At 36.0% G+C, this 144,179-nt stretch overlaps 9 pseudogenes across 1 annotated transcript; 5 read left to right on the top strand and 4 right to left on the bottom strand.

Moving 5' to 3' along the window:
* The first annotated feature begins 19,259 nt into the window (after positions 1–19,259).
* Positions 19,260–20,753, top strand: LOC143618879 (UDP-glycosyltransferase 73C4 pseudogene; annotated as a pseudogene).
* A 26,327-nt stretch (positions 20,754–47,080) lies between these two features.
* On the top strand, positions 47,081–48,574 carry LOC143618878 (UDP-glycosyltransferase 73C4 pseudogene; annotated as a pseudogene).
* Positions 48,575–74,444: 25,870 nt separating this feature from the next.
* LOC143618944 (UDP-glycosyltransferase 73C5 pseudogene) lies at positions 74,445–76,251 on the top strand (annotated as a pseudogene).
* Positions 76,252–76,507: 256 nt separating this feature from the next.
* On the top strand, positions 76,508–78,793 carry LOC143618877 (UDP-glycosyltransferase 73C11 pseudogene; annotated as a pseudogene).
* A 1,102-nt stretch (positions 78,794–79,895) lies between these two features.
* Positions 79,896–81,747, top strand: LOC143618876 (UDP-glycosyltransferase 73C5 pseudogene; annotated as a pseudogene).
* Positions 81,748–85,171: 3,424 nt separating this feature from the next.
* On the bottom strand, positions 85,172–86,979 carry LOC143618875 (UDP-glycosyltransferase 73E1 pseudogene; annotated as a pseudogene).
* A 2,670-nt stretch (positions 86,980–89,649) lies between these two features.
* Positions 89,650–91,793, bottom strand: LOC143619017 (UDP-glycosyltransferase 73E1 pseudogene; annotated as a pseudogene). The gene is made up of 2 exons (XR_013151129.1): positions 91,206–91,793; positions 89,650–90,551 (listed from the first exon to the last, which is right to left on the bottom strand). The product of XR_013151129.1 is annotated as a UDP-glycosyltransferase 73E1 pseudogene (transcript).
* A 6,839-nt stretch (positions 91,794–98,632) lies between these two features.
* LOC143618874 (UDP-glycosyltransferase 73C3-like) lies at positions 98,633–101,220 on the bottom strand (annotated as a pseudogene).
* A 1,263-nt stretch (positions 101,221–102,483) lies between these two features.
* LOC143618873 (UDP-glycosyltransferase 73C4-like) lies at positions 102,484–123,986 on the bottom strand (annotated as a pseudogene).
* Positions 123,987–144,179: the final 20,193 nt, after the last annotated feature.

The following is a 144,179-nucleotide window of genomic DNA, read 5'->3' as shown; positions in this document are numbered from 1 at the left end:
ACATTACCTCTCCATTGTTTCAACAAAAATTGAAATATGATTTAAATTAAAGAAGATGATAGGAAAAGAGTTAATTTTGTTTCAATGTATTTTGCTGCAAGACAAAGAATAGTTAATTTTTTTCAGTGTACTTTCCTGTAAGATATTTAAATATATTTCAGTTTTTATTGAAACAATGGATAAGTAATGTTGTTGGGTGTGTTGGCTTTACAAGAATGATATATGCGTTTATTAATGTTGGTTTTCTTTTAGATTGGTAAAAAACAATTGGGTTTCCAAGATTTTATTGGGATGGAAAATGGGTGGGGTTGTTAGTTTAATTGGGTTTAGTTTGCTGGTTTTATCTAAGGGAAGGGAAGCTTTATTGGATAAAATGTTATGATGATTGTGACTAGGTAAAAGCTTTGGGAAATCATGTAAAGAATATTATCTCTTGAATTTAAATCGTGTAAAGCATTGGGAAGCATTAACTGGGTTTAGTTTGCTATTTTTACCCAACAACATTACCTATCCATTGTTTCAATAAAAACTGAAATATGATTTAAATAACAGAATAGTTAATTTTGTTTCAGTGTACTTTGGTGCAAGACATTTAAATATATTTCAATTTTTGTTGAAAAAATGGATTGGTAATGTTGTTGGGCATGGTTGGCTTTACGAGAATGATATATGCATTTATTAATGTTGGTTTTCTTTTAGATTGGTAGAAATCAATTGTGCTTCCAATATTTTATTGGGATGCAAAATGGGTGAGGTTGTTAGTTTGATTGGGTTTAGTTTGCTGGTTTTATCAAAGGAAAGGGAAGCATTATTGGATAATATTCTCTAGTGATTGTGACTAAGTAAAAGCATTGGGAAATTGTGTAAAGGATGTTATCTTTTGAATTTAATCGTGTTAAGCATTGAGAATCATTAAATGAGTTTAGTTTGCCGCCCAACAACATTACATATCCATTGTTTCAACAAAAACTAAATATGATTAAATTAAAGAAAATGAAATTAAAAGAATAGTAAATTTTTTTAGTGTACTTTGCTGCAAGACATTTAAATATATTTCAGTTTTTGTTGAAACAATGGATAAGTAATGTTGTTAGGTTTGATTGGCTTTACAAAGAATGCTATATGCGTTTATTAATGTAGGTTTTATTTTAGACTGGTAAAAATCAATTATGTTTCCAAGATTTTATTGGGATGAAAATTGGGTGGGGTGTTAGTTTAATTGGGTTTAGTTTGTTGGTTTTATCCAATGGTAGGGAAACAATATTGGATAAGATTATCTAGTGATTGCTACTGTGTAAAAGGATTGAGAAACCGTGTAAAGAATGTTATCTCTTGATTTTGAATCGTGTAAAGCATTAGGAAGCATTAAATGGGTTTAATTTGCTGCCCAAGAACATTACTTATCCAATGTTTCATCAAAAACTAAACATGATTTGAATTAAAGAAGATGAAGGTAAAAGAATAGTTAATTTTGTTTTAGTGTACTTTGCTGCAAGACATTTAAATATATCTCAGTTTTTGTTGAAACAATGGATAGGTAATGTTGCTAGGTTTGGTTGGCCTACTAGTGTCACACCCCACTTTAGAGTCTAGGCGTGTGACCAATAGTTGATACCTGTTTTGTAAATAAATCAGAGTTGTGGTTTATAGCGGAAGTCTTTAAATATTTATATTGAAAACTTATTAAAATCTCGGGTTTAAATACCCGCTTGATTTTTTAAATACATTTATAAAACATAACTCTTTCATAATATTTTCAAATAAAATATCTAAGCCATCAGATAGCATCTAATGACTATAACTCCAATCTTCTATTCCTTCCTGCTTTTCTGTTCTAACCTTTCTTGTTTCCCTGTAACATGGGTGGGAAATACGTCAGCACAAAGCTGGTGAATAACGCTGACTCTAAAATCTCTTTTCAACACATTTGTGAAAACAACAATAATACCTTTGTGACTACTCATTAGGCACCCAACTAAATTGGGATCAAATTACCCTAAGTACCATGTACAATTAATTATATACACAATATCATTTCTCTGAACAGTCCCGTAGACCTTCAGAGGCATGTTGATGATATGCATGGCCTCGGGAAAATGCCGAGTCACCATGTATGTTTGGATCCAGACACATGTATACTTTTAATCAGAGTGTCCGTTTCTTATTATTGTAACACAAAGTTTTAAGGATTCGTAAATCCTATGCAAACATTCAAACTCATTATAAAAGGTTTGGGGCGTATTCACCTTTTCTGTTTATAATCAGTTTCTGTTACTGATTCCTGTTTTCTGATTCTGCTTCTTGTTTTGTTACCTCGGACCTATAGTACGAGAATAACCGTTTGTATAAATATCTAGATCATTGATCTAGCTTTAGACCTTTAGTCCGTTTTGTATAGCTTTAACCTTGATAAAAACATTTGTTTATATAAAGCATTTGGACCTTTAGTTCTCTTGTTTATTTATCAATTATATGTTACGTTTCTTCTTCAAGAAGAAACGTCTATACTGAGTTTCTTCTTCAAAAAGAAACATTAATTTAACTATACTCTTGAATATTATATTTATTAATAATAAATAAATACTATTTTAATTATAAGTTTCGCTTAAGAAAAATTATATGATTCTGAATAGTAATCAAGGTTCGGGCTATACCCCGACTATGGTCTAAGCAATTTATAATAATAATATGATAACTTAGACACAACTCCTACATCACACGGGTACTTGAAGTTAAATGCCTAAGCTTGAATGAATATTATATTTATTAATAATAAATAAATACTATTTTAATTATAAGTTTCGCTTAAGAAAAATTATATGATTCTGAATAGTAATCAAGGTTCGGGCTATACCCCGACTATGGTCTAAGCCATTTATAATAATAATATAATAACTTAGACACAACTCCTACATCACACGGGTACTTGAAGTTAAATGCCTAAGCTTGAATGAATCGGACAACAATTCTACTACACTTCAGGTGTGGGGGCGTGGAATGTCAAAACCCCGAAGTGACGTCGGGATGGCGCGCATGGGCGGATCCAGCATACAAACGGGTGGTTCCCCGGAACCACCCGAGTTTCGAAATAATAGTGTACGGATATATAGAAGACGCGTAGGAACCACCTTATAAATTAAGAGGGAACCACCTAAAAAAAATTCCTGGATCCGCCACTGATGGCGCGGACTTCGAGCCTCGGGATTCCCCGGCTTGTCGGGATGTCAGGACACGTTAATCAAAGCAGAGCGAAAAGTTGTGATGGCGAATTTATTTATAAATGAGCCTCGACATACCTTCATAAATTCGGCGGCGGTCCGTTGAGCCGCCCATTATTTTGAGTCATAGTAACGCCATAGCACCACCCAACTTTCGGTTTATACTCTAGTTTTCTATTGTTCTATAGATTTTGATGGTGAGAGACTCTTTTATTTCACTCACTAATTCTCTTTGACATCACAATTCCTAATATTAATTATTTCTTCTAATTCTTAGTTTATAAGAAAGCACACACTCATTATATAATGAAGAATGGAATAAGCCGACTTGTTCCCACTTGCTTTCATACGTGGAGATGTGAAAGAAGCTAGTGGCATGTAACCTATATCGTGGCAATTAAAGAATTTTATGTAAATTTTGATTTTTATTATATGTACTTAAATTCAAATGGATGTAGTTATCATAGTAAGACTTATCCATCCATCTTTTTAGCAATACTTAACAATTTTTTTTGTTTGTCATGTTTATATGGTTTCTCAAATAGGAAAACATATATAAAGAGACCCCTAAATATAAGTTCATTACTTATTTAACAAAATATGTATTTATTTAATTGTATTTTAATTTTACGCACATATATATTAATATGTTTTGTATTATTAAAAATAAACTACTATTATATTTATATTGATAGGGATAACAATATATATGATTTGTTTAACTAATAATTATGAATGTTCGTTTACGCATTTAACAACTTGAAAGGTCTCTTTTGTTACCAAACGTTCATTTAATGATACTTCAACATTAAAGTATGTTTGCATTTTTTTTAAACAATGACTATATTACATTTTCACACCGACTTCTTGTGTCGGTTATTACACTTTGCCCTTCAACTTTATAAGTTGAAAATTTTGCAAGAAATTTGACGGGTGTTATAACAAAAATGATATATTCATTTATTAATGATGGGCTTATTTTTAGATTGTGAGAAATCAATTGTGTTTCCATGATTTTATTGGGATGCAAAATGGGTGGGGTTGTTAGTTTAATTGGGTTTAGTATGTTGTATTTATCCAAGGGAAGCGAAGAATTATTGGATAAGATTCTCTGATGATTGTGACTAAGAAAACGCATTAAGAAATCGTGTAAAGAATGTTATCTCTTGAATTTATATCATGTAAAACATTGGAAGCGTTAATTGGGTTTAGTTTGCTGGTTTTACCTAACAACATTACCTATCCATTATTTCAAAACTAACTGAAATATGATTAAAATTAAAGAAAATGAAGGTAAAAGAGTTAATTCTGTTTCAGTGTACTTTGCTGCAAGACATTTAAATATTTTCAGTTTTTGTTGAAACAATGGATAGGTGATGTTGTGTTTGGTTGGCTTTACAAGAATAATACATGCATTTATTAATGTTGGTTTTTCTTTTAAATTGATAGAAATCTACTGTGTTTCCAAGATTTAATTGGGATGCAAAATGGGTGGGGCTGTTAGTTTAATTGGGTTTATTTTGCTGGTTTTATCAAAGGGAAGGGAATAATTATTGGATAAGGTTTTCTGATGATTATGACCAAGTAAAATCATTGTGAAATCTTGTAAAGAATGGTATCTCTTGAATTTAAATCCTGTAAAGCAATGGTAAGCATTAATTGGGTTTAGTTTGTTGGTTTTACCCTACGACATTACCTATCCATTGTTTTATCAAAAACTGAAATATTATTTAAATTAAAGAATATGAAAGTAAAAGAGTCAATTTTGTTTCAGTGTACTTTGCTGCAAGACAAAGAATAGTTAATTTTATTTCGGTGTACTTAGCTGCAAGGCATTTAAATATATTTCAGATTTTGTTGAAATAATGGATACATAATGTTGTTGGGTTTGTTGGCTTTACAAGAATGATATATGCATTTGTTAATGTTGGTTTTCTTTTAGATTGGTAGAAATCAGTTGCGTTTCCAAGATTTTATTGGGATGGAAAATGGGTGGGGTTGTTAGTTTAATTGGGTTTAGTTTGCTGGTTTTATCCAAGGGAAAGGAAGCATTATTGGATAAGATTTTCTGATGATTGTGACTAAGTAAAACATTGGGAAATCGTGTAAAGAACGTTATCTCTTGCATTTAAATCGTGTAAAGCATTGGGAAGCATTAACTGTGTTTATTTTGCTATTTTTACCCAACAACATTACCTATCCATTGTTTCAATAAAAATTGAAATATGATATAAATTAAAGAAGATGAAGGTAAAAGAATAGTTAATTTTTTTCAGTGTACTTTGCTTTAAGACATAATCAATCAATTAATCACACCCACTGAAGTTCCACAAACAGCAAAGCTATAAGTAGGGTTTGGGTGGGTGGGATGTAGGCACACCATACCTCTATCCAAAGGAATAAAGAGGTGGCTTCCAGAAAGACTCTCAGCTCTAAAATACATACGTATGAGGCAATATAGAGGAAATCAGTGTTCAACAATAATATAAAAATTAATAATAATAATAATATATGAAAACAAAATAGCATTATGGTGTGTGACCAAAATAAGGTAAATAGAAGCCTTAAGGTATTCCTTTCTCCCTAAAAATCCTTAACTTTAATTCTATTTCTCCAAGAATTCCTATCTTTAACCATGTCCTCAGAGAGGTTTAGGTCTATCAAATCATGCATAATCCTCTCATCCCAAGTCAATTTAGGTCGTCCTATACCCCTCCTCCCCTCTATAGTAATGTTTTCTACGGATATAGTAGGATTCGTCGTCTGTCTTCTCTTCACATGTTCAAACCATCTCAATCTCCACTCTCTTATCTTGTCTGATATGTTCGCCACCCCTAATCTCTCCCGAAACACAACGTTTCTTATTCTGTCTAACCTTGTGTGCCCACACATCTAGCGTAGCATTCTCATTTCTGCTACCTCCATCTTCCACACTTGTGCGTAGCATTCTTAAGTGTTACAGGTCATTGGACGCTAAAAATGGGAGGGGTTGTTTGTTTAATCCGGTTTAGCTCATTGGTTTTATCCAAGGGAAGGGAAGCGTTATTTGATAAGACAAGTGTGGGGATGTGATGGTCGGGTAAAAGTCGTATATATATTATTATCTAAATTGCTTAGTTTTAGTTTAAATATATTGTGAACGTGGGTACTTCAAGCATGTTTAAGTGTTACAGGTCATTGGACGCTAAAAAGGTTTATCGAGGTGATTTACGGGCTTTGAATGGAGACTTAGAAGTGTGGAATTGTTAGGCACGTATTCCAATGCAAAAATCAAGAAGAAAATGAAATCCCTGTCAAAAGATCCCTTTGCGTGACGCGAAGGGACGTAGTTAGGTTTCTTCGCGCGATGGGAAGAAATTGGAATTGGTTCCCAACTATTTTTCCCTTCGCGCGACGCGAACCAACACAGGACGGAAAATTAAACCTAACTTTATTATAATCAGGTGTCAGCCTGTACTTCCAGATATCTTCTATTCCAACAACCAGAGAGAAGCCCTAGGACAATTTTGCAACATCCGAAGCTTCCGGTTTGTCAGTTCATCACATGTTTCATCCTTTCATTAGATAGCGAGTTATTCGATATGCCGATGTCAGGCTAAAACCATTGTATTGATTTTAGGCTAGGGTTTTGTGCAAACTAAGTTTAATCAGATTCTATGTGTTTCAATGATTAAGAACTTGATTGAGTTTTGTTATTTTATCTTGTTTACTTTGTTAACTGATTTTTGAGTGAACTGCGGTTTTCGTCCATATGTTTTGTCCAAATCTGCGGTTCTAGTCTAATAGTTTCAAATTTGTGATTTTCGTCCACGTGGTTTCATTTCACTTGCAATTAAACCCGAATTTACTAATCCCGTTACCCATCAGCGTGCTCTTCACGTGTGGGGCTGTATTTTCATGGTTTTTTTTTCCCAAATACACCCCAGCCTCTAACGTGATGGGTCTTGTGAATTAAGATTGGGGTTTATTTAGGGAGAAAAGAAACAAAAATGGCCCTCACGTGAGGGGCACTCTGATGGGTTTAACGACCAAACCTGAAGAGTTTAATGAATTCGGGTTTAATTGCAGGTGAAATGAAACCACAGGGATGAGAATCGCAAACTTGAAACTATTGGACCAAAACAACATATTTGGACAAACCACAAGGATGAAAATCGTAATTTACTCTTGATTTTTTAAATAACTATTGTTTTTTATTATCAATCCTTGCATCACTTATCTGGTTGAGTTCATCAACATTTATGGTTAGCTCTTGTGTCATTGAACTAATAATCGTTAGTCATTGCAACTTAGTTGGTTTTCATAATATAAAACTGGTAATTGGGTAGACCGGTTTCAGTTGTGTCAACAATTCGGTTATGGTATCGTTTGTCCTCACAACCCAACTATTAGGTCTAGTAAATACTGCGCATTCAATTTATCTGAATATGTGATTAGTTGGTCATCGCTTTACCTGAACCTGAACTGAATCATTTTCTCATAATTGTTTACAAATAATTCAAAGTAATCGTGTGTATAAATCAGTTTTTCTAAACCGCTTGACATCGAATGCCCGTCTAGTTAATTAGTTAAAGTCATGAGTCTTACTTGCACTTTCCTTTGATTCCCTGAGGAGACGACCTTACTTACATGTACTAGTTATGGGTATTTAAGCTTTTAAAATACTTGTTTTTTATTAGAGCACGACATCTACATTAGAGCCTAAATTTGAAAACTAATCGAAAGAAAATCCCGAACCTGAGCTGCGATGAACAGGTTGTCAATTGCTTACTCTGAAAAGAAGTTTAACAAGAAACTCTAGTCGAAAACAAAGACCCAATAGGCCTTAACGGTCCTGAAATTGAATACCAACCGGAAGAAAATCCCAAACCTGAGCTGCGACGAACTGATCTTCAATCAGTCACTCCGAAAAGATTTGAAGATTATGTAATGTTGACTGAAGGAGAATGTCTTCATCTAGATGAAGAACCGGCTACGTTTGAAGAGACAAAGAATTTTTAAAAATCGGTGAGATGCAATGATATCAGAACTGGTCTCAATCGAACAAAACAAAACATGGGACTTTGTAACCTACCAGTGGACCATAAAGGGATCGTTTTGAAATGGGTGTTTAAAACCAAATGTGATGCATATGGGTCAATAACACAAAGCAAGATTACTCGCGGAGAGGTACGTGCAAGAGAAAGGGTAGACTTTGATGAGATCTTTGCCCCAGTGGAGAGAATGGAAACCGTACGTTTGATTTTAGCTATTGGAGCAAATTATGGTTGGTTCGTTTACCATTTGAGCGTTAAATCGCCGTTTTTAAATGGTAAGTTGACGGAAGAAGTGTACGTGAAGCAGCCTAATGGTTTTAAGTTCCCGGGAAACACAACATGGTTTATAAGTTACGAAAGGCTTTATACGGTCTTCGCCAAGCCCGCCGAGTTTGGAATGAAAAACTCGACGAAACATTGAAAGGTTTGGATTCAATTCGATGTCCGAGAGAACTAGCAGTGTACAAGCAGGATACAAGAACCAACATTCTTATTGTTGGTGTATATATCGATGATCTTATCATGATTGGGTCTAGTTAAATCGAGATTGAGAAATTTAAAAGTCAAATGAAGAATGGCATTCGAGATGCAAGGTCTCGGAATGCTTTCTTACTATTTTGCCATTGAAGTAACACAAAAGAAGCATGAGATAAAATTGAAACAAGAAGCTTATGCTAATAAAATTTTAATGAGTGCAGGTTTAAGTGAACGCAACTTGACTCTATTTCCTATGGAACATCGGTTGCAAGTGACGAAAGATGAAGAAGGTGAAGCCGTTGATGCAACTGAATATCGGAGAATAATTGGTAGTTTAAGGTGCTTAACACACACGAGTCCCAGTTTGAGTTACTTAGTTGGAGTTGCTAATAGGTTCATGCAAGAAACGAAAATCCCCATATGCAGATTCTGAAGTATATATTACGATACATATAAGGCACGAGTGGATATGGTATAACGTATGTATGTGGTAGTAGAGGGTTGGCTGGTTTTTGTGATAGTAGTTACGGTATGGATCATTCGGATGGACGAGGTACCACCGGAATGACGTTTTATTATGGTAGTGAATTGATCCCATGGATCTCACACAAACATCAAACCATAGCCTTGTCGTCATGTGAATCCGTGTATATGGCAACTTGAACCACGGCTTGTCAAGCTATATGGTTAAGGGGTTTGTTAAGCGAATTGACCGAGCATGAAGAAAAGGCGGTGAGGCTACATGTGGATAATATGTCTGCCATAGATTTGATGAAGAATCCCGTGTTTTATGGGAGAAGTAAGCATATTAATATTAGATTTCATTTAATTCATGAATGTATTGAACATGGTGAAGTCCAAGTTGAGCACATTAGTGGAGAGAAACAATAGACAGATATTTTAACAAAAGAGCTAGCGAAGTTAAAGTTTGAAAATATGAGAAAATTGCTCGAGATTGAAGATCGATCTGAAAGGAACGAATCAAGATTAAGGGAGTGAATGATATATTTAATCCCAATCCGTTAAAGATAAAACCGAGGGGTGGCTAGGTCGATCTTAAGGGGGAGAGAAGGAAGATATTAAATTCAATTATATATTATTATTTAAGTTTTATTTATTTAAAGTTTATGTTTATCTTTTATTAGTTTCTTACTTCTAGTCAAATTGTGATTGTTAGGTCTATACATACTTTAGGATTTTTATAATAACAAAAAGAATAGAAGTTGAATATTTTAGTTTTAAAGTTAATAATAATAATAATAATAATAATAATAATTTGTTCCTCCCGAAGTTATGTAAGTCAATATTGAAGTTTAATATAATCAATTGTCATTTGAGTTCAGGGGGTGGGTGTTTGGGATTGCTTATTTTCACCAACTTATAACTTATAAATTTTTTGAGAAGTAATAAGGTGTTTGGGATTGTTTATATTGTGAGATGTGAAGTTCCATAAGTTACACTTTTGTAACTTATTAATTTAATAAAAAATTATAAGGAAGTAAATTAAGGAATCCCAAACACCCCCCAAAAGAACTTGCCGATCAAATTAAACAATAATTCTCCACGGCGACATCAAGTATTCCGATCACGTATTCAAGCATCAAGATTCTGTATTAAGTTTCAAGAACATAATTCATAGGTTTGATCCAATTTGTTTCTCCAACCGTTCTTGTCTGAAAGTGCAATAGCCATAGCTCTTTTCCAAGCTCGGAATCCCGTTCCAGCAAATGTCTTAGAAACTAGCATCAATCCAGGATGATTTGATTGTATCTTAGCAGGTGATTGGTGGTATCAAACCCATATTTTAGTGGACCACTTCTAGATCGGCAATGAACTTTCTAATCCATGTAGCTTCTTGAGCTGCCAGGGAGGCGGCGATGTATTCAGATTCAGTGGTGGATAAAGCTACCACGTCTTGTTTTGCACTCTTCCATGAGACAGCACCACCATTGAGAACGAAAACGTATCCCGATTGTGATCGAGAATCATCTCGATCAGTTTGGAAACTCGCATCAGTGTAACCCTTTACAACGAGTTCCTCTTCACCAGAGCCATATATTAGAAACATATCCTTAGTCCTTCTAAGGTATTTCAATATGCTCTTAACAGCCATCCAATGGCTAGTTCCCGGATTTTGTTGGTATCGACTTGTCATGCTCAAGGCGCATGACACATCCGGTCTAGTGCAAATCATGGCATACATGATGGATCCTATAGCAGATGCATATGGGATACCACTCATTTTGTCTTGCTCATCCTTTGAGCTTGGACATTGAGAAGCACTCAACATCGTTCCTCTTTGAATAGGTACCAAACCTTTCTTAGAGTTTTCCATCTTGAACCTTTTCAAGATCTTGTCAATGTATGCACTTTGATTCAAACCTATCAACCGCCTTGATCTATCCCTATAGATTCTTATTCCCAGAATATAGGCGGCTTCACCAAGATCCTTTATGGAAAAACAGCTTCCAAGCCAGGCTTTCACACCTTCCAAGGTTGGAATGTCATTTCCAAACAGTAATATGTCATCGACATATAATACCAGAAATGTTATGATGCTCCCACTAGCTTTCTTATACACACAAGCTTCATCAGCGTTTTTGATGAATCCAAATTTCTTAACTTCATCATCAAAACGGTGATTCCAACTTCTGGATGCTTGTTTCAATCCATAGATTGATTTCTTCAACTTGCATACTTTGTTAGGATGTTGTGGATCGACAAAACCTTCAGGCTGAACCATATAAACATCTTCATTAAGATGCCCATTTAGAAAAGCAGTTTTGACATCCATTTGCCATATCTCATAGTCATAATATGCGGCTATGGCAAACAATATCCTTATAGACTTTAGCATCGCCACGGGCGAGAAAGTTTCATCATAATCAACCCCTTGAGTTTGAGTGAAACCCTTTGCTACAAGTCTAGCTTTATAAGTATCCAAGTTTCCATGCATATCAGTTTTCTTCTTGAAAACCCACTTACTTCCAACCAGCTTGGAATTTAGAGGTGGAGCAACCAAGTCCCATACTTGATTGTCATGCATGGATTGCATCTCAACATTCATGGCTTCTAGCCATTTGTCACAATCAGATTGCGACATTGCATCTCGGTATGTGGTGGGTTCATCCGAATCAACCACGTAGCATCCATCCATGAAAAATCCATATCTCTCAGGTGGGGTGCTAACTCTACCAGATTTGCGAATGTTTTGTGTGTTTTGATCAACCATTTGATCATCCTCAACAACCTCTTGTTGATTGCTAGTGTCAACCAAACGTGTATCGGCTTGTAGTTCTCGATCCTCTTCGAGTTCTACAGTTCTATCAGTTCCTTCCATAAGGAACCTTCTTTCCAAGAACTTAGCCTTTCGAGCTATAAACACTTTATGCTCGCTTGGATTGTAGAAATAATATCCCATCGAATCCGTAGGATATCCTGCAAATATACACTTAGTGGATCGACATTCAAGTTTGTCAGGGGTGTAGATCTTAACATAAGCCTCACAACCCCATACCTTTAAATATGAAAATTTTGGAGCCTTTCCATGCCATATTTCAAAAGGTGTCCTATCCATTTTCTTGGTTGGTGCCATATTTAAAATACGGGCAGCAGAGATCACAGAGAAACCCCAAAATGATAGAGGTAATGAGCATCTAGCCATCATGGATCGAACCATGTCCAATAAAGTTCGATTCCTCCTTTCGGACACACCATTATGTTGTGGTGTTCCAGGTGGAGTAAGTTGTGAGACAATCCCACAACTCCTAAGATGTTCTAGAAACGCATCATTGAGGTATTCACCTCCTCTATCGGAACGTAGTACTTTGATTGTTTTGTTGAGTTGATTTTGTACTTCATTTTGGAAGACTTTGAACATTTCAAAGGCCTCATTTTTGTGTCTTAACAAGAACACATACCCATAGCGATTATAATCGTCGGTAACGGTAATGAAGTATCTTTCACCATTTCTTGTCATTGTCCTAAAAGGTCCACATACATCCGAATGTATGATACCTAATAAGTCTTTCGCCCTTTCATTTGTTCCATTAAAGGGTTCTTTGGTCATCTTTCCCAATAAACAAGATTCACATTCATCAAATGAATCAACATTTGATTTCAAAAGACCATTCTTTCGAAGTGTATGAATACGATTCTTGTTTATGTGACCAAGACGACAATGCCAAAGAAAAGTATTACTCAAATCCATTTTGAGTCTTTTGGTGTTAGCTTGGTACAACGAGTTATCAATGCATGAGTCATCATGAATTAATTCATAAATGCCATAAAACGGCATCGCTTTAAAATAAAAGACATTATCCATGAAAACATAAATACCATTATCAATAAACTTAAAGTCATAACCAGATTGTCTTAATACAGAAACAGAGATAATATTCCTAGTCAAACTAGGGGAATATAAAATGTTTTTCAAAACAATTTCCAAACCATTTGGAAGCTTTAAAACATAATCTCCTCGGGCTTGGACGTCAACCTTTGCTCCATTGCCCATGAAGAGACTTATATCTCCTTTCTTCACCTCATTTCTTCTTTTGAACCCCAGCAATGAATTGCATATGTGAGTTCCACATCCGGTATCCAATACCCATGTGTTAGAAGAAATAATATTAAGATCAATGTGAATCATGAAAGTTGTACCTGAGGTTTCCCCCGCATCCCTCTTAGCTTTCAACTCCTTGAGATAGGTCGGACAGTTTCTCATCCAATGACCTATCTCACCACAACCAAAGCACGGATCCTCAGCGCTAACCTTTAGCTTCTTTGGCTTTGGCTCCGCCTTTGCCTTTCCTTTGAACCCCTTCTTGACTTGCCCCTTACCAACGGCAACCTTTGCTTTTGGTTCCGGGTGATGCCTTTTATTTGAGCCACTCTCATTGATCGCAAGAACGGGTAAAACCTTTTTACCCATGCCGGCCTCGGCTGTCTTAAGCATTGCGTGAAGCTCACCAATGCTTTTGTCCCATCCATTCATGTTGTAGTTCATGACGAATGTCTCAAACCTTTTAATTAAGCCATTTAGGATTAAATCCATGGCTAACTCTTTTGAGACGTGACAGTTAAGCCGTTCAAGCCGATCAATGTGGCTCTTCATCTTAAGCACATAAGATGAAACAGATTGGGTTTCTTCCATATGACATGCATGAAGCGCTCGAACCGTTTCGAATCGCTCAACCTGAGCTTGAGTAAGGAACATTTCCTTAAGTTGGGTTATCATGTCATACGCCCCATGATTCTCGAAATCCTTTTGGATCTCGGGAATCATTGTTCCCAACATGAGGCAAGAAACTTGCACCGAATCCTCGGTGTATTTTAACCAATCCGCATAGGCATCCAAGTTATTGACATCGGGTTCATCGGGAATAGGATCGTCTAAAATATAAGACTTCTTTTCTTGCTTGAGAACAATTCTCAAGTTTCGATACCAATCCATGAAGTTGTTAAAGTTTAGACGATCCTTATCCAGAATGGATCTTAGTGATAGATTATGCACGTGTGGGATAATTGAGTTCGGTGCGTTGTTTGCGGCCATCTAAAAGAATTTTAACAAAGTTCAAATTAGTATTTTCGATATTAATAAAATTTTAATCTTTAATACCCTTTAAATGTCTCCAAGACAATTATTGATTAAAATCTAGAACCCAACGTTTCATTCAAATAGTAGTTAGGTGACCTTTATCCTACTATTCGAATTAACAAGGTAGTCAACGTTTGACAATTGCAATCCTTTGCAACTTCTAGTTTTATGGGATCGGTTAAACATCATATGTTTAGTTGGTATGTTAAATCCCATCAACACCTTTGAACGCCATGTTAAGGTGATCCTATAGTCACGGTTTCAAATCAAGTCGTCCTACTTATACACACGTGTGAGTTTACTCATACAAGTGGTTAGGTGATCCTAATGCCAAAAGTACTTGTAAAATCACCTCAAGATCACAAGTTTTCTTAAAAGTGCTTAGGTGATCCCAACTCACTTTCAAGTCTACAAGTGACTTAAGTGTCGTATAAAAGGATGGTGTTTAACTTGTTTTTAAAAAGGGATTTTAGTTTTCTAAATTCTAGATTGGAAAACTATTTATTGTACCTTTCATTTGCATGCATTCAAATGTATGGTACTTAGTTGAAAAACCCATTTTCAAAGTTCCAATTAATAAAACCCATTTTTATTATGAAATCATTAGTTATTAATAAAACCAATTTTTATTACCTAACGATTTCTAAGGAACCAATTTTATGCTAGTTGATTTTAAGTTGTTAAGCAAACCATATTGCAAATAATAAGTAAATCAACCATGCAAGCACAAAATATACACAACCACAAGTTCATAACCATAGCCTCCTAATATTGACCACACTTGTTGACCGAAGACAAGTGTGTCAAAAAGTCTCTCCTAAGGGACCCAAAAGAACATGCACTTGTGTCGGTGAACTCCCACTTGATTCCGCATCCATATGCTCCAAGTGTTTACTCCCGGTGTTGTGGTCTTCATCATTTTATTTGGGCTTCCATCCATGCATCTTCTTTTACAAAATATATCCTAATACATTTTTCTAGTAAAAGAAATACATCTAATCTACTTATTATTACAAGCCATATGAATGAAAAATTTTGGGTCTAATGAAGCATGCATTCGTATAAGCGGCTCTTGATGCCATTGTTGGGTTTTAACAAGATTATCAAAGTGATAAAATCCCTATTTTACCAAAAACGCAGCAGATATAAAAGTTTTAAATCTTGTTAATAGGATATGTATAAAACCAATTTTAAACATGCAAAACCCAAACCCGGATCCAAATACGAATTACACACTATCAAATACATGCATGTCACTATAAGTCCATGCATGTTACTACTACCTTTCAATATGACAAAACCGGGTGAAAGAGATGATGATTGAAAGGTAAGAACTTGAATATGGAAGCTCCTCAAGCTAGCATACCCCAAGCTTCAACAACACACCACTTCTAGCTAGGATTTGCACTTGAAATTTTCTTCTTTTCTTATGTTGGATGAAAATACCCAAGAGAGGAAGAGAGAAAAGTTTACTTGGAAATTATGTGTGTTATGAAGGAATGAAAGAGAAAGACTTGGTTTTATTTAAAGGCATCTTTCTCTCCACCAATAATAACCATTGCATGTCTCCACTCACCTTGCATGTCTCCACTCAAACATATAATAATATTACATTTGAAAGAGTTATTATCTTTTTCTTTTATAAAACTTTAAACATATATATATATATATCCATACATATATACTTTTATAAGTTTATAACTTATAACTTATAAAACCTATTATATGTTAAGAGACATGCTTGGTTATTATTATTCACATATTGTTATTTAACCAACTTAAATAACACTATGTAATGTTCTTTCATAAAACATAAATCATCCATATGATTTGTTTATTACACAAGTACATTTTATTTAGAAACCCCTTTCCAAATAACTCAAGTGTTAATATTCATTTGTTATGATCACATCATATATGAACGAATATTATCGGTGTTTGTCTAGCTTGTTATTGGGTATGACCCGACTTGGATCATAACGTACTAGCCACATCAATTTAATATGTCTCTTGGGCAGACCGAGTCCAACAGAATCAACTCGCGTACAAAATAAATCAACAAACACTTTGTGAAAAATGTTAAACTAAATTTTTCCAGGGCTACTTCCAAGTTTTCATGGCGTGTTTCGAGAGTATGCTTTCTCTGCTACGAGTTAAGAAGATCGTGATTCCGGCCGCCATCGATGCCAAGAGCATGTGGATAAAAAGTTTTTGTTTTACCGAAATACCCCTGAAAACGGTATGTTGTTTTCTTATGTGTTTTGCTTGAATTTTTCTTCATTTGAAAGATGTACAACTCACGTGTGTGTGGTTTGGTCGGGTTTTAGCTAGAGAATTATAGGGATACATACACATCGATGGTGGCGTTTCAGGACACAATCTTGCTACAAAGGGACGTCCCGCAAGGTATCGTGTCTAGTATGTGAAGCTGTCAGTCGTTTTCTAGTCTCTAAATGATGTTGACTTTTTAAGATATGTTTAATGGCTTTGATTTGGATCAAGATTTGAATGTTTGCTGTTTGAATGTTTATCAAGATCTGGATCTTTTGGTTTGCATCCTACTTTTTTATTTTTGATAACTTTGATATCCTCACTCGAAAACTCACCCTGCTAACTGCTGGGACCGGTAAGATACAACTTATATTCACAGGTGGATTCAAATCTAATTTTTGACAGTTGATGCGTCAAAAAAGATTTTGAGGCATTTTTTTTGGATAATTTTAGTGAAAACTCACGAGACTCGCTAATATCTTGCTAACCATTCGGACTAGTAAAATGTTGTTTATACCGGTCGCCTTTTTAGGGGTGAAAGGAGTAAAGCAGTGAGGGTTGGGTTTGAACCAAATTTGTGACACGGTTGATATGATTTTATACTTTGTGCCGAATGAGGAAGATTTTTAGCTGTGGGTTGAATTTTGTTACAATTTCAATGATTTTCAAACTGTTTTATCTTCGTTTTTGTTAAATATCCAGCACAGTAAGGTTAAACCCATTTACCAGTCGGTGGTTAAAAATTACGATTGCCTTCTTATTCAACGGGTGTAAAATGTCTGTTGCTGTTTAAATCAATGAATATCATTCATTCAATCATTCATAAATGGTTGTAAGGACGAGTTTGTCTCCCGCTTCATTGATTTAAACAGACTTTTTACGCCCGTTGGATAAGATGGCAATTGGAACTTTGAACCATTGATAGATAAATGGGCTTTAGCTCAATGTACTTGATACTTAAAATATAAAATTCTAAGATTAGAAGTATTTAGATAAGAAAGATAAAACAGTCTGAAAATCGTAAAAAATACAAGCGGCGCCTCCAAAAAAGGGGTTGAAGGGCTGTTGAAAACTTGGAGGTTAACCGTAATTTAAGAGGAGATGAGTCGTTGGAGAAGAAATTGTAAGAGGAATTTAGGATACGATTCAAGTTTGTTCCTTGGTTTTTTCACTTGTTCCTCACCAGTCACCAATGTGGGACGATTTCTCACTTGTTCCTTGGTTCTTTTCATTTAATTTTCATAGCTTTCACAGCTTCAAACACACAACTTTGAGCACCAATGTCTCATTCATGTTAGCTCCTTTTCGAACACCATTAGGCTCGATGCTAAGCACTCACAACACAAAACCCAAACCAGATACTTAGCACTTATATTAACTGCAAATCTGCAATTACATATAAATATCTATATTCGATCATTACAAAAATCCTATGTGTCGCTGCTCTCTGGTTGTTCCTTACTCTCTCTCAGTCTCAATCCACAAGATTGCTTGGTTTGTGATTTGAGACTTCTCATGCGTTTGACCCGGATTTGCGGGTATGGGTCTCACGAAACCCAGATAGTCCTTAAATGAGTTATAACATTTCATTTATTTGTGAAATCCTTTCATAATCAAACAATAATTTTCGCGGGTCATGGGTCTTTACCAAACCCGGATAACCCTTAAACAGGTATAAATCTCATCTATTTGTGAAACTTTTTCATTATCAATGCCTAATTTAATTTCTCTTTTCTACATGTTCTGTCGTTCTCTGTCGCTAGTTTATCCTTTTCATTTACCGGTTATTTCCGATTACCACGCACCGTCGTCAACCTCCCCTCTCATGCATCAACAACCGTCGTCACATACATCAACCGCCCTTTTTTAATAAGACAAATATTTGTAATCATGTTTGTTCGTTTAAAAAAATTAACATGTTCGTTTTCGTTTATATTAGTTCGTTAAAAATTTAATAAGCATACATCTCAATTGAAAGAGCCCAAGTGTTAAAAAATATAATGAACCTAACAAACACACACACACAAACACACGTATTTAATCATTATAATCATTACAAAGTATAAAATAGAAAAACAATTAAAAACAAAAACCTAAATAAACTCGCATAACTAAAATTCTACTAAGAGTAATAATAATATATAATGAAATACAATTAAAAACAAAAGAGAAAGGCCTACTTTTATAGTTTCGTATTTCATATTTATGATTTTATCTATAAGTTTTTTTTATACATTTGTGTACTTTTCAATTCCCTTTATTGATAAGAAAAAAAAAACAAAATGTACTCTTTTAGCCTCCATTCCCTTTATACATAAAAAATACAAAATGAATTTTATTATACCCAAACATAAATCATTAAACAATAATAATAATTCATGGTCTAGTCTCTTTTAACCACTTTGACCTTTCTATGTTAGTTACGTGTTGTGTTGACTTTTACTTCTCTTTTACCACGTGATTATATCCTGACCATGAAAGACCAAGGAAGCAAACCTTTCACGATCTTGACTCATACTTTTCAAAACATATATCACGTTCCAAGATATTATTATTATTGTTATTATTATTATTATTATTATTATTATTAATAAATGATCCATAATTTCTCTTCTATAAATATACCAAATCTTACCAAACAAAACTCACACAACAATCAATCATGGCCACCAACAAACTTCACTTCCTTCTAGTTCCTCACATAGCCCCTGGCCACAGCATTCCCATGATAGACATGGCCAAACTCCTAGCAAAACAACCCAACGTTACGGTCACAATCGCCACCACGCCTCTCAACGTCACTCGTTATAGCGCCACACTAACCGAAGCCATCAAATCCGGACTACCCGTCCGTTTCCTTGAGCTCCCATTTCCAGCAGCAGAGGCTGGCTTACCCGAAGGATGTGAAAGCACGGATAAGATCCCGAGTATGGATTTTGTCCCAAACTTCTTGTCTGCCATTGGCATGCTACAACAAAAGTTGGAAGAACGTTGGGAAACGCTAAACCCTCGTCCGAATTGTGTAATTTCGGATAAGTACATGTCTTGGACGGGTGATTTTGCGGATAAGCATCATGTTCCTAGAATCATGTTTGATGGGATGAGCTGTTTTAATGAGTTATGTTGCAATAATTTGTATGTTTCCGAGGTGTTTAAAGGTTTGCCTGACTCACAACCATTTGTTGTCCCGGGTTTGCCTGATAGGATTGAGTTCACAAGAAGCCAGCTCCCAGCCGAGTTTAACCCGAGCTCAGTTGACACGAGTGAGTTTCGTCAGCGTGCTAGGGATTCCGAAGTGAGGGCTTATGGTGTGGTGATTAATAGTTTTGAGGAGCTAGAACAAGAATATGTTAATGAGTATAAGAAGCTAAGAGGGGGTAAAGTTTGGTGTATCGGACCGTTATCATTATGTGATAGTGACAATTCGGCTCAATCTCAAAGAGGAAACATAGCCTCGATCGATGGACAAGAGTGCTTAAACTGGCTTGATTCTCACAAACCCAACTCGGTAATCTATGCTTCTTTTGGCAGCCTTGTGAGGATTAACACCCCTCAACTTATTGAGCTTGGGTTAGGCCTAGAAGCGTCAAACCACCCGTTCATTTGGGTGATTAAATCGGTTCATAGAGAGAAAGAGGTCGAGGAATGGTTAACGGAAAGTGGGTTCGAGGAGAGGGTTAAAAGTAGGGGGTTTATAATCCGAGGGTGGGCCCCACAAGTGGTAATATTGTCCCACCCTTCAGTTGGAGCGTTTTTAACACATTGTGGTTGGAACTCGACTCTAGAGTCAGTTTCTGCGGGTGTTCCCATGATCACATGGCCGCAGTTTGCAGAGCAGTTTATTAATGAGAAGCTTGTAGTGCAAGTACTTGGGATTGGTGTTAGTGTTGGAGCTGATTCTGTTGTTCACGTGGGCGAAGAAGATCGGTTTGGAGTAAAAGTTAAGAGTGAGAGTGTTAAGAAGGCTATTGAGAAGGTTATGGATGACGGGATTGAAGGAAACGAGAGACGGAAGAGAGCTAAAGAACTTGGAATAATAGCTAATAACGCGATACAAGAGGGAGGGTCTTCGCACTTGAACTTGACCTTGTTGATTCAAGACATAAGGCATCATGCAAACAGTTTAAGTTAAGGATTGTTGATCTAACCAATGGGCCAGGTTGAAATATATCATGTTGGGTTGAGTTAACACATACCTACAGGCTACAAGTGTGTAACTTTTTTTTTGTAAAATATTTTTTAGTTATATACGTGATTAATCTATTCAAATGTTTGAAATAACAATACATTCAATTGATAAACCTCGGTTTAGATAACTTGAGTTGGGTTACAAATCCATATGGTTTGGGCCGAACACAATAACATAAATGGGTTAGGTTATCGTAAATGAGCCACAACACTTTGATTGCGCAGAATACTTCTTAATGTGTTACACAAGTAAGAGCAGAGGTGCACAAAAAACCCGAACCTGGAACCGGACCCAAAAAAAAAACCGGAACCGGTTTTTCTAAAACCCGGGTTTTTAATACCCGAACCCGACCCTATCCGTAGGGTACTGATAGCTACGGGTACTGATAGGGTATGACTTTCAATGTTGAAACCCGAACCCGAACCCGTACCCGATCTAAACCCGATAATACCCGAAACCCGGTTCTAGGTATACCCGAAACCCGGTTTAAACTACACCCGAAACCCGGTTCTAGTTATACCCGAAACCCGGGTTTTTTGCATACCCGAACCGGATTTTTTGCATGCTAGGATATTAGTGCTTGTTCACATGTTTTTGTGTGGCTGTCCACAGATCTATAGTCGTTCTCCGACGGATCTTTTTTGAAGCACGTATATGATATAAATACTTGTTTAGAGCAACACCTTTTAATATACCAAATAACAACTGAAAACACATAAAATATATGTTTTTTTGTATCATTGTTTAGTTGTTTATGTATGTTTGAATGAACCTTGAAGTTTGTATGCAAAAAAATGGAGTTAGGATAACAAAATGAAGCAGACCCGTTAATAGAAGAAAACTGTAGAAAATAGGTTTTTTTTTAATACCCGGAAAATAGGGTATTCAAAACCCATAAAACGGGTTTTTTTCAGTACCCGAAAATAGGGTCTTCAAATACCCGGGTATTGAAGACCCGGTTCAATACCCTACCCGAACCCGGTACACAGGGTATGGTTTTTCAAGCCAATACCCGACCCGAACCCGACCCGATTGTTACTAATACCAGATTTTTCAATACCCGGTCATACCTGAACCCGGTTTTTATAATACCCGATTTGTGCACCTCTAAGTAAGAGTCTAAATCATGAACTTGGACTTTTAACTAGTGTAAACTAGTTGGGAGGTAACTATATGGTTAAACGAGTTGGGCTTAGTTTACTAACTAAGGTGAATGGGCTGAGTCATTATTATTAGTTAATATCGTTTTTTTACGACAACCTAAACTACTTCTAAACTATAAACCTTTTTTTCTAAACCAACTCCATACTCAAGGATTGAAGTGGGACTCCCCACCAAACTGGCATAATCCTCTACCATTATTGGATAAGATTCTCTAATGATTATGACCAAGTAAAAGTATTGAGAAATCGTGTAAAGAATGTTATCTCTTAAATTTAAATCGTGTAAAATATTGGGAAGCACCGGTAGGGTTTGGTTTGCTGGTTTTACCCAACAACTTTACCTATCCATTGTTTCAAGAAAAATTGAAATATGATTTAAATTAAAGAAGATGAAGGTAAAAGAATAGTTAATTTTGTTTAAGTTTGCTGCAAGACAATTAAATATATTTCAGTTTTTGTTTAAACAATGGACATATAATGTTGTTGGGTTATGTTGGCTTTACAATAATGATATATGCATTTATTAATGTTGGTTTTCTTTTAGATTGGTAGAAATTAATTGTGTTACCATGATTTTATTGGGATACAAAATGGATGAGGTTGTTAGTTTAATTTGGTTTAGTTTGCCCGTTTTATCCAAGGGAAGGGAAATATTATCGGATAAGATTCTCTGATGATTGTGACTACGTAAAAACATTATGAAATCGTGTAAAGAATGCTATCTCTTGAATTTAAATCGTGTAAAGCATTGGGAAGCACTAGTTGGTTTTTAGTTGGTTTTAGTTTCCAGGTTTACCCAACAACATTACCTATCCATTGTTTCAAGAAACACCTAAAATATGATTTAAATTAAAGTAGATGAAGGTAAAAGAATTAATTTTGTTTAAGTGTACTTTGCTGCAAGACAAAGAATAGTTAATTATGTTTCAGTGTACTTTGTTGCAAGTCGTTTAAATATATTTCCGTATTTTTTGAAACAATGGATATGTAATGTTGTTGGGTTTGATTGGCTTTACAAGAATGATAGATGTATTTATTAATGTTGGTTATCTTTTAAATTGGTAAAAATCAATTGTGCTTCCATGATTTTATTAGGTTGCAAAATGGGCCTGGTTGTTAGTTTAGTTCGGTTTAGTTTGCTGGTTTATCCAAGGGAAGGGAAGCATTATTGGTAAAGATTCTCTGATGATTGTGACTAAGTAAAAGCATTGAGAAATCGTGTAAAAAATGTTATCTCTTGAATTTAAACTGTGTATAGCATTAGGAAGCACTAGTTGGGTTTAGTTTGCTAGTTTACCCAACAACAACCTATTCATTGTTTCAAGAAAAACTGAAATATGCTTTATAATAAAGAAGGTAAAAAAGTTAATTTTGTTTAATTGTACTTTGCTGCAAGACCTAGAATAGTTAATTTTGTTTCGGTGTACTTTGCTGCAAGACATTTAAATATATTTTAGTTTTTGTTGAAACTATGGACATATAATGTTGTTGGGTTATGTTGGCTTTAAAATAATGATATATGCATTTATTAATGTTGGTTTTCTTTTAGATTGGTAGAAATCAATTGCGTTACCATGATTTTGTTGGGACGCACAATGGGTGGGGTTGTTAGTTTAATTTGGTTTAGTTTGCTCGATTTATCCAAGGGAAGGGAAACATTATTGGATAAGATTCTCTGATGATTGTGACTACGTAAAAGCATTAGGAAATCGTGTAAAGAATGTTATCTCTTGAATTTAAATCGTAAAAGCATTAGTTGGGTTTAGTTTGCTGGTTTTACCCAAAGAATAGTTAATTTCGTTTAAGTGCACATTGCTGCAAGTCATTTAATATATTTTAGTATTTGTTGAAACAATGAATAGGTAATGTTGTTGGGTTTGGTTGGCTTTACAAGAATGATATATGCATTTATTAATGTTGGTTTTCTTTTCTATGATTATATTGGGATGCAAAATGGGCGGGGTTGATAGTTTAACTGGGTTTTGTTTGCTGGTTTATGCAAGGGAAGGGAAGCATTATTGGGTAAGATTCTCTGATGATTGTGTCTAAGTAAAAGCATTGGGAAATCGTGTAAAGAATGTTATCTCTTGAATTTAATCGTGTAAAGCATTGGGAAGCAATAAATAGGTTTAGTTTGCTACCCAACTACATTACCTATCCATTGTTTCAACAAAATCTAAATATGACTTAAATTTAAGGAGATGAAGGTTAAAGAATAGTTAATTTTGCTTTAGTGTACTTGCTGCAAGACAAAGAATAGTTAATTTTGTTTCAGCGTACTTTATTGCAAGACATTTAAATATATTTTAATTTTTGTTGAAACAATGGATTTATAATGTTGTTGGGTTTGATTGGCTTTACAAGAATGATATATGCATTTATTAGTGTTGGTTTTCTTTTAGACTGATAGAAATAATTGTTTCTCCATGATTTTATTAGGATGCAAAATTGGTGCGGTTGTTAATTTAATTGGGTTTAGTTTGCTGGTTTTATCCAAGGGAAAGGAAGCATTATTGGATAAGATTTTCTGATGATTGTGACTAAGTAAAAACATTGGGAAATCGTGTAAAGAACGTTATCTCTTGCATTTAAATCGTGTAAAGCATTGGGAAGTGTTAACTGGGTTTAGTTTTCTGGTTTTACCGAACAACATTACCTATCCATTGTTTCAACACTAACTGAAATATGATTAAAACTAAAGAAAATGAAGGTAAAAGAGTCAATGTTGTTTCAGTGTACTATGTCACACCCCATTTTAAACTTAGGCGTGTGACTCATAGTTGGTACCGTTTTTATAATTAAATCAGAGTTTTGGTTTATTAGCGGAATGGCGTGGATATAATATTAACGTATTTATATATACTCAAAACACGAGATTATAAAAATACACGTTTAAAGTTTACAAAAGATATATTGTTCCTTAAAACCACCATTTACATTTAATAAAACAAAAGATTTATCTGAGCCATCAGATCGCCTAATGGCTACTTCGTTCCCAAGAACCTAATCTTCATTACCTGTAAAACAGTGAATAAGTTGACGCAAAAATATTTTATCTACTTAATTACCCCTCGAGACATAACTTGGGTCTCGGCCCATCATGGATTTGGAATAATCAAGTTAAAAAAACTAAATCACAATTATAAACTTAAGCTTAACTCGAAACCGCTCAGCAAACACTGCATCGTTCGAGATTACTTAGCTACCATCAGTATACATATGATTCCACTCTATCGGATATTACTTAGGTCCGGCTCGTCATGGCGAAGGCATAACCAGATGTGGCGCGGTGTCACCACCGTACAATCACATATGAAAGGATCCAGACAAAAGTACACGATAGCTTGAGGGCTAGAGATTAGTTTTGTTTATAACGTTTTAGAGATACATAATCTCATGTAATCAACTTAATTGACTCGATTAAACTAGTTATAAAAGTTTGGGGCGTATTCACATTTTGTTTGATCAACTTCACTTCGCTGATTGAGTTTGTTTTTCTTGTTTTCTCGGACCTATAGTACGAGTATAACCATTTTTATTACTAGATCAACGATCTAGCTTAAGACCTTTAGTCTTATTCGCATATTCTTTTACCTTGATTATCTTTTCTTTTTGAACCTTAGTTCAAATCATCTTTTTCTTAACACTACGTTTCTTCTTCTCGAAGAAATGTATATTTTCTTTATTTAAGAAATTAAATAATATTTTCATTATTAACACATAATTATTTATTATTCATATCTCTTATTATATTTTTGTTTGTTTATTCTTTCGAGGTATCGAGTATATACTCTCGACCAGTGTCTAAGCTTAATTTAATATTATAATAATATTTTATTCGGGCAGAACCCTTACCTTGAATTTCTTAGTAATCACCTAGATTCTTGGGCAACACTTCCGCACACGCACGCTTTTCGAGGTAATTTTGACCAACTCTTTTGGCATGCAAATCGAGGCGAAATTGGCGGTCGCCGGGTCGTGCACGTACTTCGAGATAGAATGCCGGGTTACTTTTCGGTGGCACAAACTTCGAGGTATCGTCGGTGTTGGGCACGGATAATGAGGCAGTGAGAGAGAATTATAGAGTGAGAGTAAGGATGGATGATGAAAAATGAAGGTTGGTCGCCCTATTTATAGGGTTGATCAGTTGACCCGTCGTGGTACGCGATGGGTCTTGAAAATGATCCATCATGTATCGTGATGGATCAGGCAGCCGATTTTTCAATATAATAATCCATCGCGGTACGCGATTGAACTTTGGTAGGCCATTGCGTGTCGCGACTAGCCTCGTCGCGTCACCAGTAGCCTTGCCACGTATGCTACGTGGCCTGACACTTGGTGCCATGTGGGGACACGTGGCGGAACACGTGTCTCGGTCTATCAGACCACCGCGATGACGGGTTGATTTTGGCTGATCGCGTATCGTGACGGGCATGCGAAGTGCAATGTGCGCCATAAAAGCGCTACATTGCGCCCATCTCCCGAGCGCATGTGTGTTGGGTGCTTCGCACCCTCCGCTAGGACCACTGGTGCATGCATATCATATAAAAATATTACTATGAAAACTCTTCTTCTTATAAAAAGCTTCCAAAAGTTTTCCACTTTCCATGCAAGATGAACTTTATTATCCTTATTTAAACCTGTGTGAAGTAGTTCCATTTTCTTCCTTTCTATGTGGGATGGATTTCATTCCCCCCATTTCCTTAATTATGGAATTCTTCCAATTTAATATAATCTATATGTAAGGCCAAAAAGTGTGGTTTGCAATATCAAATTACGAAAACCGTTAATTATATTATGGTCAAGAAAATAATTAAAGCCATCGAGGAAACCGGACACGAAACGAGTGCTTCAACATGCGTTTAACTTCAACGGGAGGGGATCTTCTAGAATATGTTTAGCTATAAATAGGAAACTTGTTTTCTTTTATAGTGTGTGTTTTGTAAGATGTAAATCACCACCCAAGGGGAGCTCACCTTGGGTGGGTCGGTTCTAGTTTAATGTTATTAATTTTTTACCGATTACGGAGTCGTTCACTATACTTATTATCTTTATATTTTTGTCCGATCGTTTGATTTACCACACCCGTCTCGACACGCTTATCGAGAGCAAAACCGTTCGGTGGTCGTTTTGGGACCTACACTATATATATTATTCATTTACCATATTTATTATTAAAATATTTTTAGGTCTTTCTATTTTCAAAGTTGACATTTTTAACCCAAAATAAATATTGTATTTTTTGAGATATTACATACTTTGCTGCAAGACATTTAAATATATTTCAGTTTTTGTTGAAATAATGGATAGGTGACGTTGTTGGGTTTGGCTGGCTTAGAGTAATGATGTAGGCATTTATTAATGCTGGTTTTCTTTTAAATTGGTAGAAATCAACTGTGTTTCCAAGATTTAATTGCGATGAATAATTGGTGGGATTGTTAGTTTAATTGGGTTTAGTTTGTTGGTTTTATCCAAGGGAAGGGAAGAATTATTGGCTAAGATTCTCTGATGATTGTGACTAAGTAAAAGAATGGGAAATCGTGTAGAGAATGTTATCTCTTGAATTTAAATCGTGTAAATCAATGGGAAGCATTAATTGGGTGTAGTTTGCTGGTTTTACCCAACAACATTACCTCTCCATTGTTTCAACAAAAATTGAAATATGATTTAAATTAAAGAAGATGACAGGAAAAGAGTTAATTTTGTTTCAATGTATTTTGCTGCAAGACAAAGAATACTTAATTTTTTTCAGTGTACTTTCCTGTAAGATATTTAAATATATTTCAGTTTTTATTGAAACAATGGATACGTAATGTTGTTGGGTGTGTTGGCTTTACAAGAATGATATATGCGTTTATTATTGTTGGTTTTCTTTTAGATTGGTAAAAAACAATTGGGTTTCCAAGATTTTATTGGGATGGAAAATGGGTGGGGTTGTTAGTTTAATTGGGTTTAGTTTGCTGGTTTTATCTAAGGGAAGGGAAGCTTTATTGGATAAATTGTTATGATGATTGTGACTAGGTAAAAGCTTTGGGAAATCATGTAAAGAATATTATCTCTTGAATTTAAATCGTGTAAAGCATTGGGAAGCATTAACTGGGTTTAGTTTGCTATTTTTACCCAACAACATTACCTATCCATTGTTTCAATAAAAACTGAAATATGATTTAAATAACAGAATAGTTAATTTTGTTTCAGTGTACTTTGGTGCAAGACATTTAAATATATTTCAATTTTTGTTGAAAAAATGGATTGGTAATGTTGTTGGGCATGGTTGGCTTTACGAGAATGATATATGCATTTATTAATGTTGGTTTTCTTTTAGATTGGTAGAAATCAATTGTGCTTCCAATATTTTATTGGGATGCAAAATGGGTGAGGTTGTTAGTTTGATTGGGTTTAGTTTGCTGGTTTTATCAAAGGAAAGGGAAGCATTATTGGATAATATTCTCTAGTGATTGTGACTAAGTAAAAGCATTGGGAAATTGTGTAAAGGATGTTATCTTTTGAATTTAATCGTGTTAAGCATTGAGAATCATTAAATGAGTTTAGTTTGCCGCCCAACAACATTACATATCCATTGTTTCAACAAAAACTAAATATGATTTAAATTAAAGAAAATGAAATTAAAAGAATAGTAAATTTTTTTAGTGTACTTTGCTGCAAGACATTTAAATATATTTCAGTTTTTGTTGAAACAATGGATAAGTAATGTTGTTAGGTTTGATTGGCTTTACAAAGAATGCTATATGCATTTATTAATGTAGGTTTTATTTTAGACTGGTAAAAATCAATTATGTTTCCAAGATTTTATTGGGATGAAAATTGGGTGGGGTGTTAGTTTAATTGGGTTTAGTTTGTTGGTTTTATCCAATGGTAGGGAAACAATATTGGATAAGATTATCTAGTGATTGCTACTGTGTAAAAGGATTGAGAAACCGTGTAAAGAATGTTATCTCTTGATTTTGAATCGTGTAAAGCATTAGGAAGCATTAAATGGGTTTAATTTGCTGCCCAAGAACATTACTTATCCAATGTTTCATCAAAAACTAAACATGATTTAAATTAAAGAAGATGAAGGTAAAAGAATAGTTAATTTTGTTTTAGTGTACTTTGCTGCAAGACATTTAAATATATCTCAGTTTTTGTTGAAACAATGGATAGGTAATGTTGCTAGGTTTGGTTGGCCTACTAGTGTCACACCCCACTTTAGAGTCTAGGCGTGTGACCAATAGTTGATACCTGTTTTGTAAATAAATCAGAGTTGTGGTTTATAGCGGAAGTCTTTAAATATTTATATTGAAAACTTATTAAAATGTCGGGTTTAAATACCCGCTTGATATTTTAAATACATTTATAAAACATAACTCTTTCATAATATTTTCAAATAAAATATCTAAGCCATCAGATAGCATCTAATGACTATAACTCCAATCTTCTATTCCTTCCTGCTTTTCTGTTCTAACCTTTCTTGTTTCCCTGTAACATGGGTGGGAAATACGTCAGCACAAAGCTGGTGAATAACGCTGACTCTAAAATCTCTTTTCAACACCTTTGTGAAAACAACAATAATACCTTTGTGACTACTCATTAGGCACCCAACTAAATTGGGATCAAATTACCCTAAGTACCATGTACAATTAATTATATACACAATATCATTTCTCTGAACAGTCCCGTAGACCTTCAGAGGCATGTTGATGATATGCATGGCCTCGGGAAAATGCCGAGTCACCGTGTATGTTTGGATCCAGACACATGTATACTTTTAATCAGAGTGTCCGTTTCTTATTATTGTAACACAAAGTTTTAAGGATTCGTAAATCCTATGCAAACATTCAGACTCATTATAAAAGGTTTGGGGCGTATTCACCTTTTCTGTTTATAATCAGTTTCTGTTACTGATTCCTGTTTTCTGATTCTGCTTCTTGTTTTGTTACCTCGGACCTATAGTACGAGAATAACCGTTTGTATAAATATCTAGATCATCGATCTAGCTTTAGACCTTTAGTCCGTTTTGTATAGCTTTAACCTTGATAAAAACATTTGTTTATATAAAGCATTTGGACCTTTAGTTCTCTTGTTTATTTATCAATTATATGTTACGTTTCTTCTTGAAGAAGAAACGTCTATACTGAGTTTCTTCTTCAAAAAGAAACATTAATTTAACTATACTCTTGAATATTATATTTATTAATAATAAATAAATACTATTTTAATTATAAGTTTCGCTTAAGAAAAATTATATGATTCTGAATAGTAATCAAGGTTCGGGCTATACCCCGACTATGGTCTAAGCCATTTATAATAATAATATGATAACTTAGACACAACTCCTACATCACACGGGTACTTGAAGTTAAATGCCTAAGCTTGAATGAATATTATATTTATTAATAATAAATAAATACTATTTTAATTATAAGTTTCGCTTAAGAAAAATTATATGATTCTGAATAGTAATCAAGGTTCGGGCTATACCCCGACTATGGTCTAAGCCATTTATAATAATAATATAATAACTTAGACACAACTCCTACATCACACGGGTACTTGAAGTTAAATGCCTAAGCTTGAATGAATCGGACAACAATTCTACTACACTTCAGGTGTGGGGGCGTGGAATGTCAAAACCCCGAAGTGACGTCGGGATGGCGCGGACTTCGAGCCTCGGGATTCCCCGGCTTGTCGGGATGTCAGGACACATTAATCAAAGCAGAGCGAAAAGTTGTGATGGCGAATTTATTTATAAATGAGCCTCGACATACCTTCATAAATTCGGCGGCGGTCCGTTGAGCCGCCCATTATTTTGAGTCATAGTAACGCCATAGCACCACCCAACTTTCGGTTTATACTCTAGTTTTCTATTGTTCTATAGATTTTGATGGTGAGAGACTCTTTTATTTCACTCACTAATTCTCTTTGACATCACAATTCCTAATATTAATTATTTCTTCTAATTCTTAGTTTATAAGAAAGCACACACTCATTATATAATGAAGAATGGAATAAGCCGACTTGTTCCCACTTGCTTTCATACGTGGAGATGTGAAAGAAGCTAGTGGCATGTAACCTATATCGTGGCAATTAAAGAATTTTATGTAAATTTTGATTTTTATTATATGTACTTAAATTCAAATGGATGTAGTTATCATAGTAAGACTTATCCATCCATCTTTTTAGAAATACTTAACAATTTTTTTTGTTTGTCATGTTTATATGGTTTCTCAAATAGGAAAACATATATAAAGAGAACCCTAAATATAAGTTCATTACTTATTTAACAAAATATGTATTTATTTAATTGTATTTTAATTTTACGCACATATATATTAATATGTTTTGTATTATTAAAAATAAACTACTATTATATTTATATTGATAGGGATAACAATATATATGATTTGTTTAACTAATAATTATGAATGTTCGTTTACGCATTTAACAACTTGAAAGGTCTCTTTTGTTACCAAACGTTCATTTAATGATACTTCAACATTAAAGTATGTTTGCATTTTTTTTAAACAATGACTATATTACATTTTCACACCGACTTCTTGTGTCGGTTATTACACTTTGCCCTTCAACTTTATAAGTTGAAAATTTTGCAAGAAATTTGACGGGTGTTATAACAAAAATGATATATTCATTTATTAATGATGGGCTTATTTTTAGATTGTGAGAAATCAATTGTGTTTCCATGATTTTATTGGGATGCAAAATGGGTGGGGTTGTTAGTTTAATTGGGTTTAGTATGTTGTATTTATCCAAGGGAAGCGAAGAATTATTGGATAAGATTCTCTGATGATTGTGACTAAGAAAACGCATTAAGAAATCGTGTAAAGAATGTTATCTCTTGAATTTATATCATGTAAAACATTGGAAGCGTTAATTGGGTTTAGTTTGCTGGTTTTACCTAACAACATTACCTATCCATTATTTCAAAACTAACTGAAATATGATTAAAATTAAAGAAAATGAAGGTAAAAGAGTTAATTCTGTTTCAGTGTACTTTGCTGCAAGACATTTAAATATTTTCAGTTTTTGTTGAAACAATGGATAGGTGATGTTGTGTTTGGTTGGCTTTACAAGAATAATACATGCATTTATTAATGTTGGTTTTTCTTTTAAATTGATAGAAATCTACTGTGTTTCCAAGATTTAATTGGGATGCAAAATGGGTGGGGCTGTTAGTTTAATTGGGTTTATTTTGCTGGTTTTATCAAAGGGAAGGGAATAATTATTGGATAAGGTTTTCTGATGATTATGACCAAGTAAAATCATTGTGAAATCTTGTAAAGAATGGTATCTCTTGAATTTAAATCCTGTAAAGCAATGGTAAGCATTAATTGGGTTTAGTTTGTTGGTTTTACCCTACGACATTACCTATCCATTGTTTTATCAAAAACTGAAATATTATTTAAATTAAAGAATATGAAAGTAAAAGAGTCAATTTTGTTTCAGTGTACTTTGCTGCAAGACAAAGAATAGTTAATTTTATTTCGGTGTACTTAGCTGCAAGGCATTTAAATATATTTCAGATTTTGTTGAAATAATGGATACATAATGTTGTTGGGTTTGTTGGCTTTACAAGAATGATATATGCATTTGTTAATGTTGGTTTTCTTTTAGATTGGTAGAAATCAGTTGCGTTTCCAAGATTTTATTGGGATGGAAAATGGGTGGGGTTGTTAGTTTAATTGGGTTTAGTTTGCTGGTTTTATCCAAGGGAAAGGAAGCATTATTGGATAAGATTTTCTGATGATTGTGACTAAGTAAAACATTGGGAAATCGTGTAAAGAACGTTATCTCTTGCATTTAAATCGTGTAAAGCATTGGGAAGCATTAACTGTGTTTATTTTGCTATTTTTACCCAACAACATTACCTATCCATTGTTTCAATAAAAATTGAAATATGATATAAATTAAAGAAGATGAAGGTAAAAGAATAGTTAATTTTTTTCAGTGTACTTTGCTTTAAGACATAATCAATCAATTAATCACACCCACTGAAGTTCCACAAACAGCAAAGCTATAAGTAGGGTTTGGGTGGGTGGGATGTAGGCACACCATACCTCTATCCAAAGGAATAAAGAGGTGGCTTCCAGAAAGACTCTCAGCTCTAAAATACATACGTATGAGGCAATATAGAGGAAATCAGTGTTCAACAATAATATAAAAATTAATAATAATAATAATATATGAAAACAAAATAGCATTATGGTGTGTGACCAAAATAAGGTAAATAGAAGCCTTAAGGTATTCCTTTCTCCCTAAAAATCCTTAACTTTAATTCTATTTCTCCAAGAATTCCTATCTTTAACCATGTCCTCAGAGAGGTTTAGGTCTATCAAATCATGCATAATCCTCTCATCCCAAGTCAATTTAGGTCGTCCTATACCCCTCCTCCCCTCTATAGTAATGTTTTCTACGGATATAGTAGGATTCGTCGTCTGTCTTCTCTTCACATGTTCAAACCATCTCAATCTCCACTCTCTTATCTTGTCTGATATGTTCGCCACCCCTAATCTCTCCCGAAACACAACGTTTCTTATTCTGTCTAACCTTGTGTGCCCACACATCTAGCGTAGCATTCTCATTTCTGCTACCTCCATCTTCCACACTTGTGCGTAGCATTCTTAAGTGTTACAGGTCATTGGACGCTAAAAATGGGAGGGGTTGTTTGTTTAATCCGGTTTAGCTCATTGGTTTTATCCAAGGGAAGGGAAGCGTTATTTGATAAGACAAGTGTGGGGATGTGATGGTCGGGTAAAAGTCGTATATATATTATTATCTAAATTGCTTAGTTTTAGTTTAAATATATTGTGAACGTGGGTACTTCAAGCATGTTTAAGTGTTACAGGTCATTGGACGCTAAAAAGGTTTATCGAGGTGATTTACGGGCTTTGAATGGAGACTTAGAAGTGTGGAATTGTTAGGCACGTATTCCAATGCAAAAATCAAGAAGAAAATGAAATCCCTGTCAAAAGATCCCTTTGCGTGACGCGAAGGGACGTAGTTAGGTTTCTTCGCGCGATGGGAAGAAATTGGAATTGGTTCCCAACTATTTTTCCCTTCGCGCGACGCGAACCAACACAGGACGGAAAATTAAACCTAACTTTATTATAATCAGGTGTCAGCCTGTACTTCCAGATATCTTCTATTCCAACAACCAGAGAGAAGCCCTAGGACAATTTTGCAACATCCGAAGCTTCCGGTTTGTCAGTTCATCACATGTTTCATCCTTTCATTAGATAGCGAGTTATTCGATATGCCGATGTCAGGCTAAAACCATTGTATTGATTTTAGGCTAGGGTTTTGTGCAAACTAAGTTTAATCAGATTCTATGTGTTTCAATGATTAAGAACTTGATTGAGTTTTGTTATTTTATCTTGTTTACTTTGTTAACTGATTTTTGAGTGAACTGCGGTTTTCGTCCATATGTTTTGTCCAAATCTGCGGTTCTAGTCTAATAGTTTCAAATTTGTGATTTTCGTCCACGTGGTTTCATTTCACTTGCAATTAAACCCGAATTTACTAATCCCGTTACCCATCAGCGTGCTCTTCACGTGTGGGGCTGTATTTTCATGGTTTTTTTTTCCCAAATACACCCCAGCCTCTAACGTGATGGGTCTTGTGAATTAAGATTGGGGTTTATTTAGGGAGAAAAGAAACAAAAATGGCCCTCACGTGAGGGGCACTCTGATGGGTTTAACGACCAAACCTGAAGAGTTTAATGAATTCGGGTTTAATTGCAGGTGAAATGAAACCACAGGGATGAGAATCGCAAACTTGAAACTATTGGACCAAAACAACATATTTGGACAAACCACAAGGATGAAAATCGTAATTTACTCTTGATTTTTTAAATAACTATTGTTTTTTATTATCAATCCTTGCATCACTTATCTGGTTGAGTTCATCAACATTTATGGTTAGCTCTTGTGTCATTGAACTAATAATCGTTAGTCATTGCAACTTAGTTGGTTTTCATAATATAAAACTGGTAATTGGGTAGACCGGTTTCAGTTGTGTCAACAATTCGGTTATGGTATCGTTTGTCCTCACAACCCAACTATTAGGTCTAGTAAATACTGCGCATTCAATTTATCTGAATATGTGATTAGTTGGTCATCGCTTTACCTGAACCTGAACTGAATCATTTTCTCATAATTGTTTACAAATAATTCAAAGTAATCGTGTGTATAAATCAGTTTTTCTAAACCGCTTGACATCGAATGCCCGTCTAGTTAATTAGTTAAAGTCATGAGTCTTACTTGCACTTTCCTTTGATTCCCTGAGGAGACGACCTTACTTACATGTACTAGTTATGGGTATTTAAGCTTTTAAAATACTTGTTTTTTATTAGAGCACGACATCTACATTAGAGCCTAAATTTGAAAACTAATCGAAAGAAAATCCCGAACCTGAGCTGCGATGAACAGGTTGTCAATTGCTTACTCTGAAAAGAAGTTTAACAAGAAACTCTAGTCGAAAACAAAGACCCAATAGGCCTTAACGGTCCTGAAATTGAATACCAACCGGAAGAAAATCCCAAACCTGAGCTGCGACGAACTGATCTTCAATCAGTCACTCCGAAAAGATTTGAAGATTATGTAATGTTGACTGAAGGAGAATGTCTTCATCTAGATGAAGAACCGGCTACGTTTGAAGAGACAAAGAATTTTTAAAAATCGGTGAGATGCAATGATATCAGAACTGGTCTCAATCGAACAAAACAAAACATGGGACTTTGTAACCTACCAGTGGACCATAAAGGGATCGTTTTGAAATGGGTGTTTAAAACCAAATGTGATGCATATGGGTCAATAACACAAAGCAAGATTACTCGTGGAGAGGTACGTGCAAGAGAAAGGGTAGACTTTGATGAGATCTTTGCCCCAGTGGAGAGAATGGAAACCGTACGTTTGATTTTAGCTATTGGAGCAAATTATGGTTGGTTCGTTTACCATTTGAGCGTTAAATCGGCGTTTTTAAATGGTAAGTTGACGGAAGAAGTGTACGTGAAGCAGCCTAATGGTTTTAAGTTCCCGGGAAACACAACATGGTTTATAAGTTACGAAAGGCTTTATACGGTCTTCGCCAAGCCCGCCGAGTTTGGAATGAAAAACTCGACGAAACATTGAAAGGTTTGGATTCAATTCGATGTCCGAGAGAACTAGCAGTGTACAAGCAGGATACAAGAACCAACATTCTTATTGTTGGTGTATATATCGATGATCTTATCATGATTGGGTCTAGTTAAATCGAGATTGAGAAATTTAAAAGTCAAATGAAGAATGGCATTCGAGATGCAAGGTCTCGGAATGCTTTCTTACTATTTTGCCATTGAAGTAACACAAAAGAAGCATGAGATAAAATTGAAACAAGAAGCTTATGCTAATAAAATTTTAATGAGTGCAGGTTTAAGTGAACGCAACTTGACTCTATTTCCTATGGAACATCGGTTGCAAGTGACGAAAGATGAAGAAGGTGAAGCCGTTGATGCAACTGAATATCGGAGAATAATTGGTAGTTTAAGGTGCTTAACACACACGAGTCCCAGTTTGAGTTACTTAGTTGGAGTTGCTAATAGGTTCATGCAAGAAACGAAAATCCCCATATGCAGATTCTGAAGTATATATTACGATACGTATAAGGCACGAGTGGATATGGTATAACGTATGTATGTGGTAGTAGAGGGTTGGCTGGTTTTTGTGATAGTAGTTACGGTATGGATCATTCGGATGGACGAGGTACCACCGGAATGACGTTTTATTATGGTAGTGAATTGATCCCATGGATCTCACACAAACATCAAACCATAGCCTTGTCGTCATGTGAATCCGTGTATATGGCAACTTGAACCACGGCTTGTCAAGCTATATGGTTAAGGGGTTTGTTAAGCGAATTGACCGAGCATGAAGAAAAGGCGGTGAGGCTACATGTGGATAATATGTCTGCCATAGATTTGATGAAGAATCCCGTGTTTTATGGGAGAAGTAAGCATATTAATATTAGATTTCATTTAATTCATGAATGTATTGAACATGGTGAAGTCCAAGTTGAGCACATTAGTGGAGAGAAACAATAGACAGATATTTTAACAAAAGAGCTAGCGAAGTTAAAGTTTGAAAATATGAGAAAATTGCTCGAGATTGAAGATCGATCTGAAAGGAACGAATCAAGATTAAGGGAGTGAATGATATATTTAATCCCAATCCGTTAAAGATAAAACCGAGGGGTGGCTAGGTCGATCTTAAGGGGGAGAGAAGGAAGATATTAAATTCAATTATATATTATTATTTAAGTTTTATTTATTTAAAGTTTATGTTTATCTTTTATTAGTTTCTTACTTCTAGTCAAATTGTGATTGTTAGGTCTATACATACTTTAGGATTTTTATAATAACAAAAAGAATAGAAGTTGAATATTTTAGTTTTAAAGTTAATAATAATAATAATAATAATAATAATAATAATAATAATAATAATAATAATAATAATAATAATAATAATTTGTTCCTCCCGAAGTTATGTAAGTCAATATTGAAGTTTAATATAATCAATTGTCATTTGAGTTCAGGGGGTGGGTGTTTGGGATTGCTTATTTTCACCAACTTATAACTTATAAATTTTTTGAGAAGTAATAAGGTGTTTGGGATTGTTTATATTGTGAGATGTGAAGTTCCATAAGTTACACTTTTGTAACTTATTAATTTAATAAAAAATTATAAGGAAGTAAATTAAGGAATCCCAAACACCCCCCAAAAGAACTTGCCGATCAAATTAAACAATAATTCTCCACGGCGACATCAAGTATTCCGATCACGTATTCAAGCATCAAGATTCTGTATTAAGTTTCAAGAACATAATTCATAGGTTTGATCCAATTTGTTTCTCCAACCGTTCTTGTCTGAAAGTGCAATAGCCATAGCTCTTTTCCAAGCTCGGAATCCCGTTCCAGCAAATGTCTTAGAAACTAGCATCAATCCAGGATGATTTGATTGTATCTTAGCAGGTGATTGGTGGTATCAAACCCATATTTTAGTGGACCACTTCTAGATCGGCAATGAACTTTCTAATCCATGTAGCTTCTTGAGCTGCCAGGGAGGCGGCGATGTATTCAGATTCAGTGGTGGATAAAGCTACCACGTCTTGTTTTGCACTCTTCCATGAGACAGCACCACCATTGAGAACGAAAACGTATCCCGATTGTGATCGAGAATCATCTCGATCAGTTTGGAAACTCGCATCAGTGTAACCCTTTACAACGAGTTCCTCTTCACCAGAGCCATATATAAGAAACATATCCTTAGTCCTTCTAAGGTATTTCAATATGCTCTTAACAGCCATCCAATGGCTAGTTCCCGGATTTTGTTGGTATCGACTTGTCATGCTCAAGGCGCATGACACATCCGGTCTAGTGCAAATCATGGCATACATGATGGATCCTATAGCAGATACATATGGGATACCACTCATTTTGTCTTGCTCATCCTTTGAGCTTGGACATTGAGAAGCACTCAACATCGTTCCTCTTTGAATAGGTACCAAACCTTTCTTAGAGTTTTCCATCTTGAACCTTTTCAAGATCTTGTCAATGTATGCACTTTGATTCAAACCTATCAACCGCCTTGATCTATCCCTATAGATTCTTATTCCCAGAATATAGGCGGCTTCACCAAGATCCTTTATGGAAAAACAGCTTCCAAGCCAGGCTTTCACACCTTCCAAGGTTGTAATGTCATTTCCAAACAGTAATATGTCATCGACATATAATACCAGAAAGGTTATGATGCTCCCACTAGCTTTCTTATACACACAAGCTTCATCAGCGTTTTTGATGAATCCAAATTTCTTAACTTCATCATCAAAACGGTGATTCCAACTTCTGGATGCTTGTTTCAATCCATAGATTGATTTCTTCAACTTGCATACTTTGTTAGGATGTTGTGGATCGACAAAACCTTCAGGCTGAACCATATAAACATCTTCATTAAGATGCCCATTTAGAAAAGCAGTTTTGACATCCATTTTCCATATCTCATAGTCATAATATGCGGCTATGGCAAACAATATCCTTATAGACTTTAGCATCGCCACGGGCGAGAAAGTTTCATCATAATCAACCCCTTGAGTTTGAGTGAAACCCTTTGCTACAAGTCTAGCTTTATAAGTATCCAAGTTTCCATGCATATCAGTTTTCTTCTTGAAAACCCACTTACTTCCAACCAGCTTGGAATTTAGAGGTGGAGCAACCAAGTCCCATACTTGATTGTCATGCATGGATTGCATCTCAACATTCATGGCTTCTAGCCATTTGTCACAATCAGATTGCGACATTGCATCTCGGTATGTGGTGGGTTCATCCGAATCAACCACGTAGCATCCATCCATGAAAAATCCATATCTCTCAGGTGGGGTGCTAACTCTACCAGATTTGCGAATGTTTTGTGTGTTTTGATCAACCATTTGATCATCCTCAACAACCTCTTGTTGATTGCTAGTGTCAACCAAACGTGTATCGGCTTGTAGTTCTCGATCCTCTTCGAGTTCTACAGTTCTATCAGTTCCTTCCATAAGGAACCTTCTTTCCAAGAACTTAGCCTTTCGAGCTATAAACACTTTATGCTCGCTTGGATTGTAGAAATAATATCCCATCGAATCCGTAGGATATCCTGCAAATATACACTTAGTGGATCGACATTCAAGTTTGTCAGGGGTGTAGATCTTAACATAAGCCTCACAACCCCATACCTTTAAATATGAAAATTTTGGAGCCTTTCCATGCCATATTTCAAAAGGTGTCCTATCCATTTTCTTGGTTGGTGCCATATTTAAAATACGGGCAGCAGAGATCACAGAGAAACCCCAAAATGATAGAGGTAATGAGCATCTAGCCATCATGGATCGAACCATGTCCAATAAAGTTCGATTCCTCCTTTCGGACACACCATTATGTTGTGGTGTTCCAGGTGGAGTAAGTTGTGAGACAATCCCACAACTCCTAAGATGTTCTAGAAACGCATCATTGAGGTATTCACCTCCTCTATCGGAACGTGGTACTTTGATTGTTTTGTTGAGTTGATTTTATACTTCATTTTGGAAGACTTTGAACATTTCAAAGGCCTCATTTTTGTGTCTTAACAAGAACACATACCCATAGCGATTATAATCGTCGGTAACGGTAATGAAGTATCTTTCACCATTTCTTGTCATTGTCCTAAAAGGTCCACATACATCCGAATGTATGATACCTAATAAGTCTTTCGCCCTTTCATTTGTTCCATTAAAGGGTTCTTTGGTCATCTTTACCAATAAACAAGATTCACATTCATCAAATGAATCAACATTTGATTTCAAAAGACCATTCTTTCGAAGTGTATGAATACGATTCTTGTTTATGTGACCAAGACGACAATGCCAAAGAAAAGTATTACTCAAATCCATTTTGAGTCTTTTGGTGTTAGCTTGGTACAACGAGTTATCAATGCATGAGTCATCATGAATTAATTCATAAATGCCATAAAACGGCATCGCTTTAAAATAAAAGACATTATCCATGAAAACATAAATACCATTATCAATAAACTTAAAGTCATAACCAGATTGTCTTAATACAGAAACAGAGATAATATTCCTAGTCAAACTAGGGGAATATAAAATGTTTTTCAAAACAATTTCCAAACCATTTGGAAGCTTTAAAACATAATCTCCTCGGGCTTGGACGTCAAACTTTGCTCCATTGCCCATGAAGAGACTTATATCTCCTTTCTTCACCTCATTTCTTCTTTTGAACCCCAGCAATGAATTGCATATGTGAGTTCCACATCCGGTATCCAATACCCATGTGTTAGAAGAAATAATATTAAGATCAATGTGAATCATGAAAGTTGTACCTGAGGTTTCCCCCGCATCCCTCTTAGCTTTCAACTCCTTGAGATAGGTCGGACAGTTTCTCATCCAATGACCTATCTCACCACAACCAAAGCACGGATCCTCAGCGCTAACCTTTAGCTTCTTTGGCTTTGGCTCCGCCTTTGCCTTTCCCTTGAACCCCTTCTTGACTTGCCCCTTACCAACGGCAACCTTTGCTTTTGGTTCCGGGTGATGCCTTTTATTTGAGCCACTCTCATTGATCGCAAGAACGGGTAAAACCTTTTTACCCATGCCGGCCTTGGCTATCTTAAGCATTGTGTGAAGCTCACCAATGCTTTTGTCCCATCCATTCATGTTGTAGTTCATGACGAATGTCTCAAACCTTTTAATTAAGCCATTTAGGATTAAATCCATGGCTAACTCTTTTTAGACGTGACAGTTAAGCCGTTCAAGCCGATCAATGTGGCTCTTCATCTTAAGCACATAAGATGAAACAGATTGGGTTTCTTCCATATGACATGCATGAAGCGCTCGAACCGTTTCGAATCGCTCAACCTGAGCTTGAGTAAGGAACATTTCCTTAAGTTGGGTTATCATGTCATACGCCCCATGATTCTCGAAATCCTTTTGGATCTCGGGAATCATTGTTCCCAACATGAGGCAAGAAACTTGCACCGAATCCTCGGTGTATTTTAACCAATCCGCATAGGCATCCAAGTTATTGACATCGGGTTCATCGGGAATAGGATCGTCTAAAATATAAGACTTCTTTTCTTGCTTGAGAACAATTCTCAAGTTTCGATACCAATCCATGAAGTTGTTAAAGTTTAGACGATCCTTATCCAGAATGGATCTTAGTGATAGATTATGCACGTGTGGGATAATTGAGTTCGGTGCGTTGTTTGCGGCCATCTAAAAGAATTTTAACAAAGTTCAAATTAGTATTTTCGATATTAATAAAATTTTAATCTTTAATACCCTTTAAATGTCTCCAAGACAATTATTGATTAAAATCTAGAACCCAACGTTTCATTCAAATAGTAGTTAGGTGACCTTTATCCTACTATTCGAATTAACAAGGTAGTCAACGTTTGACAATTGCAATCCTTTGCAACTTCTAGTTTTATGGGATCGGTTAAACATCATATGTTTAGTTGGTATGTTAAATCCCATCAACACCTTTGAACGCCATGTTAAGGTGATCCAATAGTCACGGTTTCAAATCAAGTCGTCCTACTTATACACACGTGTGAGTTTACTCATACAAGTGGTTAGGTGATCCTAATGCCAAAAGTACTTGTAAAATCACCTCAAGATCACAAGTTTTCTTAAAAGTGCTTAGGTGATCCCAACTCACTTTCAAGTCTACAAGTGACTTAAGTGTCGTATAAAAGGATGGTGTTTAACTTGTTTTTAAAAAGGGATTTTAGTTTTCTAAATTCTAGATTGGAAAACTATTTATTGTACCTTTCATTTGCATGCATTCAAATGTATGGTACTTAGTTGAAAAACCCATTTTCAAAGTTCCAATTAATAAAACCCATTTTTATTATGAAATCATTAGTTATTAATAAAACCAATTTTTATTACCTAACGATTTCTAAGGAACCAATTTTATGCTAGTTGATTTTAAGTTGTTAAGCAAACCATATTGCAAATAATAAGTAAATCAACCATGCAAGCACAAAATATACACAACCACAAGTTCATAACCATAGCCTCCTAATATTGACCACACTTGTTGACCGAAGACAAGTGTGTCAAAAAGTCTCTCCTAAGGGACCCAAAAGAACATGCACTTGTGTCGGTGAACTCCCACTTGATTCCGCATCCATATGCTCCAAGTGTTTACTCCCGGTGTTGTGGTCTTCATCATTTTATTTGGGCTTCCATCCATGCATCTTCTTTTACAAAATATATCCTAATACATTTTTCTAGTAAAAGAAATACATCTAATCTACTTATTATTACAAGCCATATGAATGAATAAATAGATTACAAACCCAAATAAATATTACAACCAAATCGAATGAACAAACAACCAACACAATCATTCAACCAAACACAAGGCCATGGCTAGGTTATGAACATCTATTACACATCCAAATATGCAATAATACAAGACCAAAATGGTTCCCCTTTTTGCCTCAAAACTTTCAGCCAAAGCTTAAGCAAACCGAAAGTTTCGGGTTTTTTCCAAACAAACTAAACAATCATCCAAATGACTTGGTTTTTCAAGATTACCACATGCATGTAAAGTATAACCTTGAAAAACCATGGGGTAACCAAAACCCCAAAAAGTTTCGGCCAAATGGTGAAACCCACCATAAACCCGAAAAATTTTGGGTCTAATGAAGCATGCATTCGTATAAGCGGCTCTTGATGCCATTGTTGGGTTTTAACAAGATTATCAAAGTGATAAAATCCCTATTTTACCAAAAACGCAGCAGATATAAAAGTTTTAAATCTTGTTAATAGGATATGTATAAAACCAATTTTAAACATGCAAAACCCAAACCCGGATCCAAATACGAATTACACACTATCAAATACATGCATGTCACTATAAGTCCATGCATGTTACTACTACCTTTCAATATGACAAAACCGGGTGAAAGAGATGATGATTGAAAGGTAAGAACTTGAATATGGAAGCTCCTCAAGCTAGCATACCCCAAGCTTCAACAACACACCACTTCTAGCTAGGATTTGCACTTGAAATTTTCTTCTTTTCTTATGTTGGATGAAAATACCCAAGAGAGGAAGAGAGAAAAGTTTACTTGGAAATTATGTGTGTTATGAAGGAATGAAAGAGAAAGACTTGGTTTTATTTAAAGGCATCTTTCTCTCCACCAATAATAACCATTGCATGTCTCCACTCACCTTGCATGTCTCCACTCAAACATATAATAATATTACATTTGAAAGAGTTATTATCTTTTTCTTTTATAAAACTTTAAACATATATATATATATATCCATACATATATACTTTTATAAGTTTATAACTTATAACTTATAAAACCTATTATATGTTAAGAGACATGCTTGGTTATTATTATTCACATATTGTTATTTAACCAACTTAAATAACACTATGTAATGTTCTTTCATAAAACATAAATCATCCATATGATTTGTTTATTACACAAGTACATTTTATTTAGAAACCCCTTTCCAAATAACTCAAGTGTTAATATTCATTTGTTATGATCACATCATATATGAACGAATATTATCGGTGTTTGTCTAGCTTGTTATTGGGTATGACCCGACTTGGATCATAACGTACTAGCCACATCAATTTAATATGTCTCTTGGGCAGACCGAGTCCAACAGAATCAACTCGCGTACAAAATAAATCAACAAACACTTTGTGAAAAATGTTAAACTAAATTTTTCCAGGGCTACTTCCAAGTTTTCATGGCGTGTTTCGAGAGTATGCTTTCTCTGCTACGAGTTAAGAAGATCGTGATTCCGGCCGCCATCGATGCCAAGAGCATGTGGATAAAAAGTTTTGGTTTTACCGAAATACCCCTGAAAACGGTATGTTGTTTTCTTATGTGTTTTGCTTGAAATTTTCTTCATTTGAAAGATGTACAACTCACGTGTGTGTGGTTTGGTCGGGTTTTAGCTAGAGAATTATAGGGATACATACACATCGATGGTGGCGTTTCAGGACACAATCTTGCTACAAAGGGACGTCCCGCAAGGTATCGTGTCTAGTATGTGAAGCTGTCAGTCGTTTTCTAGTCTCTAAATGATGTAGACTTTTTAAGATATGTTTAATGGCTTTGATTTGGATCAAGATTTGAATGTTTGCTGTTTGAATGTTTATCAAGATCTGGATCTTTTGGTTTGCATCCTACTTTTTTATTTTTGATAACTTTGATATCCTCACTCGAAAACTCACCCTGCTAACTGCTGGGACCGGTAAGATACAACTTATATTCACAGGTGGATTCAAATCTAATTTGTGACAGTTGATGCGTCAAAAAAGATTTTGAGGCATTTTTTTGGATAATTTTAGTGAAAACTCACGAGACTCGCTAATATCTTGCTAACCATTCGGACTAGTAAAATGTTGTTTATACCGGTCGCCTTTTTAGGGGTGAAAGGCGTAAAGCAGTGAGGGTTGGGTTTGAACCAAATTTGTGACACGGTTGATATGATTTTATACTTTGTGCCGAATGAGGAAGATTTTTAGCTGTGGGTTGAATTTTGTTACAATTTCAATGATTTTCAAACTGTTTTATCTTCGTTTTTGTTAAATATCCAGCACAGTAAGGTTAAACCCATTTACCAGTCGGTGGTTAAAAATTACGATTGCCTTCTTATTTAACGGGTGTAAAATGTCTGTTGCTGTTTAAATCAATGAATATCATTCATTCAATCATTCATAAATGGTTGTAAGGACGAGTTTGTCTCCCGCTTCATTGATTTAAACAGACTTTTTACGCCCGTTGGATAAGATGGCAATTGGAACTTTGAACCATTGATAGATAAATGGGCTTTAGCTCAATGTACTTGATACTTAAAATATAAAATTCTAAGATTAGAAGTATTTAGATAAGAAAGATAAAACAGTCTGAAAATCGTAAAAAATACAAGCGGCGCCTCCAAAAAAGGGGTTGAAGGGATGTTGACAACTTGGAGGTTAACCGTAATTTAAGAGGAGATGAGTCGTTGGAGAAGAAATTGTAAGAGGAATTTAGGATACGATTCAAGTTTGTTCCTTGGTTTTTTCACTTGTTCCTCACCAGTCACCAATGTGGGACGATTTCTCACTTGTTCCTTGGTTCTTTTCATTTAATTTTCATAGCTTTCACAGCTTCAAACACACAACTTTGAGCACCAATGTCTCATTCATGTTAGCTCCTTTTCGAACACCATTAGGCTCGATGCTAAGCACTCACAACACAAAACCCAAACCAGATACTTAGCACTTATATTAACTGCAAATCTGCAATTACATATAAATATCTATATTCGATCATTACAAAAATCCTATGTGTCGCTGCTCTCTGGTTGTTCCTTACTCTCTCTCAGTCTCAATCCACAAGATTGCTTGGTTTGTGATTTGAGACTTCTCATGCGTTTGACCCGAATTTGCGGGTATGGGTCTCACGAAACCCAGATAGTCCTTAAATGAGTTATAACATTTCATTTATTTGTGAAATCCTTTCATAATCAAACAATAATTTTCGCGGGTCATGGGTCTTTACCAAACCCGGATAACCCTTAAACAGGTATAAATCTCATCTATTTGTGAAACTTTTTCATTATCAATGCCTAATTTAATTTCTCTTTTCTACATGTTCTGTCGTTCTCTGTCGCTAGTTTATCCTTTTCATTTACCGGTTATTTCCGATTACCACGCACCGTCGTCAACCTCCCCTCTCATGCATCAACAACCGTCGTCACATACATCAACCGCCCTTTTTTAATAAGACAAATATTTGTAATCATGTTTGTTCGTTTAAAAAAATTAACATGTTCGTTTTCGTTTATATTAGTTCGTTAAAAATTTAATAAGCATACATCTCAATTGAAAGAGCCCAAGTGTTAAAAAATATAATGAACCTAACAAACACACACACACAAACACAAGTTTTTAATCATTATAATCATTACAAAGTATAAAATAGAAAAACAATTAAAAACAAAAACCTAAATAAACTCGCGTAACTAAAATTCTACTAACAGTAATAATAATATATAATGAAATACAATTAAAAACACAAGAGAAAGGCCTACTTTTATAGTTTCGTATTTCATATTTATGATTTTATCTATAAGTTTTTTTTTATACATTTGTGTACTTTTCAATTCCCTTTATTGATAAGAAAAAAAAACAAAATGTACTCTTTTAGCCTCCATTCCCTTTATACATAAAAAAATACAAAATGAATTTTATTATACCCAAACATAAATCATTAAACAATAATAATAATTCATGGTCTAGTCTCTTTTAACCACTTTGACCTTTCTATGTTAGTTACGTGTTGTGTTGACTTTTACTTCTCTTTTACCACGTGATTATATCCTGACCATGAAAGACCAAGGAAGCAAACCTTTCACGATCTTGACTCATACTTTTCAAAACATATATCACGTTCCAAGATATTATTATTATTGTTATTATTATTATTATTATTATTATTATTATTATTATTAATAAATGATCCATAATTTCTCTTCTATAAATATACCAAATCTTACCAAACAAAACTCACACAACAATCAATCATGGCCACCAACAAACTTCACTTCCTTCTAGTTCCTCACATAGCCCCTGGCCACAGCATTCCCATGATAGACATGGCCAAACTCCTAGCAAAACAACCCAACGTTATGGTCACAATCGCCACCACGCCTCTCAACGTCACTCGTTATAGCGCCACACTAACCGAAGCCATCAAATCCGGACTACCCGTCCGTTTCCTTGAGCTCCCATTTCCAGCAGCAGAGGCTGGCTTACCCGAAGGATGTGAAAGCACGGATAAGATCCCGAGTATGGATTTTGTCCCAAACTTCTTGTCTGCCATTGGCATGCTACAACAAAAGTTGGAAGAACGTTGGGAAACGCTAAACCCTCGTCCGAATTGTGTAATTTCGGATAAGTACATGTCTTGGACGGGTGATTTTGCGGATAAGCATCATGTTCCTAGAATCATGTTTGATGGGATGAGCTGTTTTAATGAGTTATGTTGCAATAATTTGTATGTTTCCGAGGTGTTTAAAGGTTTGCCTGACTCACAACCATTTGTTGTCCCGGGTTTGCCTGATAGGATTGAGTTCACAAGAAGCCAGCTCCCAGCCGAGTTTAACCCGAGCTCAGTTGACACGAGTGAGTTTCGTCAGCGTGCTAGGGATTCCGAAGTGAGGGCTTATGGTGTGGTGATTAATAGTTTTGAGGAGCTAGAACAAGAATATGTTAATGAGTATAAGAAGCTAAGAGGGGGTAAAGTTTGGTGTATCGGACCGTTATCATTATGTGATAGTGACAATTCGGCTCAATCTCAAAGAGGAAACATAGCCTCGATCGATGGACAAGAGTGCTTAAACTGGCTTGATTCTCACAAACCCAACTCGGTAATCTATGCTTCTTTTGGCAGCCTTGTGAGGATTAACACCCCTCAACTTATTGAGCTTGGGTTAGGCCTAGAAGCGTCAAACCACCCGTTCATTTGGGTGATTAAATCGGTTCATAGAGAGAAAGAGGTCGAGGAATGGTTAACGGAAAGTGGGTTCGAGGAGAGGGTTAAAAGTAGGGGGTTTATAATCCGAGGGTGGGCCCCACAAGTGGTAATATTGTCCCACCCTTCAGTTGGAGCGTTTTTAACACATTGTGGTTGGAACTCGACTCTAGAGTCAGTTTCTGCGGGTGTTCCCATGATCACATGGCCGCAGTTTGCAGAGCAGTTTATTAATGAGAAGCTTGTAGTGCAAGTACTTGGGATTGGTGTTAGTGTTGGAGCTGATTCTGTTGTTCACGTGGGCGAAGAAGATCGGTTTGGAGTAAAAGTTAAGAGTGAGAGTGTTAAGAAGGCTATTGAGAAGGTTATGGACGACGGGATTGAAGGAAACGAGAGACGGAAGAGAGCTAAAGAACTTGGAATAATAGCTAATAACGCGATACAAGAGGGAGGGTCTTCGCACTTGAACTTGACCTTGTTGATTCAAGACATAAGGCATCATGCAAACAGTTTAAGTTAAGGATTGTTGATCTAACCAATGGGCCAGGTTGAAATATATCATGTTGGGTTGAGTTAACACATACCTACAGGCTACAAGTGTGTAACTTTTTTTTTGTAAAATATTTTTTAGTTATATACGTGATTAATCTATTCAAATGTTTGAAATAACAATACATTCAATTGATAAACCTCGGTTTAGATAACTTGAGTTGGGTTACAAATCCATATGGTTTGGGCCGAACACAATAACATAAATGGGTTAGGTTATCGTAAATGAGCCACAACACTTTGATTGCGCAGAATACTTCTTAATGTGTTACACAAGTAAGAGCAGAGGTGCACAAAAAACCCGAACCTGGAACCGGACCCAAAAAAAAAACCGGAACCGGTTTTTCTAAAACCCGGGTTTTTAATACCCGAACCCGACCCTATCCGTAGGGTACTGATAGCTACGGGTACTGATAGGGTATGACTTTCAATGTTGAAACCCGAACCCGAACCCGTACCCGATCTAAACCCGATAATACCCGAAACCCGGTTCTAGGTATACCCGAAACCCGGTTTAAACTACACCCGAAACCCGGTTCTAGTTATACCCGAAACCCGGGTTTTTTGCATACCCGAACCGGATTTTTTGCATGCTAGGATATTAGTGCTTGTTCACATGTTTTTGTGTGGCTGTCCACAGATCTATAGTCGTTCTCCGACGGATCTTTTTTGAAGCACGTATATGATATAAATACTTGTTTAGAGCAACACCTTTTAATATACCAAATAACAACTGAAAACACATAAAATATATGTTTTTTTGTATCATTGTTTAGTTGTTTATGTATGTTTGAATGAACCTTGAAGTTTGTATGCAAAAAAATGGAGTTAGGATAACAAAATGAAGCAGACCCGTTAATAGAAGAAAACTGTAGAAAATAGGTTTTTTTTTAATACCCGGAAAATAGGGTATTCAAAACCCATAAAACGGGTTTTTTTCAGTACCCGAAAATAGGGTCTTCAAATACCCGGGTATTGAAGACCCGGTTCAATACCCTACCCGAACCCGGTACACAGGGTATGGTTTTTCAAGCCAATACCCGACCCGAACCCGACCCGATTGTTACTAATACCAGATTTTTCAATACCCGGTCATACCTGAACCCGGTTTTTATAATACCCGATTTGTGCACCTCTAAGTAAGAGTCTAAAACATGAACTTGGACTTTTAACTAGTGTAAACTAGTTGGGAGGTAACTATATGGTTAAACGAGTTGGGCTTAGTTTACTAACTAAGGTGAATGGGCTGAGTCATTATTATTAGTTAATATCGTTTTTTTACGACAACCTAAACTACTTCTAAACTATAAACCTTTTTTCTAAACCAACTCCATACTCAAGGATTGAAGTGGGACTCCCCACCAAACTGGCATAATCCTCTACCATTATTGGATAAGATTCTCTAATGATTATGACCAAGTAAAAGTATTGAGAAATCGTGTAAAGAATGTTATCTCTTAAATTTAAATCGTGTAAAATATTGGGAAGCACCGGTAGGGTTTGGTTTGCTGGTTTTACCCAACAACTTTACCTATCCATTGTTTCAAGAAAAAATGAAATATGATTTAAATTAAAGAAGATGAAGGTAAAAGAATAGTTAATTTTGTTTAAGTTTGCTGCAAGACAATTAAATATATTTCAGTTTTTGTTTAAACAATGGACATATAATGTTGTTGGGTTATGTTGGCTTTACAATAATGATATATGCATTTATTAATGTTGGTTTTCTTTTAGATTGGTAGAAATTAATTGTGTTACCATGATTTTATTGGGATACAAAATGGATGAGGTTGTTAGTTTAATTTGGTTTAGTTTGCCCGTTTTATCTAAGGGAAGGGAAATATTATCGGATAAGATTCTCTGATGATTGTGACTACGTAAAAACATTATGAAATCGTGTAAAGAATGCTATCTCTTGAATTTAAATCGTGTAAAGCATTGGGAAGCACTAGTTGGTTTTTAGTTGGTTTTAGTTTCCAGGTTTACCCAACAACATTACCTATCCATTGTTTCAAGAAACACCTAAAATATGATTTAAATTAAAGTAGATGAAGGTAAAAGAATTAATTTTGTTTAAGTGTACTTTGCTGCAAGACAAAGAATAGTTAATTATGTTTCAGTGTACTTTGTTGCAAGTCGTTTAAATATATTTCCGTATTTTTTGAAACAATGGATATGTAATGTTGTTGGGTTTGATTGGCTTTACAAGAATGATAGATGTATTTATTAATGTTGGTTATCTTTTAAATTGGTAAAAATCAATTGTGCTTCCATGATTTTATTAGGTTGCAAAATGGGCCTGGTTGTTAGTTTAGTTCGGTTTAGTTTGCTGGTTTATCCAAGGGAAGGGAAGCATTATTGGTAAAGATTCTCTGATGATTGTGACTAAGTAAAAGCATTGAGAAATCGTGTAAAAAATGTTATCTCTTGAATTTAAACTGTGTATAGCATTAGGAAGCACTAGTTGGGTTTAGTTTGCTAGTTTACCCAACAACAACCTATTCATTGTTTCAAGAAAAACTGAAATATGCTTTATAATGAAGAAGGTAAAAAAGTTAATTTTGTTTAATTGTACTTTGCTGCAAGACCTAGAATAGTTAATTTTGTTTCGGTGTACTTTGCTGCAAGACATTTAAATATATTTTAGTTTTTGTTGAAACTATGGACATATAATGTTGTTGGGTTATGTTGGCTTTAAAATAATGATATATGCATTTATTAATGTTGGTTTTCTTTTAGATTGGTAGAAATCAATTGCGTTACCATGATTTTGTTGGGACGCACAATGGGTGGGGTTGTTAGTTTAATTTGGTTTAGTTTGCTCGATTTATCCAAGGGAAGGGAAACATTATTGGATAAGATTCTCTGATGATTGTGACTACGTAAAAGCATTAGGAAATCGTGTAAAGAATGTTATCTCTTGAATTTAAATCGTGTAAAGCATTGGGAAGCACTGGTTGGGTTTAGTTTTTTGGTTTACCCAACAACATTACCTATTCATTGTTTCAGGACAAACTAAAAATGATTTAAATTAAAGAATATGAAGATAAAAGAGTTAATTTTGTTTAAGTGTACTTTGCTGCAAGACAAAGAGTAGTTAATTTTGTTTCAGTGTACTTTGCTTCAAGACATTTAAATACATTTCAGTTCTTGTTGAAACAATGGACATTAATGTTGTTGGGTTTGATTGGCTTCACAATAATGATATATGCATTTATAAATGTTGGTTTTCTTTTAGATTGGTAGAAATCAATTGTGTTTTCAAGATTTCATTGGGATGCAAAATGTGTGGGATTGTTAGTTAAACTGGGTTTAGTTTGCTGGTTAAGGGAATGAAAGCATTATTGGATAAGATTCTTTGATGATTGTGACTAAGTAAAAGCATTGCGAAATCATGTAAAGAATGTTATCTCTTGAATTTAAATCGTGTAAAGCATTGGGAAACACTATTTGGGTTTAGTTTGCTGGTTTTACCCAACAACTTTACCTATCCATTGTTTCAAGAAAAACTGAAATATGATTTAAATTAAAGAAGATGAAGGTAAAAGAATAATTAATTTTGTTTTAGTGTGCTTTGCTGCAAGACAAAGAATAGTTAATTTTGTTTCAGGGTTGTTTGCTACAAGTCATTTAAATATATTTGAGTTTTTGTTTCAACAATGGAGATGCAATGTTGTTGGGTTTGATTGGCTTTACAATAATGATATATGCATTTATTAATGCTGGTTTTCATTTTTATATGGGTAGAAATCAATTGTGTTTCCATGATTTTGTTGGGATGCAAAATGGGTGGGGTTGTTAGTATAATTGGGTTTAGTTTGCTCGGTTAATCCAAGGGAAGGGAACCATTATCGGATAAGATTCTCTGATGATTGTGAATACGTAAAAGCATTGGGAAATCGTGTAAAGAATGCTATCTCATGAATTTGATTCATGTAAATAATTGGGAAGCACTAGTTGGGTTTAGTTTGCTGGTTTTACCCAAAGAAAAGTTAATTTCGTTTAAGTGCACATTGCTGCAAGTCATTTAATATATTTTAGTATTTGTTGAAACAATGAATAGGTAATGTTGTTGGGTTTGGTTGGCTTTACAAGAATGATATATGCATTTATTAATGTTGGTTTTCTTTTCTATGATTATATTGGGATGCAAAATGGGCGGGGTTGATAGTTTAACTGGGTTTTGTTTGCTGGTTTTATGCAAGGGAAGGGAAGCATTATTGGGTAAGATTCTATGATGATTGTGTCTAAGTAAAAGCATTGGGAAATCGTGTAAAGAATGTTATCTCTTGAATTTAATCGTGTAAAGCATTGGGAAGCAATAAATAGGTTTAGTTTGCTACCCAACTACATTACCTATCCATTGTTTCAACAAAATCTAAATATGTCTTAAATTTAAGGAGATGAAGGTTAAAGAATAGTTAATTTTGCTTTAGTGTACTTGCTGCAAGACAAAGAATAGTTAATTTTGTTTCAGCGTACTTTATTGCAAGACATTTAAATATATTTTAATTTTTGTTGAAACAATGGATTTATAATGTTGTTGGGTTTGATTGGCTTTACAAGAATGATATATGCATTTATTAGTGTTGGTTTTCTTTTAGACTGATAGAAATAATTGTTTCTCCATGATTTTATTAGGATGCAAAATTGGTGCGGTTGTTAATTTAATTGGGTTTAGTTTGCTGGTTTTATCCAAGGGAAAGGAAGCATTATTGGATAAGATTTTCTGATGATTGTGACTAAGTAAAAACATTGGGAAATCGTGTAAAGAACGTTATCTCTTGCATTTAAATCGTGTAAAGCATTGGGAAGTGTTAACTGGGTTTAGTTTTCTGGTTTTACCGAACATTACCTATCCATTGTTTCAACACTAACTGAAATATGATTAAAACTAAAGAAAATGAAGGTAAAAGAGTCAATGTTGTTTTAGTGTACTATGTCACACCCCATTTTAAACTTAGGCGTGTGACTCATAGTTGGTACCGTTTTTATAATTAAATCAGAGTTTTGGTTTATTAGCGGAATGGCGTGGATATAATATTAACGTATTTATATATACTCAAAACACGGGATTATAAAAATAAACGTTTAAAGTTTACAAAAGATATATTGTTCCTTAAAACCACCATTTACATTTAATAAAACAAAAGATTTATCTGAGCCATCAGATCGCCTAATGGCTACTTCGTTCCCAAGAATCTAATCTTCATTACCTGTAAAACAGTGAATAAGTTGACGCAAAAATATTTTATCTACTTAATTACCCCTCGAGACATAACTTGGGTCTCGGCCCATCATGGATTTGGAATAATCAAGTTAAAAAAACTAAATCACAATTATAAACTTAAGCTTAACTCGAAACCGCTCAGCAAACACTGCATCGTTCGAGATTACTTAGCTACCATCAGTATACATATGATTCCACTCTATCGGATATTACTTAGGTCCGGCTCGTCATGGCGAAGGCATAACCAGATGTGGCGCGGTGTCACCACCGTATAATCACATATGAAAGGATCCAGACAAAAGTACACGATAGCTTGAGGGCTAGAGATTAGTTTTGTTTATAACGTTTTAGAGATACATAATCTCATGTAATCAACTTAATTGACTCGATTAAACTAGTTATAAAAGTTTGGGGCGTATTCACATTTTGTTTGATCAACTTCACTTCGCTGATTGAGTTTGTCTTTCTTGTTTTCTCGGACCTATAGTACGAGTATAACCATTTTTATTACTAGATCAACGATCTAGCTTAAGACCTTTAGTCTTATTCGCATATTCTTTTACCTTGATTATCTTTTCTTTTTGAACCTTAGTTCAAATCATCTTTTTCTTAACACTACGTTTCTTCTTCTCGAAGAAATGTATATTTTCTTTATTTAAGAAATTAAATAATATTTTTATTATTAACACATAATTATTTATTATTCATATCTCTTATTATATTTTTGTTTGTTTATTCTTTCGAGGTATCGAGTATATACTCTCGACCAGTGTCTAAGCTTAATTTAATATTATAATAATATTTTATTCGGGCAGAACCCTTACCTTGAATTGCTTAGTAATCACCTAGATTCTTGGGCAACACTTCCGCACACGCACGCTTTTCGAGGTAATTTTGACCAACTCTTTTGGCATGCAAATCGAGGCGAAGTTGGCGGTCGCTGGGTCGTGCACGTACTTCGAGATAGAATGCCGGGTTACTTTTCGGTGGCACAAACTTCGAGGTATCGTCGGTGTTGGGCACGGATAATGAGGCAGTGAGAGAGAATTATAGAGTGAGAGTAAGGATGGATGATGAAAAATGAAGGTTGGTCGCCCTATTTATAGGGTTGATCAGTTGACCCGTCGTGGTACGCGATGGGTCTTGAAAATGATCCATCATGTATCGTGATGGATCAGGCAGCCGATTTTTCAATATAATAATCCATCGCGGTACGCGATTGACCTTTGGTAGGCCATTGCGTATCGCGACTAGCCTCGTCGCGTCACCAGTAGCCTTGCCACGTATGCTACGTGGCCTGACACTTGGTGCCATGTGGGGACACGTGGCGGAACACGTGTCTCGGTCTATCAGACCACCGCGATGACGGGTTGATTTTGGCTGATCGCGTATCGTGACGGGCATGCGAAGTGCAATGTGCGCCATAAAAGCGCTACATTGCGCCCATCGCCCGAGCGCATGTGTGTTGGGTGCTTCGCACCCTCCGCTAGGACCACTGGTGCATGCATATCATATAAAAATATTACTATGAAAACTCTTCTTCTTATAAAAAGCTTCCAAAAGTTTTCCACTTTCCATGCAAGATGAACTTTATTATCCTTATTTAAACCTATGTGAAGTAGTTCCATTTTCTTCCTTTCTATGTGGGATGGATTTCATTCCCCCCATTTCCTTAATTATGGAATTCTTCCAATTTAATATAATCTATATGTAAGGCCAAAAAGTGTGGTTTGCAATATCAAATTACGAAAACCGTTAATTATATTATGGTCAAGAAAATAATTAAAGCCATCGAGGAAACCGGACACGAAACGAGTGCTTCAACATGCGTTTAACTTCAACGGGAGGGGATCTTCTAGAATATGTTTAGCTATAAATAGGAAACTTGTTTTCTTTTATAGTGTGTGTTTTGTAAGATGTAAATCACCACCCAAGGGGAGCTCACCTTGGGTGGGTCGGTTCTAGTTTAATGTTATTAATTTTTTACCGATTACGGAGTCGTTCACTATACTTATTATCTTTATATTTTTGTCCGATCGTTTGATTTACCACACCCGTCTCGACACGCTTATCGAGAGCAAAACCGTTCGGTGGTCGTTTTGGGACCTACACTATATATATTATTCATTTACCATATTTATTATTAAAATATTTTTAGGTCTTTCTATTTTCAAAGTTGACATTTTTAACCCAAAATAAATATTGTATTTTTTGAGATATTACATACTTTGCTGCAAGACATTTAAATATATTTCAGTTTTTGTTGAAATAATGGATAGGTGACGTTGTTGGGTTTGGCTGGCTTTAGAGTAATGATGTAGGCATTTATTAATGCTGGTTTTCTTTTAAATTGGTAGAAATCAACTGTGTTTCCAAGATTTAATTGCGATGAATAATTGGTGGGATTGTTAGTTTAATTGGGTTTAGTTTGTTGGTTTTATCCAAGGGAAGGGAAGAATTATTGGCTAAGATTCTCTGATGATTGTGACTAAGTAAAAGAATGGGAAATCGTGTAGAGAATGTTATCTCTTGAATTTAAATCGTGTAAATCAATGGGAAGCATTAATTGGGTGTAGTTTGCTGGTTTTATCCAACAACATTACCTCTCCATTGTTTCAACAAAAATTGAAATATGATTTAAATTAAAGAAGATGATAGGAAAAGAGTTAATTTTGTTTCAATGTATTTTGCTGCAAGACAAAGAATAGTTAATTTTTTTCAGTGTACTTCCCTGTAAGATATTTAAATATATTTCAGTTTTTATTGAAACAATGGATACGTAATGTTGTTGGGTGTGTTGGCTTTACAAGAATGATATATGCGTTTATTAATGTTGGTTTTCTTTTAGATTGGTAAAAAACAATTGGGTTTCCAAGATTTTATTGGGATGGAAAATGGGTGGGGTTGTTAGTTTAATTGGGTTTAGTTTGCTGGTTTTATCTAAGGGAAGGGAAGCTTTATTGGATAAAATGTTATGATGATTGTGACTAGGTAAAAGCTTTGGGAAATCATGTAAAGAATATTATCTCTTGAATTTAAATCGTGTAAAGCATTGGGAAGCATTAACTGGGTTTAGTTTGCTATTTTTACCCAACAACATTACCTATCCATTGTTTCAATAAAAACTGAAATATGATTTAAATAACAGAATAGTTAATTTTGTTTCAGTGTACTTTGGTGCAAGACATTTAAATATATTTCAATTTTTGTTGAAAAAATGGATTGGTAATGTTGTTGGGCATGGTTGGCTTTACGAGAATGATATATGCATTTATTGATGTTGGTTTTCTTTTAGATTGGTAGAAATCAATTGTGCTTCCAATATTTTATTGGGATGCAAAATGGGTGAGGTTGTTAGTTTGATTGGGTTTAGTTTGCTGGTTTTATCAAAGGAATGGGAAGCATTATTGGATAATATTCTCTAGTGATTGTGACTAAGTAAAAGCATTGGGAAATTGTGTAAAGGATGTTATCTTTTGAATTTAATCGTGTTAAGCATTGAGAATCATTAAATGAGTTTAGTTTGCCGCCCAACAACATTACATATCCATTGTTTCAACAAAAACTAAATATGATTTAAATTAAAGAAAATGAAATTAAAAGAATAGTAAATTTTTTTAGTGTACTTTGCTGCAAGACATTTAAATATATTTCAGTTTTTGTTGAAACAATGGATAAGTAATGTTGTTAGGTTTGATTGGCTTTACAAAGAATGCTATATGCATTTATTAATGTAGGTTTTATTTTAGACTGGTAAAAATCAATTATGTTTCCAAGATTTTATTGGGATGAAAATTGGGTGGGGTGTTAGTTTAATTGGGTTTAGTTTGTTGGTTTTATCCAATGGTAGGGAAACAATATTGGATAAGATTATCTAGTGATTGCTACTGTGTAAAAGGATTGAGAAACCGTGTAAAGAATGTTATCTCTTGATTTTGAATCGTGTAAAGCATTAGGAAGCATTAAATGGGTTTAATTTGCTGCCCAAGAACATTACTTATCCAATGTTTCATCAAAAACTAAACATGATTTAAATTAAAGAAAATGAAGGTAAAAGAATAGTTAATTTTGTTTTAGTGTACTTTGCTGCAAGACATTTAAATATATCTCAGTTTTTGTTGAAACAATGGATAGGTAATGTTGCTAGGTTTGGTTGGCCTACTAGTGTCACATCCCACTTTAGAGTCTAGACGTGTGACCAATAGTTGGTACCTGTTTTGTAAATAAATCAGAGTTGTGGATTATAGCGGAAGTCTTTAAATATTTATATTGAAAACTTATTAAAATCTCGGGTTTAAATACCCGCTTGATATTTTAAATACATTTATAAAACATAACTCTTTCATAATATTTTCAAATAAAATATCTAAGCCATCAGATAGCATCTAATGACTATAACTCCAATCTTCTATTCCTTCCTGCTTTTCTGTTCTAACTTTTCTTGTTTCCCTGTAACATGGGTGGGAAATACGTCAGCACAAAGCTGGTGAATAACGCTGACTCTAAAATCTCTTTTCAACACCTTTGTGAAAACAACAATAATACCTTTGTGACTACTCATTAGGCACCCAACTAAATTGGGATCAAATTACCCTAAGTACCATGTACAATTAATTATATACACAATATCATTTCTCTGAATAGCCCCGTAGACCTTCAGAGGCATGTTGATGATATGCATGGCCTCGGGAAAATGCCGAGTCACCATGTATGTTTGGATCCAGACACATGTATACTTTTAATCAGAGTGTCCGTTTCTTATTATTGTAACACAAAGTTTTAAGGATTCGTAAATCCTATGCAAACATTCAGACTCATTATAAAAGGTTTGGGGCGTATTCACTTTTCTGTTTATAATCAGTTTCTGTTACTGATTCCTGTTTTCTGATTCTGCTTCTTGTTTTGTTACCTCGGACCTATAGTACGAGAATAACCGTTTGTATAAATATCTAGATCATCGATCTAGCTTTAGACCTTTAGTCCGTTTTGTATAGCTTTAACCTTGATAAAAACATTTGTTTATATAAAGCATTTGGACCTTTAGTTCTCTTGTTTATTTATCAATTATATGTTACGTTTCTTCTTGAAGAAGAAACGTCTATACTGAGTTTCTTCTTCAAAAAGAAACATTAATTTAACTATACTCTTGAATATTATATTTATTAATAATAAATAAATACTATTTTAATTATAAGTTTCGCTTAAGAAAAATTATATGATTCTGAATAGTAATCAAGGTTCGGGCTATACCCCGACTATGGTCTAAGCCATTTATAATAATAATATGATAACTTAGACACAACTCCTACATCACACGGGTACTTGAAGTTAAATGCCTAAGCTTGAATGAATATTATATTTATTAATAATAAATAAATACTATTTTAATTATAAGTTTCGCTTAAGAAAAATTATATGATTCTGAATAGTAATCAAGGTTCGGGCTATACCCCGACTATGGTCTAAGCCATTTATAATAATAATATAATAACTTATACACAACTCCTACATCACACAGGTACTTGAAGTTAAATGCCTAGGCTTGAATGAATCGGACAACAATTCTACTACACTTCAGGTGTGGGGGCGTGGAATGTCAAAACCCCGAAGTGACGTCGGGATGGCGCGGACTTCGAGCCTCGGGATTCCCCGGCTTGTCGGGATGTCAGGACACATTAATCAAAGCATAGCGAAAAGTTGTGATGGCGAATTTATTTATAAATGAGCCTCGACATACCTTCATAAATTCGGCGGCGGTCCGTTGAGCCGCCCATTATTTTGAGTCATAGTAACGCCATAGCACCACCCAACTTTCGGTTTATACTCTAGTTTTCTATTGTTCTATAGATTTTGATGGTGAGAGACTCTTTTATTTCACTCACTAATTCTCTTTGACATCACAATTCCTAATATTAATTATTTCTTCTAATTCTTAGTTTATAAGAAAGCACACACTCATTATATAATGAAGAATGGAATAAGCCGACTTGTTCCCACTTGCTTTCATACGTGGAGATGTGAAAGAAGCTAGTGGCATGTAACCTATATCGTGGCAATTAAAGAATTTTATGTAAATTTTGATTTTTATTATATGTACTTTAAATTCAAATGGATGTAGTTATCATAGTAAGACTTATCCATCCATCTTTTTAGCAATACTTAACAATTTTTTTTGTTTGTCATGTTTATATGGTTTCTCAAATAGGAAAACATATATAAAGAGACCCCTAAATATAAGTTCATTACTTATTTAACAAAATATGTATTTATTTAATTGTATTTTAATTTTACGCACATATATATTAATATGTTTTGTATTATTAAAAATAAACTACTATTATATTTATATTGATAGGGATAACAATATATATGATTTGTTTAACTAATAATTATGAATGTTCGTTTACGCATTTAACAACTTGAAAGGTCTCTTTTGTTACCAAACGTTCATTTAATGATACTTCAACATTAAAGTATGTTTGCATTTTTTTTAAACAATGACTATATTACATTTTCACACCGACTTCTTGTGTCGGTTATTACACTTTGCCCTTCAACTTTATAAGTTGAAAATTTTGCAAGAAATTTGACGGGTGTTATAACAAAAATGATATATTCATTTATTAATGATGGGCTTATTTTTAGATTGTGAGAAATCAATTGTGTTTCCATGATTTTATTGGGATGCAAAATGGGTGGGGTTGTTAGTTTAATTGGGTTTAGTATGTTGTATTTATCCAAGGGAAGCGAAGAATTATTGGATAAGATTCTCTGATGATTGTGACTAAGAAAACGCATTAAGAAATCGTGTAAAGAATGTTATCTCTTGAATTTATATCATGTAAAACATTGGAAGCGTTAATTGGGTTTAGTTTGCTGGTTTTACCTAACAACATTACCTATCCATTATTTCAAAACTAACTGAAATATGATTAAAATTAAAGAAAATGAAGGTAAAAGAGTTAATTCTGTTTCAGTGTACTTTGCTGCAAGACATTTAAATATTTTCAGTTTTTGTTGAAACAATGGATAGGTGATGTTGTTGTGTTTGGTTTTTATTAATGTTGGTTTTTCTTTTAAATTGATAGAAATCTACTGTGTTTCCAAGATTTAATTGGGATGCAAAATGGGTGGGGTTGTTAGTTTAATTGGGTTTATTTTGCTGGTTTTATCAAAGGGAAGGGAATAATTATTGGATAAGGTTTTCTAATGATTATGACTAAGTAAAATCATTGTGAAATCTTGTAAAGAATGGTATCTCTTGAATTTAAATCCTGTAAAGCAATGGTAAGCATTAATTGGGTTTAGTTTGTTGGTTTTACCCTACAACATTACCTATCCATTGTTTTATCAAAAACTGAAATATTATTTAAATTAAAGAATATGAAAGTAAAAGAGTCAATTTTGTTTCAGTGTACTTTGCTGCAAGACAAAGAATAGTTAATTTTATTTCGGTGTACTTAGCTGCAAGGCATTTAAATATATTTCAGATTTTGTTGAAATAATGGATACATAATGTTGTTGGGTTTGTTGGCTTTACAAGAATGATATATGCATTTGTTAATGTTGGTTTTCTTTTAGATTGGTAGAAATCAGTTGTGTTTCCAAGATTTTATTGGGATGGAAAATGGGTGGGGCTGTTAGTTTAATTGGGTTTAGTTTGCTGGTTTTATCCAAGGGAAAGGAAGCATTATTGGTTAAGATTTTCTGATGATTGTGACTAAGTAAAACATTGGGAAATCGTGTAAAGAACGTTATCTCTTGCATTTAAATCGTGTAAAGCATTGGGAAGCATTAACTGTGTTTATTTTGCTATTTTTACCCAACAACATTACCTATCCATTGTTTCAATAAAAATTGAAATATGATATATAAATTAAAGAAGATGAAGGTAAAAGAATAGTTAATTTTTTTCAGTGTACTTTGCTTTAAGACATAATCAATCAATTAATCACACCCAGTGAAGTTCCACAAACAGCAAAGCTATAAGTAGGGTCTGGGAAGGGTGGGATGTAGGCACACCATACCTCTATCCAAAGGGATAAAGAGGTGGCTTCCAGAAAGACTCTCAGCTCTAAAATACATACGTATGAGGCAATATAGAGGAAATCAGTGTTCAACAATAATATAAAAATTAATAATAATAATAATATATGAAAACAAAATACCATTATGGTGTGTGACCAAAATAAGGTAAATAGAAGCCTTAAGGTATTCCTTTCTCCCTAACAATCCTTAACTTTAATTCTATTTCTCCAAGAATTCCTATCTTTAACCATGTCCTCAGAGAGGTTTAGGTCTATCAAATCATGCATAATCCTCTCATCCCAAGTCAATTTAGGTCGTCCTATACCCCTCCTCCCCTCTATAGTAATGTTTTCTACGGATATAGTAGGATTCGTCGTCTGTCTTCTCTTCACATGTTCAAACCATCTCAATTTCCACTCTCTTATCTTGTCTGATATGTTCGCCACCCCTAATCTCTCCCGAAACACAACGTTTCTTATTCTGTCTAACCTTGTGTGCCCACACATCTAGCGTAGCATTCTCATTTCTGCTACCTCCATCTTCCACACTTGTGCGTAGCATTCTTAAGTGTTACAGGTCATTGGACGCTAAAAATGGGAGGGGTTGTTTGTTTAATCCGGTTTAGCTCATTGGTTTTATCCAAGGGAAGGGAAGCGTTATTTGATAAGACAAGTGTGGGGATGTGATGGTCGGGTAAAAGTCGTATATATATTATTATCTAAATTGCTTAGTTTTAGTTTAAATATATTGTGAACGTGGGTACTTCAAGCATGTTTAAGTGTTACAGGTCATTGGACGCTAAAAAGGTTTATCGAGGTGATTTACGGGCTTTGAATGGAGACTTAGAAGTGTGGAATTGTTAGGCACGTATTCCAATGCAAAAATCAAGAAGAAAATGAAATCCCTGTCAAAAGATCCCTTTGCGTGACGCGAAGGGACGTAGTTAGGTTTCTTCGCGCGATGGGAAGAAATTGGAATTGGTTCCCAACTATTTTTCCCTTCGCGCGACGCGAACCAACACAGGACGGAAAATTAAACCTAACTTTATTATAATCAGGTGTCAGCCTGTATTTCCAGATATCTTCTATTCCAACAACCAGAGAGAAGCCCTAGGACAATTTTGCAACATCCGAAGCTTCCGGTTTGTCAGTTCATCACATGTTTCATCCTTTCATTAGATAGCGAGTTATTCGATATGCCGATGTCAGGCTAAAACCATTGTATTGATTTTAGGCTAAGGTTTTGTGCAAACTAAGTTTAATCAGATTCTATGTGTTTCAATGATTAAGAACTTGATTGAGTTTTGTTATTTTATCTTGTTTACTTTGTTAACTGATTTTTGAGTGAACTGCGGTTTTCGTCCATATGTTTTGTCCAAATCTGCGGTTCTAGTCCAATAGTTTCAAATTTGTGATTTTCGTCCACGTGGTTTCATTTCACTTGCAATTAAACCCGAATTTACTAATCCCGTTACCCATCAGCGTGCTCTTCACGTGTGGGGCTGTATTTTCATGGTTTTTTTTTCCCAAATACACCCCAGCCTCTAACGTGATGGGGCTTGTGAATTAAGATTGGGGTTTATTTAGGGAGAAAAGAAACAAAAATGGCCCTCACGTGAGGGGCACTCTGATGGGTTTAACGACCAAACGTGAAGAGTTTAATGAATTCGGGTTTAATTGCAGGTGAAATGAAACCACAGGGATGAGAATCGCAAACTTGAAACTATTGGACCAAAACAACATATTTGGATAAACCACAAGGATGAAAATCGTAATTTACTCTTGATTTTTTAAATAACTATTGTTTTTTATTATCAATCCTTGCATCACTTATCTGGTTGAGTTCATCAACATTTATGGTTAGCTCTTGTGTCATTGAACTAATAATCGTTAGTCATTGCAACTTAGTTGGTTTTCATAATATAAAACTGGTAATTGGGTAGACCGGTTTCAGTTGTGTCAACAATTCGGTTATGGTATCGTTTGTCCTCACAACCCAACTATTAGGTCTAGTAAATACTGCGCATTCAATTTATCTGAATATGTGATTAGTTGGTCATCGCTTTACCTGAACCTGAACTGAATCATTTTCTCATAATTGTTTACAAATAATTCAAAGTAATCGTGTGTATAAATCAGTTTTTCTAAACCGCTTGACATCGAATGCCTGTCTAGTTAATTAGTTAAAGTCATGAGTCTTACTTGCACTTTCCTTTGATTCCCTGAGGAGACGACCTTACTTACATGTACTAGTTATGGGTATTTAAGCTTTTAAAATACTTGTTTTTTATTAGAGCACGACATCTACATTAGAGCCTAAATTTGAAAACTAATCGAAAGAAAATCCCGAACCTGAGCTGCGATGAACAGGTTGTCAATTGCTTACTCTTGAAAGAAGTTTAACAAGAAACTCTAGTCGAAAACAAAGACCCAATAGGCCTTAACGGTCCTGAAATTGAATACCAACCGGAAGAAAATCCCAAACCTGAGCTGCGACGAACTGATCTTCAATCAGTCACTCCGAAAAGATTTGAAGATTATGTAATGTTGACTGAAGGAGAATGTCTTCATCTAGATGAAGAACCGGCTACGTTTGAAGAGACAAAGAATTTTTAAAAATCGGTGAGATGCAATGATATCAGAACTGGTCTCAATCGAACAAAACAAAACATGGGACTTTGTAACCTACCAGTGGACCATAAAGGGATCGTTTTGAAATGGGTGTTTAAAACCAAATGTGATGCAAATGGGTCAATAACACAAAGCAAGATTACTCGCGGAGAGGTACGTGCAAGAGAAAGGGTAGACTTTGATGAGATCTTTGCCCCAGTGGAGAGAATGGAAACCGTACGTTTGATTTTAGCTATTGGAGCAAATTATGGTTGGTTCGTTTACCATTTGAGCGTTAAATCGGCGTTTTTAAATGGTAAGTTGACGGAAGAAGTGTACGTGAAGCAGCCTAATGGTTTTAAGTTCCCGGGAAACACAACATGGTTTATAAGTTACGAAAGGCTTTATACGGTCTTCGCCAAGCCCGCCGAGTTTGGAATGAAAAACTCGACGAAAGATTGAAAGGTTTGGATTTAATTCGATGTCTGAGAGAACTAGCAGTGTACAAGTAGGATACAAGAACCAACATTCTTATTGTTGGTGTATATATCGATGATCTTATCATGATTGGGTCTAGTTAAATCGAGATTGAGAAATTTAAAAGTCAAATGAAGAATGGCATTCGAGATGCAAGGTCTCGGAATGCTTTCTTACTATTTTGCCATTGAAGTAACACAAAAGAAGCATGAGATAAAATTGAAACAAGAAGCTTATGCTAATAAAATTTTAATGAGTGCAGGTTTAAGTGAACGCAACTTGACTCTATTTCCTATGGAACATCGGTTGCAAGTGACGAAAGATGAAGAAGGTGAAGCCGTTGATGCAACTGAATATCGGAGAATAATTGGTAGTTTAAGGTGCTTAACACACACGAGTCCCAGTTTGAGTTACTTAGTTGGAGTTGCTAATAGGTTCATGCAAGAAACGAAAATCCCCATATGCAGATTCTGAAGTATATATTACGATACGTATAAGGCACGAGTGGATATGGTATAACGTATGTATGTGGTAGTAGAGGGTTGGCTGGTTTTTGTGATAGTAGTTACGGTATGGATCATTCGGATGGACGAGGTACCACCGGAATGACGTTTTATTATGGTAGTGAATTGATCCCATGGATCTCACACAAACATCAAACCATAGCCTTGTCGTCATGTGAATCCGTGTATATGGCAACTTGAACCACGGCTTGTCAAGCTATATGGTTAAGGGGTTTGTTAAGCGAATTGACCGAGCATGAAGAAAAGGCGGTGAGGCTACATGTGGATAATATGTCTGCCATAGATTTGATGAAGAATCCCGTGTTTTATGGGAGAAGTAAGCATATTAATATTAGATTTCATTTAATTCATGAATGTATTGAACATGGTGAAGTCCAAGTTGAGCACATTAGTGGAGAGAAACAATAGACAGATATTTTAACAAAAGAGCTAGCGAAGTTAAAGTTTGAAAATATGAGAAAATTGCTCGAGATTGAAGATCGATCTGAAAGGAACGAATCAAGATTAAGGGAGTGAATGATATATTTAATCCCAATCCGTTAAAGATAAAACCGAGGGGTGGCTAGGTCGATCTTAAGGGGGAGAGAAGGAAGATATTAAATTCAATTATATATTATTATTTAAGTTTTATTTATTTAAAGTTTATGTTTATCTTTTATTAGTTTCTTACTTCTAGTCAAATTGTGATTGTTAGGTCTATACATACTTTAGGATTTTTATAATAACAAAAAGAATAGAAGTTGAATATTTTAGTTTTAAAGTTAATAATAATAATAATAATAATTTGTTCCTCCCGAAGTTATGTAAGTCAATATTGAAGTTTAATATAATCAATTGTCATTTGAGTTCAGGGGGTGGGTGTTTGGGATTGCTTATTTTCACCAACTTATAACTTATAAATTTTTTGAGAAGTAATAAGGTGTTTGGGATTGTTTATATTGTGAGATGTGAAGTTCCATAAGTTACACTTTTGTAACTTATTAATTTAATAAAAAATTATAAGGAAGTAAATTAAGGAATCCCAAACACCCCCCAAAAGAACTTGCCGATCAAATTAAACAATAATTCTCCACGGCGACATCAAGTATTCCGATCACGTATTCAAGCATCAAGATTCTGTATTAAGTTTCAAGAACATAATTCATAGGTTTGATCCAATTTGTTTCTCCAACCGTTCTTGTCTGAAAGTGCAATAGCCATAGCTCTTTTCCAAGCTCGGAATCCCGTTCCAGCAAATGTCTTAGAAACTAGCATCAATCCAGGATGATTTGATTGTATCTTAGCAGGTGATTGGTGGTATCAAACCCATATTTTAGTGGACCACACAAGTTTCGGGTTTGATTGTATCTGATGTTACTTTACTAAAAAATTAAAAAAAGTAAAAATATAACTTTACACCCACCTAACATATTTATTAACATCAATTCTACTAGGACAAAAAAGACATAGTCAGAGCAAGGGTGAACCTAGTATATATGTACGTTGTGGGTTCAAATAAATCCACTGAGTTTTGATTTGTTAATAAAAAAAGCTATATAAGATATAAGAGCGAATTCATACATGAAGTGAACCATGATCTAGTGATAAAGACACTTGTAGCTAGGTCCTGAAACCAGATCCGACAACGAATGGATTTTGTTCTTGATAAGCGTGCGAGATTGGTGCGGTAAATCAAACCACCGAACATATAATGTAAAGATAATATAAAGGATAGTGAACGGTCTCTTTGTCAGTAAAAGATTTATAATATTAAGAACAAACCAACCCCACCCTAGGTGAGCTCCCCTTGGGTGGGTGACTTACACCATACAAAACATACACATAAGTAAAACCAACAAAGTCCTTTTTAAAGCCAAATAAAAATATTCTAGAAGATCTCCTCCTCGTTGAAGTTAAGCTCATGCACCAAACTCTCGTCTCGTGTTTGGATTTCTTGCCCACTTTTTTTTATTCACTCAACTATAATATATTTAAAGAAGTTTCATCCTTTTGATATCTTAAGTCACAATTTTAACCTTACAAACACCCCCTTCCTACGGGCACGATTTGGTTTCGATTCACCTTATATGTGTAAAATGTTTGAACCATTTTTACTCTTGTTTCTATTTGATATCTCATTTTCTTTTAACCGTATTTCATGTATTTCTCTTATTGCTTGCACATATTTTATACAATTTATGTGCTTAATATATAACATTGAAAACACCCATCACACAATTAATTATTATGCATATTAAAATACAATATATACATAAAAGTGACAAATAGTGACTCTAATGTTGAATCAATGATGTAATGCAAAGTTTTCAAAATATGAAACCTCGTAGAAAATTATTTTAGATAGTTTTTAAATTTTTAATTGCGGTGTAATTGTTTTTTTTGTTATTGTATCATATTTTTATTATGTGATGAACCTTGTCTGGTCTGTATCATCAAATTAACTCGAACATTTTAATGTCTGATGTTCTAAAATTAGAGCATCTAAAAACGATAAACTAACTATAAAAGATTTTTCTGAAGGAGTATATATAAGAGTATTTATAGATTAAAATTGTAATTTCCATAAGTGGGAATTGCAATATGGGTCAAGTTTATTAAGAAGTATAACATTTGTAGGAAGGATAAGAAGTAATTTAGATAATTAATTTTGAATTTGAATGATTGAGATTAGTTTGGAGAAAATTAAGTATAATACACGGGAAATGGCAAAAAAGGAATCTTAAATATATATAAACGAAACCTCCATATATTTTCTCAAGCCACAAGATTGCTTTATTTTTAATTGGTGGTTTCTCATGCATTTGACCCGAATTCACGGGTACGGGTCTCACAAAATCCAGATAGCCGTTAAACGGGTTATAACATCTCATTATATTTAAAATTAATCTCACCATTAACATCTCATATAAAAAAACCTATAAAATAGGGATATAATAAAAATTAGTATTCATTTTTTTTAAAAAGATATTATTTATAATTATAAAACAATTTTATAGTAAAAAAATAAGCGGGTCGTGAGTCTCATCAAACCCAGATTTAAACAGGTTAAAACATCTCATTTATTTGTGAAACTCTTTCATCATCAAACCCTAAGTATATTAATTTCCTTACATTAAATAAAATTAAAATACAATAAAAATATATAAATATTAGAAACGTAAAATGTAAAACAAACCCCGTAATCAAAAGCTAATTTAATTTCTCAATATGGATTTAGTTACACGATTCTTTTTTTCTTTTAAGTTTAACTTAAATGAAAAGTTTCACAAAATAATATCCAAATTATAACAAATGAACATAAACAAATAAATATAAAAAATAAGTAGATAGTTTATTCAATGTTTTATTAAAATATTAGCAAGCCCAACATAAATTAATCAAAATAAGTTCAAGTATATTATTAACTTCTTACAATAAATAATCTAAAATCCAAAAAAATACATTCACAATATTATAAACAAAAAATTTAAACAATCCCCCGTAATACATGGGACAAAAACTAGTAACACATAATTGTTGAGTTTCTCTCCCCGGATACAAGGTACATGCCAAGACCCCCATCGTTTTAAAACGTCCATAACCTTTTTATACTACATTGTTTTTTAAAAAAATCACCTTAATGATGAGCGTTTTTATCTTTAACATGAGTACCATATTGTTATAAAAAAATTAAAAAAATTTATTGGGTTTTTTATACATTGTGTAATAGGTTACAGGCATTGTGCTTTTCTTCTTTATGTTTTATCCAATTATGTTTTAGCATATTGTTTTTTCCATTGTGTTTTTAACATTGTGTTATACAACTGTGTTTTTTATTGTGTTTTTGTCATTGTGTTTTTATCAGTGTTTTTTTCATTGCGTTTTTTAAATCGTGTTTTTTTTCATAGTGCTTTCACTTTTGTTTCTTTTCCGTGGCCATTTTCCGATGAATTTTTCCGGTGATTGTTCCGACGAAATTTCTCGGGGATTGTTTAGCAGTGAATTTCCGACGACTTTTCCGGTGAAATTTCCCGGCGAAATTTCCGGCGAGGTGTGGCGGTGCGTGACTGTGGTGTTGGCGGTGGGCGATAGAGTGATGGTGGTTGTAGGAGATGAGTGAAGATGTAAGTGGGTTTTTGAAATTAATATAAGTGAGCTTTTAAAATTAAAGAAAGTGAGTTTTCAATACCAAAGTTGTAGACTAAAATACCCTCAATCCTAACAATTCTAGGAGAATCAAACTTTTTATTTAAACCTAACACATGACAATATATCATTAATCATACCATCTAACTACCCTTAACCAACGATATGTCGGCTAATAAATGGTTTGAATTTTCAAAAATTGTGAAATGGTATGTCTGTATTATGGAGTTCTGTGTTATCTTTATATGAGGTTTAAATTGTACATTACTAATATTCTCATATATTTTAAATTTTTTAATAGGATGTAACTAAAGCTAATTAAAAGAGATACATATTAAAAAAAAAAAATATGGATTATATAAGTTATTTACAACATTTTTACAATAAGTATTATTTTTTAGAAAGATTTTAAAAATATGTAATGCCCAACAATACTAGTATTAAGTTAATTAAAAAGGTCTTGGATAGTTTAAAGTAGCTCTATAAACGAACAAACGTTTGGTTAACTTGGCAAGAAACCGGCATTAACCTGGCCCGTTCATTCACTTACATTCAACTGTGTTTGTCTATTTACGTCCACTCCTTAATGAGATTTTTCGGTTTATGTTTATTCACATATTAGTTTAATATAAATTGGCCATCACGCGCACCAACTTACAAGCCAAATCAAATTTTAGAACCAAGCATTGTGGAATCGACAAACGAACGAACAAGAACGCATTCGTTTCTTACTTTATGTTTGTACATTGATGTTAATTCGTTTATTTTTATTTTTGTTAATTTATGCTTGTCTAGAATATTAACGAACAGACATATATATTCACGCTTGCTTTGTTGATGGATGGACATGAGCAAGAAAATTCGTTCTTTTGCTTTCTTAACGCTCGTGCTCGTTTTGTTAAAGTTAAATAATCAAATGCGAACAAGCCCGTGTTCGTTGCATTTTTGTTTACATCGATCCCTACTTCTCATGTTGTCCATGTCTTTAGCAGAATTGAAGTTGCACACTGTCGAAGCATGAAATGAATCTGACCTGATCCATGACGATGTTCCCACGGATTTTCGAGATGAACGAACCACGACTTGATCTTCTTCTTCGATTGCTTGAGACCTACAATGGCTTTTCGGGGGTGTGGAGGTGACTGCTAAGAAATCCTGAGGATCTCTTGTTTACAGACACAAAAATAGGGTGGTGGCTCTTATTGAGCATGACCCCCTAACAAGGAGGTGGAGACCTCCTTATATAGAGAGCCTCATGGCCACCATCATGGTACCCTAATGGGCCTAGCCCAGTTAGGGTTACCTCCACAAAACCCCCTCAGCCCAATAACATTGTATTAGTCCATATAATAAAATAAGCCAAACATAATAAATTTAGGGTCGTAAAACCGGGTTTAGTACCATACCCCTACAAGCCCCCCAAGTCCAGTGTTGCTCCTAGGCGTGCAAGCGTTTATGTGGAGCGCTGGACTTTATAAGGTGTGTTAGGACATTAGGCGGTTTTTTCCCCTTTCTTCGGCCTTGTCTTTATTGTCTTTGAGTTTTGGGAGGTTTTCTCCATGATGGTGACATGTTGTGATCTTTATGATAATGATGGTGCACTGGCATGAATAAGATATAGCACGCATCATAACAATAGTGGCGCGAGGCCTGATAAAAGATAGAGCGCGCATCTCGATAATGATGCTTAATAGTTTGCGCGCGAGGTAGCTTACGAGCTATAAGAATAATGAAGCTTGCGCGCGAGGCGACTTACGAGCTATAAAAATAATGAAGATTGCGCGCGAGGCGACTTACGAGCTATAAAATAATGAAGCTTGCGCGCGAGGCGACTTACGAGCTATAAAATAATGAAGCTTGCGCGTGAGGCGACTTACGAGCTATAAAAATAATAAAGCTTGCGCACGTTGCGGCTTATGAGCTATAATATGACTATAATGACTGGCCCACAAGGGCCTCTTCTACGCAGGATGACTATCCCAGCTTGTTTTCAAAATAATAATGGAGGCGCAATCGGCCAGATAATAATAATGTCATATGTGCTTGTGCGACTCGTAGCCGAACCTGCAAAAACATATCAAATTAGCGCGTGGCCGTTTGGGATATTGTTAGGCTCCCGCCCTAAGATTCGGATGTCTTCCATCGCGATAATGTAGTGGTGGTATACCACGATAGTCCCCTAGTTCATTGCTGCTAAATAAAGTTGTCCTTATGCTGACTTGGGATTAGACTATTCTCATTTGTTGTGTCGCTTACGCATAGGTTTTGGCTTTGTGTCATGCGCAGACGTTTCATGCGCTTGCGCATAGGCTTTGGCTTTGTGTCATGCGCCACGCGCAGATGTTGCATGCGCGTGCGCGTAGACTTTGTGTCATGTGCCACGCGCAGATGTTGCATGCACGTGCGCACAGGCTGTGTCATGCGCCATGCGCAGATGTTGCGTGCGCTGATGTGATATGCGTGAGCATGTGATGCGTAAGCATATGTAATATGCGTGAGAATATGTGATGCGTGAGCATATGTGGTGCATGAGCATGTGATATGCGACTGCGCTCAAGCATCATGGCGGTGCGCATGTAGAATGGCGGAACGGTTGACCCGCGGTGGCGCGCATGTGACGTGGCTTGTGTTAATAGGTTTAATTATGACGGCGTGTTGAGCGGAGCGGAGCCGCGTTTGGTCTTGTATTCGGCGCGAAGCCGTATGGGTTTATGAGGATTCCCAACCTTTAAGTTTGGCGCATTGCCTTATGGGTTTACGAGGATTCCCAACCTTTAAGTTTGGCGCGTGGCCTTATGGGTTTACGAGGATTCCCAACCTTTAAGTTTGGCGCGTGGCCTTATGGGTTTATGAGGATTCCCAACCTTTAAGTTTGGCGCGTGGCCTTATGGGTTTATGAGGATTCCCAGCCTTTAAGTTTGGCGCGTGGCCTTATGGGTTTATGAGGATTCCCAACCTTTAAGTTTGGCGCTTGGCCTTATGGGTTTATGATGATTCCCAACCTTTAAGTTTGGCGCTTGGCCTTATGGGTTTATGAGGATTCCCAACCTTTAAGTTTGGCGCTTGGCCTTATGGGTTTGAGGATTCTCAACCTTTAAGTTTGGCGCGTGGCCTTATGGGTTTATGAGGATTCCCAACCTTTAAGTTTGGCGCTTGGCCTTATGGGTTTATGAGGATTCCCAACCTTTAAGTTTGGCGCGTGGCCTTATGTGCGCATGCACGGCGATGGAGTGGTGACTCGCGGGCGCGCGTGCATGGCGGAGAGTTGCGCACACGCATGGTAGAGGGTTGCGCGCACCTGCATGGCGTTGGAGACTTTTACGTAAAACCAAAAGCATTGAGTCGTCTTTCGAACTCACATGGTGGTTCCCGCGGTGGTTTCCACGGGCGCTCACGTATGTCGGCGGAATGGTGACCCGCTGGCGAGCATGCGTGGTGGCAGTCTTCTGCGCAAAACCCACATGGTGGAGGTCTTTTGCGCGAAACCCACATGGTGGTTCCCGCGGTGGCACATGCATGGCTGCGGAGTGAGAATCCGCGAGCGCGCGTGCATGGCGGCGGAAGTCTGGTAATTTTTGGATCTACAATTTGAGAGTTAGATCTGTAATTTTAAACCTAAAATCCAGGTCTGTAATCTAAATCCAGATCTGTAAATCAGATCTAGATAGATCTGAAGCTCGTAGCGGAGAGAATTTAAAACCATCACAGATCCGGAGGCTTGATCATCCGAATCAGGTAGTTTCTTTTTTGCACAGATCTGGAAGCCTCTTTTAGATCTATGGATCTTTTTGAGCTTTAATAGAACAAGCCTTGAAGCCTTTTTCTGTAAACTTCCAGATCTGGGTTTTTCCTGGGAGAGATCTGACAGCCGAGACGAAAATCGAAGGGTAGTTCGTTGCCGTCCCACGGATGGCGCCAATGTCGAAGCATGAAATGAATCTGACCTGATCCATGACGATGTTCCCACGGATTTTCGAGATGAACGAACCACGACTTGATCTTCTTCTTCGATTGCTTGAGACCTGCAATGGCTTTTCGGGGGTGTGGAGGTGACTGCTAAGAAATCCTGAGGATCTCTTGTTTACAGACACAAAAATAGGGTGGTGGCTCTTATTGAGCATGACCCCCTAACAAGGAGGTGGAGACCTCCTTATATAGAGAGCCTCATGGCCACCATCATGGTACCCTAATGGGCCTAGCCCAGTTAGGGTTACCTCCACAAAACCCCCTCAGCCCAATAACATTGTATTAGTCCATATAATAAAATAAGCCAAACATAATAAATTTAGGGTCGTAAAACCGGGTTTAGTACCATACCCCTACACACACGATTCCTTTAATTTGCTTAAAGTACCTTTCGGTGTGACATCATGGGTGACTTTCTTTCTTATTAACAAATAAACAGCCTTATAAACAGTTGGAGTTATCATAGTAGGCAAGTTCTAGTGGTCTACCCAATCTTATCCAGAATTGTGCTATTTAACTAAAATCATCATCATCATCATCATCATCATCATCATCATCATCATCGTCATCGTACTCAGGATATTCACCAATAGCAAAGCTATGGTAGGGTCTGAGGAGGGTAAGATGTAGACAGGCTTACCTCTACCTCGTAGGAACAGAGAGGCTGCTTCCGGTGAGACCCCCGGCTCGATAGTAGTTTTGCATCAAGCCTTGGACATAAGGCACATGACATTCAACCATCGGGACACCGCCGATTGGTGCGTGCACCCTTGTCCTTCGGCTATCAACGCCACCACATGATGACTGATTAACCTTTCGCCACTTTTAACGTCGTCAAAATTAGTGCAATTTCACTTTTGCCACCCAAGGGTTCACACGTATATACATTATAAATTAGTGCTATTTAACTAAAATACAAATGCATTTCAGTATCACACATTGATTCCATCTCTCCACCATCATACTAGCCAGACTCTCTCAGATGGAATCCAACCAGCTTCACTTTCTGGTTATACCCTTAGGATCTCCAGGCCACTATATCCCCACCATTGACTTGGCCAAGTTACTAGCTCAACATGGTGTTAGAGTCACCATAGTCATTACACCAGTCAACATCATCAGATTTGGGTCAATCCTTGATAAAGCAATCCAATCAGGCCTTCCCATCTCTTTTCTTGAACTCCAGTTACCATACATGAAGTTTGGCATACCCGAAGGCTGCGAAAGCCTGGATGATCTTCCTAATATGAGCTTGGGCCATGATCTGTTTCTTGCACATAGTTCACTACAAGAAGAAGTTGAACAATATATTGAAAAGCTTAATCCAAGGCCAAGTTGCATACTTTCAGGCTCATTTCTCCTATGGACCAGTGAAACCGCGAAAAAGTTTCAGATTCCAAGGATTGTGTTTGATGGAATGAATTGCTTCACTCAGATGTGTAACCATGTTTTATACCTCTCTAAAGTATATGAAAATGTCAACGAGTTGGAATCTTTCGTGTTGCCTGGTTTGCCTGACCGTATTGAACTAACAAAATCACAGTTATCGTTTATGTTTAACTCGGGATCCGCAGACGTGAAGGATTTCTATGAAAAGCTCCGGATATCCGAGTCAGAAGCGTTTGGAGTAGTTATAAACAGTTTTCAGGAGCTGGAAAAAGAATATGCAGATGCATATCAGAAAGTTAGAAGAGACAAAGCTTGGTGTGTAGGGCCATTATCTCTATGTCACAAGGATGCATCAGAGAAGGTCCAAAGAGGTAACAAGTCCTCAATTAACGAAAACGAATGCATCACGTGGCTAGATTCTCAAGAAAACGAATTGGTGATCTATGCCTGTTTAGGAAGCATCAGTCGGCTTGAGCCTGCACAGCTCATTGAGCTTGCTTTAGCTCTAGAATCATCAAAAAGACCGTTCATTTGGGTAGTTCGGGCAGGTCACAAAACTGAAAAGATAGAAAAATGGATACATGAAGTGGGGTTTGAAGAGAGAGTCAAAGAGAGGGCTCTCCTGATCCATGGGTGGGCTCCACAACTGCTAGTTTTATCGCACCCTGCAATTGGAGGGTTTTTGACTCATTGTGGTTGGAATTCGGCACTAGAAGGGATATCCGCTGGCGTCCCAATGGTTACATGGCCACAGTTTCTGGAACAATTCTACAATGAAAAGTTACTTGTACAAGTTTTGAGAATCGGTGTTAGTGTTGGTGCACAAAAAGTTGTGCATTTGGGCGAAGAAGAGAAGTCGGGTGTGGTAGTAACGAGTGAGGAAATCAGGAAGGCTATAGAGATGGTGATGAAAGATGGGAAAGAAAGCGAAGATAGAAGGAAGAGAGCTAAAGAACTCGGTAAGATGGCATATGAAGCAATAGAAGAGGGAGGTTCATCGCACCTGAATATGGAACGATTAATTCAAGATATCAGGAGCCAATCTAGTACGCACTAATTCAAGCTAAGAAGACTATATTCAATCCCCTATAAAAATACCATATGTACTCTGTGACTCTAGCCCATTGTGTCCTTGTCATGTGTATGCTTTTTTGTTTTCCTACCTAATAAGAGAAGGAAATCTTTATGTATTAGAGCTAGCCCTCAATTCACTAGCTAATGGTTAAGCCACAAGGAAGTTGTACATTGTGTTGGATATGCTTTTTGAGGCGATTTTCTTTAAAACCGCTCACCGCTCCAAAAGATCGAATTTGTACTAGTGGGAGGAGCCGGCGGTTCAAGGGAATTGTCGGGGGGTGGGGGGGGGGGGTTTGTATCTTTTTGGTTTTATTTAAGTTGGCCTCATGTTCTATTTTGTTTTCAGTATGTTTTTATTTTCTTTTTTAAAAGAAATGAATGTTTAATCGTTTTACCTTACACTTAACAAATAACTAACATCTGTTATTGTAAACAACGAAAAGTGTAACAACGTATGAACTTTAGAGAAGTTCGTTACACTTACTGAAGTTAAAGGACATAATTTACCAGTGACCCAAAACATAAAGTACGTAATTTGTAATATAGTCTAGAATAAGTGAACAATTAACATATAGACAAGAAGATAAATGTTGCTTTAGCCGTTCAACATTAAAAAAAAAGTAAATAAATTATGCTTTTGGTACGTTTCTACTTGGCAATTAGCATCTTTAATCTTGGCCGGCTTTTTTTTCTAATATTTATATTGGCATATTTAGCCAAAAGATCCTAGGGATGATCTATGCAATCCTGTCCATAGTTTGGTTTATATTTCGAGTTATAAGTATCTAAAATTCATCATCACTCATAGATCATACAATCACTCCATCACACTAATTAAATCACTAACCAGACTCTCATATGGCTTTAGAAGAATCACAAGAACAAAACCAGCTTCACTTTCTTGTTATACCCATGAATTCTCCAGGCCACTATATCCCTATCATTGACTTGGCCAAATTACTTGCTCAACACGGTGTTCGAATCACCATTGTCACCACCCCAGTTAACGCCCTCAGATTCGGTTCAATCCTTGATCAAGCAATCAATTCAGGTCTCCCGATTAGTTTTGTTGAATTCTCGTTTCCATATAAGGAGTTTGGTTTGCCAAAAGGATGTGAAAGCGTAGATGATCTTCCGGATTTTGGACTGGCATGGTCGCTTATGGAAGCCTATGGTTCACTACAAGCACAAGTTGAACAATATATTGAAAAGCTTAATCCTATGCCAGACTGTATATTAGCCGCCTCGTTTCTTCTGTGGCCAGGGGAAATAGCGAAAAAGTTTCAGATTCCGAGAATTCTATTTAATGGAATGAACTGTTTCTCACAAATGTGTAATCATGTTTTATACCTCTCAAAGGTATATGAAAGTCTGGGTGAGTGCGAGTCATTCGTTTTGCCCGGTCTGCCTGATCATATTGAATTAACAAGATCCCAACTTCCTTCTGCATTCAATCCGAGCCTTAAATTTTTGTGGGATCATAATGAAAAGCTTCGAGTGTCCGAATCTGAAGCATATGGAGTAGTTGTAAACAGTTTTGAGGAGTTGGAGCAAGTATATGTTGATGAATATCAGAAAGTGAAAGGTGATAAAGTTTCGTGCGTGGGGCCATTATCATTATGCCAACGGGACGAATCAGAGAAGTTCCAGAGGGGTAATAAGTCATCAGTTAACAAAACTGACTGCCTCAAGTGGCTAGATTCTCAACAAAATGGTTCGGTGATATATGCGTGTTTAGGAAGTATTCTTCGAATTGAGCCTTCAAAGCTCATAGAGCTTGCTTTAGCTCTAGAGTCATCGAAAAGACCGTTCATTTGGGTAGTTCGAGCAGGTCACAAGACTGAAACGATAGAAAAATGGATAGATGAAGAAGGGTTTGAAGAGAGAACCAAAGATAGAGGTCTGTTGATCCACGGGTGGGCTCCACAACTGCTAGTGTTGTCGCACCCTGCGATTGGAGGGTTTTTGACACACTGTGGTTGGAATTCGACTCTTGAAGGGGTTTCTGCAGGTGTTCCTTTGATAACCTGGCCTCAGTTTGAAGAGCAGTTCTACAATGAGAAGTTAGTTGCACAAGTGTTGAGAATTGGAGTTAGTGTTGGTGCTCAAAAAACTACAGGGTTTTCGGTCGATGAAGACAAGTCTGAAGAGTTGGTAAAGAGTGGGGTATTTTTAAAGGCTATAGAGATGGTAATGGAAGAAGGGGAAGAAGGAGAAGAAAGAAGAAAGAGAGCAAAAGAACTAGGCAATTTGGCAAATAAATCAATAGAAAAGAGAGGATCTTCCCACCGAAATATGACTCGACTAATCGAGGATTTCAAGAACCAAGCAAAAACTAGGAAATTAAGTTAAGAAGATAGAAAATGTTCAATCTCCTAGATTTGTTCTTCAGTTCAACGCTCTCCAACTAATATATCTTAGATGAAGGGTGATATAGAGCGTGGGATGCGAATGCTTTAAATGGACTATATGTAGATAATATGAACAATTCATTTGACATGTTTATGAATGCCAAAAATCCTTTCTTTATGTTAAGTTCATAAGGCGAGAAGGTAAGACAACATCCATAACATAAAATGTTGTGAGTTGTTGGCCAATCAAAGCGCACAATTCCAACTAATATGCTATCTATGTTTAATGTTGTCGTAAAGACATTGTGAAACTAGGAGACAACTTTATATTCTTGAAAAATGGCGAGAAAAATTATCCAGTTTTAAACGAGCAACAAACTAGATGCATGCCCACAACTGGTTTTCTTTCAGGATTCTTGTAAACTTGAGGTTATAGCTTTTAATTAAGGTGATTGCATTGCACGATACCACGTGCCTTATTGACCTAACAGACCAACCAAAAGCATTGATTGGTATTGTCATTGTAAAGTGTTGGGTTCGTAGGCCTTTTGTTTAGGCCGGTTTATTATTTGAAGTCCAAAGGGCATACGGGTGTAGGGTGGCCAGACCGAAGCCTGGCCCGGTTTAGATTTCTTGTTGAATAAGATGCAAACCCTAGATTAATCTCTCTCTCTCTCTATATATATATATATATATTATTCTTATGTACTTGTAATCGTTGTCACTTAATAAAAGAATTACCTAGTTGCCACTCGTGGGCGTATGTCAGTTTAGACCGAACCATGTTAAATCCTTGTGTATGTTTATTGCTTTTGTGTTTGTGTTCGGTTCGTGTGTGTGATAAAGATCTCTTATGTGCTCGGATCTCCATCCTCGTGTATGTTTATTGCTTTTGTGTTTGTGTTCGGTTCGTGTGTGTGTTTAATCCTAACATAAAGATCTCTTATGTGCTCGGATCTCCGTCATTGATTAAACACCATTGATTATGTTTGTATTGTTTATAAGCCAAGTTTTTGAATTTTGCTTATAAACGTGTCTAAACTCTATGCATTAATACGAATATTAATAATACCCCATATGCATGAAAATTACGGCTATTAGACTCGCAATTCACTTTTCAAGTTTTATTAGCAAGTGATATTTTATTGATTATATGTGAAAAGGTAATATGTAGAAGTAGATTCGCATACGATAGGATTTAAGCAGCATTTCATTTAATGAAGTAGAATACACGAGTTAAAATTAATATGTGGCCATGTCTTAACTAAACTTTCTCCCTAATTTTCATAAAATAGTTTCTCTCAAGTAAATATGTAAAAGGATAAATGGATTAGCTTAGCAGAAATTGTGGCCTCTTGAAACAACTATTTCAATCTGTCCAAGTGTAATTCCTTAGAGCCCTGTCAATTCGACAGAAAAAGCCATATGGCACAAGTCTAGTGAACTATTTGGATGCATGAAATTAAGGCGATAAATAGTGTGGCTACAAAATGGGAAGCATTCAAATAAATATATCTCAAAGAAAAATACAAACAGATAGTTGTTGGCACATTTCTACTTGGCATCCTTAATCTAGGCCAGCCTTTTGTCTTTATAAAAATATAGTTGCCATATTTATTCAATAGTTCCTAGGGATGATCTATGCAATCCTGTCCACAGTTGTACGATTTATATTTTGAGTTATAAATATCTGATATTCATCATCTCTCATAGATACAAACTTTCCATCATACTAATTGCCAGACTCTCATATGGCTTTAGAAGAATCACAAGAACAAAGCCAGCTTCACTTTCTTGTTATACCCATGGGATCTCCAGGCCACTATATCCCCACCATTGACGCAGCCAAGATACTTGCTCAACACGGTGTTCGAGTCACCATACTCACTACCCCAGTCAACACCCTCAGATTCGGGTCGATCCTTAATCAAGCGATCGAATCAGGTCTTCCCATTAGTTTTCTTGAATTCCCCTTTCCATATAAGGAGTTTGGCATACCAGAAGGCTGTGAAACAATAGACGAACTTCCTCATATGGGACTTGCCTCGGCACTTATGCAAGCATATAGTTCACTACAAACACAAGTTGAACAGTATATTGAAAACCTTAATCCTAGGCCAAACTGCATATTAGCCGACACGTTTCTCCTATGGCCAGGTGAAACGGCAAAAAAGTTTCAGATTCCGAGAATTATATTTGATGGAATGAATTGCTTGACACAGATGTGTAACCATGTTTTATACATCTCAAAGGTATATGAAAGTGTTGGTGAGTCTGAGTCATTCGTTTTGCCTGATCTGCCGGATCGTATTGAACTAACAAGATCCCAACTTCCTTTTGCATTCAATCCGGCAATTAAAGGTATGAGTGATTTTCATGAAAAGCTTCGAGCATCGGAATCCGAAGCATATGGAGTAGTTGTAAATAGTTTTGAGGAGTTGGAGCAAGGATATGTTTATGAGTATCAGAAACTGAAAGGAAGTAAAGTTTGGTGCAATAGGGCCATTATCATTATGTCATAAGGATGAATCAGAGAAGGTCCAGAGAGGTAACAAGTCCTCAGTTAACAAAAACGACTGTCTTAAGTGTCTAGATTCTCAAGAAAACAGTTCGGTTATCTACGCGTGTTTAGGAAGCATTAGTCGGGTTGAGCCTGAGCAGCTCATGGAGCTCGGTTTAGCTCTAGAAGCATCGAGAAAACCGTTCATTTGGGTTGTTCGAGCAGGTCACAAGACTGAAAAGATAGAAAAATGGATAGATGAAGACGGGTTTGAAGAAAGAACCAAAGATAGAGCTCTAATGGGCTCCACAACTTCTAGTCTTATCACACCCTGCAATCGGAGGGTTTTTGACACACTGTGGATGGAATTCGATCCTAGAAGGGATTTCTGCTGGTGTCCCTTTAGTAACATGGCCTCAGTTTCAAGAGCAATTCTATAATGAGAAGTTAGTTGTGCAAGTGTTAAGAACTGGAGTTAGTGTTGGTGCTCAAAAAACTACAACGCTTTGGATTGATGACGACAAATCTGGTGAGTTAGTAAAGAGTGAGGCATTTTTGAAGGCTATAGAGATGGTAATGGAAGATGGGAAAGACGGAGAAGAGAGAAGAAAGAGAGCTAAAGAACTCGGTAAGATTGCGAATAAAGCAATAGAAGAGGGAGGATCTTCCTATCGAAATATGATTCGACTAATCGAAGATATCAAGAACCAAGCAAGAACTAGGAATTAAGCTAAGATATATAATTTCTTTTGATGATCTATATTATTAATCCCATTAAAATAAGTTACTAATTCTCGCTTCATTCTCTTGTGCGGTTTCTAGAGACGTGGTAATTAGTTGGTTTGTGTTGTGGGTTCAAAGAGTCTGTGTTTGAATTGATATGTTTAACACGAATAAATAAATGAGTTATATTCTTGTCTACTTAAAATTGCCTAACTCGAAAGTAGTAACTTTTACATTATGTAATTTTCTTTTCGATTGAAATGTGATCACGACTCATATAATGAGGTAATTGCTTAGGTAATAAGATTTGGACATATGTGACTGGATTATGTGTTTTGTTTAATTTAAATAAGGAAAAAGATAAAGAATTGTCTTTAAAATTAGAGTAACATGTAATAATCGATTGGCGCACTCATAAATTTTTTTTACAGGAGTTGAAAGATGGTTGGTGTCAAAATTACATAGAGTCGGACAAGATTTAATATATATACCTAAAAAAGAAAATTCATAGGGGTTGACGGATCGACCCTACACCCTTGGTGTAGGTCCGCCAATGTAATAATCGACAAATGGGGTGGTGGTTCATTGGTAAAGGCAATACCCTTAAACACTTGAGTTTGGAAGATGGATGTCTTGAATTTAAGTCCCACACACGATACAGATTAATATAAATTCGTCGTTTAAAAAAAAGCATGTAATAACCGAATGATGAAAAATAGATTACGTTGTTAAATTGTAAAATTGGAGTTAGAGTTTTGCAATGAAGATAATGCATAGGAATGAGAAGATTATCGGTCTCCTATTATGCAATTTAGTATACTAAGATACTTAACATAGACTTTTTATGTTGGCCGCCTATCATATCCAAGTTTTTCAATGATTGTGTCCCACATACTTTTGAATTTTCTTTTAAGATACAAATCCAAGTTTTCCTACTAACAATATCTATAAAATTTGAAGATATCTTTTTCCTCCAATTAAATTATATATTGTTTTCATGGGGCTATATACATCTTTATCATGAATTAATTCAAGAGGTTTAGAAGCTCTTCAAGCTTGATCACGTGGAAACAAATTTCTTGAATGTTTCATGTAATTGATTTTTATTTATTTTCAATTCTTGGTGTTCCACGTAATTGTGTTTGGACATATGATATAATGCACATCATATACATGTACAAAACGTTGATGCTAAAGATGCGATATTTTTTTAGTGATGTTTAAAATATATTTTATGAGAGTTTTACAAGAATTATTTTTTTAAGCCATTTGAGTTCTTTATGTCTAATGATCTAGGTATTTTTGATTTCTCAAATTTGGTTATTTAAGTGTATACTATAGTCTTTGTCTTTAATGGTCAACCACTTAAAAAGGTTATTATTAATCATAAATTTGGAATTCCTTTGTTACTCATTTTTTAGTAAAGGAAACTTCTCTATTTCAATAAAAAATTTGGACTTTTGTTATCTCCTGTTCGAACTTCCCATTGATTAAACTACTTGCAATAAATAGGGACGGTTGGGAATTTGGTTGGTAATCGTTAAATGGTTTGTTTTTATAGTGAAATGAAATGTATACAAAACTCTATATGTGTATAGTTTGTTATGACGGTTGCTCAGCTATGCACATCAAAACGTAAGGTCAAAAACTTATGTCGTAAGCTATAAAAGCGTGATACAAAAGGTTTTTTGTTTATTTTTTATTAAAAACAAAATAGGAACAACAAACATATAAAATCGTTTAATAAAAAAAACAGAAATAGAAAAAAAAGGCAATTGACGAAAAACGAGCTTTGAGTTTGTGGGGGTGGGGGTCGGGGGAGGGTGTAAAACTACCCCGAGAGAATCAAACTCACGATCCTGCCTCCAACAAGTTAAGCGTTACAAGATTAGACACGAACTATGTTTCATTGAGAAGTTGTAGGAGTAAACTGACCTTTGATGGGAAAAAAAGAAAACTGGACAAAAAACGAAGAAATCCACCAAGTATGGTCAAACCGTCCATATACACTCTTGGGCATGACCGTGTCACTCCAAGATACCTAAAAACCGAAGTACCACACAAGTTGGAATGAATGTGAGAAGACACGAGCAAGGATGGGCCAACAAGATTTTAGAGAAGCAAAACCACGATCAGGACCAAGAGCACGACTAGGCTGACGAGATTTCAGAGAGAGCATGACCATGCCTTTGCAATTGCAGGCTTAGGCCAACACGATTTTAAGGATGTCACTATGGCACCTTAAGATTAGCACAGTTGGGAAGACACGATTCTTGAAAGCCACGACCGTGGTACAAAAAAAGTGCACACCCGTGCAGATAGAAACTGACATATCATACAAGAATTAGAGGGATCATGGATAATAACACGACCGTGCTCCGCCAAGGATTTGCCTATGAACAGTTGAGCTCATTTCTAGCTTCATCGTCACATTCCAACACTTCAAATCCATAAGTACACTTCAAATTCGAGCAAAATAGTCGATTACGAGTGTTCGAGAGCGTTTCATCCTTTGTCGGGCCAAGATATACATTTTTTGAGGGTGTACTCGAGAATCGCTTAAGAAATAGAGGTGGAGCCTAAAAGCTTCACATTGTTTAAAATATCATTTCCTTTGATATTTGATTGGTAAATGTCAGTATATTTCAAACTCCTACCGTAAGTTTGAAATGTCGCCTCTTTTGAGATCTTGGAATATATATATGATATTTACACTCGAGTCTAATCATGTTTTAAGATGGCCTTAACTCCAACTTGAAGGACACCGGTCTTCCATTCAGTCTCACGACAAGTTGTAGTTCACTCGTATATGGTGGTATTTCCACTTTACGGAAACATGAATACAATCGTGTTAATAACTCCATCTAATACTTTTAAGGAATTCAGAGCCTAAGTAAATCTATGAATTCCAATTGATTGTCTTTCACTGATATTATACTATGCCAACGATATGTAGACTTGCATATTGTGTAGCAGGGTTAACGTAAAAATCATTTTACTCATAAATTTAACACAAGTTGTGTTCAAATGTCTCTCAAATATACGTATAACCCACAACCCATTAGTGGTTCAGATTCATGATTTTATTCTTCTCATGTAATCGCTACTTTTAGATGCTCAAATTACATACGCGCTAATTAACATCAAAATTTCCTGTTCGAATCGAATCAATCAGGAAATGCGTACTAGTAATATAGCGTATAAATTACATCAAATAATCGCTACCTCTTCACCTTATTACAACCATTTCATCTATTTTTTTCCTCTTGTTTGATGCGATCTACAATTCTTGAGTTAATAGTAACAATTGAAACTAGTGATCGAGACTAAGAATCAATGGTAAATCACACGAATAAGCATCTTGAAGAACCAGGAATGAAGAATGGTTCTTGAGGGTTGCTAATCAACAACGGTACAAAACAATTAGAGTACAAAGAGAGAAGAAAAGGATATGAGTGTAATTATATATCACCTATATGGCTTCACTATTTATACTTGAACCTTTAACAGTTTAACTTGTTTGATAACCTACTAAACTTCTAAACTATACTAACCAATACTAACTAAATCGGTTAGTTAGTAATTAACATAGACACGTATCAATTGCATCATAACCTCCTAAAGGATTCACTATCAACCAAGGCATCCCCCTTCACCTTATTCAAATATGAATGAAAACTAATTACACAGATTAAAGAAGAAATAAACCTACAGTTCTTTTATTGAATACTCAAATGCTGGTTATATAGCAGATCAATACAACAAAACTAGAGAAATAAACTCAAAAAAAAATCATTCCACACGTACGTACTCAACTTATTCGGTAACACCCTAACTCGCATTACTCTTGACTCAACAAACTCTTATGAGTATGACCCATTCTATTGCTTGAATTATCTTCAAGATTGTGTTCCAAGGGTTTTAGTAATATCTTGAATCAACGATGACACGCTTTCGTACGAAGATCCCTCTTCCGCCATTGCTATCTTCGCCATTTTCGCAAGCTCGCTCACCCTTTTTCTTCTGAGGGTTCCTTCTTCATCTTCTTCCATTATGCATTCAACAGCCTTCTTCACATCATCCTGTTTCACCAACGGTTCATTCTTATCATCTTCCCCTAAAACAATCGGAATCTCCGCACCAATCCGAACTCCAATCTTCAAAATTTCTACTATGAAGGTTTCATTTAGAAACTGGTCCGCGAAAAATGGCCATGTAATAACCGGAACTCCAGCACATATGGACTCAAGAGTCGAGTTCCATCCACAATGCGTTAAGAAGCACCCGATGGCTCCATGGGACAATATCAAGACTTGTGGTGCCCAACCACGGATGATTAAACCCCGGTCTCTCACCCTTTCTTCGAACCCTTCTTCTAAAAACCATTTTTCGAGCTCTTCGGTTTTGTTTCGTACGCACCATATGAAAGGTCGATTACTCGACTCTAGCCCCAGCCCGAGCTCAATTGCTTGTTGCGTAGAAACACTCGCAAGACTTCCTAAACAAAGGTACAAAACGGACCCTGGTTCCCTCTCATCGAGCCATCTCAAGCAGTCATGCTCATTAATCACGGCCTTGTTTCCTCTTTCGGATATGTCACGGGCGTCTTTGTTACATAACATAACAGGACCTATGCACCATACTTTAGTGTTTGTCACCTTTATATATTCCTTAACATACTCAAGTTCCAACTCTTCAAAGGTATGAATCACAATCCCATATGCGGCTTTCTCGGCTTCGACAGCTCGTGTCCAAAACGCCTTTTGATCCGGGGTGGAATTCTTGGAGGAACCCGCAATATGAAACTTAGTAACTTCAACCCGATGAGGCAAACCGGGCAGAACGAACCGCTCCAAGTCTGATTCAATCTTTTCTAACAAGTTAGAATTGTAGAACGAGTGCATGCAGATGAGCCAGAAGCATCCGGGTCCATGGAACACGAGCCGCGGTATGTTAAGCCTTCGAGCCACTTCTGTGGACCACGGGAAAAAGAAGTCCGCGATTATACAATCCGGTGGAGGACAAAGTCCACGAAGCAAATCTTCCGCGGGTTGTTCCCACAATTCGGCAGCTCTAAAAAGCTTGGAGGGTGATTCAGATGATTCTAGTACGGCGTCAAAGCTCTCGCATCCCTCAGGCAAACCAACTTCAGCTAACGGGAATTGAAGTTCGAGTAGTTGAATCTTGAGCTTGGCTTTGATGGCTCGTGAAATGACCGATCTAAAGCGGTTGGCGATAAGAGGGGTGGTGATTATGGTCACGGTTGCGCCGTGTTGGGCTAGTATTCGGGCAATGTCCACCATGGGTACCATATGACCTTGAGCCATTAAAGGAAACATGACAAAGTGAAGATCAGTTGAAGGTGCCACCATTTTCTATAGGAGTTTATTTTCTCTGTTACATATTCTTAAAAGGGTGTTTGCATATAGAATTTATAGAATCAAACGCTTTAGCTTTGAGTGAAAATGAAAGGAAACTAATGGTTTGGCTCGTCTGATGTTATATAATGTGACAGCAGTCTCTTTTAAAGAGAAGTGTAGGAAAAGTATGCTGACTACAATGTGACAGCATCTCTTCGGTTATATGTGGCTACAATGTGACAGCATCTCTTCGGTTATAGGTCTATTAAGTGGTCAGAAAATAAATTTAAAAATAAAAAATGAGTTATTTCGAAATGAGATGATTTTGTTTCTTAGATTTTAATTATGCGTTAGTTATCTAATTAGTCTGCGGCCATTAATGAGGTTTGTTGGTCAATTGACAAAGACGAAACTTTTAAAGCATTAAGGATCATATTCAGAGGTGGCGTCGGTTTAAGGTCTTCCAAATGACATAAATTCGTCGTTCAAAAAAAAATCTAATTAGTTGGCGATTTGGATGGAAAAAAAGAGAACATTAACCTCCTTTTTTTTTCTAAATTATTGGATAATCAATGAACATTTTAACAAATGTTATAAGAAATTAAGTTGAGTTTCACCCAAAGATTTAATCCGTTGATGGCTAATGGATACCATAACCCATGGAAAACCAGTTTCTTGTAAATACAGTTTGTTTTAACTTGATATTTTTGTTTCTGGCGTATTTATTTTATTATTTACACGTTATTTAATATCAATTTTGTAATATGATGGTACATTCCGTTACTAATATGTCAGTGAAATTCTTATAGCAATAGTTGCTACTATCAACTGGCAATGTAGCTAAGTAAATAATCATTCAGGAAAAATTGTAGGGAAAATTCTCAAACTAAGCGTTTATGTAAACATTTTTCAGGTTTTAGGTGCAATTTGCAAGAAATTCTTAAAATAGGTATTATAAACTAGTCATGACGAATAGTTTATGATTACACACGAGTAGTTTGTAGAACCAGTTAAAACTTGCCACGTGCCCTTAAACTAACCGTAATGAGCAGGTTCACTAATCATTTGCTCGTCACGACTAAATAAGTTTCATGCCTCGTAATCAACGCCCACGAGCAATTTATAAGTCATTTAGTCGCGACGACTAGTTAGTCTGGTTTACGTTCCCTACACGAGTAGTTTATTAGTAGTTAACTCGCCGCAACTAGTTTAACCTTACAATCTACTCGTCGCGACTAAAGAACTTATGAATTACTCGTGGGCGTTGATTACGAGGCATAAAACTTATTTAGTCGTGACGAGTAAATGGTTAGTAAATCTGCTCGTTATGGTTAGTTTAACGACATGTGTAAATTTTTAATTGGTTATACAAACTTCTCGTCACGACTAGATTATAATATTTATTTTGAGAATTTCTTGCAAATGACACCTAAAACTTGAAAAACGTTTTCATAAACGCTTATTATAGGAATTTTCCCAAAATTATATGCAATCGATAGATTTGTCTGCAGGTGACACTCTGTATTTTCTTCTGTGATAACAAGAGAACATACCAAGGTTGTTAACATCGATTGTTTATAATTGTTCCGACTAAAATGATTACAAAACAAAGGCAATAATTAAGGAGAGTAGAAGAATATATAGAGAACTTAATCAATAAGAACTTGTATTTAATAAAAATGATTGTTACAAGGTATACGTTCAAATGATTTTAACCATTGAAATTGATCCCATATCTATCTATATCTATCTATAATATATATAAACGAAGATATAAAAATCCTACGTGTCGCGATGTGGTCGCTCCATCTTTTTTGGAGTCACCAGATTTGCTTGATTTTTAAATAGAAGCTTCTCATGCATTTGACTCGAATTCATGGGTATGGGTCTTACCAAACCTAGATATTCCTTAAACGGTTATAACATTTCATTAAATTAAAAATTATTCTCACCAAATTATTGATGTAAAAATCCAATACAATAGGATATAATAAAAATTAATATCTTATTTATTTTAAAAAAGATATATATATTATTTAAATTAAAAAACTAATTTGATAGTACAAAAAATTAACGGGTATTGGGTCTCATCAAACTATAAGTACATTATTAACTTTCATAAATATTATTTATAATTAAAAAACCAATTTTATAGTAAAAAAATAAACGGGTTTTGAGTCTCATCAAAACCGTATAGTTTTAAACCGGGTTATAACATCTCATTTATTTGTGAAACAATTTATCATCAAACCATAAGTATATTATTAACTTTCATATAATAAAAAAATATAAATTCAAAAAATAAATAAATATTAGAACAAACAATATAAAACAACCCCGTAAAACGGGGGATAAAAACTAGTATATACATAACAAACCAATTTGTTCGTTTGGGATGTGTCGCTTTAGACCCTAATTGTAGATTGACATCTGTGACTTACCAAGTTTACATATTCACAATCTAGACCATAGACTTGCATACATACATGCATATTCATAATAAACATAGTTTGAAATAATTACACCTACGACCATTGTACTTTGAACGAGAGTGATTAACACCACAGTAGAGTATGATCCTACTAATCTATGCACTATTTTAGCATCAAGATAATTACGATCGACTCGATAAAATTCCAATTAATACACATAAATGACAAGTTTTAATATTACACGCATTAGCATTCAATCATTTATCATCACAGAAATCTTTATGTTACAAGGCCCTTAATAGTGTGTAATCTAATATCCTCAATAAACAATTTCAGATTGAATTGAGCTGAACCCCCTTCTTCAATAGCTTTTTCAGCCATTTGTTTCAAACATTTAGCCTTTTCTCTTCTTTCTTCACCTTCTTCTCCTTCATCCATAACTATCTTTGCAGCTTTGCAAAGATCCTCCCGTCTCACTTGCATCACGCCGCCATCTTCTTCCTCTAAATGTATCACTCTTTTAGCCCCAACTGCGACACCAGTACCCAACACTTGTACAACCAATCTTTCATTCAAAAACTGCTCAGCAAACTGTGGCCATGTGATCAATGGGACACCGGCACAAACCCCTTCGATAGTTGAGTTCCAACCACAATGCGTCAAAAACGCACCCACGGCTGGGTGCGATAGGATTAGAACTTGTGATGCCCATCCACGAATCAAAACGCCCCTTCCTTTTACTCGTGATTCAAACCCAGTTTCATCTAACCATTTCCCTATCTCTTCTGTTCTTTTTCCACCTTTCACAACCAAAATAAATGGGAATTTCGAGTTTTCTAACCCTAAAGCAAGTTCTATAAATTGTAATGGTGCTAGTCGTGTAAGGCTTCCTAAACATGCGTAGATTACACTCTTGTTATGCTGTGAATCGAGCCATTTCATGTATTCATGGTTGCTGATTGAATCTTTGCTTCCGCGTTGCGCTCTATCTAAAGCGTTCTTGTTCGCATTCGAAAATGGTCCAATACACCAAACTCTACCTTGTTTTAGCTTCTTAAATTCATCGATGTACCTTGTTTCCATCTCATCAAAACTGTTTATAAGCGTCCCATATGCTCCTAACTCAGCTGCTCTAATCTTCTCACGTGCTGATAATGCATCCTTTGCTCTAGCACTATTACCTGTAGGGGTGTTTAGTATTCTAATCGGGCTTGGAAAACTTGGAATTCGATACTTGAAATTCGATTCAAACTCGAACTCCAAGGTTCAAATTCGGTCTTGACAAATTCGAATTTGGTTCAGTTTGACCCGATTTCATAACTGAATAAAACAATTTTGGATTTTCAATTCGATTTAGAAATTCAAATTCAAACAGTACAAATTTTTTAATTATGTGTATAAACGTACTTTTAAAAATTTATATGGAAGTTTTTTATGTACTAAAGACTAAAAGTTGGAAGTTCTATCATTATGGTTGTAACTTATTCATAAAGTTTTTTTTTTTTTAATTTACATGAACATGTAATTGGATATTACCACTTTAAATATTATAGGTGTGTTTTGGATGTTGCAACATTGATTTGTATATATGCTTTCTAAATTTATGCCTTTTGTGGTTAAAAAATTTCAAGTTTTTAGTAGATTTGAAATTAGAATTAAAATAAATAATTTTCTTGGCTGATCGAATTATAATCAAATTTGAATTGTTATTTCCAACTCGAATCAAATTCAAAACGAATTTGTTGAATCTATTCCGTATTCGAATTGAATTCAAATTCCGCTTCAAAATTGAGTTCAAATATTTGAAATTCGATTTGTGGAACACCAAAATTTACCTGGATTAAATAATCCGGGGAGTTGCGATTTCGTCATGTATATGGTATCCGGTAATCCGGGCAAGATAAGTTGGTCGGAATCAGCTAACGTTTCATGAATCCTGGAAACGCATAGATTGTGTGTGACTAACTGAGTAAAACAACTCATCCCATCAAAAATAACCCATGGAATCTGAAACTTTTTGGCAACTTCTTCAGTCCAAGTTACATGTTTGTCGGAAATGATGCAACTTGGTCTAGGATTAAGCAAGTTAAACACATCTTCAAGTGGTTTTTGAAGCGTGGCAAATGCATCAAAAAAGTTTTTGGTTAGATTAAACGTGGGTAGATCGTTGACACTTTCACATCCATCCGGTAACCCATATTCGGAGGCTGGGAACTCAAGCTGGAGGATTTTAACTGGAAGGCCGGATGTTATGGCTCGTTGGAGGACCGCACCATACCGTTCAGCGTTTCGTGGGGTGATGACGATGGTGACTGTGACCGAGTGTTGTGCTATGAGTTTAGCCATGTCCACCATTGGAATTAGGTGACCTGGGCACATTAGAGGTATGATAAGAAAGTGAAGACCGGAAGCCATTTGTGTATGTTACAATCCCCTTGGGCACATTAATTATAGGTGTTTGTTTTGACCGCCACCATATATATATATATATATATATATATATATATATATATATATATATATATATATATATAAGGCAAAGAAAATGTCCCATGGGCGGCTAGACCTACAAGAAACAAACACATAATGGAAAATGAACAAAGCAATACTACAAGAAACAAGGGGTCTTATTCTAGAAACAGTTTCTAGGAATTGGAATTTGTACGATAGTGTTTTACTCTATCCGCACAATAGTATTTTACTCTAGAATTTGTAGGTCCTTAGAACGAATCAAATAACAAACAATTAGAGTTTTTGGATCAATCTCACTACGTATTAGCTAGCAAAAATCACTAGTAGAGAACCGAGATCTCGAATCTTGTTTGGTTTGGGTTATTTCCTGAGTGGAAAGGTGAGAGGAGAAGAGAGTAGGTAAGTAGATAAGATAATTTATCAAAAGGGTTGTGGAATACATGGACATGCTTCACTATTTATAGTGAAGCCATGCTATGCTTACTATTCATTATGAACGGCCTAATGAGCTCAATATTACATGACATCAGACCCAAACATACAATAAAGAAACCAAGCTAGCTAGTATATATGCATCGTGAATAGATCTAACAAATACAAAAGACTATTAAATAAAACAAGACTTTATAGAATTATTATCCTTTCTTCTATAGTTTAAAAAGAAAAAGAAAAACAAACCAATGTTGACAATAGTTTTTGCCATTGTTTAAATTTTTTTATTGCTTTGATATTAATCATCATATAAATTATTAGATTATAGATCATGCATGTTGATACACATATATTTTTATTAATTTTTTAATAAGAATAGATGTAATATATCATTGAAATTAGGTTTTTTCTAGACATAAATTCAAATTTAAGAGCTAAACGTCTATTATAAACAAATACTTTGTTGTATTAATGTCTACTTCGAGTCACAAGTCGGTGAACCGGGCCTAAGAGATTTTAACAAGCCGGTTAAAGTCTAAGAGGTATTATAAAACATTTTTTATTTGCTTAGTGGCCAAGTTCACCTTTTTGGCCAAGTTGACCTTGTTGTCCAAGTTCACCTTGGTGGCCAAGTTGAGTGGTGGACACATACTATGTTTGGTGACCAAGTTGGGTTACTAGTATAAATATATGCACAAAGTTAGTGTTAAACAACAACTAACAACACAACAATCAACACCATCACTACCAAAGATATTGTAATCGGTTTTTTTAGCTACATTATCTGGTTATAATATAAGTCAGCTATTTCTAAGTTGTGCGTTAATTATTGTTTATCATTATTGAATTGGTATCAAAGCTCGGTTAAAGAACACGGTAATTAACGATTTAGCCAACAAAGTAAGTGTTTCGATTGACCAAGTTGGTTTGATCTCCCGAAAAAGTTGTCGTCGTTGTCGATCGCATAGTTCGTTCAATTTTTAGTTTGTTCAAACAAGTTGGGTTTGAGTAGCCATGGGTGGCACTACTCCACCGCTGCCGCCAAAAGGGAAAGAGAACGGGCCATCTTATGTTCAATGTCCAATGTTAACTACAACGAACTATATCGTGTGGGTTACGAGGATGAAAGTAGTCCCAGGAGTTCACAAAGTTTGGGACACAATCAACTTGGGTGTCTCCGATGAAGACAAAATGACATGGCTATGGCCTTTTTATTTCAATCCATACCCAAAACCTTGATTATGCAAATTAGAGATCAAAAACTGTTAAAGCTATGTGGGATTCGATTAAAACCCGACACTTAGGTGCCAAACGGGTTAGAGAAACATGTCTCCAAACCTTGTCGGAATTTGACAATATGAAGATGAACTAGTCATATTTCAAAGATAACTTTGCGGGCAAGTTATCGAGCATTGCCTCGAAATCCACGGCTCTCGGCGAAGTTATAGATGAAGCAAGGTTGGTAAAGAAGTTTCTCAAAAGTCTCCCAAGATTGAAGTATATTAAGATGGTTGCTTTGCTTGAGCAAGTGTTGGATCTCAATAAAACGGGATTTGAAGATGTTGTAGGCCGACTCCGAGCCTATGAGGAGTGAATCCGAGAAAAAGAAATTCAAGGGGGTGACCAAGGTAAACTTTCATTCAGTAAATATGATTCGTCAAGTCATAGAAGTTTTGAATCTAATTGGGGGCAAGGACGAGGAGGTCGAGGCCGATTTAAAGGCCAAGACCGAACCCCTAGTACCAAACAAGGGTCATCAAGTCGGCGAAAATGTAGGTCTTCTTTGGATGGATCTAACAACTTTACTCGGAACAATCCGTGTTGTTAGCTAGCGGAAATCACTAACAACACTCGGATCTCGGATCTTAGTTTATAAGAACAAAAGAGAAAAAGGTAGAAGATAGGTGTTTGGTAGAGAGAGAACTTCTCTTTTATTTCCTTGGAATTGATAAGAGTTATGAAGGGTTGGTTGGAGAAATAGGTAAAATGACCTTATATATGGTCCCCATTTCTCCAAGTTTACAAAATATGGTTACAAAATAAACGTACTGAGGTACGTAATACACCAACTAAAAGCAAATATAAATATATACATAATCCTAAAACTAATATGGAATACTAGCCCTACAATCTCCCTCTAGGATTGAGTATGTCCAGGAACCTTCATCGACTTCCTTGCTTCGTCTTTATTTCTTTAAATCTAGTACTTGTCTTGATCCAAGAGCTTGAACGAGATTGGATCTTGGACAATTCTTTATTTTCCATTCTTGAAGACTTGAACTTTAATCTTATTTTAAGCACTTTAGCATCTGCAATTTCAGTCTCTGCAGCCACCAATTGTGACGTTCTCCTTTTCTTTTAAGCACTTTAGCATATGCAATTTCAGTCTCTGCAGCCAAAGGGACTTGATCTTGATCTACCTATCCATGTATAGCTGCACAAAACTTAGAGCGAATAAGATTCTTTCACAGACCCTATTAAGAGTCAAAGAATAATTTTCTTTTTCAAATCATGCCCTTGGTATGAAATATTTGCAGAATAACTCTGAAATTTTATTTTATCTTGACTTTTCATAAAATACCAATTTCAGTCTCTCAACTTGTAAATGATCTGTATAAGTCCCAGGTTTCCGATGAACTTTGTATGAACGACCTTGACAACAAAACAAATTATTTTGAATAAAATAAAGATTTAACAAAATATGTACAAACACATAAAAACTTGAGGACTCACTTAATGGAGACCTTTCGTGGGTTTCTCCGTGTAAATGAGCCAAGGACCGAGCAAAGCAACAGACGACATAAAACTCTCGCTAAACTGGTCGCTGATGCCGAAAGGGTCAGAGCTCAAGGAAACTTACATGGTTTCCTATGCACGGGTGAGATCAGAAAGAATGCTGGTGAAGATGGTTCAGGTGTGAAAGATGTTATTGAGCCTAATTGTGTTGTTGAAACAGTTGTGAGCACTGAACTCATGGTTACTACTGCTGCTGCAACTATGCAGGTTAGTTTCACTAGTTTACCACTTGTTGCACAGGTGAGCAAGTAAATGCTTCTTTTACAATTGCCTTGGTTCAGTTTGTCCCACAACCACATGTAGCTCAAGGTGGTGGTGAAGGTGATGGAAACGGTCATGATGAGGATGAAAATGATGACGATGCTAATGACGGTGATGGTGAGAATGAAGAAGAGGAGGAAGATGAGAATGATGACGATGACCACGAGTATGGCAGTTATGACGAACCTTGTGGTGATGGAGATGATAGTGGTGATGGTGAAGCCACTAGAAATAAGGCGGGAGCTGATCAACCACCAAGTGAAGCTGTGAAAACCAGAGAGACTGACGCTGCAGTCGAGGCATAAATTTCCTCAATTTTTAACGTTTGTTTAGCTGCAGGTACCATCTCTACAGCTCAAGAATCCGTGGAAATAAATGATGATAGTGATGACGGCATTGACTATTCTCCTAACCCGGATACTCCGGTAAGGGAGAATACAAAATCTGGTGATCAAGAACCCGTTGATGCTCCCGATGCCAAGCCCACTTAAAGGAAGTCAAATAAGTGCATCAAGTACTACAATGTGAGCCACATGGCAAGCCTGAGATGGAGGTCGAAGCTGTACATTGATGTTGATCCTATCCTCTACGCAAAATGGCACCAAGATAGAAGAAGATGGGCTGTCCGACGTGCCAACGGAGATCTCACATATATGTCCTATGAAGATATGCACACCCTATCCGTTCTTGATATGAACTACTTCAGAAGGACAGTTGGTTTAGGAGAAGAGGACACACTACAAGGTTGGTTCAAGCGTTTCTTGAAGCATGAATGGAGGAAAGGTTATCCAAAATTTGCTCTCAATTTGGGAAGAGCATTCAAGTCAAAAGAGATCAATCCGGTTACCAAAAATCCGGTCAAAGGATAGAGATATAAGATGCCTGATAACCATGGAGAGCCTATCATGCATGGAATGCCGTTTGATGGCAATCTTCTGTACGACTTCATTCGTGGGAGTTTGACAACAACACGGCGAGGTGATCATTCATTGCAAAAGCATGCATCACCTTAGATTCTTTGATGAACACGAGCTATCAGGATTTGGAAAGGAAGATCTGTTGAGGCTGCATCGATCTCCTTTGTTCACTGTTGAGGACGTACGCAAGGACAATAACGACGCCATCGTGGGAAAGTTCAACAAGTTTGTCCGTTTACATGTTGAAAAACAACCGTTTCATGAACACGAGGTGTTTGAGTATGAGTTCCAGGTCTGACTGAAGATTGAAGCTAACTGACAAATACCAAAGACTAGAGGGAGATTGTTAGACCCATTTTGTATTAGTCTTTCGTATTTTTATTTTATATTTAGTTTATGTATTTGTTAGCTTGTTGGACTTGTATTTATGTATATTTGGGCTCAAAGCCATTTGTATTTGAGCCCATTGGGCTGTTCATAATGAATAGAAAGTGTATGAGCACACACACTATATATAGTGTGTGTAACTCATACACATAATCTTTGGCAAAAACCTTATCTTTACAACTCTCAAACTCTCTCTTCTCTCTCTTTCTCGCGGAAATAACCACACCAAACAAGATCCGAGATCTCGATCCTCACAAGTGATTCCCGCTAGCTAGTGTTGGGGTTGATCCAAGTTAACTAGTAATAGTGTTGTTAGATCTGGTCAAGTGACATACAAAACTGCAATCCGTCTCAAGTCCCGATGGATCATGGTGTGATATACTCATAAGCCGAGAATGAAGTCGAACTAGATGCAACCGAGTATTGAAAGGTGGTGGGTTGCTTACTGTATATATTACACACTCATCCGGATATGGTGTACTTTGTGGGTATTGTTAGTCGATACATGCAAAGCCCATGAGAATCTCATGGTGAGATAATTGAAGAAACCGATGAGTTACGGGATCAAGTAAGGAAGAATGGGTCCAAACGACTTGTTGGTTACAGTGATAGTAGTCACAATATAGATGAGGATGATGGTAGAAGTACCACTGGCTACATGTTTTATTACGAGTAGTCTCTAATTACATGGTGCTCACAAAAGCAAGCAACGGTAGCACTCTCATCGTGTGAAGCCGAGAACATGGCGGATTCAACGCCGCTTGTCATGAGAAACGTTGCAAGAAGTTATGTTGAAAGTTGATAAAACGTCCGCAATAGCCCTTGTGAAAAATCTGGTTTTTCACAATCAAACAAAGCATATAAAATCCCGTTTACATTTTATCCATGATTGCTACAATAATGGCGAGGTCGATGTTGAGCACATTAGCGGGAAAGAGCAACGAGCCGATATCCTCACTAAAGCACTCGCAAGAATCAAGTTCACGGAGATGCGTGAGTTACTTGGAGTTGAAGACTTTTCTAATCCAAATAAAAAATTGGGGGGGGGGGGGGGGTTGAATGTTGGATTAATTTTTATTCAGAGTCACAAGTCGGAGAATCGGGCATAAGAGGTTTGAACAAGCAGGTTAAAGTCTAGGGGGTATTATGAAACATACTTTCATTTGCTTGGTGGCCAAGTTCAACTTCTTGACCAAGTTGACATTGTTGCCCAAGTTCACCTTGGTGGCCAAGTTGAGTGATGGGCATATATTATGTTTGGTGACCAAGTTGGGTTAATACATGCACAAAGTTAGTGTTAAACAACAACAAACAACACAACAATCACCACAATCAATGTCAAAGATATTGTAATCAGTTTTTTTTAGCTATATTTTTTGGTTATAATATAAGTCAGTTATTTCTAAGTTGCGCGTTAATTATTGTTTATCATTCTTGATCTTTAACATCTATCAACTTAACCTAAACATACCTACACATGGTAAATGTAAAAATATATTGAAAAAAAATAAAGATATCAGCATATAAGTTTAATGGCTTTATTATTTTATTTTCTTTTATGTGTACATATAACTGCAAATAGACATTTGTATGTAAAAGGATTAAAAGCTTTAACAAATACGAATCATTTGTAGAGAAAGGGCATAAAAGGGACTCAAAATTTCTATATCAATTACACTTTACTTACACTTTCATTTTGCAAAATCTCTCTTCATGTGGAGAGGCTCACAACAGTTTCGCAAGAGCATCAGAATTCAAGCTAGGATTTGATTTTAAGACCTACGTGAAAGATAGCAGCCCAACTTTGAATCGTGATACGTATTTTCCTCTCCACCTTCTCCATTCAATAAAGTCATTAGAGATTTGAATATTTTATTTTATTTTTCTTCATCTAGGTTGAATTTTTAAGAGTTTGAACAGTTTTTACGACATTATTAGCAATCAATCAAGTATTATCATATAAATATTCATAAATCACAAACAATTGCTGATCTTATTTATCCTACAATACCCTTATTAGTGTGTAGCCTGATATCCTCAATAAACAAGTTCAAATTGAATTGAGATGAACCCCCCACATTCTATAGCTTTTTCAGCTATTTGTTTCAAGCATTTAGCCTTTTCTCTTCTTTCTTCACCTTCTTCTCCTTCATCCATAACTATCTTTGCAGCTTTGCAAACATCCTCCCGTCTCACTTGCATTGCAACACCATCTCCTTCCTCTAAACTTATCACACTTTTAGCCCCAACTGCGACACCTATACCCAACACTTGTACAACAAATCTTTCATTCAAAAACTGCTCAGCAAACTGTGGCCATGTGATCAAAGGGACACCAGCACAAACCCCTTCAATAATTGAGTTCCAACCACAATGCGTCAAGAACGCACCCACGGAAGGTGCGATAGGATCAGAACTTGCGATGCCCACCCGCGAATCAAAAGGCCCCTTCCTTTCACTCGTGATTCAAACCCAGTTTCATCTAACCATTTCCCTATCTCTTCTGTTCTTTTTCCACCTTTCACAACCAAAATAAATGGGAATTTCGAGTTTTCTAACCCTAAAGCAAGTTCTATAAATTGTAATGGTGCTAGTCGTGTAAGGCTTCCTAAACATGCGTAGATTACACTCTTGTTATGCTGTGAATCGAGCCATTTCATGTATTCATGGTTGCTGATTGAATCTTTGCTTCCGCGTTGCGCTCTATCTAAAGCGTTCTTGTTCGCATTCGAAAATGGTCCAATACACCAAACTCTACCTTGTTTTAGCTTCTTAAATTCATCGATGTACCATGTTTCCATCTCATCAAAACTGTTTATAAGCGTCCCATATGCTCCTAACTCAGCTTCTCTAATCTTCTCATGTGCCGATAATACTTCCTTCGCTATAGCACTATTACCTGTAGGGGTGTTAGGTATTCTAACCGGGCTCAAAAAACTTGAAATTCGATTCAAACTCGAATTCCAAGGTTCGATTTCGGTTCAATTCGATTCGATTTCAATAATTGAATAAAAAAAAGTTGATTTTCTCTATGATTCGCTTACAATTTCGAATACAAATAGTACAACTGTTAGATCATAGAAAATATTACTATAGAGGGGAGGAGGGGTAGAGGCCGACCCAGATTGACTTGGGATGAGAGGATTAGGCATGATTTGCTAGACCTAAACCTCTCCGAGGACATGGTAGATGATATGAATTCTTGAAGACGTAGAATTAAAGTTATAGATTTTTATGGAGCAAGGAATACTTTTACGGCTGTTCTTTACCTTATTTTGGTCACACACCAGTATGTTATTTTCTTTTAATATATAATATATTTTTATGTGTTAGTAGTATTAATTTTACTACGTGCTATGTTAATTATATTACTAATGAACTTTGATTTCCTCTTATATTCCCTCATACATGTGTTTTTTTAAAGCTAAGAGTCTCTCTAGAAGCCACCTCTTTATCCCATTAGATAGAGGTACGGTTTGCCTACACCCCCTCTCTAGACCCTACTTATTGCTTTGCTATTGGTGAGATTCCACTGGGTATGATTGATTGATTGATTGATATGTATAAACGTATTTATAAAAATATATATATGAAAGTCTTTTAAGTTCTAAAGAATAAAATTGAAAGTTCATCACATTGTTGTAAATTCATAATGTTTTTGTCAATTGACATGTAATTGGTTATTACCACTTTCAATATTACAACACTTTCAATATTATAGATGTGTTTTGGATGTTGCAATGTTGAATTCTATGTATGTTTTATAAATTTATGCTTTTATGTGCTTAAAAAATTTCAAGTTTATAGTAAATATGAATTTAGACTTAAAAAAAGTTATATAATTTCTTGGCTGATCAAATATTCTTGGCTGAATTTCGAATTGTTATTTCCAACTCGAATTGAATTCAAATTGACTTTGTCGAATCAATTTCACATTTGAATTGAATTCAAAGGTAGCTTCAAAATTCAAATATTCAAAATTCAATTTGTTGGACACCAAATTTACCTGGATTAAATAATATGGGGAGTTGTGATTTTGTCACGGATATGGTATCCGGTAATCCGGGCAAGATAAATGGATCGGAATCTGCTAAAGTTTCATGAATCTTGGAAACACAAAGATTATGTGTGACTAACTCAGTAAAACAACTCAACCCATCAAAAATAACCCATGGAATCCGAAACCTTTTGGCAACTTCTGCCGTCCAAGTTAAACATTTGTCGGAAATGATGCAACTTGGCTAGGTTTAAGCATGTTAAACACATCTTCTAGTGGTTTTTGAAGCGTGGCAAATGCATCAAGGAAGTTTTTGGTTAGATAAAATGATGGTAGATCGTCCACACTTTCACATCCATCCGGCAACCCGTATTCAGAGGTTGGGAACTTGAGCTGGAGGATTTTAACCGGAAGGCCGGATGTTATGGCTCGTTGGAGGACCACACCATACCGTTCAAAGTTTCGTGGGGTGATGACGATGGTGACTGCGACGGAGTGTTGTGCCATGAGTTTAGCCATGTCCACCATAGGAATTAGGTGACCCGGGCACATTAGAGGTATGATAAGGAAGTGAAGACTAGAAGCCATTTTTGTATGTTACAAACCTCTTGGTATTGGTAAGTGTTGTTTATAATAGCGAGCATGTATATATTAAAAAAAGAGTAGGCACAAGAAATGGCCCGTGGGTGGCTGGACCTACAAGAAACAAAAACAAAATGGAACAAAACAATCCCTATCAGGGGATATTAATTATCTTATAGATTATTAGATTATTATTAGATTATTGACCATGCATGTTAACAGTTTATACACATGTATTTTTATTATTTTTTAAAACAAGAATAGAATGTAATACGTGTAACTGAAACTAGGATAAAAATTTAAACATATCAATAATTATATAGATTATCATTGATAATACGTTGTGGAGTGTGGTGGCCCAATGGTGCAAGCTTTCAATGTTTATCCTATTTAGTTTTCAAGATGTGTTGGATCTTTATAAATTTTCAACATTTTCTAAGGATAAAGCTAAAATGTTTCATGCGGTGTGTTTGATAGCGATTTGGTGCTTATGGAAAGGGAGAAATGCGTTAGTTCATTCCGGGACTCCGTTTCAAGTCTCAAATTTGTTAGAAGAGATAAAGGTGTTGAGTTTCCTGTGGGTAAAGAATAGAGCAAAAAAATGTGGTCTCTCTTGGAAGAATTGGTGTAGTTTTCGGGTTTAATGGTTGTAATAGGTTGGGGTCGGTGCGGGTGGTTTGTGTTTGTGCTGTTTTCAGGTGGCGTTTTTTTGGTTTTTAATTTGGTGGCTTGTATTGTTGTTTCTAGCGTCTTGCTAGCTTAATAAAATTTTGTTGGTCGTTCAAAAATTTTTTTTTATATAGACAGCTGTATGTAAAAAAATAAATTTAACAAATACGAATCGTTTTTAGAAAAAATTAACCAATTTAGGTTTCTTCTTTCTCTTCTCACTAACTAATATAAATATATCAAGATAATAGCATGAAAGGTACCCAAAATTTCTATATTGTCGTACACTTTACTCTCACTTTCATTCTGTAAAATCAATATTAATTCTCACGCCGGTGGATAATTACACAAAGATCTCTCTTTTTATAACGAAACTAACTGCATCGTTTCGCAAGATTATCAAAAGTCAAGCTAGGATTTAGATTCAAGACCTATGAGAAAGATAACACCCCAACCCATGATACACAGTTCAAATACCATAGAGGATCATTATCATCTTTGTTGAATGTATATGAATTTGAAGAACTTTTACAACATTAGCAATCAATCAAGTATCATCATAGTAATCTTCTTAAATCGCAAACAGCTGCTCCAACTTAGTTAGCCTACAAGACCCTTATTAGAGTGTAGCCTGATATCCTCAATAAACAAGTTGAAATTGAAATGAGATGAACCCCCTTCTTCTATAGCTTTTTCAGCCACTTGTTTCAAACATTTAGCCTTTTCTCTTCTTTCTTCACCTTCTTTTCCTTCATTCATAACAATCTTTACAGCTTTGCACAGATCCTAGCATTGTGCCGCTGGCTTGGTCCTCTAGTTGAATCACTCTTTGAGCCCCAACTCCCACACCAGTACCGAACACTTGTACAACCAATCTTTCATTCAAAAATTGCTCACCAAACTGAAGCCATGTAATCATCAGGATAGCAACACAAACACCTTCAATAGTCGAGTTCCAACCACAATGCGTCAAGAACACACCCACCGCTCGGTGGGATAGAGTCAGAACTTATGATGCCCACCCTCAATTCAAAACATCTCTACCCTTTACTCGTAATTCAAACCCGGTTTCATCTAACCATTACTCTATCTCTTCTGTTCTACTTCCACCTTTCACTACCAAAATAAAAGGAAGTCGTGAATCTTCTAACCCTAAAGTGAGTTCGATAAAATGTAGTGATGTTAGTCGTGTGAGGCTTCCTAAACACGCGTAAATTACACTCCTCTTATGCTTTGAATCTAGCCATTTCATGTATTCATAATTTCTAATTGAATAATTGCTTCCACGTTACGCTCTATCCAAATAATTCTTGTTCAAATTCGAAAATGGTATAACACGCCAAACTCTACATTCTTTTAGCTTCTTAAACTCATCGATATACCTTGTTTCCATCACATCAAAACTATCTATAAGCATCCCATATGCTTCTAACTCCGCTGCTAACGTTAAACCGTCGCTATCTAGTCAAAATCAAGGTCTTAAACACCTAATCAAGCTAGGGTAAGCAGGGTGTCGAACCAAGAGGAGTATGTGGTTAATGTAACGTGCAACATATTTAAACAGTTATGAAGTAACGAATTGTAGTTCTAATCACACAAGTAAATAAGTTTGGTTTCAATATTTAAGCAAACAATTAACAATCTTTCAAGCAATTAATAGAAACAAGTCAAACACGGGGTTCAAGTAAGCACATAATAGCAATCCTATGTTAATTTAACAGATTATTTATCAAAGACCAACACACACTGAATAACTAGACAAACCTTAGGCATCAACAATCGTTAACACATGGCACTGGTTATCAAATAATTCCTGCCAGTGTAACCCAACTAAGGGAAACTATATGCTTCATCATATTCATACTAGTGAAAAAACCCTATAAAGAAATTATATATCATACCAAATGACAAAGTAATCGTTAAGATAGACATAAACCTAAACTGAATGAACGCACAACAATACTAGACATCAATACCATAGATTAATCAAAGATAAATACATTAAAGTGGTTCTTTAACCCATGAGAAAACTGAAGTAATACCAACTTTACATCTCGGGTATGATTCTAGAAGACTAGTCGCGTCTCGACATCACAAGATCTTCAATTCTGATGTATGATGGAAATACTCCTCTTTTTATCTGGAAAGTGTTTTTTTTCATGATAGGGTCATCATAAAGATATTATAATTAAAACCCTAACTTTCCCATCTTCGCCACCCATCGCGTACAGGTCCATCGCATATCACGAAGGACCAAAGTAAATGAAATACTTATTTTAATCCCATCGCGGTATTTGATGGGTCTTCATCCTCTCCCACCGCATATCGCGATGGGTCTCTTCACCGACATACTTTGTTTCATGCATCGTTTTACGTGTTGTACATCTCGGGTCTTCATTCTGTGCTCGTGCAGGTCCAAAATATTTGCTTTAAGTACCTCTGACCTAAAATATAACATAACACAAGCGTATGAAGTACCAAAGTCCGTAAAATAAACAACTCAAACTAGAACATAAGCGAACTAATATGTATATAAACTGACCAACCATCACATCCCATATTTATCTTTTGCTTCCTCACAAGCAAAACTCTAAAGTAAACATCGACCCCTATCATAGGTATGCCAATTATCACAGTTAATACTAGTAAGGTTTAAGGTCATACCCGGTTTCCCAGACTGACACTTTCTAGATTGATAGCCCACAAATATAGTTAATGATACAATAAAACAATAGATCCGCGCAGACAAGTGTACTTTGTTTCTGGTTAAGGTATACATTTTCATACCCCTCACACTATCAACACTCCTCTCGGGTTAATATATGGACTAGCAAAAGATGTGATAGTATATATGTCTGCCCTCAAATACCTAATTAATATGAGTCACAACTTAATATGCTTGCAGGTCAGTTATATCTCCACCCATTACCCACCGGTTGCTAAAGACTCGGACTATGAGTTTTGCCGAGGCTTAGATTTGGGTGCGGATTAGGAATATTTAGTGACTAAGGTGGATGAAACTTTTACAAATACTCAAATAGACAATCAAATACAAACAAACTACTATTTACAATAACTGAAATAAAACTGATAACTTCTCTTTTTTGGCTTTTTGCTGATTTTTTTAGACTGATAAACAATACACTAAAACTTATATATACAACTCTGACAATCAAATATTTACAACTCTTCTGACTATATACAACTCGATAACGAACTGGATTTCATCACACATGGTTAAAATAAAATAAAGGCCAAGGCTAAAATGGTGTGTAATGTTCGGTTTAGCATGTGGAAAGGAATTTGGTCCAGACGGGCTCCTAGGGGGATAATGTCGGGTAAGGAATTTTATTTAGTGGGAAATGTATGGGTTTTCTAAAGTCCTAATCTCCATACAGATGGTGGTATTAAGATCTCGATAAGCATATGACAAGCAACTTCTAATTATGTGAAGCATACCAGTTACCCTCAATAAATGATAAGACATGTTTTATATTTATTATATAATATGTGTATTAAATATAGGGGCTATCTCAGAATATGTCTGGAAATATGGGCTGCCGATATGAAACATGCATACCTGTCCCCTTGGCTCGTTATCCCTGCCTAAACGACCCCATTTTCAACTTCTCTTTTTGAAAAAAATTGTTAGGAAAACTATCGAGAAGTTGAAAAACCAACCATGACCAGAAACTTATAACTTGGCATTAATGAAAATAATTAACAATCAACAAATTTGGTTTTCAAACACTCTTCGAGGTACTATCGGGCTACAAAGTTCAATTTTCCTCCATCCCCACACTTGAGGTTTACATTGTCCTCAATGTTAAAATATTTAAACAATTAATGAACATTTGAGGGACGGGGTTGAAATTGACTGTTTAACAATTTAAAAACTCGGGGCTCCAATGTAATGGCTCTACTAAACAAATATAATTACACTCTTAACACTCAACTAACATAACAAAATAGATTATGAAACTGAAATCACCTGATATGAATGACAATGCAATACTAAATGTGGCTCGTAAACTCTCATAAACACTTGTCTCATCCAAATACCAACTGAACAACCGAATCTGCAAAATCTCGAGAAATGTAGAAGCAAGCTTCTCACAAGTGTAATACATAGGTCTTTAAGAGTTATGCAAAATGATTTTTCTGTTAATTTTATCAAAACAATTACCGAGCTGAATTAATTAGTTTCATAATAAAATTTGTTAATGATTTAAAAATGTTAAAAGACTTAACTCACTTTCGTTGGAATCAAGATTGCATTTAGCGTATGCAACAAGCCCTTTAAACGCCCCGGGTGGACGAGTGAGGTCTCATGAGGGTTTATAGTGAACAACACCCACAAAGTTCCAAAAACAACAAAATATATAATCAATCAAGCACAACAAACATAACAAAAGATATATATATATATATATATATATATATATATATATATATGTATGTATATATATATATATATGTATATATATATATATATGGTGAGTATCCTAAGAGAACATTTTGGAAATTGAGAACTTTGAGAACCATTCTAAGCAACATAAAAAAAACTCTTTTAAAAGTTATAAAGCAAAAAAAAATAAAACCTTTTAAAAAGCAAAAAAAAAATAAAAAAATTTTATTTTTCATCCTGGTTTCATAAAACAACACCCTAATTATACACATGTATATATTTTTATTTAATAACGATTTACATAATGTACAGATATGTACATTATCATTTATCATTATCTTTATTGTACATATATGTATAAAGAATAACTTGAATAAAATTAAAAAATACGTATTATACATATATGTATAATTTTGCTAAACCGATATTTTTTTTAATTTTTTATGAACGGGGATGAAAAATAAAAAAAATTCTGGTTTTTTTAGTTTTTTTATTTTCGTATTTTTTTTTCGTTTTATAATTTTTTATTTATTTTTTATAAAAAGAATTTTTAATGTGGTCCAAAATAGTTCTCAAAGTTCTTAATTTCATAATAGTTCTTACATGATCCTAATCCTATATATATATATATATATATATATATATATATATATATATATATTATCCAACAAGTTACCCATACATATTTTCCTAATATAATATAATATAATATAGATACAAACCATGATCAAGAAAAACAAAATAAAGGATAAAATAAACCAAAATGTAACCGGCAGTCAGCTAGAAATCCAAATACTGCTCCATCTGAGCATCAACACCCACAACTAGTTAATCAGCAACCTGCTCCGCATCTCTAGCTCCAGCAACAACAGGCTGCTCGGAACCTCCACTTGCCTGTGCAGCATGCAATATCAGTGTATGAGGGAGTGTTACCAGCAAATGACCAAGAAAAGATACGAAAATAATCGTCGTGGAGGGCCAAGTGGCCCGTGTCTCCTCCTGTCCGGCGATGATGGTGAGATGATGCTGATAAACCATGTCTAATGTGACCGACGTTTATGGCTGCGGTGGCGGCTAGCTTAACGCATATTGATGTTAGTGGGAATCCCCATCTGCATTGAGACATCTGCAGTTGTCCCTGGAGGTGGTGGAGCCCATGGGCCCCGTCGGACCTATACTAACGCCGATGGATCGTGTAACTCGTAAAGCCCAGTCGACGAGCATCCTCCAGTGTATATGTCTCGGTCGCGGGGAAGTACTCGATCGGATATCTCTCAATGCTCACAATCGCTCAACATTCCGCGTAATATATGGCCACGAAAATAAGCGAGCGGAAGAACCATGTAAGCTGCGACCTTGAGTGAATGACGTGAGCAGCAGCATCGCGATATTGGCGTCTTAGCGGCCAATGATGGATAGTAAATAAAGCAGATCAAAGTTGCTGCACTTCTCTTGGCCAGATTAACTGCCACCGATAGTGCAGACAACGATCCAGTGTAATTAGCGATCAACGGGTCCCGAATGGATGACTCCACCACCGTGCTGGAGTGGTTCCCGTCTACGATTTGTGCCCAAACTGCCACAACTGGGCCTTAGTCAACCAGTGCTCCATATCCTGCTGAGCACGTAAAGTGTATCCCCGGAGGCTCTGAATAAAGGCCAGACTCTGAACCTCCTCATGCGTGTAAAATCTAGTGGCCACAACAATGTTGGGAACCGACATCTCGTACGTGTGTCGTCCCAAAGAGAAAGAAACGGCATGTAGCTCAACAAAATCGGTGGTCGTATGTCGAAAGTAGAATAAAACTCATGTGTGAGGTCGAGATAAGGAATTGAGTCACACGCAATAAATTGGATCCACCGATCAGTCGGCATCTCTCGCAACCAAGCCTCAATTAGCAACGTACTCAGTAACCCCCAATCGACGCTCCTACGTCTCAGCAACTGCATCCCTCATATCCTCATAAACACAGTTTGCTCCTCCGATAATAAACCAAACCTAAGCACCATGTGCTAAGTCTTCTGACCATCCCCAACGATATCATCTCTAACTGCGTCGGGAGTAATCATTACCCCGGGGCATCATCACAAATCTCACGCGGCGGCTTCTCCATAAAATTCAGGGCATCCGGTGCACCCCGAGGAGCAGTCAACGGGCCACGGTTTCCTGATCCTGCTGGTTTGGTCCTCGACCTCTTTCGCCTAGCGGCGCGTGTACCTCTTTGGTTAGACATATTTGCAAAATAAAACTGTTAATTATATATGTCGACATTACAATGTGGCAACGACCGTATAGCATTTCGGTCGCGATGGTTCCACGTAATATAATAATAAAAAATAATAATATAAAAATTCAACATAGACGAAAAATTCGGGGATATCCTGGACACATATTCATAAAACCAGATTGTCCCACCCGAATGGAGATTGAGTACGGGCGAGCCAATCGATATTCGTTTAAATCACAAACTAACAAAGTCATCCCCGACTATACGAGTGAACTATTAAACACACATTAATGACTCGATATATCAACATTACACAAAAACAAACATATAAACAGTCTAACTCAATAAAATACACAAAAACACGTCGGCTGACTGCCTTGAAAAACGTGCCATCCAACAAAACATATATCGGTGTAGAATATAATGTAACAAATCGGGTTCACATTTTCCATATATTAATAAAATATTATGGAAGCAGGTTCAGTATTACTAGTTTAATTCTGAAAAATTCACTATCATTAAAATAATAATAAAATAATGATTTAGGTGTTGAACTTCAAACCCGACCCATCACATCATTCGTTTAGCATAACCGAGTTAACACGGACAATATTCACACCTACACACTGCTATATAAAATCTAACAATACAACTAACAATTTACACCCCCAAATCCACACAAACCCGGCAAGCAACTTCAATAACTACTATTTTAATCAAGTTTACAGCTCAACCGACCATACTAAAATAAACCCGAGCCTAACCAGAAACATAAAGCTCATACCATCCCAACCGTTAAACCCTAAAATATCACACGATTACCCGATAAACTTAAACTGGTTCAATGACTAATTAGACTAACATCAATGTCGGGTCTAACACAATTACAAATAATCAATGACGACGATGGATAGTGGCGGTGACTGATGTCGGTGACGGCGGTGAAGGACGGCGGTAATTGGTGGTGACAAGAGATGGTTGTGATGATAACGGTGGTGATGGTGCGTGATGACGGTGTACGATGATGACGGTGGTCAGTGGTGACAAGTGATGGTGGTGTGATGGCGGAGTAGGATGATGACAGAAGTGTGACTGCCGGCAGCGACCGGTGATGATTGTTGATAATGATGGATGGTGGTGGATAGCAGTGGTAGCGGAAAGTGTAATGGTGGCTGGAAGTGGATGATGATTGTGGTGGTGTGGACGATGGCTACGGTGATGAAGGTGGAAGGATGATGATGATTGAAGATGATGATGATGATTTAAAATGATAATAATACAAGTGGGTTAGGCGGTGGTGGTAATGTAATATAATAAAATATTTCAGACCTTTTTGACCCATCGCGTAACGCGATGGGTATAATGAACAGGGTCGCGTATCGCGATCCAATTTTAGATTAATTAGGGTTTGATCCCATCGTGATATGCGATGGGATATAGATGGTGTCATCGCGTATCACACTGACGTCATAAGCCATTGCGGTACGCGATGGGTAAAAAATGACAAAAAAGTTACGTCGAAACGGTTCCAAATAATTTCTGACCCGACCACTTTTCGACATCAGACATCATCCTAAACACACTTCCGAACTCAAAATATACATTACGTTCCTAGAAAGACGTGAAATTGAACAAGCTCTTACCGAACTCTTATGAAATGTACATCACCACATAGCTTCCTCACACTTGGTATTTGCTGCATAAAAATCCGGACAATAATCGATATACGACTCAATAAAATGAAAACAAATTGGGAACACCCTTACAAACCCCGGGTTGCCACCTGGTAAGCGTTGAATTACATGTCTACTGCTCGACGATGCCCCGAATGCTCAATTATCTTCATAAACCGGTGAGGTCACAATGAAACTCACCGATTCTCTGTCGATATTGTGAATGTCTTCCATCTCTAAGTTTGGCGTCAATATATAGCCATTTACCACATGCCTCACGTGGTCATCAAAATCTTCTATCTCGTATTGCCCGTGATTCCCAACTCGAACAATCAAATACGGGCCCGTCCACTTGTTTTTTAACTTACCCGGGAAGAGCTTCATCCTTGTGTTGTAAAGCCAAACCTTTTGACCAACTTCAAAATTCTTCAACCGGATCTTTGCATCGTGTACCTTCTTCATCTTCGCCTTGTATGCTGATGCACACTCGTATGCCTCGTCTCTTAACTCAATCTCACACAAAGCCAACTTTCTGTCTTTACTTGCATCATCATAACTTGTATTAACTTGTTTAGTACCCCAATAAGCTCGTTGTGCAATCTCAACCGATTCAAGGCAATCCTTTCCACACACAAGTCTATAAGGAGTAGTACCATTCGGCGTTTTCTAAGCTGTCCGGTAGGCCCACAAAGCATCGGTGAACTTAGTTTCCCAATCCTTACGGTCCCGTCCGAACTGTTTTATTTTAATTTGTTTAATTTGTCGATTAGATACTTCAACTTGTCCACACATTTGTGGATGGTAAGGAGTTGCAATTCTATGATCAACCTCGTATCGTTTAAGCAACTTACCGAATTTAAAAGTTTTGAAATGATATCCCCCATCACAAATGATGGTCCGGGGGATTCCAAATCTCGAGAAAATATTAGTTTGAACAAAGTTTCAAACGACAAGGTGAGCGTTCGTCCTAGTGGCTATCGCCTCAACCCATTTAGACACATAGTCAATGGGCACTAGGATGTATAATTATTGTAAGCGTTCGGGATTGGGCACATGAAATCAATACCCTAAAGATAAAAAATATCAACAACGAGGATCGGGTTCAAGGGCATCTCATCCCTATTAGAAATGCCCCTGAGTTATTGACACTTTAAACAGTGTGCCGTGAACTCGTGAGAATCCCTAAACAATGATGGCCAATAAAAGCCACTCGTCAAAACATTTCTCACGGTTTTCTGGTCACTAAAGTGACCCCCACATGCTGACGAATGTGCATGTTCCAACACAGATCGAACATCCTCTTCGGGTATGCATCGTCTAATAATCTTATCAGCATCAATTTTAAATAAATCCGGGTTATCCCAAATGTACTGTTTAGCTTGTGACATCAAATGCTTCTTCTGGCCAATGCTCCGGTTTGTCACCTGAAACTTTAGTATTAACAATATGTGCAAACCAAGGATTTTGGGAAACCGCCAAAATCTGTTCGTCGGGAAAAGACTCCTTAATGGGCCAATCCAAGTCTCCATCTTCCACCATGATTTGGGACAAGTGATCTGCAACAACATTTTCACTACCTTTCTTGTCCCGGGTCTCTAGATCAAACTCCTGAAGCAACAAAACCTATCTGATCAGTCGCAGTTTCGCGTCCTTCTTATCCATGGGGTACCTGATAGCAGAGTGGTCAGAATAAATCATAAATTTACTGCCCCAAATATAAGACCGCAATTTATCTAGAGCATATACTACCAAGATTTTGTTATTATTGAAAAATGTGTGGCTTGTGCTCTGGGTAAACATCATCGAAAATCTCATAAGCCAAAATTGATTAATACTATTTCATCCATTTTTCAATTGCTTCATATGGATCTTTTTGGTCCAGTTCATGTTTTGAGTCTCTCTCGCAGCTCTTATTGTCTTGTTATTACTGATGACTACTCACGTTTTACTTGGGTGTTTTTCCTGTCAAATAAGAGTGAAACTGCAGATCTAATCAAGAAGTTTGTTGTGCTTATGGAGAACCAACTAAATTTGAAGCTGAAAGGTATTCGTAGTGATAATGAAACAGAATTCAAGAATGCATCACTGAATCATTTCTGTTCGGAAGGGGGGGTGCTACGTTAGTACAGCGCCGCAGGTACACCACAACAAAATGGTGTAGCTGAAAGATGAAACAGAACTCTTATCGAGGAGGAAAGAACTATGTTATGTGATTCTAAACTGGCACTTTTCTTCTGGGCAGAGGCCATCAATACGGCTTGTTATGTTCAGAATCGGGTGATAATTAAAAAATCCAAGATAAGACCCTATATGAGATCGTCTATGGTCATAAGCCTACTGTTGCACATTTCAGAGCATTTGGTTGCCCATGCACTCTACTGAATCTCGAGTCCACTCCAAAGTTTGGGGCAAATGCTGATGAATGCTATTTTGTTGGTTATGCTGGCAATACCGCGGATAGGGTCTACAATAAGTCAACCAAACAGATTCTAGAGTCTTATGAAGTTCGTTGGTTGGAAGAAAACGAGACAGATGCTCGTGTTGGTCCAGACTGGTTGTTCGATTACAATGAATTTTTCAAACCGTTCAATGTGTTTCCAGTCGCCAATACTGAACCCTCAAGAGGGGTTACGCTTGATGCTGAGAGGACTGACTCACCTGCTGTGTCTCACATCTCTCCATTTCTGGATGATGATATAACAAATCCATTTAATGACGATGCACCCACCCGCATCCATCATTCCACCGAACGAAGTTTCAACACCTGAATATTCGCAAAGTTCGTCTGAGGACACCGCAACATCTGAGGGGAGAGTTCCATTCGACAGATCTTCGGAAGCACACTGTTTCCCGAGTTTATTCCAAATGAATATGTCACCAGCACTTCGTACTCACATAGTATAGCGACCTCCGGTTAGAAAAATCCCCTTGCTGACATTGATGTGAATATGTCAAACTTGAGTTCTACAAGTGATGTTCCCGACCAACCAATTCCCTCAAGAATTTAGAAAAATCATCCAATTGAGAATGTCATTGGTCCTCTCGAAACGGGTGTGCCCACCATAAGTTAGACAGGGCACATCAACAGCTGTTTGTTTTCTTGCTTCATTTCCCAAATTGAGCCAAAAACAGTATAAATGGCACTTCAAGAGCCTAGTTGGGTTGACTCCATGCATGAATAGTTGAATCAGTTTGATAAGTTGAAGGTTTAGAGACTGGTTGAGTTACCAGAAGGAAAGAAAGCACTTGATACGCGATGGGTGTTTCGAAAAAAACGAGATGACACAGGGGTTATTGTTTGAAACAAGGCACGGTTGGTAGTTCGTGGGTTTCGTCAGGTTGAAGGGTTGGACTACACTGAGGTTTATGCTCCTGTGGCTAGACTTGAGGCCATCAGAATCTTTCTAGCATACGCTTCATTCATGGGCTTCACAGTGTATCAGATGGACGTTAAAACTGCATTTCTGTATGGTGAAGTTAAGGAAGAGATCTATGTGGAATAGCCATCGGGTTTTATTGATTCAAAAAACCAGATCATGTATACATGTTAGACAAGGCGTTATACGGGCTTCATCAGGCCCCTCGGGCATGGGATGCTACATTGACAGCACATCCACTAGATCACGGATACAAGCGAGGAACCATAGATCAAACCTTGTTCCGAAAAACTGTCGGAAAGGATTTAATTCTCGTCCAGATCTATGTAGATGATATTATTTTCGGATCCACTAGTGCTGATTTGTATTCAGAGTTTGAAGAAGTAATGAAGAAGAGATTCGAGATGAGTTCGTTGGGTGAAATGACAACATTTCTGGGGTTGTAGGTTCGCCAAAGTTCGGCAGGTATTTTATTGCACCAAGAGAAGTATGTTGAGGATATGCTTGCAAAGTTTGAGTTTCAAGATTCCAAGAGTGCTAGCAATCCTATGGCGGAAAGACCTCTTCTGTCATCAGATCCAGAGGGGAGTCCCGTAGATCAAACGTATTATAGGTCGATGATCGGGTCTCTGATGTACCTCACAGCCAGTCGTCCTGACATCATGTTTGCAGTCTACCAATGTGCTCGTTTCCAGGATAATCCTAAACTCTCTCATTTAATTGCTTTTAAACGTATTTTTAGATATCTGATGGGACAACCAAAGTTAGATCTTTGGTATCCCAAATAATCAGAATTTGATCTTTATGCTTTTGCTGATAGCAATTATGGTGGAGATGACATTGACACGAAATCCACGAGTGCCGGATGTCAATTCTTAGGAGATCGTCTCATTTCAAGGCAGTGTAAGAAATAACAAATAGTGTCCACCTCGACCGCAGAAGCGGAATATGTAGCCGCATCAGCTTGCTTCTCTCAGGTTATCTGGATGCAAAACCAACTGCTGGACTACAGTTTGGAATTTCTTGATACTCCTATTTTCTGTGATAATGATGATGTCATTGCAATAGTTAAAAATCCAGTCCAACATTCTAAAACCAAGCACATCAATATCAAAATTTATTTTATTCGTGACTGTTACGACCGGAAATTAATTCACCTTGAGCAAGTCCACACCGATAACAAGTGGTGGACTTATTTACAAAACCGGTCGGAACAGCAAAATTTAATGTGCTTGTGAGTTTTCTTAAAATGCTTCGGTTCGAGGATTGAGTATTTTTGAGTGTAAATTTGTACATATTTGTTAGTTTTGCACAAATTTAGGGGGAGAAAAATCAAAAAGTCTAAAATAGTGGGTGTGCGTTGCTTTTATTATAAAAAAAATGTGTGTTTTTCAACATTCATTTTCGCTTAAAATTATGTCGGTTATTCAAGCTTGAAGGGCATATACTTGTATATGGTTGGTCCAGTGCTCTACTCGTAGATTCACAAGATAGCCATTTACCTAAAGGCTGAAAGCATTCGGGGCGATTATGATGTGTTTTGTGTTTTGTATTCTTTCACTTAAAATTATGTCGGTAACTCTAAGCTGGAAGGACATGTATCTTCATCCATGGTTGGTGCGGTTAACCACTTGTGGTCACACAGGATAACCATTTACCTGAAAGCTTAAAGTAACCAGGGTGACGGAACTCATAACACGTGTGTCTTCATAACTCCTTGGGAAATGATATTACTATTCAGTTAACAACTTTCTAGAAGCTTCAAAATTTTTCAAAATGAAAATTGATCCAACCTTTGGAAAATGATAGGTCAGTTGTTTTTGTGTGCCTAACGGGTGAAGTTATTAAGCTTAAAAGCCTCTAGAACAGTCATTGATTTGTATGGTAGCTTTCCATGATGCGTAAAAGTTGAAGTGATATAAACTAAATATTCTAGACTTACTGTGGAGAGTCATTTTGAAAAAATGTGCATGTCTCCATATACATCTCTCCGAATGATAGGAAGAAAAGCAATTACCCAGTCATACACGAGCCCGTTAGTGTCTTGATCACCAAAAATATTGTGTTATTAAATTACTACTAAAAAAAATACAAAAGAGTTTATTTTATTCTATTAAAGTCTATTTTTTTCTAAAAGCTTAGAGGGTCAAACTAGAACTACAGAGATGGGGGCACATAAGTAAGTCTTGTCATGTCTCGAATGAAAGGCTTGTCAGTCCACTGGCTTGTAAGTCCAACGTTCAACCTTAAAGCTTAAACTCTTGTGCGTTTATATAAAATCTTTTGATCAAGCACTAGGGGGATGGAGTCAAATTGGGGTGATCTGGGGAAAGCCAAATATGCTTTGAGAAGAGATAGGAGACATCACAGGCCCATGAGTGATGTCCATCTAAGCTTTATGCCAAACTGAACCTAATTCATATCACTGATGCAATAAAAATCATGCTAAGTATGCTATACCTGTTATCAACCTGGCTCTTTATGTCATAATAACGCTGAACATGAATCCTACTGACAGCCTCTTAATTTATCTGAAATATTGTTACTTTGATTTTGTGGGCCAACCAATGAACTATTGGGCCAAATCATTAATCTTATAGCCCAATTCAACTAATGAGTTTACATTTACTAACTTGATTCGTTTGCTACAGTAATGGCTTATCAGACCCCGTTAAAGTTTGTGGACACTCATAACATTGTCAGACACTTATTTGATCCACCACTGGCCCACAAGGAATTCAAGTCCATGATTGTTGGCCTCAACACTTACAGGATTTCTCACGAATTACGAGAAAATCCTGTCATATGCAAGAAAATGATTACTGACTTTTGGAACCATGCCTCAATCAATCCACGAGGGCTAGGTGGAGTCATGTCAATAGATTCAAAGGTGCAGATGAAGCCGATCGTCATTACAGAGGCCATTATAAGGGAGGTGCTGCTGTTGGTGATCAACCTGATTACCCGACAGTTTACTCTACTGCAGCTGTTACTGAGATCCTCACCAGAATGGGTTACGAGGGTACTTATCCTCCGGCAATCAAGAAATTATTTCACCCGTACTGGAGATTCTTAATACACACGTTCTTTACTTTTGTGTCGGGGAGAAAGGGAGGATCAGACGAGATTAGTCATACTCAGATGTCTACTATCGTTTCTCTGATCATGAATTGGAATTACAATTATTCCAAGTTTGTTTTCAATGAAATGATGAGCAATCTGAAAGGGAAGAAGAAAGAGATGTTCCTTATGTATCCAAGATTTCTGCAGATGATCTTCGATTCTCATTACACCGACCTCGTCAGATCTATTGATTCTTTGGATATGAAGTCGATGGGACCCAACACTTTTGGGTTAATGAAACAATCCAGGAAAGAATCCAAGATCGTGTATCAGGGCCTCAATGCTCTGGTGAAATTTGGACAATTTGCTGAAACAGAAACTGAGCCAGTTATATCTCAGGTTGCTGATGAGCATGTGGCACCAGCTCAACCGCGTGCTGCAGCCTTTGAGATTTATGATGATGAAGATGAAGAGACAGAGCATCGTGACTTGGAAACCGCTCCGAGTGCACAACATTTAGAAGATTTTGAAAGGTTCAAAGAAAAACTTCAGTCAACTGCTCTGAAGCCTCCTCAGACAGTTGCTAAAAACATTGAAGAAGATTGGATTGAAGAGCCAACCGCCGATCTCATCTCTCGTAAATGAAGAAAGAAAGATCCGAGATCTGGCGGGTTGGTCAGTGAAACTGAAACAACAACCACAACACCAACAACAACTGCAACCACTAGCCAACAACAAAAGACTCACCAACCTAAGTCAAATGCTCCAGAAACTCAAGCTGAACCGAGTGCATCCACTGCAGAGCCACTGATTCAAGATCAGGTGTTTGATGACTTTGACAGTGATTTTGATTTTTAGTCAGATATTCCACACACCGATGAGACAGATATACCTTTCACTAATGCTCCCTCAGGCTCATCTGGCCCAGCTGATAAGGGTCAGTCAAGTTCTGGTACGTCAATAAATATTGATCATATTCTTGCGATGCAAGAAACTTATTTTCATAACAAAGGTAAGGGAGTGGTTCTTAAGGATGCTCATGTTGACATTCACACACTACAACGTCGATTTTTTGAGCTCGAGCAAGATTCAGTAGTCAAAGATGTCCGTATTCAAGAATTGGAAGCAAGCAACTCAGATAAAGACTCCACGATTAAAGAGTTGCAGTCCAACATGGGAGGATTAACAGCTGTGTATCTTGACCTCCAATAAAAACTCTGATGTACATAGAAATATACATCTTTTTGGCATCAAATAATCTCTAAAAACTGCAATTTCTATCAAATAACATAGCATAAAAAGCTACTTATCATAATAAAACATAATTTCAGGTAAAGCCAAGCCCCAAACGAAGAAACAAGTAAAAAGACGAAGAAAAACAGAAGAAAACACAAGAAAACAAAGAAACACGCCCCCATGCATCAAGAAACACGCCCCCATGCTTCTAACACAAGAAAAGACAAAATCTAGAAGCAAAAGCACGGGGTCGTGCTCATCAAGCACGGGGCCGTGGAAGATAACACAGAAAAGACAAAGAAGAATTGAGCACATGTCACTAAAAACCACGGGGTTGTGCCTACCAACCACGGGGCCGTTACCACCTCACAGAAAAGACAAAACAAATCTGGCACATGTCATAAAAATGCACGGGGCCGTGCCTCACTATCCAGATTGCCTATAAATAGTGGCTCATGTTGCACTCATTTGGTGTGCCTTGAAAAGATTTCTATCCGATTCTCTCTTATAAAAACACACGCTAACACTCACATAGAAGGTTTAGTGAAGAGTTTGAAGGCTTGGAGGTCATTACCATCAACCATCATTACCGTCATTAAGAAGGAAGATTCATCTATAATTGGTTAGATTGTTTCAAATTTAATCATGTATTTGTTATCATCAATCATCTTAATGTTTATCATCATGATCATTATGAGTTAAAACTCCTTTTACCATCTGAAATCTATGAAGAAGCTCTGTTTTACTTGATAATTAATCAAGACATGTGATGTAGTCTAGTAAAGTACATGGTTATATTACAATTATCTTTTGATGAGAAATGTTTCACCATCTTAAATCAGTAATTCAAAGTTGGTGGTTGTCAATTCTATTGGCAATCGTTCATGATCGATTCATGTTCTTGAAAGATAGAAATACTTTGATACATTATCGAAACATGGATCCTTATATTGTACTTAGAAATGATGAGATATAAGTTATGATGTATTTTTCTAAACCTTGGTAATCCAAAAATGGCTTTGCTTAGGATATCAAATTAGTTAAAGAAATCATATGTTAACGGAATGTGTAATTATAACCTACATAAATCAACCAAGGGGAGGTTGTGTGATGAACTACAACCACCCGAATTTGTTAGAATTGGTATTTGAGAAATCGAAGTCAATCCTAATCTTTCTACTTTACGAAACTACTTGCCAACTTAAATTGACATCATTGAGATGGTATGACATTAGGAAATGGTGGACTTTAAAATGCGCATGCTATCTCCTTAGTGCCAAAGATGCTCAAGTAAGGTTTAAGGAGCTATCTATCATATATTGCTATGGCAAGTTTATCACATGTCCAAATATTAATTATCAATGTTAAAATGGAGTGGATTCTTGATCTTAGATGGTAACCTTCGCATAATTGAACAACTCGTTTAGAATTTCTTGTCTTGGTCACCTATATATTATATATAAGTATTTACATTTTATAAAAAAGTTCGAAAATTAACACCAAAATGATTAAAACCTCCGATTAAAGTAAAACAACGATTTATTATTAGAAACATTTGTGTCCACAGATCGATACTTGGTTCTTACCAATACTATTCTACATATACGATAGATACACTTGCCTATTTTGTGTGTGTTTAGTCTTTGAAGAAATCACTTTTATAAATTTAAAACACGATCTTGTGCAAAAGCAAATCATTCCATCCTTCTATATTTTATACCACACGCACACTCGCATCAAACTCTTTCAAAAGTTTGGGGGATGAGTTTAAAGGAAGTGATGATGTGGCTTTTCAAACTTCTCAAATTAATCAAGGTGATGGTTCTGGTTTCCGTGCATGTGAGAACATAGATAAATCGGAAACACTGAGTAGAGTATGTGGTGGGTAAAGAGGAAGTCAAGAACCACTGAGTATTACGAGAAGATGAAAGATTTTGGTTCTTGGACTAAAGTGGATCTCAGTGACTTGATTAATTCTCCATTCACCAACCTAACAAACGACAAACGTGGTAGAGACTTCTGGAAATTTTTGAGAAGTCAAGTTGATCGAGGCTTTCCAACAATGCCAACTGCTGAGTCATTTTTGAATAAAGCTAAGGGGGTTGTGGATCTAAGGACAGGAAAGACGATGGTTAATGTTATGTGGCCCACTACAAATAAAGCCACTCACATTCATGTACCTGATGCGATTCCAGATGGCACATTGGACAACATGAGATTCTGGATGTTTGACAGCGTAACTGCCTCCGTTGTTGTCAAATTGTAGAAGGGCAATGGGCAATACCGATTTGTTGATCCAAGGGATTTGCTAAAGTTTGGGGAGAAGGATATCAAGACTCTCAGCATGTTCCAGATAGTAGCTGATTCGATTTTTGAGACGGCCGCCAAAGAATACACGAGTATGGTAGCTTCTATTATCAGGTGCAAGTTTTGGGCTGGTGCGTTGAAAGATGCTGACATTGATTACATGGAGCATGATTGAAAACCAAGCTACAAACCAAGGGGGAGATTGTTGGGCCTAGATTTGTGTGGTTTGTACTTAGTCTATGTCACATCTTCAAATTCCACTAACGGAGTTTTACCGTCAAAGGGTGTGAACTAACAGGATCGGAATCATCAGTTATAATCAAACCATAAAAATGTTTAAATGAAATTAAGTGCGGAAGCGTAAAAACCAAAAGACAAAAGTTGCGTCACGCAGGACGACTTAAAAACCCAAGTAATAATAGTTAAAACATGTTTGCATATCAGAATGTTCAAAAACCATGCATGATCTCGGCTACCTGAGAATAACATACTAAAAGTGTCAACACAAGGTTGGTGAGTTCACAAGTTTAAATAAAATAAAGCGTTTAGCGTTTGCGTTCAGCGTTTTGCGTTACCAGATAGTGTTAAATCAATTATATATCGATAGGTAGCTAGCCTATACAACAAGTATTACTAAGTGTTCGACACCGAAGCTGACTGTTTATCAAGTGCCTTGTCACCAGGTCATCCAGACCATGGTACGTGTTAGCCAAAATTACACCCGCTCGACCTCCAGTCGAGTTTAGAGTTGGGTGGGGTTTGTCAAACCCATTAGTACTACTCAACAGTGACTCGCTATTCCAAATATTAACCGGTTCGATGTGTAGGACTTCAAATGTTTCGTTTGCCACTTAGCCTTTACAAGTGATATATAATTTACTAACAAAATCTTAAATGCGTTTATCGGAGTATGTTATCTCCCCCAAGTGAAAAGCGTTTAAAATAGTTTAAAGGGGTAAGTGAAACTCACTATTTGCGAAGAATTCCCAAAATAAATCACCAAGTGATGCGCGTCACAGAAAACTCTCTCTAGCGTTCTAAAACAACAAGGAGATTTTCTAAGTATCGGAACTAATATCGAGTCTCTAGACCCGGCACATAATTCCTAATCACAAGATACGTTTCGTGTTTGTTTGTGAATCGTGTGTGACTTAACGAGTACATTTGTGATACGATACGTGTGTGAGCAATTATTTACGTGTCATGTATTAATAATGTACATAACTAGCAATTACTCCCCGTAAGGGCAATTTGGTCACACATAACAATTAACTAGAAATTATTCCCCGCAAGGGCAATTTGGTCAAAACACGACAACTATTTAGCAAGTATTCCCCGCAGGGGCAAATTGGTCAAAACATAACAATTAACTAGCAATTATCATGTTTCATGCATTTTCACAAAATTCAGCAGCTAGTTTCATCGAGACAGAAATTCTGCTTGAAAGATTGTACTATTCAACAGATCATAGCATCTCAATTAATTTAACAAAAATCATCACTAAAGCATGCATGTGTTAGGTTTCCAGAACATATTTTATTTTATTTTTATTCCACATAGATTTCTCATAATGATAAAAACACTACAGCAAGCTCATAACAGTCAAATTCATGCGCAACAGAATGTTATTTGAAATTCCCGTTAAATGAAAAATCCAACAAATGCAAGACCACTTGGGTTAGGTTCCTAACTCAATAAGTCAACTTTCAGAAGTGGAACCAACCCAATTGGTCTCGTAGTTCATGAGATATAACATTTACAAAACAACCTAACAGCAGGTCTAACAACTCAGCTTTGCACAACGTTTTTGTAAAATCATAAAGGTTAACTTTTACACGTCCAAAAATTGCAAATTTATATTCTTTAGAAACTAGACTCAACCTAGTTTACTGTAGTATCAATAATCTCAACCAATTTTCACATTTACACCCCGATACAGTCAATTGAACATCAACAACACAATCTGTCCAGAAACTGTTTGCAACAAAACTCAACATATTAACCATCTATAGACTATAATCCGTTCATATAACACTCTAGACACTATAATCACTATCCATGTACATCAATTACACCATACATACATGGTTAGGGTTTTATTTGATCTCAAAATCAAGACACAACAATTAACATGTAACAATATCAATTCTAGTTATCAAATCATCATCAATACATCATCAAATCAAACAAAGATCATATGAACACAATATATGAAATTTCCAGATTTTAGGGTTTATAATTAACCCATTCAAACTCAAAATTAAGCATGTAAAATACATAGGATAGTTGTTTATACCTTCCTAGCACCTTAATCTTCGATTAAACTTGAAAGATCTTGTGTATATGTGTGTGTGTGATTGACGGCAGCCAAGAACAAGGGGGGAGGGGGGCCGATCGGTCTAGAGGGAGGGAGAGAGAGTGTTAGGGTTTAGGTTTATATTATTATTTATAATAACATGTTACATCTAGGTCCCTCAACTTCTAATTTGCACTTTTCTAGCTTATTTTAACTAGCTCTTGTTTCTTGTTTAGTATCATACATAATATAATCAAGTAACACATATGTCTAACACATAATTATCACATAATTATTGTTTTGACGTTTTTCGTTTATTCACCAATTGTTTGCGTCAACTCGTTTGCATTTCGGTGCAATTCCCGAAAGACTACACATGTAGTAAGTGTCAAGCGTCATTTAAACCCTAGTTTAAATGTAATGAGGTGTGCGTTACAGATTCAATGATCTTAAGTTTGAATTGACGGAGTTGAGTTAACGGAGTTAACGGAGTTAACCTGAAATTGACGATTGTCACAGTCTATGTGTGAGTATTGGGCTGCGTATGTAAACCAAGATCCTAAGGGATCTCGGTGGGCTTTTGGTTGTTTATTGGGCTTATGTGTTTTGGTTCTCTATATATAGAATACCTTGTATAGAGATTAGGGTTGTTCGTTCATTCACTTGTTAGCTTTGGCCGTCTACGTGTTTACTAGACGAGGACGAGGTTGTAATCATCGTGCTTAAGCACCCGACGTATAATAGAAATACGTGTGTTTTGAAGCAATCCCGGACTTACTTGTTTGTGTTTGTTTGTGTTCTTAAGTCACCGAGTATTGGAATTCCGCATCAACACTTGGTTTATTGATATCATAATTGTAGTGATCCAGATTCGGGACTTACATATACAAACCGACCGACCAACGGCTGCTCTAATACGTTCGTGTACCGCTTTCATTTCCTTTCCTTTTTCACGATTTCCCCAATTAAATAATCCAGGAAGTTGATATTTTGTCATTGATATCTTATCCGGTAATCCAGAAAAGATAAACGGGTCCAAATCAGCTAACTTTTCATGAATCTTGGAAACACATAGATTGTGTTTGACTAACTTAGTAAAACAACTAATCCCATCAAAAATAATCCATGGAATTTGGAACTTTCTAGCCACTTCTGATGTCCAATGTAAATTCTTATAAAAATGATGCAATTTGGTATAGGTTGAAACATATTAAACATATCTTCTAGTGGTTTCTTAAGTGTTGCACATGCATCAACAAAGTTTTTACAAAGATTGAACGTGGGTAGATCGTCTACATATTCACATCCATTCGGTAATCAGTATTCAAAAGCTGGGAACTTGAGCTGGAGGATTTTGATAGGAAGGCAGGAAGCTATGGCTCGTTGGAGAACTGCGCGTTCCATTGGTGATGACGATGGTGACTTTGGCGGCGCGTTGTGCCATGAGTTGGACATGTCCACCATTGGAATGAGGTGACTTGGGCACATTAAGGGTATGATAAGACCGGAAGCCATTTGTGGTGACATAATAGCAACCCTGGCCGGTAGGTGTATAATTAAGCTGATGCAATCTTATCTTAATGTCTTATGTTTGCAGGTTTGAGGAAGACAAAACGATATCTGGGATGTTTGGTTAGTGATGATCTAAGGGCTTATTTGAGAAAGAGTTGGGTGTTGTCCACACTATCAGGACTTGTATATTCAATTATTCTGCGTTTTGAGGAATTAGAATTTAATGCTTTACGGATGTGGATTTTTTATTCTTGAAAAAATCCAATTACAATCGAGAGATATATATGTGGATTGGAATATCAAGAAGTTTATGGAGTTTATCTGGCTTATTATTTTTACTATTACCATTTTCTCTCTTTTTCATAGGACGACTCTTGATCCTAATTTACTCCTAATAACCATATATACCTGATCTATTTCTAAGACTATATTTAGTGGTTTTAACTAATTGTTTAGTTAATATGCCACCTAGACACCTTGTAGACAAAAAATGAGTTAACTTAGGTGCTGTTTGTTTTTGAAGACAAAAATTGTCTCCAATCTGATTTCATCTGATTTAATGTCTGTAACTGAAGATTTGGTCTGAAGGTCTGCAATCTGAAAATATAATACTGTTTGTTTTATAACTGGATGTCGTCTGCATAAGCTGAAAAGTAGTTACCTATCATATATATTACAGTAGATAAAAGTCATTTAACGTTTGTAGAATGCTAAAATAATTGATAGTGGTGTACGAACTATGTAAGTGGGTGGTGGTAGACAATTGTGGTAGGTGGTGAACGGTGGGTGGTGGTGATGGACGGTTGTGGTGGTGGGTGGTGGATCGTGATGGTGGCTGACAATGGGTGGTGGTGGTGATGAACGGTGGTGGTGATGAACGGTAGTGGTGGTGAATGGTTGTGGCGGGTGGTGGTGGATGGTGGTGGCGGCGAACGGTGGGTGGTGGTGGTGGATGGTGGTGGTGGATGGTGTGGCGGCAGACGGTGGGTGGTGGCGGTGGCGGGTGGTGGTGGATGGTGGTGGCGGGTGGTGGTGGCGACGGACGATGGGTGGCGGTGGATGGTGGTGGCGACGGACGATGGGTGGCGGTGGATGGTGGTGGTTGTGGCCGACGGGGGTGGTGGTGGTGATAGACGGTGGTGGTGGTGGGTGGTTAACGGTGGTGGCAGTGAGTGGTTGACGGTGGCGGTAGCGGCGGACGGTGGGTGGTGGCGGTGGACGTTGGTGGTGGGTGGTGGCGGCGGAAGGTGGTGGTGGTGGCGGTGGACGGTGGATAGTGGTGGCGGACGATGGGTGGCGGTGGTGTTGTACATTGGGTGTTGGTACTTGATATGATATTAAGAAGTGTGAAGATGTTGAAAAAAACTTATTTTTTAAGACCAAATAAGCAGTTTTCAGATATTTTTTTTAAAAAAAAACAAACAGTCTTCAAGAGCTTATGTCTACGCGCCCGCAGACATAGGCTCCTTGAAGACCTTATAAGCAAAAACAAACACAACCTAAAACTCCTTTTGAATTAATTAAAACTATACTTTTAAATCAACTGTATTAGTTTTAACTAAATGCAATTATTACTTAATAAAGTTTTCATTTATAACTTAAATATGTTATTATTCAATAAACATAACAACTTAAATTTTAAAACCACACAACAAAATATCAGAACTTTTTAATAAAATAAAAATTACAGGCACGTAGGAATAAAAGATCGATGCTTGAAATAAGAAAACAAAAAAGACATACTTGAATTTTTTTTTTATATAATAATAATAATAATATCTGAACATTAAAAAAACGATTACTAGTTGGCACGATATTTAACACGGATTTCAATATTCCTTCGCTCGAATATAAGACGATCTTATTTATAAAACAATACAATTATCTCAATGCAATAATCACCATTCACCTCATCGTCATTGAGGAATAACAAAGTCAAACAACAAATAATAAACTCGAGCCTCTACTCTAGGTCACCCCAGCAAATTAACACCGCAGCGTTCTACTTATTTAAGTACCAGTAAATATACACAACGGTCGTACCCCCTGCAGGAGAGCATCCTATGACCAAGGGTGGTGCGATGTGCCCATTCATCGCGTAGTACCACCTATGTAAGGATCCAAAAACACACGTATACCACAGTCTGAGGGCTAGGTTTATACCCTTATTTATAATGGTTTTAGAAACACATAGTTCCTTGTAAACAATTTCACATAACATGTTTGATTTATTTGAAAACAAGTTTATAAAAGTTTGGGGGCGTATTCACCTTTTCGCTTTAGGATTGGCTTCACTCACCGTCCAAGGGTCTTTTCCTTCTTTATCTCGCACCTATAGTACGAGTATAAATATTTGTTAGTCGGATACACGATCCGGCTTAAGACCTTTAGTCTTATTTTATATCTCGATGAACCTCTAGTTCATTTATCTTATTTACTTGAAAACCTTTAGTTTAAAAGTAATTATAAACCTTTAGTTTATATAAAAACCCGACGTTTCTTCTTCTTCAAGAAACGTATTCTTTTTCTTTTATTATTTAAGAATACTCATTATTCATTAAATAATATTTTCATAACAAAGAGCATACATATATACTTACACACATATATACGTATTAATATTCAATATCTTATCTTTCATTCATTTCTTTGTTATGATTATTTTTCTTTTATCGAGGCATCGAGTATAACCTCGACTTAAGGCTTAAGCCTTTATAATATAATATTACATTATATTGATTTGTCATTACGCCTAACCTTAGTGGCGTAGTGGAAACCCTAGAAAATCGAGCGGCACTCCGACACCGCTTTACTATTTGATCAACTTTGGTATGCCAACTTCAACACTTGTCGGCACGTCTTTCGAGACTCCTTTCCATTACAACAACGTCTTCTTGATCGTATGTGAGTGGAGGGTGGCACGAACTTCAAGGAAACATTGACACAGAATTCGAGGATCGGGACTCGTTTAACGAGGAATTATAGCACGTTTATCGAGATATGGTTTATATATTCTAGAGAGAGTAGAGAGAAGTGAGAGCTGATTTTGGTGTGCAGAAATGAGGTGCCCTTGGCTGCTATTTATAGACGAAAAATTGGATCTCATCGTTGTACGCGATGGGTCCCTGGGAAGACCTATCGCGTATCGTGATATAGGTCAGATGAATCACTGCGTAGGTCTGCCACGTGGGGACACGTGGCAGACGTTGCGCCATGTGGCGACACGTGGCAGCAGGTGATGCCACCGTGTGCCACTTGTGTCATAAGCTCCATCGCGTATCGCGATGGGTCTCTCAAATGATCCATCGCGTAGCGCGATGGGTCAGAAAATCAGAATTTTCACTTTAAACCCTAAGGTTTGGAATTGGGCAATTTTAGTCCCTAGATTTTGGAAAACTTACATTTTGAACTCGAAATTTCCACGATGTTACATAACGAAGTACGTGACAAACCTTTCTTAGCTTCCATGGTACGAGGCCTTTAACGACTTAACCGAACAAAGCCTTTGAAAAGAAATAATGCGAAACTTTTCATGATATTGAGCCGTAGCTCTGATACCAATTGGAGGCCCAGACGGAACAAACAATCAAATCAAACAAATGAACAAACAAACGCACATGAGATATTGGGGTGACAATGTACCATCGATTATTTTCATATAATTAAATAAACTTAACCAGCAAAGTTAATTAACGTACAACGAAAGAGATTTTTCACGACACACAAAATATACAGTAACCTAGACTCCTATTTCTCTCCAAGACAAAAATTTTTCTGAACCTATTACAATTCAACTAATTAAAATAAATTTTAATAAAACATAACAAACGAAACCCTTCACTTTAATAAAACATAACAAACTAAACCCTTTAATTTATTACTAATTAAGAATTAACCTTCCGTTTATTCATTCGGTAAAGCATAAACAAACTTACTAAATCAGATATAATAAATGTGATGTGGCATCTTTAAAAGAAAACATAATATTTATTTAAACACAATGGTTTTTTCTTAAAAATAATTCAGAAATATCATATTATTTACAATAATGTTGTAATATAAAAAAATAGAAAACCTAAAATATTAAACACCGATTCAAATATCGAATATTAACGAATTGATATTAAGTAAAACCAATCGAATAATAATTCCGATTAACCGAATGTGATAAGATAATAAAAATTAGATATGTCAAAGCATGATGTTAATAAGTAAAATGGTAATTCCTCGTCATACCGATAGAGCGTTAACAACAATTAATCTAATGATTTTATTATAAATGCTAATAATAATAATAAATTAAAAGTTAGTTACTTTACAAGTACAAGGGTTAAATAAATTATAACCAAACTAAAGGGTGTAAAATGTAATTATGCCCCGTCGTTCCCGGACTTTGTCGCACCACGAGGTGCTGTTTGTGAGTCGGGTTGTTTGGGAATAGAGCCCCAATAGAGCGGTAAAGCTCGCCCAAAGCTAAAACTAATGTGTCACCGATGACAAATAAGTACCGCGAGGGAAGATGAAAATGACTTAAAAAGGGAGTCGAAGAGTACTTGAAATTTTCGGGAGGGAAACGAATGAGTGCTGGCGATGCGTCCCAGTTTGGATGTGGAAAGGCGTTTGTCGGTACGCCGATCGGCTCAGGGCGTGGACCACTATGGATTGGTACGCCGGCCAAAGCCCTGACAGTTAATATGCTTGTGGAGAGAACAATAATAATAATAAATTTAAAAATAGTTACTTTACAAGTACACGGGTCAAATAAATTATAAACAAAATAAAGGGTGTAAATTGTGAAAAAGCCCCGTCGGACCCGGACTTTGTCGCACCATGAGGCGCTGTTTGCGAGTCGGGTTGTTTAGGAATAGATCCCCAATAGGGCGGTAAAGTCCGTCCAAGGCTAACTACTGATGTGTCACTAATAACAAATAAGTATCGCAAGGGAAAAATGAAAAGTACTTTAAAAAGAAAGTCGAAGAGTACTTGAAATTTTCGGGAGGGAAGTGAATGGGTGCTGGTGATGCATCCCGGTTTGGATGTGGAAAGGCGTTTGTCGATATGCCGATCGGCTCGGGGCGTGGACTAGTGTGAATTGGTATGCCGGACAAAGCCCTGACATTTAATATGCTTGTGGAGATGCCAGTGTGCCGATCATAGTTAGTAGCGCGCTGTCACGATGTGCTTCGGCACCTGTGTGCTCCTGGCACCGGCCTGCTGGCCCCATTCAGGCCGTCTTGAAACATGGACCAAAGAGTCTAACATGTATGCGAGTCAACATGTGAGTAAAAATATAAGGCGTAAGGATGCTGATTGGCGGGATCCCCCAAGCTGGTTGCACCGCCGACAGACCTTGATCTTGTGAGAAGGGTTTGAGTGTGAGCATGTCTGTCAGGACCTGATAGATGGTGAACTATGCCTAAGAGATGATGAACTATGCATTAGCATGGTGAAGCCATATGATACCGAAGTGTAAATCGTTCGTCTGACTTGGGTATTGGGAGAAGACTAATCAGACCATCTAGTAGCTTGTTCCCTCCGAAGTTTCCCTTAGGATAACCGGAGCCCGGATGTGAGTTCTATCGGTAAAGCGAATGATTAGAAGCATCGAGGATGCAATACATTCGATCTATTCTCAAACTTTAAATTGGTAGGGTTGGTTGTTGGTCACCGTGGCTACTTGAAGAGCTTTCGTCGAAAGCCGTTGATTAGATTTTAAATAGGTATAGGTAGGAGAGCGGTAAAGGAATAGGAGCTAAGACATCGACAGCACCGGAGCTGCTTGAAGAGCCGCCGTCGAAAGCCGTTGATTAGATAAGTGGATGAAGGTTAAGGTTTTGTATGGATGATGATGTTCCGAAGAGGATTCGACGTTAAGTTAGGGTAGGCCAAGGCCCACCGTAAGTTTGTTGTTGGGTAAACAATTTTCCACTAAGTATATATATCTTTTAAACAATCAATCAATCAATCAATCATGCCCAGTAAAATTCCACCGACAGCAAAGCTATAAGTAGGGTCTGGGGAGGGTGGGATGTAGGCACACCGTACCTCTATCCAAAGGAATAAAGAGTTGGCTTCCAGAGAGACCCTCGGCTCTAAGTACATGTGTATGAAGCAAAATAAAGGAAATCAAAGTTTAACAGCTATATAAAAACTACTACTAATTATACTAATATTAATAATAAGATCACAGTTTAACAGCTATATAAAAGCTAATAATAATTATAATAATAATAATAATAATATATGTAAGGGAAATACCATTATGGTATGTGACCTAAATAAGTTAAGTCTAAGCCCTAAGGTATTCAAATCTCTCTAAAAGTCCTTAACTTTAATTCTACTTCTCCACGAATTCCTATCCTCAACCATGTCCTCGGAGAGGTTTAGGTCTATCAAATCATGCCTAATCCTCTCATCCCAAGTCAATTTCGGTCGTCCTCTACCCCTCCTCCCCTCTATATATATCTTTTAAACATTTTAACTAAAGGCCCACCTTAGGTTTGTAAGTTGGTGTTTGTTGGGTAATTCTATGATGGCCCACAATGTATTAAAGAACTTAGTAATGTTTTTAATTTTGATTTCTTTGTTGTATTAAATAATGATACTATTTGGCGTGAGTCTTACTATTAATTACTATGTTAGAAACCAAGAATATAACCTTTTATTTTGTAACTGTTTTTTTAGTTTCAATTACGTTAATAGGTTACTTGAGTTTTAAAAGTTTAAATTTACGTTGTTAATTGCTTTCATTTTTATTTATTGGGAAATATCGAAAAAATATTAAAAGGATTATTTTCATGTGAAAACTGTAAAGCCTCGCTCCTGAAGCCTTACTTTATCGTTGGATTTACCCATAAACACAATCTAAATATCAAAGTGAATTAAAAATTTCACGGAAATATTTAAAAATCTACCATTTCTTACAAACCTAGACTACTTGTCTTAAAACATCACAAATTGTCTCAACATAAAACATAAAAGTAAAACATCATCCTTCTCTAGATGTCAGCCGCTCAGTCCATACCATGTGTCAACCTCAAGCTAGCTCCCTTAACCTATTTACATGCATGTGTGCATACTAAAACTCAGCTACGCTGAGTGAGTTCTAGTTAATCAGGCAACATACATTACGTTCACATACTACATAATTAACCTGCTTTACTTTCTTTTGTATATACATAAGTATATACCTTCATTCTTACTTTCATACTTTCTTTCTTTCATACTTTCATATTTTATCTTGCTTTACATACATACTTATACGTTTTAAAGAGCTTTTCGCCCTATAACCTCACATATATTATTAGGGTCTGCCACCCTCCTTTCACAAATATTATTCGGGTCTGCCACCCTCATACGTGCAACCATACAACCATATATACATTTCTTTATATACATTTATATATAGTTTCATACATAACCTTTTGTACATCATTCATAAAACATTCACGTATCATACACTTTCCATTTAAGGTAAGTGTATTAACTATCACATCGAGTATGCACACATCCCCGAAAACATAACAAGGAAATAGGGCTATAAACTCACTTGTGTCATGTGCCTCTCAGAGTTAACTGCAATACCCCACCTTAGCTGTGCACAACTAACTGTGTAATAATTATAAGTATCAATTAGCTACCTCTACCTATATTATACTTCTAGGTTAGTGTAACCCCTAGCTAACGGGGTTCCGGGGGCAGCGCCCCTGGCAGCGGGGTCTAGGGGCGGCAACCCCTAAGAAGGTCCAAGGGGTAAAGCCCCTGGCTGGGGTCGAGCTGCAGTTCGATTCGTTACGAACTTGATACATTACGATTCCAATTGAGAACACGTTATGATATGTTACAAACAGGATCCGATCCCATAACATGATACGTACACACGAGACGATACTTTAAACGAATACTTAATTGATACTTTAATGGTAAATACATTATGAATAATATGTTGTGGAGAGAATCTAACATGGTAACGGTATGAATACATTAACCGGGGATATCCTCTCTATTCGTATGAACAGGAATAGTCAATTTATAGACCCGGTCCCCATTGGTTATCATCTCTAATGAATGGGGTGTTCCTGTAACGAATGACTTCTCATTCATTATATTACATAACCAATGGGCCTCCTTAAATAACGAATGAGTCTCCATTCACTAAATTCCTTTACGAATGAGCTTATAACTTAACGAATGGCTAGGCAATCTAATGAATGGACCTCATTCGCTATACAATCCATAGAGAATGGGCCATTTTACATTATAGTCTAATGACTAAATTACCCCTAGTCTCGGCGATCATCTACGGACAACAAATTATGCACTTACAGACTCCCTCTTTTCCGTAAGCGAGTTCCTGTGAAGTATTTTCCCCCAAAGTCTTTACAAGACTCTTAATCGGTGGTACTACGTTAACCGCAGCGTGAAGCCGTCACTGTACTTGGATCGGGTTTGAAACGGAGTTCATTCTTGTGATCGACTCGATGTGGTTGGTTAACTTATCTGAGTCTGATAACGATGCGTTATTCAACAATCAAAGATGGGCTGAACAGAAGGATTACGATCTCGCTATGCAATTTCAGTGTGTGGCGCGTGTTTGCCTTGCATTTGGAGTTCATTGTTGAGCTGATTTGAAGACTAAGAGATTCAAGTATCAAGATTAAGGCTCGAGACGAAGGAGAGTTTGTTAGTTCATGTTTTGGCGTCTCGATCTTTGTCTATTTATTGTAATTGTTTATTATTAATCTAAAGACATTTTGGGGATTTTAGTTATGCTATTCGTTAATGTAAGGGTCATTTGTTATGGAATGTATAACGAATGGGCCCATTCGTTAAGTTATTATGCCATTTGTTAAACATGCTTGACGAATGAGGGTCAACGAATGAGTCATTCGTTGTGCTTTAAAGTATAGATAGGGAATGAAGACTAATGGTCCCCATTCATTATGTAATGTATAACGAATAGGATCATCTTATATAAATAGTTGTACCCTATTACTCATATTTAACAAGTGTGTTATTATATTGAAAGATACCGTTACTCTGCGCAATTATACACTCACACACACTCCTTAAAGTAATTCGGTAATCGTATAATAACTCGAGCATATCAAGAACTAGATTGATAGCATATAAGTATTGTTGATTAACCGTAATCAATCAATCAGTGGTTTCTTAGTCTTTGGAAAATAAACGTAATTGTGGGCTCGAAGGTTTATAGACTTTGGGGCGAAGCGGAAGAACTAGGGCTTTAACGAGCCGAGTCGAGCCGAGCCAGAGTGTGCTCGAGCTCGAGCTCGAACTTAATCGAGCTGGCTCGAGCTCGGCTCGTTTTCTTTATCGAGCTGAAAAACCGAGCTCGAGCTCGTCGAGCCAGTCTCATTTAATTTTTTGAATTTTTTTATTTTTTTAATTTTTAATTTTTTAATTTCTTATTTTACAAATATTGATATATTAAAGATAAAAAATATAATTTTAACATAAATATTATAAAAAATTAATAATTAGTTATTCTTTTACAATGTTTTAGGTATCGATTGACATAATATATGTATAATTATGATATATTATTATATATAGATATTAAAATTTAGGGTTTAATCTAAACGAGCCAGCGAGCCGAGCTAACGGGTCGAGCCAAAACTAGTCACGAGTCGAGCTGACCATGGCTCGAGCTCAGCTCGTTTAGAAATCGAGTCGAGTTGAGCCGAGCTCATTTAGAATCAAGCTTTTTCGAGCCGAGCTTTTTTCGAGCGAGCCACGAGCCGCGAGCTTTTTGAACACCCCTAGGAAGAACTAGCGATCATCTCCTCGTCTTGTGTTATTTTGCGACGTTGATTTGACAATTTATTAGCAACTGGTGTCAAATTCCTCATATTTTTGTGTTTTCGTCGCGAGACATTCTTTAGATTCTTACAGGTAACTAGGATTGACAAAAGTCTAAGGTTATATACAAAATTATTCTTATGACTTGTTGGTGTATATGAAAGACAAGAAACACAATGATATTTGATACCAATCCGGTGAATTTATCCAAAGCAAAGGAAAACATAAAGTCTTTGGCCTATCTTTGGATCAAAACTCGAGCTACGGTAAGTAGTTTGTCATGATAGATTGATGTAATTTTTCATTACAAGTTTTGTTTATTTGTTTGGTTGTTTCATGTCTCTCGCACCTTGCTAGTTGTTGAATGAAAGTTACCGGTAAAAAGGAAATATGCTGATTTCCAAAAGAAAAGTAAACATTAGAGACATACATCGTAATCTCGTATGATAATTTATACATAATAATATTTTTTTCTTAAGACAACTTACAAATGTGCATTAGATATATCTTACTATAACCTATAAGTATTAGAAGTTATAATATTAAATCATAAAATAAAATAAAATTTTAATGAGTTGAGAGAGAATTAGAGGATTTATAATTTCAAAATTTAGAGTTACAGAAAATCAAGGATTATGATTTTCTTGTTTGGGGATAGAAATACATGTGTTGTTCTGACTAAGCAAATCGGCCCATGCAAGACCGTCCCAGACTCATCACGTGAGAGGTAAATCTGTCTCACTCTGCGGCAAGACGATTGACGCTTAGGATCGGTTTTGAATCCACGACCTCAAGGTTATTGTTCCAAGTCTTACGCCCCCTTAATCAACTGAGCTACACGGCGGGAAAGATATAATGCATGTTCCCTTGATAGCCGGAAAGATGATTTGAGAATGTACATAATTTGTTTTAAAAGACAATTGTTACTTCATAGAATAATCTAGAAAATTCCTATTATTTAGGATGATATCTTCGTTTAACTTAAGCTGTTGATCATTGAGCTTATGAACCATATGGTTATCAAATTCTCGCATTATTTCTAAATCTTAATTAAACCATTCGTTAAATATATAGAGAAATCTGCATTTTGTCTCCATGGTTTATATCGTCGCGCGATGTCCACCCCTGAAAAAGATTTTGCGAACTGTGGACCACTGTGAAATTTGGGCGGGTCAATCTGTCTCCTTGCCGTCAGTTGACCGTGAGTTGACTGACCAAAAAACGTTGAAATTATCGTTTTACCCATGAGCCTATAATTAATCCTAACACTAATAATCCAAATCGTATAGAGTGTGGGGTTCGAACCGGCGACGTCTCGGTTAACAACAAACAAAACAACCCATTTGAACTAACAACAAACAAAACAACCCATTTGAACTAAACTAATGTTTGTTATAACTATACAACATGAAATATATATTCCTCACTTGGTTAAGGACTTCCTCATCATCATCATCATCATCATCATCATCATCATCATCTCCCTATCTTCATCATCAAATCAACAAAGATTAATAAACAACAAATCATAACTCAAATTCACCTAGTCCACTTCCTGGTTATAACATCATACGAATGAACTGTGTCCCAATACGTCTCTAACGGATGATACGTTGGTGCTGGTTGTAGCCACGGCTTTGTCACCATCAAACCCTAACTCCAACGATCACAAATTCAGTTCTAATTCATAACAATTAGCAACAATCAGTAGCAATTAGCAACCAATTAGAAGCTGTAAACACCGAATTGAATCCATACAACTCATCTTTATCTTCTTCTCCACCTGCATCTTCTTCTTCCACTTCCTGGTTTCCTGGCATTGTCCCCGGCCGGAATCCATGGCGGCGGTGGTTGCCGTGGCGGCGGCGTGGTGCCGGAGGTTAGGCTTTGATCGGAATGATTTATGGGTGCGGTGGTTGAATTATTGAAGTAATTGGTGGTGGGATTTGAGAGATTTGAGGGTTTGAGTGTTGAAATCTAGGGTCTAAGGATTTGATTCATTGTTATGAAATTGATGATGAAGATGATGAGATTAAGAGGGATGGTTATGGGTTTGAGGATTTGAGGTTGATGATGATGAAGATGAGAGTTGATGATGATGAAGATGAGATCGATGATGATGAAGGTTACGATGCTGCTGCTGCTGCTGCTATTATTATTATTATATTTATTATTTATTAAAAGAAGATTACTAAAATACCCTTAATATGTTGGTATTATTACTAAAATACCAACAGTCAACTAACGGTTAACTGACGGTAGGAGTCAAAAGAACCCGCCGGAGTAACACAGGGAGTCAAAGTTCGCAAAATCTTTTTCAGGGGTTAACCCATCGCGCGACGATATAAACCAGGGAGAAAAAAATGCAGATTTCTCAAATATATATAGTAGTATGGTACACAAAGATAAATTAACATGGGAGGCATATGGAAATTTCCAGAAGGCGACACAGACTTGTATTTTAATTTGGTGCACACGTCTTTTAAATTACGAAGGACTCTAGATGCACAGTTGTAAGTTGAAATCATGTTTAATATGTTCTGCAACATAATTATTATGTGCTGCAAGCCCGCAACCAACTACTTTCTCCCTAAATTTATTGTACAATTAACTCCTACATAAATTTAAAGTCCCATACATTCAAAACTGTGATATCTCCGTCAATCAAACACATTCATTCAGCTATGTAACTCATATATTCAAAGCTCATTTATGCACTCACAAATAACAAGCTAGACACTGGCGAAAGTTGAGTAGTTAAATTGTGGGGCCGAAAATTGTTATTAATCATAAGTCATAAGTTCTTACATATAAAGCAAACAATTTTTTTTTCATCAAATAAAGACCATAAATCATGAAAACCTAAAATGTTATTACACATATAATATAGACTTTAAAATATGAGCTTTTAGATTGGAGAGGTCAAAAAAATATAAAATGCCCCCCCTTTCCAACTCTTGAAGCTGGTGTAAAGGTAAGTAAATTTTGTATTTTGATTTGTGTTATAAGCAGATTCTTAATACAGAATAACATATATAATCGTTAATGAACTGTTAGGTGCTGCTTGTTTTTAAAGACAAAAACTGTCTGCAATCTGATTTAATCTGATTTTATGTCTGCAATTGAAGATGTGGTCTAAAGATTTGCAATATGAAAATATAATACTATTTGTTTTATAAACTGGATATCGTTTGCATAAGCTGAAAATTAGTTATCTATCATATATATCACAATAGATAGACGTCATATAATGTTTGTAGACTGTTAAAATAATTGGTGGTGGTGTACTGACTATGAAAGTGGGTGATGGTAGACAATTATGATAGGCGATGAACGATGGTGGTGGAAAGTGATAAAGCTGGTTATAGTTTCTAGCTATAGAGGGTGTGAGAAAATGGCTAAATTAATGCCACGGGCTAGTAATTTGACCAATACCTTCTATATAGCAACAAATGATATTTTGTCTTTTATTTTAGAAATATTACAAACTGGTAAAATGGCATATTTCCATCAACAAAAACATGTACATATGAACAATGTAGGTTAGCTTGTGAACATTGAGCATACCATTCCTTCAAACAACGATGCATCATATAGCATTTAAGAGCACATATTGTACACCTTGTACTTGTCCTGAAATAATTGTTAACGATCAGGGACGGCGTGGTAGTGGACGGTGATGGTGGCCGGCGGTGGGTCATGGTGGTGATGGACGGTGGGTGGTACTGGTGGTGGCGGGTGATGGTGGACATTGAATGTTGATAGGATGATAAGAAGTGTGAAGATGATGAATATTAGCTTATTATCTAAGACCATATAAACAGTTTTCAGAATTTTTTAAAAAAACAAACTGTCTTCAGAGGCTTATGTTTGTGCGCCCGCATACATGACCCTCTTGCAAACGTTTGAAGCAAAAACAAACACAACCTTATTTTTTTAATTGCAGTTTTACATATATATTAACTAGGTTATAAACCCGTGTATTACACGGGATGAGGTACCAAGCATTTTAAAATTAAAAATAATTTGTAATAAGTACATATGAATTATATTAAACATTGTTTCATTTACACTTGGATATTATTCATGTACTTTTAAACACTCATTTAATCCATAATACCTTTCAACTGTAATCAAATCATAAAAGTAGTAGCCAATTTGAAGTGTGAGCTTACATTGTCGAATCATCAATGCTCATTTTAAGCATATATATTAAAGTCTAGCTATAAATATCATTTGCATATTAACCATTCTCAAACAAGCTTGGCTCTGCAAATTATTAAAAATTGATTACTTGGATTGCTCCTTTTTTTTTTACATTTAATTGCCTCCATCATATTCCAATAATTTACACTTATAAACCAAATTTAGTTTCCTATAGTTTCTCCTAAGGCTCTTCAACACCATATCTTCTCATCACCTACAATTGTCATAGAAATTAAGGCATAGGCTATAGGTTCATATACTTGAATATAAACTATAAAGGAGTAAGTGTATGAAAATACCTATTAACACGAAATAGGGAATGTCATGCTCAAAGGTTTAAAATTGCATTACCAATCCCAAGATTGCTTTCATTGTTTTGAGTCTATGGGGTTGACTTTGTGAGGCATTGCTGATGACATTATATCACCAGCATTAGCATTAGTACCTACAAAACAGAAGTGTTTGCAATGCCAAGAGCAATAGTAATTGTTAAGAATTATTTACTTACGAAAACTATCACAAAATACAAATTGAAAGTGCATGATATATCTTTATCAAAATCAAGTAAGATGTTATTAAATTGGATGAATGAATGAAAAAGTTCAAACCCTTTCAAAAAAGAAAAAGAGAATGAAAGGTGTTAGCCATGTAGTCATGAGACTCAAACTGCAGTGACTCCTCATGTAAAGTCATAGAAACTAAGTTAAGAAATACCTACCCAAAAAACTCAGAAGCAGAAAACCCTCCTCACTTGGAATCTGCAAAATTGAATAAAATAAATTAATAAGTCTATTTCCATAAGAATTGCATATCATTTAGATAGCCATAGAGAACAAAAGTTTATACTAATACAAGATGTCCTTTATTTTATGTATAACTTGTAACTTCATAAGTTCAGTTCTATATAAAGTTATAACAAAACCTAAAAAGAAAAGGGAAATGCAAAGAAAACTATACCCACATAGAATATTAAGTCAAATAACAAATACATCGTTTAGCTAGTAATGAATTCTCAAGATGGAACTTGCCTGAGAAAGATCATTGTCCACATACAAGTCAATGAGATTAGATCTTGCCTTAGTTGATTAAATTGAAAATCAGTAAATGATATATTAGGGATACATTCAGTTTATGCTTATTAGCTTAAACTCAAGAAAGTAAAATGGACAATCCATCAAGATAAGATAGGTAAAAAAAAGACAGGTCAAACACGTTGAAAGTCGATGGAATTGTAGTTTGGGTGAAAAATGGGACTCGACAGTCCCTAAAGCCATAAACAACAAACGTGTTACAAAATTACTCGATTACCATTTATGAACAATAAAAACAAAAATGAACAGTAAATATATAACTGGAAGTAGAAATGAGAGATTAAGAGGATGTTGATTATCGGTAAATGATGTCGCGTAATAATTGAAGATTTCGATGGATAATGAGTGGCGCGGCTGCACAAAATTAGGTTCCCAAATAAACATACAACAACAAAGTAAATTGTAGATATATCTATCATTGGAATTTGGAACTGTAAATGAAAAAATAACAGGAGATGGATTATCAGTAATAGATGACGAGGAATAAGCAAAGCAAAAAACTGAAGATATCCAGCACGATCGATGGTGGCGATTTTATATAGGGTTTCGCATTCAAATAACTGCGATATAGGCTGAGAATTATCCTTCACGTTATGTTAACCGTTTAATCGTTCAATTGCCGGTTGTGGGAAGGAAGCTTGGAAATATAGAATAGCTAAAACCGTAAAAAGTAACTGTTTAATTCCTAATTGTGGTTAGGCCAGGTGTCAAATTTAGATGAAGTAAAAACAAAAGAGGAGGCTGGCTATAAAGACACCTGTCTAGATAAAAGCTTGTTTTATTATAATAGTAGATGTCCCGGATAAACATTGGCTGCTAGTATGTATTAATATGCGTGGTTGGACGTTGACGGTATCATGGTATATCGCATGTAAATTGTAAAAACCGCTTTTCATTGATACGTAAGTTTATTTTTTTAAATCGTGTCATTTAGTTGTGTGTACTAATTTTAAAGTCATTTTAAACAGTCTACCAAATTAGTGAATTACATGTGAAAAGAAAGAAATTCGTTTTGTGACTATCTAAATGCAAATTTTCCAATTTGGGTTGCTACTTGCTAGTACGTCAAGGCTATAACATGGTCAACCCCCAATTTAAAAAAATATATATAGAGTTTCGTTGGAAGTTTGCTCGTATGTTTGTTGTATGAAAATAAAATTAGGGAAGTGGAAGGACTTAATTACATGCAATGATTGTGTAAGGTTCTAGTCTAGTTATATTTCACTTTTGAATTATTTGTTTGTTGCATTTTCTAAATATAGATACAACAGCCCAAAATATATATACATGATTAAATACATTTTATTCTTAACATGAAAACGGTGAGAATCAATTTGTTGTTATTATTAGTTTTATTTTTATAGGTGTTTGTTGTTATTTTTGGTTCGTATTTGCTAGTTTTCGATTATGAGACGTTATAAATATTTGTTGATTTATATTATGTTGTTATTATTAGATTTTTTCTTTTGCTGTTATAAGTGTTTGTTGGTATTTGCTGTTATTATTTCGTTCTTGATTTTGATTATTTTGTTGTATTATTTAGGTTTTTTTCTTTGTTATTATAAATCATGGTTTATGTAGATTGGTATTGTAGTTGATAATATTTCTTACGTTCTTATTTTTTTATAAATTATTATTATTTCTACGTTCTCATGTTAAGATTAAAATACACATGAACCTAGTGATTGAAAAACATTGAAACAAAATTTTATATAACACTTCTAAAATAAAACCCAATGTCATGGGCAAATTTCGATTAAATGCGCCTTCGTCGGTAAATTTGGAGAAAAGATGGTTTTTGATGGGATTGTAAAACCCGCGGACTACGACGGTTTCTAAGTTATCCGAAAATTTTCTTTATCGACGAATTTGTTATTCTCAAAGATTTGCAATTTCTAACATTTATAACACGTATTTTTATGAGAAGCTTAAACAAACAAACGAGGTTACTATATATTGCCCATTATGCATTGTAGCCTTTGTATAAATTTCCCAACTGTCAAAGTATATAGCTATTACAATTATGCTTGTGTGGTCCTTGCATTCCGACAATAGGGAATTGATAAAGCTGATCCATTCCATGAATCATGAGTTTTCCTGAGATATATATTTGCATGAATCATGAAGATATACTTATCCTATTTTTTAAACCTAATAAACAATTCAAAGTTTTGTTTTTAGCTACGGGTGCTTCTTCAAATCCTCCGGTTGCAAGCAAGATATATATAGCAAAATCTCTCACAAATGATTGATGAGAATAATATATGTAGTACCTGTAAGTTTAATATGGTAGATATATCGGTTACGTTACAAAGAATTCTAGCTAGATGGATAATTGTAATAAACAACTAGAAAACATAACTTTTTTAATTTACAAAGAACTAAATTCAAATATTTATAATACATAAACGATTTATTTAATTTTTGTATATTAATTATGTTCTGCAACCAACTAATTCCACTAAATTTATTGCACATTTATTTAACTCTCCTTTCAACAATGACAGTCTCATGTATGCATTCGATTCTTCGATATCTCCGTTAAATATCAAACTATTTTTTTATGCTATAAATCAAATCTTGAAAGCTCACTACTTCACCCACATATAAGAAACTCCACACAGAATATTTTAAGACGAGATGGCCTTTGATTTCTTTATATCTAATTGTCTTCAATCGCTTCCTGGTCTACTGCTATGACAATGACGTTTTTCTACGCTTTAATTTTAGACCGGTATACTTCTGTTTTTGCTTGTTACAATCCTATCTTGTTAATGTCTAATTAATCTTCAGCATTTCTAATTACTCTGAAATTTCTTTGATTAGTTTACGAAATGGGTTTTGCTAATATTAGGAATTTAGGATATCGTAAGTTGGTAATACTTGTGTCTCGGAATTAGGTTTTGTTCGTAATATAAACGTACGGTACTTGTGTTTTGGAATTACTGTGGCATGTAACCTTTTAACTGATAATATTTTTGCGTCATTTTGATTTTTTAAGTTTATAAATTTATACAGATTACCATCATCATGTTATCGTTTTCTTTTTATTGTTGAGATCAACAACTTGATATTCCTTTTAAAAAAACAAGGATGATCACTTAGAAAAGTTAAAAATTGATAAACTATATACCGAATGAGATAGCTGCCAAAAATTAGACTAATCTGGTAATTATCTTAACCGTAATCACGTATTAATTAGTGAGATAAATATATAGGAACAATATTTTTACCTAAAGTCTTTGATTTTAGTTGAGTTTTAAAATATGGAACTCGAAAAAGTTAAGTTTTGTCGTGTAGCAAGCATGGTACAGATTGACACCGGGTAACGACTCAAGACGGATAAATTCATAAACATGTCAAGATGATCTCGAAAAATTAAATTTTATGTTAGGATATTAGATATAGTATATAAACTTAATTTTAGAAGGTTCGAATCGCGAAAATTAGAAAATAAGTAACTGCAAGCCAATAGAGGACACCGTAAAGACCCGACATCAAGTTTCTCAGAAAATTATGTTTTTAGGCAGACATTGACTGTAATATAATTTCGCTCAAAGTCTGATAATAATTATTAGAAACGGAAGTCATTTGGCTAGATAAATTACGAGATACGTTAACCGTAACACCTAGATAATACCACATGTTATTATTTAAAAACAAACTCTTCCATTTTCCCACCCCTATTCGGCCGCCAATTCCCCACAACCCCACACCCACTTGCAACATAATATTGATTTGTAAATTGGTTGTGGCTCAATGGTAGAGCACTCACTTTACTAGTGAGAGGTAGGGGTTCAAACCTCACTATCACCAATTTATATGGGAGATATGAGGGATGACCAAGGCTTGCCGTGGTTCGAGTCTTGATCTCACCCGGTTTTACCGGCTCCTCGCTGTCGTGCCATTTGACGGGCGTGGGGTCGGGTTTTATCCGGTGAATCCCTCAATAGGTGGACCGCTAGAGGCTTCGTCCGTCCGAACTAGTGGCCGGCTCGGGCTACATTTAGCCAATGGGGGCCGCGTACGGAGTACCCGACGTTACTTAGTTGGTCGTTCAAAAAAAATATATAATATTGATTTATGCACAATGATTACTTGAACTTACTTGTAAGAATTATAATCCATCCAACACACTACCCTATACAACAACTCATCAAACCTACACCCTCTTTCTCTCAATATAACCGTTCACCACCACCATTCCACCATCATCACCATTTCAAAAACCACCATACATCATTGTTGAAGATTAGGAGTTTTAATGGAGGATTAAGCAAAATAGGAGTTTAGGAAGCTAAAGAAGGAGTCATAAGCTAACTTAAGGCCACATTATCACCTCCTTAGACACCAAATCCGAAAATCAAAGGTAACCCACTTCAAGATTTGGGTATATTAGTTGTTATATGATGTTTAAAGCTTGATTTTAGTGTGTTTGATAGTGTGCATGCAAGTATAATATGGATGTATGCATGCATGTGTGTGACCCGTGAGTTTGCATGTGAATGTATAGATGAGTTTTGTTGATTTTAGGACTTGTTATGGATACATAATAACTTGTATAGATTGACCATATTGATGGTACTTGAGTTTATTTAACAAATGGGTTTAAGTATTATTGTAATGGTGAAAGTAAATGTGTAAATGGCCAAAAGATTGGAAATAGAATATGGGTAAAAACACCCACCTTGGCCGTGGGTTTTGGTTTGGGTATTGGATTGAAGTTGTAAGCTTGTTAAATGGTAAAATGGTTAAAGAAAGAATGATAATTTTGAAAACCCACATAGTTGATTACTTGAAAAAACTTGTAAGTAATAATAATAATGGTTTTGAAAAGGTAAAAAGGATCTTGGAAAAGGGTTGACAAAAGTGTAGAGATTTGATTTTGTTGGAAAGTTACTTACACATGCAAGTAATACAAAATTTTGATTTGTATCATAAAAGTTCATACTTTTCTTATGTTGATTTTGATATGGATTAAAAATGACAAATTAAGTGATTGAATGGGACATGTGAAAAGAAATAAAATCTACTAGAAGAACTAGGATGCATGAAACATGGTAACTTAGATAGACAA

The sequence above is a fragment of the Bidens hawaiensis genome, unplaced genomic scaffold (assembly GCF_021521415.1).
Source record: "Bidens hawaiensis isolate Kalapana, Puna unplaced genomic scaffold, B.hawaiensis_p1.1 tig00002343_1, whole genome shotgun sequence".
Taxonomy (NCBI): Eukaryota; Viridiplantae; Streptophyta; class Magnoliopsida; order Asterales; family Asteraceae; genus Bidens; species Bidens hawaiensis.
This window is presented reverse-complemented; position numbering and strand designations above follow the sequence as displayed.